At 39.5% G+C, this 102,516-nt stretch overlaps 7 protein-coding genes across 13 annotated transcripts; 6 read left to right on the top strand and 1 right to left on the bottom strand.

The window, feature by feature from the left end:
• Positions 1–3,226: 3,226 nt before the first annotated feature.
• Positions 3,227–9,005, bottom strand: LOC122824566 (uncharacterized protein KIAA0895-like). Its single transcript, XM_044105375.1, has 8 exons — positions 8,777–9,005; positions 6,640–7,291; positions 6,422–6,565; positions 6,204–6,336; positions 5,298–5,603; positions 4,938–5,035; positions 4,528–4,734; positions 3,227–4,444 (listed from the first exon to the last, which is right to left on the bottom strand). Exons 2-7 carry the CDS (start codon positions 7,249–7,251, stop codon positions 4,573–4,575), a joined length of 1,455 nt encoding a protein of 484 aa, XP_043961310.1. The 5' UTR covers positions 7,252–7,291; positions 8,777–9,005; the 3' UTR covers positions 3,227–4,444; positions 4,528–4,572.
• Positions 9,006–12,438: 3,433 nt separating this feature from the next.
• On the top strand, positions 12,439–22,758 carry LOC122824529 (beta-1,3-galactosyltransferase 1-like). Of its 3 annotated transcripts, XM_044105323.1 has the most exons (3): positions 12,439–12,871; positions 13,083–14,325; positions 22,080–22,758. In XM_044105323.1, the coding sequence occupies exon 2, from the start codon at positions 13,090–13,092 to the stop codon at positions 14,311–14,313; it is 1,224 nt and encodes a 407-aa protein (XP_043961258.1). In that variant the 5' UTR covers positions 12,439–12,871; positions 13,083–13,089; the 3' UTR covers positions 14,314–14,325; positions 22,080–22,758. The 3 variants fall into 3 exon arrangements, with proteins under 3 accessions (XP_043961258.1, XP_043961249.1, XP_043961240.1); XM_044105314.1 differs by lacking the exon at positions 22,080–22,758 and having other exon boundaries at positions 13,087–15,539; XM_044105305.1 differs by lacking the exon at positions 22,080–22,758 and having other exon boundaries at positions 13,083–15,539.
• On the top strand, positions 17,324–22,758 carry LOC122824543 (beta-1,3-galactosyltransferase 1-like). 3 transcript variants are annotated; one of them, XM_044105354.1, is made up of 3 exons: positions 17,324–17,706; positions 17,905–19,938; positions 20,906–22,758. In XM_044105354.1, the coding sequence occupies exon 3, from the start codon at positions 20,913–20,915 to the stop codon at positions 22,065–22,067; it is 1,155 nt and encodes a 384-aa protein (XP_043961289.1). In that variant the 5' UTR covers positions 17,324–17,706; positions 17,905–19,938; positions 20,906–20,912; the 3' UTR covers positions 22,068–22,758. The 3 variants fall into 3 exon arrangements, with proteins under 3 accessions (XP_043961289.1, XP_043961279.1, XP_043961271.1); XM_044105344.1 differs by having other exon boundaries at positions 17,326–17,706; positions 17,905–20,082; XM_044105336.1 differs by having other exon boundaries at positions 17,337–17,706; positions 17,905–19,788.
• Positions 22,759–27,605: 4,847 nt separating this feature from the next.
• LOC122824559 (beta-1,3-galactosyltransferase 1-like) lies at positions 27,606–30,640 on the top strand. Its single transcript, XM_044105365.1, has 2 exons — positions 27,606–27,680; positions 28,804–30,640. Exon 2 carries the CDS (start codon positions 28,811–28,813, stop codon positions 29,936–29,938), a length of 1,128 nt encoding a protein of 375 aa, XP_043961300.1. The 5' UTR covers positions 27,606–27,680; positions 28,804–28,810; the 3' UTR covers positions 29,939–30,640.
• A 2,007-nt stretch (positions 30,641–32,647) lies between these two features.
• On the top strand, positions 32,648–37,239 carry LOC122820310 (dedicator of cytokinesis protein 11-like). The gene is made up of 6 exons (XM_044097643.1): positions 32,648–32,801; positions 33,830–33,976; positions 34,338–34,548; positions 35,354–35,369; positions 36,372–36,478; positions 37,217–37,239. Exons 1-6 carry the CDS (start codon positions 32,655–32,657, stop codon positions 37,237–37,239), a joined length of 651 nt encoding a protein of 216 aa, XP_043953578.1. The 5' UTR covers positions 32,648–32,654.
• A 2,637-nt stretch (positions 37,240–39,876) lies between these two features.
• On the top strand, positions 39,877–41,136 carry LOC122824521 (beta-1,3-galactosyltransferase 1-like). The gene has a single exon (XM_044105293.1). The coding sequence runs from the start codon at positions 39,899–39,901 to the stop codon at positions 41,024–41,026; it is 1,128 nt and encodes a 375-aa protein (XP_043961228.1). The 5' UTR covers positions 39,877–39,898; the 3' UTR covers positions 41,027–41,136.
• Positions 41,137–49,003: 7,867 nt separating this feature from the next.
• Positions 49,004–97,749, top strand: LOC122824515 (nuclear receptor ROR-alpha A-like). 3 transcript variants are annotated; one of them, XM_044105257.1, is made up of 12 exons: positions 49,004–49,430; positions 74,186–74,218; positions 83,344–83,429; positions 85,567–85,708; positions 89,028–89,278; positions 89,351–89,546; positions 91,637–91,758; positions 92,173–92,305; positions 92,569–92,676; positions 93,311–93,421; positions 93,504–93,616; positions 94,889–97,749. In XM_044105257.1, exons 1-12 carry the CDS (start codon positions 49,289–49,291, stop codon positions 95,042–95,044), a joined length of 1,593 nt encoding a protein of 530 aa, XP_043961192.1. In that variant the 5' UTR covers positions 49,004–49,288; the 3' UTR covers positions 95,045–97,749. The 3 variants fall into 3 exon arrangements, with proteins under 3 accessions (XP_043961192.1, XP_043961202.1, XP_043961213.1); XM_044105267.1 differs by lacking the exon at positions 74,186–74,218; XM_044105278.1 differs by lacking the exons at positions 49,004–49,430; positions 74,186–74,218 and adding an exon at positions 75,081–75,182.
• Positions 97,750–102,516: the final 4,767 nt, after the last annotated feature.

Genomic DNA, 102,516 nt, shown 5'->3' with positions numbered 1-102,516 from the left:
CTTTGATGGGGCCATGTTTGTTATCGCAGGGCGAGGCTCGTCTCAGGCTCCAACAGGAAGCAGGCGGGCTTTAGGACCCGCCGGAGACTTCTCATCCCGTTCACAATTAAAGGGCCAGCAATACTTTTATTTAAAATACAAACCCGACCTGATCAAGTAGGTTTAAGGTTTCATAATCACACCATAAAATCTCCTGTTACGTCAGAGGTCTTCAACATTTCAGATTAATGAAATGTTACAACTCAATATCTTTAAATACATATTAACACAAATCCAAAATGTACTAAATTAACTGGAGGAGGCAAAAATGATGGATTTCCGTTGAGCTCGTACAGAGATGTTCCTGGGCTTGGAAGTAAATTCAAGAGCAAAAAAAATAGTTTTGAACCTGGAAGGAAAATTTCTCAGATATTATTATTGCTCCTGAATTTATTTCCAATTTCTGGCAGTTGAATGCTTCCGTAGAAATGAGCATGTCGAGGTGGTAAGAATCTGTTTTGGGTTTTGCTCATAGCAGTAACATTAAAAGTCCAGAACTTTAGCGTTCAAACTTAAGTTTGAAATAAAAACGTGAAATGAAGACGGCGTGTCGGTTTTACTGGACAGTAATGACCCAGACCGCAGAGTTCAATAAGTGTGTTTAATAAATAACACTGGAACTTCAACATGTATTTCCAGAACAGAAAACACTTGTGCAACATTCGTGCGTTACAAGTTGGTGCATTCGTTTCGGGAGAATCCGGGCCGAAGTTCTGATCGGGACGGCCCGCTCAGAATCGAAACGTTCCTGCTGAGGCGACGTGAACTGTAAACACGGCAGAGAAAAGTCCAACCGCTCCGAAAAAAATCAAACCCACGCATTTAAAAAGCATCCACCGGCTTTCAGATAAAAACATGTGACCCGGTTCTGCTCCGACCCGAACCGAATGCCCTGACCGACGTCTGTAGTGTCAAAGGAAAAAGCAGCCAACGAACACAGTAATTAGCCACAGCTGATGAGCGCTACACCCATCGAAGGCACCGCGAGACCCGGTCTCCTCAGAACCACAACAACTGGATCAGAACCACGGCAACTGGATCAGAACCACAACATCTGGATCCCAACCACAGCAGCCGGATCAGAACCAGGACAGCTGGGTTCAGCTGTTTCACTAAACAACCGAAAACAGTAATAGATGCCACTTTGGCAATTCATCTATTTAAAAAATCAGGACCGGTTCAACATTTGGGAGGTTTATGGTTTCACTGCAGGTGTTGTTTGTGAGCATAAAGTTTCTCAGCTAAAAAATTCAAAATATAAGAATACAAAAGATCTGACAACCACAGTTCTGATCAATAAATTCTCCCTCCAAATGTTCCCCTTCAAACTTTGCGTGTCAATACTTAACCTCCCTATCCATCCACCAGATGGTTCACATTAGCTTGAAGAAGCTACAAAGAGGCGTGACTCAGAGTTAAATCATGATTATGTGCAGAAGAGTGCGACTTTTGGCTGCTTCCCTTCACTGCTGCTATGTTTTATCCAATTTCTCCACAACTTATTAATGACCTTCATTTTATTATTTTTGGGATAGTTTGGAGAGTTTGTGTCAATTTGATCAGAAATTATTACATTTACCAGGAATCTGATAAAATTTTGATTCTTTTTTTTTTTTTTATAAATTTTTTGTCATGTTTAAATTTCTCTGTAGGTGCCGATTTGTTAGATCCCCATTATGCCGTTATTATTGACTTCCATAAATAATTCTCAATATTAGGTGGCCATTTTGTTATCCATTGATGCTAATGGCTACGTAACGTTGTCACTCATGTTTGCTAGTTTTATTTTTTTCATCTAAAAATTTTCCTTTCACAATCACATCTCCTTGATCTGTTATTCTTCCCAAATTTGATTGTATTAGTTTATTATCTGCTTGTTTTCCATCAAGTAATTTGAGGAAAAACTTGAATTTCAATTTTTAGAAAATTCCTAAATTTTAAAAATCATGAATTTTTACTGGTGATACTAAAAACATGTTACTTTAATGTTTCAGATGGCTAAAGAGAAAAAGGTTTTGACAGCAATATTAGTGTCAAGCATTTAAAATGATTATGTGCATAAAAGTGAGACTTTTAGCTGCTTCCCTTCACTGCTGCTGTGCTTTATCCACAACGCTTTAATATCCTGGTGACCACTGTTTTAATTTTTGGATAGTTTAGAGCAGGGGTGTCAAAGTCAAATGGACGGAGGGCCAAATAAAAAATTTAGCTACAAGCCGAGGGCCGGACTGATCGAATGTTCATTGAAATTTTTTTAAATGACGCATATAGTCTAGTGAACCTAATTGAACCTACTGAAAACCTAACAAATATATTCCAATATGATCAGATAAATAAAGCAATATTTTCTTATGGCTCTGTCAGTAATCTTTAATTTTCAACAGACACAACTGAAATATTTTTAAAATATAATTGGATTGAAATACAATAAAATAAAGTGCAAAAATCTATTAATCAAAAACAACACTTTCATCAAGGAGAACATGCAGTGAAAACAAATATTAAACTTTAACTTTTAAACTTGAACTGAGTAAAAACTCTAAATATAAACTCTAAACCTTGTTTGAAACCCCCGGTTCTCAGTGTCCACCTTCCTTTTTGCCATTTTTGATGGGTATCTGAAAGTTAATTTTACAGTTATGCTTACGACTGCTGTGCTAATAACCCTTCTAGACCGGACGTGTCGCCGGCGACACATCTAAATTTGCAGTACCGTAATTCCGCCACACGTAGCGCTAAGTGGAAAAATTCCAACAGTTTCTGAAAGGGGAGACGTTGCACTTTCCAGAAAGTATCCGGTTAATACGGTAACTTCGCAGCTGCAGCTGCAGAGAGTGTAATTAATCCGGGGGGCACTCGTTTAATAGACGGTATATTTCGGCAATAACTTGGTGGATATTGAAAGTTCCGGTTGTTATGGATACATGGGTAAGTACATCATCTCACAGAACATTTAAAGAACTACTTACAGTTCAAATAAGGAAGATATTTTTTTCAGACGGGGTGCCGGCTTGCTGCGGGCCGGTTCTAATAATAAATCAAGATAAATCAAGATCATCCCAGGGGCCGTAAAAAATCTTCTCGCGGGCCGGATGTGGCCCGCGGACCTTGACTCTGACATATGTGGTTTAGAGCATAACAACGCCAAAAAAACTATTTAAAAAAAAAAAAAGTAGTTTTTTTTAAAAATCAGACTTTTGTCAAAATTGCCTGTTTAAATATTCCTGCAGGGTGCCGGTCTGTTAGGTCTCCCTTAATGCCATTACTTTTGACTTCCATAAATAATATTCATCTTTTAAACTCTCTTCCCCTTTAGCCAAAACAGCTTATTTTTAGCTAATAATGTTAATATTTGCCTCGATTAGTATTCCTAGATATCATTAAGCTTATTATCTGCTTGACATAATTATTTGCCTTCAAATACATTGATTAAGGTTTGAATGAATTATATTTTTGATTTAAAAATCATCATTTTCAGGGGCGGTAGTCTCTAAAAACCTGTTATCTTTGGAAGACGTCCACCAAATATCCCAAATGTTGAACCAAACAAAGTAAAGTTTGGTTGTTGCAGAGGGAGAACTCACAGTAGCAAACTAAGAAAGCCCACCAAGGACACAGTTAAGACAACGCCGCTGATTAGCTTCATAACAACACTGATAATTAAAACCCTGGGGGCGAAACGCTCGGCTGAGTCCAGTGGCACTTGGTATTTGAAAGATTCATGGCCTCAGTCACTGCGAACGCCTCTGGTTTTTAAATGTTGTGTCCTTGGTGTTCTTTTTAAAAATGCAAACAATCTAAGGCATAAAAACGTCGTTTCACAAACAAAAACATAAAGCTAACACCAGTGACATTCAGTTTGTTCTTTTTGCAACGTAACAAAAACGTAAACAAGTGTATAAATAAAGCCGTCTATGATTATGTGAGTCTACATATATAATGGTGATTACATAGTGATAATAGTGAGGTAACTTGATAAAGGGAGCGCGGTTAAAATGCGCCGATCCGCGTGGGAAACGCAGCACAATCATGCATCCAAGTGAAAACGAAGGAGGCGTCGTCCCGTTTGGATCCTTCAAGTTTTATAAAAACGCCGGACGGGTTTTTCCACGTAAAGTGACGTTACGATACGACGTGTTGTTCCTTGTCAAGTTTTGGTGGGAATCAATAAAATCACCGGGCAGATTTTCTGCACAAAGAGTCATTAACACTCCATGTAAAGTTTTGTTACGGTGCAATGTTTTGTCCCGTAGAGCGCAGTTACGATGTTTTCCCCGTAGAGCGCCGTTACTTTTTTTTTTCCCGTAGAGCGCCGTTCTGATGTTTTTTCCCGAAGAGCGCCGTTCTGATGTTTTTCCCGTAGAGCGCCGTTACGATGTTTTTTCCCGTAGAGCGCCGTTCTGATGTTTTTTCCCGAAGAGCGCCGTTCTGATGTTTTTCCCGTAGAGCGCCGTTCTGATGTTTTTTCCCGTAGAGCGCCGTTCTGATGTTTTTTCCCGTAGAGCGCCGTTACGATGTGATCTTTTGAGGGACTCAGGGCAGCAGCTGCTGCAGCGTTGCGTCGTCCAGCTCGTTGACGGCCACGATGTGGTCCAGGTGCTGCAGGTAACGCTCCTGGTCACGCATGAAGTGAGGGATTCTGGTCCGGTTCAGTACCGCCAGAGGACGCAGACGCTCCACGTCCTCGAAAGACACCTGCAGAGGGGACAGGTTGGAAACACATTTAGAAAACTTTGTAGCAAAATGAAGAACTGAAGACGTTTTGTTGGCTTCAGGACAGACTGACGCTTGCAGGCAGAACTCAGGGCGTAAAACTTGGTTCCTGTCATTTATTTCTTTCCATATTCTGGATTGTTTGTCTCAGTTTATCTCAGGCGTCAGATAATTCGGTCACTCACCTTTCCTAGAGACGTCAACATCTTAAAGTCGATGTTCCTTCGATGGCGAAGAATCCGCAGGATCCCGTCCAGGTAGACCTGATCTTTGCTGAAGCAACCTGAAAAAAACAAAACAAACCATGATCCAGGATTTTCTATGAAAAGATTAAATAAAAATTCCTTCTAAAGCCAATTTTCCCTGGGTTTTGTCTCCCAGGCTCATCAGACTCCTGACCGACTTCCTGCAGTAAACGATGCTAACGTTTCCTCTGGCTCAGCATTTAGCTGAACCTGAACAAACCGAACAAACAGCTCCAAGATGGAGAGGAAAACCAGTACAAATCTGCAGTGTGTGTGTGTGTGTGTGTGTGTGTGTCTCACCGGGCTGCGCGGTGTCGGTCTGGCCCCTCTTGGCCCGCAGGCAGTACTCCCAGCGGACGTCCGGGTCGTGGACGAAGCGGGCGATGTGGGCGAAGAGGCGGCTGAAGCTCATGCTGGCGGCGTGGAACACGGTGTAGTAGAGCAGCGCCGCGCGCCACAGGTGCGGCTGCTTCCTCAGCAGAACGCTGTGCAGGCTGGCCAGGCCCTCCTCTGTCGGGTTGGCCGGCTTCAGGCCCAGCTGCCGCCGCACCTCGGCGGACGCCCAGGGCTGCAGTGCGTTGTTGGCGCCGCGCAGGTAGTGGGTTCCTGAGGAAGAGGAGGAGGAAGAGGGGGGGTCGGAAAATAGAAGATAAAGATTCTTCATGTCAGTGTGAAGCTGAAAAGAGTCTGATTCCTTCAACCTCAGGATCCTCAGCAGTTTAAGATTGTGACATCATCAGTCCCTTGGATCCAGTTTACTCCAGTTTAACCCAGTTTGATTCAGTTTTCTCTCTATCACCAGTAAGTAACATTAATTGATCTGCTGAGTGTGTGAGTCAGTTTTTTATATCCTAGTGAGGGGAAATGCTGCTTTTGGGATGTGAGTGTGTGTGTGTGTGTGTGTGCGTGCGTGTTTGTTTCTAATACCTTGTGGGGACCATTTTCCTGACATATACGTTATGGGGACCAACTGCTCCTTGTGGGGGCCGAAGCCTGGTCCCCACAAGGGGAAACGCTGTTTTTGGGTCAGGGGTCAGATTTAGGACTAAGGAGTGCATTGGGTTTTGGTTAGGGTTAGGTATGTAATGGTTAGGTTTAGGATAAGGGTGAGGTTTAGGCTGTAGAAATTAATGGAAGTCAATGGAAAGTCCCCACAAAAATAGCTGCGCAAACATGCGTGTGTGTGAGTGTGTGTTAGCGGCGCACCGATCTCGTGCCGCAGCATCCCCTCCAGCCAGTGCTGGCGAGCGCCGGCCAGGTTGATGGTCAGAGTGGGACGGCAGCTCTCCACCACCATGACGGCCTGTGACAGCAGCTCATCAGAGAGACGCACCACCACCTGGAAACACACACAGGTAAACACCTGCACAGGTAACACACACACCTCCCCCCGCCTGCCCTCACCTCCCCCCGCCTGCCCTCACCTCCCCCACGCAGCCCTCCTTCTGCAGGTATTTGCGGACCGCCGCCCAGACCTGACTCTTTGGCAGGACGCCGCCGCCCGTCGCGTCCTCGAAGTTCTCATAGGAGCCGAATTTCCTCAGGACGCACTCCATGATCCCCACGGCCTGCGGACAACCAGAGGCCATCAGAACTGCCGGTCAGGAGCTGGGTGGGGGTCAAAGGTCAGAGTGGAACCCACCTGCTCCAGGAAGAGGCCCGATCCCTCCCGGTACTTGTCGAGGACGCTCCGCGGTTCGGGCTGCGCGTACTCGAACTGCGGCTCGTACTTATAGTCGGACTGGAAGAACATCTGCTTCTCCTGCTCCAGGTTCAAAGGTCGCAGGGCGACCAGCAGGCAGGGTCGGGCCGGCGGGGGGGCGGCCGAGCCCACCGCCCCTTTGGCGATGTGAGGCAGGGAGGTGGCGGGACGCAAGCGTCCGCCGGCCCGCGGCCCCGCAGCGTAGTTAACTGAGCAGGAGCTCTCGCTGCGGCGCATCCAGCCGCCCGCCGACAGGCTGGGACTGGTGAGGCTGCGAGCCCGGGGCGTCGGGGCGGCCGCACCGCTGCGCCACGGCGGCTGCAGCACCATGGGATGCGGCGGCGGAGTCACCTCCATGCTGAGGGGCCGGCGGAGCGCCGCCCTGGTCCTCGGGGTCGCGACCCCGTTCTGAGACGGCGCCGCCTCCTTCTTGGTCGCATTGCTCCGTCTGGCTTTGGCGGTTCTGGACGGATCTGGAGGGACATCGGGCCGGTCCCTGTTCCTTTCAGCCGCAACCTGATCCATGAAGACTTCACCTGAGTCCAACACCATCACCACCGCCGCCACGCCTCAGGCTCCGCCTCATTTACACCTGAGGAGCGACACAAACTGCAGCTTGTGACTTTTAGAATATATATTTTCACATATTTAATAAAACTCTCACTATGTTGTGACTGTAATATGAGACAAATCATCTGTGAAGATGGATTTCCTCCTCCTGATCTACTGCTAAGAAACGCACGCTTTAAAAACCGTTACTTAAAAACATTTAAAACCCCCACAAATGCTCCTGTTGCATGATGCTGCCACCACCGTGCTTATCGGTGGCTCAGTGAATCTCCAGCTGACATCTTCATGTCGCACACAAAACAACTTAGGCAAAAAAGAAAAAAAACTATTTTATCAAGGATTGATTTGGTTGGAAAGATAAAAACTGCAGAATCCACTTTTATAAATAAAAGTAAAAACATTACTGAGGGTAAAATAACTTTTCCTTCAGGGATCAGATCAGGGCTGCAGCTAATAATTATTTATTCATTTAATTAATTGGATAAAAATAATAATAATTCTGCTGATTTTTTATCTAACCAGCCTTTCCTGTATATTATAAATATTTTAAAGATGCAAATAAATTGTTCAATTCATGTCAAATTAAGAAAATAAGCATTTAATTGCCTAAATCCACTTTATAACCCTCTTCATTTAGGATTTCGGTTTGTTTGATTTTTATTTCTGTTTTACTTTTTATTTTTTTATTCCGGAGGTTTAAAATGTATCTCAGCTCGAGTATTAATTGTTCTTTAGAAATCAGAGTGTATTGATCTGTGACAGAGTGTACTTCCATTGCTATGTTATTACCAATATATTAGCAGTAAATGGTCTCAAAATGATGATATTATGGTTTATTGCAATAATTTCAGGAACATTTTATCACCCAGCAAAGTTTGTAACTGACAGGCCTAGTTTAGAGGCTGCAGAAGACATGGAACTGGGGTGGAGCTTCATCCAATCTAGATATTAGGGGATGGTTTGGATTGTACGCAGATTTCACCTTAGAGTGGCCTAATCAAAGTCCAGTTTTAAATATGGCTGAGAATCTGTGATAAAACCCGAAAACTGATGTTTAGAGATGTTAACCTTCAGCTAAATCCTAGTTAAACATGTTGAAGTTTGTTAATCTAGCAAGATAATATCTTCAGTTGGTTTAAACAGTTTAGCAATGACTGAATGAATGAATGAATGAGTGAATGAATGGTTGTGATTTAGAAACTTTTTGGTGTTTCTGGGTGAATAAATGGAGTGAAACGGATTTAAGTTGAGCAGGATGACGGTGGCTTCTGTCACTGGTGGAAACAGAAAACAGGATCAGATTAATCCAGGACATCCGGCCAGAAACTGTCCGAAATTAAGACAAATCTCAGCGTTTCCGCCACATGGCAGAAAATAACTCAACCGGCCCGAGGCAGGAAAAAAACAATCAAAAACACCCAGCCGGAGCTCCGGAACAAAACAAATCCGTTCAGCGTCAACAATACTCTTTTTTTAACTCCACAAAGTCACTAAAAAAACCACTCACCGAGCTAAAAACTAAAAGTCCCGGTTCTCCGGCGGAGGATGGGAAGGTCTCAGCGGCTCCTTCCAGTCATGGCCGAGGCGGAGCCGCGTCTGCTTCCACCGGGGGAGGTGATGGTGATTAGCGGATAACGGTTCAGGGAGGAGCGGGGCCTGAGGCGGCTGGCTGCCTGGCTGGAAGCCGGCCACCGAGCGGCGGATGTGTTGGAAGATATGACGCAGCACGCCTGGCACGACGTGCTCCCGTTGCGTCATTACGTGCAGCAACGGAACCCATAGACGTTTTGCGATTCTTTTTAGCTTTGTTTTGCTTTTTGCTAACATTTTTTGGTCCCTAGATAAAATACAAATAATGAAGTCAGAATAAAAAGAAAGTACACCCCTTTTCGATTCTGTTGTCTTATGAATCAATTCATAATAATTCTTACTAAGTTTTACAATAATTAAATCAAGCCCCACAGATTCTGCTCTTGTTGCTATTGTACACAAACCAAGAGCACAAATGTGCTAAAAACTTTGTCAATATTCTGCTAATGTCTAAAAAAGAACAGAATTTCTCCATTGTGATGTTTCCATTAAAAGAAACACAATTAAAATCCCATGAGAATGTTTGTTCACATGATAAGTCATTAAAAACAAGCACACATAATGCTCCAACCACTCCATGTTGTTTTCTTCGTTAGTTGTCCCTCAATAGAGATGCAGCTGATGTCCGTTTTTATTTTCTTATTGAAAAGATTTATCTCAGATTTCTCTGATGTTTCCCTGATATAAATAATGTCCCATTAAATCCAATCTTCCCAGTTCTGAGTCGTGAAATAATTGTCTCCTCTCCTGTTCCTTTCTGTTCACACGTCTCCAAATTTTCCTTCTGATTTTATAAAACTTTTCCTTTCCTTTCTTCCTCCCATTACTTTTGCCACCTCTTTCATTTTCTGTTTTATTTAACCTTTTTAATTATTTTAACTGAACAGCTAACAGTAAAGTATAAACTGATATTCTGCAACCCTTTTCTCTACTTTGTTATGAAATCATGCTACAGTAAACACCATCCCTATCATATTTTCTTAGCATTTTGTCTCCTTTGTGTTAATTATTCATCTTTTCTCTGCCTGTTTGCTGTATTCTGCAGCCATCCCCTGTCGCCTCCCTTCCTCACCTCCATGCATCTTTCTGAAGTCAAGCTGTCTGTTTTCTCTTCAGATTACAGTTTTTTTGTTACCTTCTCTGGTTCGGATTCTCATCCTATGTGCCACACTGTAAGTTTTTATGTTTTCTGACATTTTTGGCCAAAGCTCCCATTATGATTATTTATACAATATGCGACAATGTATGACATACTAGAGGATAAACCTGCAGGTTTTGTTGTTTTAAAAAAATTAAATGAAAGCGCATGAGGAGAATATCCATGTAAAAAAAAAAAAGCTCTTTTAGTACTCAGGTATTTTTGTTCATTCCTATCTTGAATTGAAAGTAGATGTCAAATAAACTGCTACATTTGTTTTATCATTACTTTGTGAAAAATACTGCTCATACAAATACACAATTGTACAGATAGCAAGACCAATTATTCATATAAATAAAATAAAGAGCAGATCCTTAAAGTTAGAAAAACAAACTGAATTTCACTAACTATGGTTACCATTGAAAAATCATCCATTTCAGCAAATTAATGTTTCACTAATTTGGGGAGGTGATAATAACTGAGCTAATAATAAAGCTATAAAATCAGTTCTCTCTCACAGAGTTTGTGCACAAAACAGCCATTTTGTAAGTCTGATTGGTGTTTAAAGGGAACATATTATGTGTTTTCCAGCTCTTAATCATTTATAGGTTGAAATAACTGTTACCATCAGTTATTATAAAGATGCTACATATATCAAATGTGACTTACAAGAAATTTTACCTTGTAATGCATTGAAATTGGGCTTCTGTCTCTTTAAGAAGCTCCTGCTCTTGGGGCGTGCTGTGGTAGCGTAGGGGATAGCACAACCCACATTTGGAGGCCTTGAGTCCTCAACGCGGCCGTCGCGGGTTTGATTCCCGGACCCGACCGACATTTGCCACATGTCTTCCCCCTGTCCTGTCAGCCTACTGTCATATAAGGGACACTAGAGCCCACAAAAAGACCCCCTGGAGGGGGAAAAAAAAAAGAAGCTCCTGCTCTTCCTGAAGCATCAGGACGTCATCACAACATGGCTCCTCTATTAACCCTTTCATGTTTTCACCAGCGTTTCAATGAGAAGAAGCTTCTATAATGGTCTCCGCTGATACAAGTTTCACAGAGTGTTTGCTAATTACTGCTGGCTAGTCTGAAGGAGCTGCGTTTTGAAGGTGGGGCTAGGCCCACCTAGGCATCTTGCAGCTAAATGGTTGCCATGGAGATTAAAGGATATCTCAAACATGCATGAAAGAATCAAAACAACACTGAAGGTACGTTTTGGTGAGTGAATAACATCACAACATGATGGGAAGCAAAAAAAAAAGTCGGTTTTATAGGACACTAAATTTCCACATTGTTGCTACAACTTCCCCAGACAGTATTTCACAAGTATGCGTCTAATCATTTTTATCATTTTTAATTTGGATTAATCAGAACATTTTTCAAATTGTTCTATTTTTCCCCTCACATTTTTACGTTTTCAGTTTCGATTCACTCATTATTATAATTAGAAAAAGTCTTTTGTTAGTTCCTCTCACTCATGTTATTCCAGTGTTTTTTGACTGCCTACCTGCAGCCTACAGGCTTCTCTACATTTATTCTTGATAAATGAAATCATTTCTTTGTATTTCCTGAGGATATATTTGTTTAATGCAAAGCAGCTGTTATCATAATCCCCTTTCATTCTCCACTCCTCTTCTTGCCTACTCTGTGTTTTGCTTCTGCAATTCTAATAACCCTAACATCTATCCTCTGTGAGCAAAAACTGGGGAGAGACTGAAACAAAACAAAACTTTTACAGAAATTAAAATTATGGAGAAAATGATAGGCTTTGAAAAGGTTTAACTGCAGGTGGATGTCAGCAATTCAGTCAAAATTAACACGTAGGCGTGTATTTACTGCAGTCACACCTTGGATAAAATGCAACCAAGAAAGTCAAACATAAAGCTGGGCTGCAAAGGGAACCAGAATAAAAAAAACTTTCCAAAAGAGCCGACTTGAAGAATAAAAGGGAACCTAAAGTTTTTTCAGTAAAATTTGTATAGATTACAGCAAAGTGTCAGATGTTATCAGACAAACTGAAGCAGCAAGTCAGAGTTGGGTCGGCTGCGCCGCTTCAGAGCTGGAGTCTAAAGGCTGGACCTTATCGTGTTGGAGGTCTTGATAAAAATCAGAAATATTCAAAACTTCAGTATGTGGTTTTTTTTTCATCAAATGTGATACAGATCTGGACCTGTTCATGGTGAAACCGGCTCCTCCGACCCAGAGAAAAACCCAAACATCTGAGGACTGGGATGGCGATAGCGCCGGCCGGCATCAGCAGAAACTAAATTAAACGTTACTGTCAGCATGACAAACTGCTTACAATGCAGTTTTTGCTAATGATAAAAAAAAGGGAACAGGAACTTCCTGAAATTTCAACATTGTTCTTTGACTTGCAAATTCTTACAAAACCGACTGAAAAATGAAATACACATTTGTATTCATTTGAAAATGAATATTTCTGGGGATTCACTGTAAATGAGTCTGAGGAATCAGCAGCAAAACGTCCCAGAGTTCCTGGATCACGTCTTGCTCTACTGCCCACAAACAGCAGACCGACACGCCTGACTCAACCAAGGACCACCTCTTATAATGGGAGGTGTTGCTAGGGGCTCCTGAGTGTTTAAGAGGTGCGGCTGCAGACATGTAGGTTCCACCAGGACATGGTTACCTGAACAGCAGAGCTACAGGGGAAACATCTTTGACATGTTCCCTTTTTCTCTTGGCTTATCGAACCTCTGGTGCCTCAGAATGAGCTGGTGAAATTCACGCATGGGTGAAACAGAATGCAGAAGCAGAAGCAGAAATTTTTTAACGGAGCAACACTCAAACTGACACCCAAATTAAAAGTCTGGGCAGCGCAGCGGAGAGCTGCTCAGCTACGGCTGGACAAAGGTATGTAGCTCCTTTAAATGGTTTTGCTGCTTTTTTAGTTTAACAAAAAATAAGACTTTCTCCTTTAGTGGCAAAGAAAAAAAGTCTTTTTTGAATAACAGAACATGAAGGCACAACATCATTATGTTTATCTTAGCAAATGTAGCTACTCAAGCAGTTGACTAACTTTTACAGACAACTAAAGTATTTTATTTTTAAATCTTTTTTTAAGCCAGAAAATGAAGAATGATGTCAGACCAGCAGAAAACAGGAGATGTTTTGGCTTTTCACGGCGCCACAACTTTTTATTTCTTGTGGTTCTCGGAGTTGTACTTTTTGTCTACTGCACCAACATCCGGGACACGGGGCCCGAGTGGAACCCCAAAGAGTGGATGAAGAATCATTCAACCAAACTACTCACTGTGTTCGGAAAACAAAGCAACGTCTCCAAAAACACAGGATTTACAGGGTTTCCAGACGGAAACTCCGCTGCTGAACTTCCTGAAACTACGAGCGTCGCCACAACGCAGGAGCCAACGACTCAACAGCAGAGGACAGTTTCATCACGAGTCACCAAGAAGACGCCAGAAACCCAGACTGCCCAACGGATAGCGGCTCCTTATGTGTCTCCTGGACCGTACTTGGTGGAGTACCCCTATGAGTACCACTTCACTATCAACGAGGAACTGAAATGTAAGCAGGAGAATCCGTTTGTGGTTCTGATCGTACAAGTGGCGCCACGCAACCGAGCTCATCGCGACATCATCCGTAACAGCTGGGGAAGTGAGAAGCTGGTTAACAACCAAGTGGTGGCGCTGTTCTTCCTGCTGGGGATGCAGACTGGAGACGATGCAGAGCAGGTCCACCGGCAGCTGCTGCAGGAGAGCAGAGAGCATCACGACCTCATCCAGGGAGACTTTGTGGACTGTTACAAGAACCTGACCATAAAGACCATGGTGATGCTGGAGTGGCTGAACTCCTACTGCTCCAGCGCCGCTTACGCCATGAAAATCGATTCAGACATGTTTCTAAATGTTCCCAATCTGGTCGACTTGCTCCTCAAAGCTCCAAGGACAAACTACATGACCGGCCTGGTGACACAAGGAGGACGAGTCTCCAGAAATCCCAACTCCAAATGGTTCTTACCTATTGAAGTTTTCAGTGAAGATGTTTATCCTCCCTATGCTCTGGGTCTGGGCTACATTTTGTCTTTGGATCTCACCAAAAAGCTCGTTGAGGCTTCCAGACACATTAAGCCTCTTTATATTGAAGATATATATTTGGGTTTATGTATGAGACACCTGGGTATCCATCTAACAGATCCATCGGGTTACTCCTTCCACTTTTTTCCTATACAATACAGTCGCTGTAAATACTCAAAGATTATCGCGACCACAACTCTGGAAAATATGGACCGTCTTTGGATTTGGAGAGACTTTAAGAAACCGGGTCGGTACTGTTGATTAGTAAAAAAGGTAGCAAATCAAAACCAAGGAATGCTTTGTGTTTACATGTTATATTACAAAAAGTATTTGTGTCAAAAACGTAATTCAGGTTTTCCTGCCTAAAATGAGGTCTAGAACCGTTTGTATTATTACCAATTTAATCAAGTTAATATCTGACGAAATATTTACTTTAGTATTAAGTTTGATCATAAGATCTGATATAATTTGTTAAAAAAAGATGTAATTAGACAAAAAAACCAGGCACACATTAACAAATTCTGACATATACAAATATTACAAAATACTGCATTCATGCAGAAAATTGACATTTTTCAACATCTTATTTTTCTTTATATTTTTTGTAAACATAAAGATTTTGTGTCTAATAAAGACGTGAGGTAATATTTATGTTTAAACGTTGCATAGTGACGATATGTAGAAAACAAAACGGGGCTTTCCAGAGAAATGCCGCCTCACCTGGGTCGGTTCTGGTTCTGCCACATTTTGTCTGGGTATCATCACTGAAAAATTGACACAAAACTTTTTAATTTCTATTCAGTTTTATTATTTTTTTGCTTCCTCTACAGATTAATTTACAGGATAATGATTGTACTTTTTGTTTGCCAGGCAGAGAGAAACGTCCAGGAGAAACTTTAATAAACACACAAATCTTTTAAACACCAGGCAGACTGGAAGGAATTAATTTAGATCATTTTTAATTAAAAAAGACACATTTGTGATGTAATTTGCCAAAATATATGTGTATGTTTTGGAATACAGTTTTAAATATTGTGGTTATTTTTGTGAAAGTCGGCTGTTTTTCAGCTCTTCTGCAGAAACGGGTTTGATTCCAGCTGCACATTTATTAATGTGAATTTAGGCAACAAAAATGTTCACCTACTGCAATGAAATATTTTATATATAGAGGAGATGTTATAGTTTAATGTTTTCATCCATTTGTTTTATTTTGTTTTTGTTGGTAAATTTAAAACATGATGTAAGAAATGAGTTGATTTTCTTGCAGGTTTTGTTTTAAAGGAAACTCAGGGAACCTTCATGTTTATATCAAAATGTGATGGAAAATATTTCATCTTGATTTTCTTCTGCTTTTTTCCTCACTAATAAGCATCACATTTGGTTTTGTTTGGGATCTTTTAGTCTTTACATTTTATTGGTGACGGTGGAAGTCAAAGAACAGTGAAAAACTCTTGTGTGTGAATAAAGATCGTCTTTATTCACAAGAACCTCAGAATCTGTTTTCCTGAGTCTGAAAATGAGTTTAGGTTTGAATTAAAAATCCAGAAGCAAATTGGCTCATTTGTCTTTAATTTGTAGTTTTTCTGGTTTTAGATAAATAAACATGAGATTCCATGTTACATTCCTGGAAACTTTAAACAGGGTTTGAAAACTGGATTTTAAAGCAAAATCTGCATATTTTTGGTATAAATATGTTATTATGGCTAATTTCTGTTAGCAGAGAATTAAAAAATAATGTCTGCAGGTTTTATAAACTATAACATTATAAACCTTCTGAAGTCCTTTAATTCTCTGTTTCTACTTTTAATTTTGGGATTTCATCAGAAGTCGACCCAAAGCACACAGGAAGTGATGCAAACTGAATGGTTTTACAGAAGCTGCAGCAGAGACACTTGGAAGCTCCCAGTGCAGCTTGGTTAACATTTCCAGTCTGAACTGGTACGGCAGTGAAATGGTGAGCGTCAGGACCGGCAGGTCCGGTGGAAGGAGGAGTCGCTGAGCACCTCCTGAATATTTAAACAGAAGTTGGGTCAAAGCTGCAGGACGTCTGCAGTCCTGAATAAACTCAGAGCCTCGGCTACCTGGCCTCAGGTGAATCATGGCGGCAGGTTTTCTAAACGGTTCTGTTTCTCTGCATGATTCTAAGAAAGAAACACAAATAAATGTTTAGCACATAAGCAGTCAAAACCAAACTAAACATTTTTAATTCTTTTGACTTTTTCAAATATACCAACAACAAAATGCTAATTCAAAGATTTGATTTCTTTCTTTCTAGGAAAATGCAGGACGATGTCAGACGTGACCTGCTTCTGCTCCAAGATGTTTTCCACCTCAACCCAGGAAAATATGAAGGTGAAGAGACTTCAAAATCCTGTTAGGTTAGACAAAACAAAACAAAATAAAACAAAACCAAAGACTGATTTTCTTGGGCAAAAAGATTCAGAATATAAATTAATTTGAGTGTGAAGTAAACCTAAGATGAATTTCAAAACGTTAAAAACAGTTTGAAAGGCGCCTGAATCCAGTGATGACAGGATGAGGCTGTTGACTGATTTCTGTTTTAGATCACCGTTCTGATTTATGGATTGTACACTCTGTTGATTACAGGATATTTTATTAAACCTTTTTGAAACCTTAAAGTTTAATTTGGAACACCATTGGGATCAATTTTACTTAATAATAAACTAAAATGTTGTGACCACACTGGATTTTACTGGAAAATCAAAATTTACACTGGTAAATTTATGCTATATATATATATATATATATATATATATATATATATATATATATATATATATATATATATGTGTGTGTGTGTGTGTGTGTGTGTGTGTGTGTGTGTAACAGGGTTTTACTTTAATGTTATTAGAAATGAATTGAATTCCTTGTGTTTAGTCCCCTGATATTTATTGTGTTCTGCCTCTTCGCAGTTAGTGGTTACCATAGCAACTGGCAACAGACAGCTCCGCCCCCTTCCTCCTTTGCCATCAGTAACTATGGTGTGTATTAGGATCAGCTGTTTTCTTCACTGTAAAGTTGGTTTGTAGTTTGTTCTGTTGCAACTTGAAGTGACAAATAAACTTCAGTGGAGTTTGAAACATAAAACTTTGTGTGTTACCATGTGTGACCAGTTCATTCATTTTCTGTTTGGGGGGATTTTATTTTAATCCATAGGGGGCCAGAAGAAAACCTTTAGGAACCACTGGGGGCCCAGGAGAAAACCTTTAGGAACCACTGGGGCCCCAGAAGAAAACTTTTAGGAACCACTGGGGGCCCAGAAGAAAACCTTTAGGAACCACTGGGGCCCCAGAAGAAAACTTTTAGGAACCACTGGGGGCCCAGGAGAAAACCTTTAGGAACCACTGGGGGCCCAGAAGAAAACCTTTAGGAACCACTGGGGGCCCAGAAGAAAACCTTTAGGAACCACTGGGGCCCAGAAGAAAACCTTTAGGAACCACTGGGGCCCCAGAAAAAAACCTTTAGGAACCACTGGGGGGCCCAGAAGAAAACCTTTAGGAACCACTGGGGGCCCAGAAGAAAACCTTTAGGAACCACTGGGGGCCCAGAAGAAAACCTTTAGGAACCACTGGTATGGGGGCAGAAGGTGTTGGACTGATGTGAACCACCATCTTGATTTCTCTCTCTTGTGAGGTATGTTTTAATTTTTGACACAAAGTAATGTTTCAGTTATCCACTGTGTGATAGTCTTTGAATGTTATATGCATCATTTTATTTTCTGTACTAAAAATATAGAAGCATTATTCATGTTAAAGATGAGATTAGTAATGTGTGTTATGTTAAATCCCACGATACGATTACAGTCAGCTGACTGTTTCTGTTTCTCTGTAGCTCTGCGGCAGAAGCTGGTGGACTGAAGTTAACCTCAGTTTATCGTCATGAAATCAACCTGCTGGACCTGAGAAGAACAAAAAGGGTTTCACATGCAATCCAAAGGCAAATGCCCCTCCCTGCTGGGGAACAACAGGTTTTTAATGGACGTTACTGGAACACTGAACCATTTGAAGTGTGAGCTGCCAGGAATGTCACCAACATGATGTGTTGCATTTTCCCTTTGTGCAGATGGAGCTGAAAGAAAATGCTTTTGCATCTGACATATTTGACAAAGGTGCACCCCTCTGTAGAGGGGTGTGTAGCATTATCCTTGTCCAGACGCCTAATTTGTTGCTCTAAATCCACCAACTCTGCACGATTCCTTTTCCTCCTTGCTGCTCGAAAACATACAATACCTTCCTTTAAATAGGCTTTCATAGTCTCCCACAGTATTGAAGGAGACGTTCTCGGAAGGTCGTTCATTTCAAAGAAAAACGTAATCTGCTCTCTGACAAACTTACAGAATTCTGGCTCCTTCAACAGTTGTGGGTTTAATTTCCATGTTCTTTCAGTTTGGTTCAAATGATCTAATTATAAATCTAGAGAAGGGGGGGGTCTGAAATTACTATATTGTGATATTTTACTTCACTAGTATAGGGCAATAATTTTGCATCTATCATTAAATAATCGATTTGTGTACACATTATGAACATTTGAGCGAAATGAATAGGCTCTCCCCTGTGGGTTAAAAATCCTCCAGCTATCAAACAAATTAAAGTTATTTAAATATTCCTTAAGGAAAATACTAGCATTACAGGCCGGTGCTCTATGTGTTGACGAGCGATCTAAATATGGATCTAAAACAAGATTCAGGTCCCTTCCAGTGATTAGATTAGTCTGTGAAATGTCAGGTATTTGGGCTAAAACATGTTTGTAAAAAAGTGGAGAGTCTATGTTGGGGCCATATATATTAACCAGAGTTATAGGAACAGAGAACAATTCTCCAATTAATATAAAATATCTGCCTTCCCTGTCGGATATGGTTGATTTATGGGTAAAAGGTGTATTTTAATATTGCCACTCCTCTTGCTCTCACTGCACAAGTAGAATGATAAGCTTGCCCTGTCCACCTGCATCTCAGTTTTATGTGTTCATTCTTATTAAGGTGAGTTTCCTGAAGGAAAATTACATCACTGGACTGTTTTTAGGTGTGCTAATATCTTACCCCTCTTAACAGGATTATTCAAACCTTTACCATTCCATGCAACCAAGGTAACCTGTCCGCCTTTCTTTGTTTCTGTTGTATTAACTTACATAACTCCGAATTAGAAGTTGAAAAAAGCTCTGCAAAAATATAAAATTCAAGGACCAAACTAACATCTGAGTGGCTGAAAAGAAATGGTCTGAAAAACATGTCAGGATAAATAAGCTGCCTATTTATAAATATCAGCCCAATTCAAATTATCAACGAAACCTAAGGCAGCTAATTATGTAACCATGATGAAGATTCTAAACATTATATAACTTAGCTGGATAAACATCCCAGGAAAGTCTAACATTGAGTACTACCAGAATCCAGCCACCCAGCGCCTGTATCAGGTGTCCGCCTGCATCACCTCCACCAGAACCAAAGTGGAACTCCATGAACTTCTGGGCTTCCTTAGCGTCTGTGAACATTGTTTCTGTTCATCTGAAAGTCACTCTCAGCTGTGCAGGATATAAAAGTCCATACCGAACTCGATGTGGATCTTCTGCCCGCGGTATGCGAGGTCTCTCTGAGTCATGGCCTTCCGGAGGATCATTGTAACGTCGCGGTAGTAAAGGAGTCTCACACCAACGTCCGAGGAGGTCCAGTGTCGTCTGGGCGGCTTCGTAGAGCTCCATGACCGCGGTCCACCGGCGGTAAGTCATCCAGAGTCAGCACATCTTTCAGCAGCTGCGAGACGAATCCGTTCAATTCTGCGCCTTTCTCTTAACATTGCAATCCGTATATTTTGCCGTCTGGACATTCCTTTAAGATCCATGTATTTTTCTGTTAGCTGATTCGTTTCTGTAGGTAGACGTTTTATCTCCGACTCTAGCTTGGTTATGGCGTCTGCTGACTGTGGCCGCTCGTTCTAGTTCACCAATGGATGCGCCATGTTGTTCGTTGGACGTTTCAGGACGTGAATAGCATTTTGAGTTTCGGTCTTGAGGGTGAGGAGTTCTCCTCTGATAGTGTCGGACACCTCTTCGATGCGACTGTCTATTGTCTGACAAATTTTTAACTTGGTGGCTTGTAATTTTGTGCGGAGAGAGTTTATAGCATGTAGGATGGTAGCATTAGCCATCGGCTAGCTATCTTCAGGCGAGTCCGGGGCGGCTGGACCCGGTTCTTTCGCTTTCTTGTCCTTGTTGGAGGTTTGCAGCCTCAAATTTGCTTTCAACATGTCCTGATGCAGTTAAATGAAGTCTAGACTTTTCTCTCTCCCAACCTATTGTAGAATTGTCCAAATATCAATTTAGTACCAAAAATATTTCCAAATTTGCAGGAGCTCTAGGGAAACGCTGACTACTCATCCATTACTCACTAGCGTCCCCCTTAAAAACAAACAAGAAAAAAAACCTTTTTAATCGTAATATGTTTGCAAGATTAGAGGAAAAGCAGTTCAATCAACATTTCAGACAAAATATTCAGTATTTCACTGGACAAAATTGAAATATTTCAGTAATGTCCAACTGATGTGTTTTCAGGAACGTTGCTCTTTACCTTGAACTTCTTGCTGATGCATCTGAATTTCCCTCTGGGACAACAAAGGATTGCTCTATTTCATTTTATTATAATTTATTTTATTTTAAGAGCTTTTCTGTTTTCTCTGCATGGCTTTGTTTAGGAAATCATTTAGGGGATAAATGTAATGCATTAAGAGAAAAAATGATTTCTTTAATCACTTTTTTAATTCCTAGACAATAAACTGAAAACTTGGCAATTCAGAAGCTTAAACATTAAAATAACGTTTTCATAATTTTTTTTTTCCAGACAGAAAATGAGGAATACTGATCAACATGCAGAAGACAAGAACTGTCTTACTTTGTCACGAAGTCAGTGCTGCTTCTTCTTTTTGGTTCTGGGAGTTGTGCTGCTTTACTGCAGCACAAACATAAGGAACATGGTACCTGTCTGGAACCTTAAATGGTCGATGCAAAATAATTCAACAAACTCCGCTGCTGAACTTCCAGAAACTACGAGCGTCGCCACAACGCAGGAGCCAACGACTCAACGGCAGAGTACAGTTTCATCACGAGTCACCAAGAAGACGCCAGAAACCCAGACTGCCCAACGGATAGCGGCTCCTTATGTGTCTCCTGGACCGTACTTGGTGGAGTACCCCTATGAGTACCACTTCACTATCAACGAGGAACTGAAATGTAAGCAGGAGAATCCGTTTGTGGTTCTGATCGTACAAGTGGCACCACGCAACCGAGCTCATCGCGACATCATCCGTAACAGCTGGGGAAGTGAGAAGCTGGTTAACAACCAAGTGGTGGCGCTGTTCTTCCTGCTGGGGATGCAGACTGGAGACGATGCAGAGCAGGTCCACCGGCAGCTGCTGCAGGAGAGCAGAGAGCATCACGACCTCATCCAGGGAGACTTTGTGGACTGCTACAAGAACCTGACCATAAAGACCATGGTGATGCTGGAGTGGCTGAACTCCTACTGCTCCAGCGCCGCTTACGCCATGAAAATCGATTCAGACATGTTTCTAAATGTTCCCAATCTGGTCAACTTGCTCCTCAAAGCTCCAAGGACAAACTACATGACCGGCCTGGTGGCACATGGAGGACGAGTCTCCAGAGATCCCAATTTCAAGTTCTACATGCCTGTTGATCTTATGAGCGAAGATGTTTATCCTCCCTATGCTCTGGGTCTGGGCTACATTTTGTCTTTGGATCTCACCAAAAAGCTCGTTGAGGCTTCCAGACACGTTAAGGCTCTTTACATTGAAGATGTATATTTGGGTTTATGTATGAGACAGCTGGGTATCCGTCCAACAGATCCCCCAGATTGGAACCTCTTCCACGTTCTTCCTCTGAGTTACAGTCGCTGTGAATACTCTAATATTATCGCGACCACAACTCTGGAAAATATGGACCTTCTTTGGATTTGGAGAGACTTTAAGAAACCGGGTCCGTACTGTTGATTAGTAAAAAAGGTAGCAGAAGAAAATAATCACCTTCTCCTGGCCCGCTGTGTCTCTCGTCAGGCCTTCATCCACCGCATCCCTTCTGCCCACAGTGACCCTGACCTGCCTTCTCCTACCAGCTCCCCATCATCTAACGCTCTGTCGCCCCCTGCTGGTCTCCCTCTTCCAGTTTCCTTCCATCCCACTCGTAGCGACCCCAGTTGACCCTCATCTTTCATTTCTTCTATCTCTGTTTCGTCACCTTCTCCCGTTTCGATTCTAACTAAACGTCTGAGTCAGAGCGATTTCCTCTTTCTTCTACAGTCCCAGTGTTTATCCCTCAGGCTCAGCAAAATGTTCACCTACTGCAATGAAATATTTTATATATTGAGGAGATGTTATAGTTTAATGTTTTCATCCATTTGTTTTATTTTGTTTTTGTTGGTAAATTTAAAACATGATGTAAGAAATGAGTTGATTTTCTTGCAGGTTTTGTTTTAAAGGAAACTCAGGGAACCTTCATGTTTATATCAAAATGTGATGGAAAATATTTCATCTTAATTTTCTTCTGCTTTTTTCCTCACTAATAAGCATCACATTTGGTTTTGTTTGGGATCTTTTAGTCTTTACATTTCATTGGTGACGGTGGAAGTCAAAGAACAGTGAAAAACTCTTGTGTGTGAATAAAGATCGTCTTTATTCACAAGAACCTCAGAATCTGTTTTCCTGAGTCTGAAAATGAGTTTAGGTTTGAATTAAAAATCCAGAAGCAAATTGACTCATTTGTCTTTAATTTGTAGTTTTTCTGGTTTTAGATAAATAAACATGAGATTCCATGTTACATTCCTGGAAACTTTAAACAGGGTTTGAAAACTGGATTTTAAAGCAAAATCTGCATATTTTTGGTATAAATATGTTATTATGGCTAATTTCTGTTAGCAGAGAATTAAAAAATAATGTCTGCAGGTTTTATAAACTATAACATTATAAACCTTCTGAAGTCCTTTAATTCTCTGTTTCTACTTTTAATTTTGGGATTTCATCAGAAGTCGACCCAAAGCACACAGGAAGTGATGCAAACTGAATGGTTTTACAGAAGCTGCAGCAGAGACACTTGGAAGCTCCCAGTGCAGCTTGGTTAACATTTCCAGTCTGAACTGGTACGGCAGTGAAATGGTGAGCGTCAGGACCGGCGGGTCCGGTGGAAGGAGGAGTCGCTGAGCACCTCCTGAATATTTAAACCAGAAGTTGGGTCAAAGCTGCAGGACGTCTGCAGTCCTGAATAAACTCAGAGCCTCGGCTACCTGGCCTCAGGTGAATCATGGCGGCAGGTTTTCTAAACGGTTCTGTTTCTCTGCATGATTCTAAGAAAGAAACACAAATAAATGTTTAGCACATAAGCAGTCAAAACCAAACTAAACATTTTTAATTCTTTTGACTTTTTCAAATATACCAACAACAAAATGCTAATTCAAAGATTTGATTTCTTTCTTTCTAGAAAAATGCAGGACGATGTCAGACGTGACCTGCTTCTGCTCCAAGATGTTTTCCACCTCAACCCAGGAAAATATGAAGGTGAAGAGACTTCAAAATCCTGTTAGGTTAGACAAAACAAAACAAAATAAAACAAAACCAAAGACTGATTTTCTTGGGCAAAAAGATTCAGAATATAAATTAATTTGAGTGTGAAGTGAACCTAAGATGAATTTCAAAACGTTAAAAACAGTTTGAAAGGCGCCGCCCTCCAGTGATGACAGGATGAGGCTGTTGACTGATTTCTGTTTTAAATCACCGTTCTGATTTATGGATTGTACACTCTGTTGATTACAGGATATTTTATTAAACCTTTTTGAAACCTTAAAGTTTAATTTGGAACACCATTGGGATCAATTTTACTTAATAATAAACTAAAATGTTGTGACCACACTGGATTTTACTGGAAAATCAAAATTTACACTGGTAAATTTATGCTATATATATATATATATATATATATATATATATATATATATATATATATATATATATATATATATATATATATATATATATATATATATATATATATATATATATATATATATATATATATATACATGTAACGGATATTAGATATACAGGTGACATTCTTGATAAAATATGTTTGGTAAGCATCTTTGTATATATTTCATAACTGCCTTGTGATGAGTGGTGTTTGGCGCCCCCTATTGGTTGCCTATAAATAAGAGGGGAAACCGGAAATTCCACACAGACTGTTTTGCGCTCTTATGTGGTAAGTCATCAAATCTGGTTCTCAATCTGACTTGTTTTTGTGGTTTTGTTCGGGGACTAACTTGGAGTGTTGCTGCGATACACAGAGTGACAGGTGGACCAGTAAGGGAGGCTAACAGGATGTTTCCGTCAACCAGTCATTACAGGTTGTAAATTAAACCACTTACAATCCAACCCACTGTCCACGTGAGTCTGCCTGACAGGACCGGTATAAAGGCAGCTGTTACATATATATATATATATATATATATATATATATATATATATATATATATATATATATATATATATATATATATAAATATATATATATATATATATATATATATATATATATATATATATATGTATATATATATATGTGTGTGTGTGTGTGTGTGTGTGTGTGTGTGTGTGTGTGTGTGTGTGTGTGTGTGTAACAGGGTTTTACTTTAATGTTATTAGAAATGAATTGAATTCCTTGTGTTTAGTCCCCTGATATTTATTGTGTTCTGCCTCTTCGCAGTTAGTGGTTACCATAGCAACTGGCAACAGACAGCTCCGCCCCCTTCCTCCTTTGCCATCAGTAACTATGGTTTGTATCAGGATCAGCTGTTTTCTTCACTGTAAAGTTGGTTTGTAGTTTGTTCTGTTGCAACCTGAAGTGAGAAATAAACTTCAGTGGAGTTTGAAACATAAAACTTTGTGTGTTACCATGTGTGACCAGTTCATTCATTTTCTGTTTGGGGGGATTTTATTTTAATCCATAAAGAAAACCTTTAGGAACCCCTGGGCCCCAGAAGAAAACCTTTAGGAACCACTGGGGCCCAGAAGAAAACCTTTAGGAACCACTGGGGCCCCAGAAAAAAACCTTTAGGAACCACTGGGGCCCCAGAAAAAAACCTTTAGGAACCACTGGGGCCCCAGAAAAAAACCTTTAGGAACCACTGGGCCCCAGAAGAAAACCTTTAGGAACCACTGGTATGGGGGCAGAAGGTGCTGGACTGATGTGAACCACCATCTTGATTTCTCTCTCTTGTGAGGTATGTTTTAATTTTTGACACAAAGTAATGTTTCAGTTATCCACTGTGTGATAGTCTTTGAATGTTATATGCATCATTTTATTTTCTGTACTAAAAATATAAAAGCATTATTCATGTTAAAGATGAGATTAGTAATGTGTGTTATGTTAAATCCCACGATACGATTACAGTCAGCTGACTGTTTCTGTTTCTCTGTAGCTCTGCGGCAGAAGCTGGTGGACTGAAGTTAACCTCAGTTTATCGTTATGAAATCAACCTGCTGGACCTGAAATGAACAAAAAGGGTTTCACATGCAATCCAAAGGCAAATGCACCTCCCTGCTGGGGAACAACAGGTTTTTAATAGACGTTACTGGAACACTGAACCATTTGAAGTGTGAGCTGCCAGGAATGTCACCAACTTGATGTGTTGCATTTTTCCTTTGTGCAGATGGTGCTGAAAGAAAATGCTTTTGCATCTGACATATTTGAGAAAGGTGCAGGAAAATCAGACTTGGGCAAGAACAGGTTTTGTGACATTGATCAGCTTGAGTCATGCCATGTTTTTCATTCATCTCCAATCTTTTCCGATCATGAACACAACATGCATTACTGAACAGCAACGTTCAGCTTGGATTGTAAACCCTGTAAATTCTAGACACTAACAGGAACCATAGAATTGCACAAAAATCCGTGAGGGACGATGGAGTTTCTGCTCAAAATCCCGTGGAAGAGTTGTACGGAGCCTGGTGCTGGATGCCCGTTGAAAAGCTGTTTACATGGTTTTAAACTGTGACTGTGAGCCTGAGTGGAATAAAAACAGCAGCAGGTATTTTGTTCCATATAACACAGTAGGAGTGCAACAGGTAAACCTTTTACAGATGCAAACTCCACTAAAAACCAACCTGTTCAGGAATGTATTTGAAACGTAATCAATTACAAATTTACTGATGGAACTTTAATTAATGTCGTGTTTTGATTATTGATTTTGTGTTGCATTGTGTTTCTGTGTTTGATTTGATGTAAAGCACTTTGATGTGCTATACAGATGAAATTTGATTGATTGATTGATTGATTGATTGATTGATTGATTGATTGATTGATTGATTGATCGATTGTGTGGATGCAGGATAATTGGAAATCCAAATATTGCAAAATGACCTTAGCATTAGGCTAAGGCTGCACCAAACCTTCAGTGTCTTGTTGACAGAGTACAGAAGCACATTGGATTCACCAGAGAAAAAATGTCTGACAATAATGACTGCAAAGATTTACTTTCTTTTATTTCTTTCAAAAAAAAATGAAGAAAGGCGTCAGACTTTCAGAAAACGAGACGGTTTATCTTCTCCATGTTTTTGCTCCTAGATAATCGCCACCACAACTCAGAAGAATCTGGATTTTTTAGATCTATTTGGCAGATTCAAACCATCACTGTGCAGAGTCTATTTGTTTCTATTCAGAATTAGTACTAATATTAGTATTAATATTAGTATTAATATTAGTATTAATATTAGTATTAATATACTGTAACTCTTTCAGGGATATTTTTACAAAACGTTGGATAGTTTGAACTATTTTAAGTGTCAAAATTACTAATATAATATAATATAATCTCTTGTTGAAATAACTGAAAGAGTTGAATTAAGACCAAATCTGAGAAGGACCAAACAGACTCAGCACAGTGTTGATTTAACTAGGCCAAATTTGCTGTGTGTGTTTTTGGAGAGACTTTGAAATCCAGGTTGGTCCTGCTGATCATAAAACATGGAGAAGATAAATGAATGTCGATCTCAAGTGAAACTAAGATTAAACTGATTTCTCATCGTTTAGGTCAAGTCCTCCAGGGCTACACTGCAAAAACACAAAATCTTACCATGAACTTTTGAAAATACTTCAGTAAACTTGAAATTACTTACAAGTGACGACTAATTTACAAGTAATCTTTCAGCAAGACATAGGAGTTTGTTTTAAGTCAATAATACCTGAATATTTGTCTAAAATACTAGTTCCACTGCCAAGTCCATAAGAATCTTTGAATATTTACGAGAGTCAAAGAAAATCTGTTTTGATTTGTATCATAACTCGGGGAGCCGCCTTATGTAAATATCCGTATGCTGTAGGTTGGACAACCTATTCGGCCCGCAGAGTTTCCACTCTCTGCCATATTTTACGTTGGGTAGACTCCATATTTCTGTGATTGACAAAACACACGGGATCAGCACCAGAGGAGTAAGGAGGTGGGGCCATACAGTTATTTAAAGCAGGAGCAAATACAGGTTTGGCTGGTGTCCTGCTGTTTGGAGCAGAAACAGTTTAACGCTGATTACAGTGGAGCGCAGCTCTGCCCTGGCTGGACAAAGGTACGTAACTTTCCTTCTGTTTTTCACTACTCATTACTGGCTGTTGCTCCCTCCAGTTTGCTCTGTCTGTACCATCTCAGGTTCTCAGTTCACAGTTTTTGTAAGCGTTTTAGGCCTTATTCATGAAATCACGGCTCATTTGACAACTCAGCCAGATCTAGAGAAACTCATCCATGCGTTTATCTTCAGTCGTATTGATTATTGCAGCAGCGTCTTCACAGGTCTGTCCAACAAATCAATCAAACAGCTGCAGCTGATCCAGAATGCTGCTGCTGGAGTTCTGACTAAAACCAGGAAGATAGAGCACATAACACCAGTTTTAAAGTCCCTCCACTGGCTCCCTGTAGCTCAAAGAATAGACTTTAAAATACTGTTGTTAGTTTATGAATCACTGAATGATTTATAGAAAGATTTGCTGCTGTTGTATCAACCTTCCAGAACTCTCAGGTCTTCTGGTTCTGGTTCTGCTCTGCATCCCCAGAACCAGAACCAAACGAGGAGAAGCGGCATTTAGCATCTATGCACCAAAAATCTGGAACAAACTTCCAGAAAACTGTAAAACAGCTGAAACACTGACTTCCTTTAAATCTCAACTAAAAACCCACTTGTTTAGGATTTTATTTGAAACGTAATAAATTACAAATTTATTAATGGAATCTGACTTGATGTTGTGTTTTGATTGTTGATTCTATGTTGCATTGTGTTTTTGTGTTTGATTTGATGTAAAGCACTTTGAAATGCCTTGCTGCTGAAATGTGCTACAAATAAAGTTTGATTGATTGATTGATCTTTGTTCTTTCTGCACTTTGGTTCTTGTCCGATGGCCGCAGCCTACATGACATTAGTATTCAAGAGTTCACACTTTCAAACATTTAAAAGTAGTTAATATAGTAATAGTAGTTTCTTCCCGTCTCTTTTTCATGGTAATTCTTTTCCAAATGTTGCTTTTGCTTTAAATTGTCCCTTGAGAATCCTGAAAAAAGCTTTAAGATAAAATGTGTTATTATTATGAAAGATTTATTTTTACCACTTTTTTGATTTTTATTCATTGAACTAAATGTTTTGGTAATTCAGAAGGATAAATATTAATATAACGTTTACATTTCTTTCATTTTGTGTCCAGGCTGAAAATGAAGAGCAGTGATATTCTGTCACAAAAACAATGCTTCTTCTTCTTTTTGGTTCTGGGAGTTGTGCTGCTTTACTGCAGCACAAACATAAGGAACATGGTACCTGTCTGGAACCTTAAATGGTCGATGCAAAATAATTCAACAAACTCCGCTGCTGAACTTCCTGAAACTACGAGCGTCGCCACAACGCAGGAGCCAACGACTCAACGGCAGAGTACAGTTTCATCACGAGTCACCAAGAAGACACCAGAAACCCAGACTGCCCAACGGATAGCGGCTCCTTATGTGTCTCCTGGACCGTACTTGGTGGAGTACCCCTATGAGTACCACTTCACTATCAACGAGGAACTGAAATGTAAGCAGGAGAATCCGTTTGTGGTTCTGATGGTACAAGTGGCGCCACGCAACCGAGCTCATCGCGACATCGTCCGTAACAGCTGGGGAAGTGAGAAGCTGGTTAACAACCAAGTGGTGGCGCTGGTCTTCCTGCTGGGGATGCAGACTGGAGACGATGCAGAGCAGGTCCACCGGCAGCTGCTGCAGGAGAGCAGAGAGCATCACGACCTCATCCAGGGAGACTTTGTGGACTGCTACAAGAACCTGACCATAAAGACCATGGTGATGCTGGAGTGGCTGAACTCCTACTGCTCCAGCGCCGCTTACGCCATGAAAATCGATTCAGACATGTTTCTAAATGTTCCCAATCTGGTCAACTTGCTCCTCAAAGCTCCAAGGACAAACTACATGACCGGTCTGGTGACACATGCAGAACGAGTCTCCAGAGATCCCAATTTCAAGTTCTACATGCCTGTTGATCTTATGAGCGAAGATGTTTATCCTCCCTATGCTTACGGTCTGGGCTACATTTTGTCTTTGGATCTCACCAAAAAGCTCGTTGAGGCTTCCAGACACGTTAAGGCTCTTTACATTGAAGATGTATATTTGGGTTTATGTATGAGACAGCTGGGTATCCGTCCAACAGATCCCCCAGATTGGAACCTCTTCCACCTTCGTGCTCTGAGTTACAGTCGCTGTGAATTCTCCAAGATTATTGCGACCACAACTCTGGAAAATATGGACCTTCTTTGGACTTGGAGAGACTTTAAGAAACCGGGTCCGTACTGTTGATTAATAAAAAGTGTAGCAGAAGAAAATAATCACCTTCTCCTGGCCCGCTGTGTCTCTCGTCAGGCCTTCATCCACCGCATCCCTTCTGCCCACAGTGACCCTGACCTGCCTTCTCCTACCAGCTCCCCATCATCTAACGCTCTGTCGCCCCCTGCTGGTCTCCCTCTTCCAGTTTCCTTCCATCCCACTCGTAGCGACCCCAGTTGACCCTCATCTTTCATTTCTTCTTCATTTCTTCTATCTCTGTTTCGTCACCTTCTCCCGTTTCGATTCTAACTAAACGTCTGAGTCAGAGCGATTTCCTCTTTCTTCTACAGTCCCAGTGTTTATCCCTCAGGCTCAGCAAAATGTGCACCTACTGCAATGAAATATTTTATATATTGAGGAGATGTTATAGTTTAATGTTTTCATCCATTTGTTTTATTTTGTTTTTGTTGGTAAATTTAAAACATGATGTAAGAAATGAGTTGATTTTCTTGCAGGTTTTGTTTTAAAGGAAACTCAGGGAACCTTCATGTTTATATCAAAATGTGATGGAAAATATTTCATCTTAATTTTCTTCTGCTTTTTTCCTCACTAATAAGCATCACATTTGGTTTTGTTTGGGATCTTTTAGTCTTTACATTTTATTGGTGACGGTGGAAGTCAAAGAACAGTGAAAAACTCTTGTGTGTGAATAAAGATCGTCTTTATTCACAAGAACCTCAGAATCTGTTTTCCTGAGTCTGAAAATGAGTTTAGGTTTGAATTAAAAATCCAGAAGCAAATTGGCTCATTTGTCTTTAATTAGTAACCTGTTGGGTTACTTACACAATCTTGCAAAGGTATTTAGTGGCGGCACATTTACAAGGTCAACTTCAGTGCCTTTTATTGGTCTTCTATGCGATAGACTAACATAAAGAAGCACATTCCTGAAGGGAGAGGTTCTGGTTTGAAGTGAACAAACTTCAAACTTGTTCACTTCACCATGAAGTGAATAATTGTTCACTTCATGGTGAACAATTATTCTCAGAATTAAAACGGGTAAATCAACTTTTAGTTGAAATATCGGCATCATTAAGTTCTCTATGGCTTCTTTTAAAGTCGTTGGTAAATTTGTTCGTCAGAGGGAAATCTTTTACAAATCATTTAACGCCACCGTTGCTACACATCATCTGAAAAGAAAAAATCTCAATGCCTCCAGACATAAGAACTTCAGACTCATTTGGAATTGACCATTTGTAAGCAAATAATTATACTTATTCTTGTTCAATTGAACAATTTTCTGAAACTGATCGGAGCTCAGGTGTTATGATAGATGACGCCTGAGCTCTCAGGTGTACTCAAGGTTTTCGAAGAACCAGTAGATTTCCTTAATTCTTGGACATCGATCTGATTTACCTCCACAAATATCTGAAAATCAGCCACCTCCTCCTTTTGCTCTGCCCTTACGGATGGATGGAATTAGCATAGGACCTAATACTGAGCCTTGTGGAACTCCATATCTTATTCTAACAATTTTACCTAACAAATCTTCTGAGCTGTTCTTAAATGGTTCAAAAGATATACGACTTATATTTGTGGATAAATCAGGACAACTGCACATATCTAAACATTACAGAATAAGATATGGAGTTCCACAAGGCTCGGTATTTGGTCTTATGCTTTTTACTTCATAAATGCTGCTTATGCTAAAGATCATCAACAGACTCTCCATTCATTTCCATTACTATGATGTATATTGGAATGGCTCCTTATGCCTCACAGGATATTGATGCATTTTGTAATTACATCTTGTGATGCTCTTAAGCCCAAATATGTAACAGACTTTATTATATAAGCCATCCAATAGAAATAAAAACCCAAAGAGAAGCATCATTTTCTGCTGCCCACAGACCTTACAGAGACTGACAATTTTTAAAAACACACCTGAGACTCCCTGTAGTTGACTTTTAGTAACTGAATTAATTTATTCTTAATTTTTCTTTATCCTCAATGCAATATTTATCGATTTTTTTTCTAGTTTGGCTTTAAACAATTCAAATAATTGTATTTACTCCACTTATTTTCCTGTTTTTTTTTGCTACTTTCTTTGTGTTTTTATCCTGAGTAAATTATTCTTATACCATCTCGTCATCAAAAACAATTTGAAGGACAGCTAATGCATTAGCACATTTAAAAACACACATAGCTACTTATTCACTTATTGAATACAACAGAATAGAACAGAAATATTCTTATTGTCCCTCAGCGAGGACAGCAGCAGAGTGACAGCCAAATATAAACCATGGAGATCCACACGAGGTAAACTATAACACGCAGGAAGTGGAAGCGACTGCACAGTAAGGCAAGTTTACAGCAGGAGAAAAAAAGTGCCTTACAGTTTTTGAAAATGTAAGTATTTTAAAAAATGGTACAAAATGTGCATTTGGAACACAAAAACAGGCTATTTGCAAGAATATTGAGACAGGAATGAAAACACTTCCTGAGTTTGTTGGGAGCTGTGGTGATCCTGAAGTCAAACAGCTGCAGGGAGGAAGGAGCTGGGACAACGCTCCTCTGTTTACCCAGGATGCACCAGGCTGCCTCTGAAGGAGCTCTTCAGTTCTGTGGGTGGAGACACGGCAGTGACTGTGTTTGCTCTCATCGGCTCCTCCTTTTATTTTATCTGCATATTCAGTCCTTGTGCTACGTGAAATCTTTGGTTTACTCCGTGGACATGAAGCAGATCCTATAAATGACTTGTTTCTTCTGGCTGGTTGTGTTTCAGAAACTGAGCCGCCTGTATGACACTCTGCACAGAGCCTACAACAAAATCATGGAGGTGATCCAGTCAGGCCGCAGGCTGCTGGGGACGTATTTCAGAGTGGCTTTTTATGGGCAGGTACGTTCTGCTGGGTTTATTCATCCAGGAGAGAGACTTCAGCTTCAGGAGAAATGTCACTTTTCGAGTGATCTACCAATTACACTGACGATTAATCGAGTAATCGAATAAAAAAATTGGATAAAGAAAAACATTGGTAAGTACTATGATAAGCTTAGAAAACCTTAGACCTTAGAGAATGGACCTGACTTTTTAAGTCAACCTGGGCAAAAATAAAAACAAATGAAATTGTATTTCATTTAATAAGGATAATAAAGCAGCAGGCTTAGAAAGATGCATTAAGATGGAACATTTTAATTTACATATTCATCTTCAGTCAATAGACAGAACATGAAAAGTGGACGCGTCCAAGGAAAAGAGGACGTTTGCTATGCTAACTCTTAGCATTCATCAACAACTCATTGGCAGAAGTGAGAGTGTTGCGCAACACAAACAATCATCCGTCCGGAACATGGCGCGTTCGTAAAAACACCATTTAGTGAAGATTCAAGGCAAATTATCTGCCTCAAGGAATTTTAATAATCTAAGTATTTGAAGCAGTCGATGAATTGTTACCTACAGTGAAACAAGATGGAACTGAAACGGACTGAAACGCCGCTCAGCAAGGAGGAAGCCAAAAACACAGATTACAGTTTGTAAATGCTTACAGGGACGAAGGCTTTAGTTTCTGGAGCCAAACTACGTTTTTGGCCTGGATTACTTTTGTTATATTTAGAGGCAAAATGAGAGAGCTTGCAAGCTTGAGAACACGATCCTGGCTGTGAAGTGCGGTGTTGGGCTGGTTGCGGTATTACAGAGACTGACGCACTTCACAAAGCAACACGAGAAATCAAAACGTGGAAGTTGAAATCTTGGCAGAATTAGCTCGTCTTACTGGAAGCACTTAAAGCCGAGGTTGTGTTCACCGACTCGCAGCGGCGAGTTCAATAAATAGACCGATGTTTATCTTGTGGATGTTTATCTTGTGGAGCATGTTCCTCGTTTTAAAGCGGAGCTAATGCTCAGCGAGCTTCTGTTCTCGTCGACAGGATTTCTTCGAGGAAGAGGATGGAAAGGAGTACATCTACAAAGAGCCCAAACTCACCGGCCTGTCAGAGATCTCGCTGCGCCTGCTCACCCTCTACGGAGACAAGTTTGGCCCAGAAAACATCAAGATCATTCAGGACTCCATCAAGGTGCCGGCAGCAAACCGATGGTCACTTTAATTGGAGAGCTGCAGGCGGAGCTGAAACACAGTCTGGGATGTAAATAATGTGTTTGGCTTTGCAGCCCCACTGCTGTGTTAACAAAATATCATTAGTTCAAGTTAATGCTGGGAAATGTTCTTTCTCCAGCATTATAGAGTCATTATAGAGTCTCAGCTGATTGATTTGATATCTGAGAGGTACCAGTGAGGATTACATGTGATGTTTAAGCCAAATGTTTCAACTTTTTACTCTAATCCTTTTATTACGGTTGGAAAGTTGCTTTCCCTCAGCGACTCTTTGATTCCTTCCACATCTGTCCTTTTCTCAAACCTTCTGGCTGATCTTTCAGGTGAACCCCAAGGAGCTGGACTCCAGGTTCGCCTACGTCCAGGTGACGTTCGTCAAGCCCTACTTCGACGAGAAGGAGGCGCCGGAGAAGAAGACGGACTTCGAGAAGTGCCTCAACATCAGAAACTTTGTGTTCGAGACGCCGTACACGCTGTCGGGGAAGAAACACGGCGGCGTGGAGGAGCAGTGCAAGAGGAGGACCGTCCTCACAAGTACATAAGGAACACACAGACACACACACTGCATGAAAGTGTGAACTTTTTCACATTTTGTCAAGCTGCAACTTAAAAGAAGATAAATAAATATTCAGTTTTTAGAGGTACAAATCTGAAAAGTATGAAATAGAAAGAGCAAAATTTTCTGTACCGTTTATTCAAATCATGTTCTTTCATATAATATTTGTGAAAAATGTATTTATATAAATAGTAAAAAAAAAAAACTCAGCAAGATTGCTAGCAGGTAGCTCTGTATCGTCTTCTTTCCTCTTCGTCACTATGGTGACGTGTCACACAAACTAAAATACATCAGAGTTTTTTATTGACACAACAGGTGAGGATGGTGCAGTCAGGCTGCGGTTTTGGAGAAGTGCTGCTGTTTGTTTTTCTTTCAGTCCTGAAGTCGCCATCAGATCGGCATTAATTATGCATTTGTTTTCATTGTGATTGGGATGATAAAGAAAAAAACAAAACAAAACATCAACAGCGAAAATTGAACGAGTCGTCACACGCTTTAACACCTGGGATGCGTGGTGTGTGATGTGGAACGGTAGTATGAGCGGCTGGCAGCCGGGTTCTCTGGAGCAGTACCACCGCCCTGCAGGCCTCTGCATTGTCTCCATTTCCTAACACTGACACTCCTTCTGTTTAACTCCCTGCAGCCTCCCATACCGGTGGGGGTGGGGGTGGGTGGGGGGTAAATGATGCTTTTGTTTGTTTGCTTGTTTTACATTTTCGTTGCTCGTTTTGCCACATTTGCATGCGTGACTCACCCGGGCCTCGCGTGCGCTCTCGTCCCCAGCCGCCAACACCTTCCTGTATGTGAAAAAGCGCATTTGTGCCAAAACTTCCTCCAGCTGAACAGAAACAGAACTGAAGTTATTATTTTTGGACCTAAAGAGGAACGATCTAGAGTCAGTGCACAGCTTCAGTTATTACAACTAAAAACCAGCGATCAGCCTGAAACCTGGGAGTAGTGATGGACTCTGACCTGAACCTTCAGAGCCATGTAAAGACAGTCACAAAGACGGCCTTCTATCACCTGAAGAACATTTCCAGGATTAAAGGACTAATGTCTCAGCCAGATCTAGAGAAACTCATCCATGCGTTTATCTTCAGTCGTATTGATTATTGTAACGGCGTCTTCACAGGTCTGTCCAACAAATTAATCAAACAGCTACAGCTGATCCAGAATGCTGCTGCTCGTGTTCTCACCAAAACCAGGAAGATAGAGCACATAACACCAGTTTTAAAGTCTCTCCATTGGCTCCCTGTAGCTCAAAGAATAGACTTTAAAATACTGTTGTTAATTTATAAATCACTGAATGGTTTAGCACCACAATACATTAAAGATCTGCTGTTGTATCAACCTTCCAGAACTCTCAGGTTCTGGTTCTGATTCTGCTCTGCATCCCCAGAACCAGAACCAAACGAGGAGAAGCGGCATTTAGCATCTATGCACCAAAAATCTGGAACAAACTTCCAGAAAACTGTAAAACAGCTGAAACACTGACTTCCTTTAAATCTCAACTAAAAACCCACTTGTTTAGAGTTGTATTCAAAACGTAATCAATTGCGAATTTATTGACGGAATCTGACTATGTTGTGTTTTTATTGTTGATTCTATGTTGCATTGTATCTTTGTGTTTGATTTGATGTAAAGCACTTTGAAATGCCTTGCTGCTGAAATGTGCTGTACAAATAAAGTTTGATTGATTGATTGGTTGATTGATTGATTGAGACAAATCAAAATAATGAGAAAAAATAATTTCTCAGGATTTTTGTTAAAGTTTACGTTTTGCTCCTTTCTTTGCCTGCAGGCGTTTTGTGGAGGCGTGCAGCATGGCGCTAGACATTAACGAGCGGATCATCAAGGAGGACCAGTTCGAGTATCACCAGGGCCTCAAGTCTAACGCCGCTGTCATACGTTTGGTTCTGAATTCCACAGTTTTGGGCCAGGCTTCTCCAAACTCACTAGGATGGATCTTTATCCACCCCAAGACAGGAATCCATAATAAAATTTGGTGGGCATGGCCTGATTTCTTTATGGCGCCCCCTAGAAAATTTTAAATGATCAGCCCCAAGCCATGCTTTCCCATAGAATTACGAAACTTCTTACACATCTGTATATTGTCCTGATGTACAAAAAAGTCTCTTGGAGCCATGGTCTCAACCCAACAGGAAGTCGGCCATTTTGGATTGAAGTTCCAAAATTGACCCCATTTTTGATGTTTACAGCCTTCGTATTTGATCAAACTCCTCCTACAGTTTTTCAGATACAAACTTCAAAATCGCTCAGAACACACTTGAGGCATCAAAGGTGAAAATTTATCAAAGGAATTCTCGTACTTCAAAGTATGTGGGCGTGGCTATGTGTCAAACTTTGACTATTCGCCACAAAACACAAAACTCTTAAATCTCCCACTCAAAAACTCTCAGATCAACCAAACTTTCAGTGATTGATCTTCTTCGGGTCTCCTACAACACCCAATGGTGAAATGATGACATCACTTAGGCCACGCCCCCTGAGAACAGGAAGTGTCATGTTTTACTGGGAACGGTCGCTATCTTACACCTTTGACCCATTCAACATGAAACTGTGTCCAGAGAATGTTGTTGTGTTGTCATAGTGTGACGTCATCTAAGCCCCGCCCACTTCCGACAGGAAGTCACCCGCTGTATGTCTAAGTTTTTCTGTTATTTATATAGGTTTAATGCAGTGTACGGTGACATAAATGATAATATAATGAACTCTGTCAATGCTGACTGAACCGTGTGGGCGTGGCCAGATGGCGAATATCAAACCCTCGCCATATTTATACGATTGTCTTTAAATGACACATGGATGATCCGATTGGCACCAAATTCAAAATGTAAGACCTGTGGTCACCTCTAAAGAGCTCAAAAGTTTTGAAATGTAATTTGACTCCACTGCGCCCCCTAGGTTTTTCCATCAGCAATTTAACTGCTGTACATGGACCGATCTGCGCCAGATTTTTTGTGAGTCGTCGGGGACCGCTCCCGAACGCATTCATGTGTGTCGTCTGGCGGGCGATCGGGCGGGGAAGGTTCGTGACAGCTCCTGCTGTGGCAAGCGGGCAACGGCTCTGGTAACGGTGCGAGAGCTTCCGCGGCGGCTGGAACTCCGCGGTGGCCAGTGCGCCGGAGCAGCGCTTGCTGCGAGGGCCGCACGAGGCTGCTTGCAGCTTTAATTTACATTGCACTTTGAACACTTTGAATGTTACCATTATTTCTTCTAATGTTGTAAATTTCATTCTTAATTTTTAATATTTTCAACCTGTGTGTGAATTTGCACGCTTCCATTTCAGTGTTTGTCAGAACTTGAGAGCAACTCCTGCCAGACTGAGAGCAGTGAAGAGTCTCAGGCAGGACGCTGGATTTATGGGCTGCAGATTTCAATCTTTGCAGTAGCGAGTGTTGCAGTCACCTTTGACATTTGCATATTTTACATTACACTTTGAATGTTACCTGACTTTGTCAAAGAAGGTAACTTATTTTAGAAAGGTGACGATATGGTAGATAAGAATCCTATACATAGGATAAATGGCAGCTGCTGTTATTGATATTTCTGACGGTAGCAGCTGCAGTTTGTGCAAAACATTTCCTACCATGAGGTTTGGATGGTCACTCTGGTCTGAAAAATATAAAAACCACCTCAGATTTACTAACATCAGGTCTTATGTTGATCGGATTTCTTTAATGAATAAAAACTTAATAAAGGAGAGAAATAGCTTTGATTGGTCATAATTATTTTATTTTATGAATTTATGTTCATGCCAATCCTCAGCCTTTCTGTTGTGGGTCTGATTAACGGTGTTTTTCGTATTTCTGCTTCCCTGCTGGCTTTTTTATTCTTGGTGAAACCACAAGATTTTCCTTAGTTAGAAAAATAATTTCTTATTTCAGTATATTTTACCGAGCCCAGTTTATTCTTTCAATTTGTTCAGTGCTCGAGTTTTGGATAATACTTTGTATTATCTTCTCGTTCTAGTTTATTCCCCCTGTTAGCTTAGTTTCTCCTTTTAGGTGTTATTTTTGTTAGATTTGGCATTTATTTCTGCCTTTATTGAGGTTCTCTCCTTGTACTTTAATCTTTGTATCTTTGTCATTTTCTCCCCTTCCTCATTTACCTCATTAAGCGTCAGTCGCTCCCTTCCCAGCAGCAATCAGTGTCCCTGATTAGTTAATTGTCATTCTGAATATCTTCCTCTCAGACTCATTACTGGCTGTTGCTCCCTCCAGTTTGCTCTGTCTGTACCATCTCAGGTTCTGAGTTCCCAGTTTTTGTAAGCGTTTTAGGCCTTATTCATGAAATCACGGCTCATTTGACAACTCAGCCAGATCTAGAGAAACTCATCCATGCGTTTATCTTCAGTCGTATTGATTATTGAAACGGCGTCTTCACAGGTCTGTCCAACAAATCAGTCAAACAGCTGCAGCTGATCCAGAATGCTGCTGCTGGAGTTCTGACTAAAACCAGGAAGATAGAGCACATAACACCAGTTTTAAAGTTCCTCCACTGGCTCCCTGTAGCTCAAAGAATAGATTTTAAAATACTGTTGTTAGTTTATAAATCACTGAATGGTTTAGCACCACAATACATTAAAGATTTGCTGCTGTTGTATCAACCTTCCAGAACTCTCAGGTTCTGGTTCTGGTTCTGCTCTGCATCCCCAGAACCAGAACCAAACGAGGAGAAGCAGCATTTAGCATCTATGCACCAAAAATCTGGAACAAACTTCCAGAAAACTGTAAAACAGCTGAAACACTGACTTCCTTTAAATCTCAACTAAAAACCCACTTGTTTAGGATTTTATTTGAAACGTAATAAATTACAAATTTATTAATGGAATCTGACTTGATGTTGTGTTTTGATTGTTGATTCTATGTTGCATTGTGTTTTTGTGTTTGATTTGATGTAAAGCACTTTGAAATGCCTTGCTGCTGAAATGTGCTACAAATAAAGTTTGATTGATTGATTGATCTTTGTTCTTTCTGCACTTTGGTTCTTGTCCGATGGCCGCAGCCTACATGACATTAGTATTCAAGAGTTCACACTTTCAAACATTTAAAAGTAGTTAATATAGTAATAGTAGTTTCTTCCCGTCTCTTTTTCATGGTAATTCTTTTCCAAATGTTGCTTTTGCTTTAAATTGTCCCTTGAGAATCCTGAAAAAAGCTTTAAGATAAAATGTGTTATTATTATGAAAGATTTATTTTTACCACTTTTTTGATTTTTATTCATTGAACTAAATGTTTTGGTAATTCAGAAGGATAAATATTAATATAACGTTTACATTTCTTTCATTTTGTGTCCAGGCTGAAAATGAAGAGCAGTGATATTCTGTCACAAAAACAATGCTTCTTCTTCTTTTTGGTTCTGGGAGTTGTGCTGCTTTACTGCAGCACAAACATAAGGAACATGGTACCTGTCTGGAACCTTAAATGGTCGATGCAAAATAATTCAACAAACTCCGCTGCTGAACTTCCAGAAACTACGAGCGTCGCCACAACGCAGGAGCCAACGACTCAACGGCAGAGTACAGTTTCATCACGAGTCACCAAGAAGACGCCAGAAACCCAGACTGCCCAACGGATAGCGGCTCCTTATGTGTCTCCTGGACCGTACTTGGTGGAGTACCCCTATGAGTACCACTTCACTATCAACGAGGAACTGAAATGTAAGCAGGAGAATCCGTTTGTGGTTCTGATGGTACAAGTGGCACCACGCAACCGAGCTCATCGCGACATCATCCGTAACAGCTGGGGAAGTGAGAAGCTGGTTAACAACCAAGTGGTGGCGCTGTTCTTCCTGCTGGGGATGCAGACTGGAGACGATGCAGAGCAGGTCCACCGGCAGCTGCTGCAGGAGAGCAGAGAGCATCAGGACCTCATCCAGGGAGACTTTGTGGACTGCTACAAGAACCTGACCATAAAGACCATGGTGATGCTGGAGTGGCTGAACTCCTACTGCTCCAGCGCCGCTTACGCCATGAAAATCGATTCAGACATGTTTCTAAATGTTCCCAATCTGGTCGACTTGCTCCTCAAAGCTCCAAGGACAAACTACATGACCGGTCTGGTGACACATGCAGAACGAGTCTCCAGAGATCCCAATTTCAAGTTCTACATGCCTGTTGATCTTATGAGCGAAGATGTTTATCCTCCCTATGCTCTGGGTCTGGGCTACATTTTGTCTTTGGATCTCACCAAAAAGCTCGTTGAGGCTTCCAGACACATTAAGCCTCTTTATATTGAAGATGTATATTTGGGTTTATGTATGAGACACCTGGGTATCCGTCCAACAGATCCCCCAGATTGGAACCTCTTCCACGTTCTTCCTCTGAGTTACAGTCGCTGTGAATACTCCAATATTATCGCGACCACAACTTTGGAAAATATGGACCGTCTTTGGATTTGGAGAGACTTTAAGAAACCGGGTCGGTACTGTTGATCAGTAAAAAACATCCTATGCTATTGATCCTATATTACATGAAACTTGGATATTATGAATAAGAATAAAGAACTAATCTTAGTTCAGTGCAGAAAAGATGAAAAAACTGACAGCAATCCTTAAAGAATATGTTTAATAAGTGCTGATTGTTGGGGCGTGATCCGGTGGCGTAGAGGTCAGCGCGCCCCACGCCTGGAGGCCCTCAGTCCTCGATGCGGCCGTCGCGGGTTCGATTCCCGGACCCGACGACATTTGCCACATGTCTTCCCCCTTTCCTGTCAGCCTACTGTGGTATAAGGGACACTAGAGACACAAAAAGACCCCCTGGTGGGGAAAAAAATAATATAAAATAAGTGCTGATTGTGGAAGTTATTTTTGGATGTGTGTGAATGTATTTTGGTGGCCAACATCAGCTAAACATGAATTCACAACAAAATGCTGAGAGATCCAGCAGTTTAGTGAGAAATGAAGACACTCAGATATGTGGGTCTAAAATAATAAAATAAATAAGGATGGGCAATATTAAAACAACAAAACATTTATGTTTTTATAGATAAATGTTAAAATGCTCTTGTATTTTAAATGTTGCTCATGGTTTGGTTGAAGTCGTTTTAAAATATCAGCATTATGAACATCATGTTCATAAAAATGCTTTTTTTGTTTCCACTCTAAACTTAGTGATACAGTTTTGTTTTTTTATAAAACTTTTTGAAAATGTTGTGTGGGATGGAGTCACCCAAATATTAGCCAGATTTCTCTTCAATGCTGTTGAATGATGTGACATTTGAATTAATTCTGCCTTAAAAAACAATTTTAACTGGAGCTATCAATCAATACAATCTGCTGGTTTATATTAACTAAAATCAATTTTTCCAGTTAAATCCTCTTTATTAAATCAGAGAAGACATCCTCCTGTGCTGTCAGTGACTGGAGTAAAGGGTTTCCAGTTTTTTTAAGGTTAAGCTACAGAGAATTTGACTTCAGCCTTTTTTTTTAGCGAACATTCAGACCTTTCAGGCTGGTCCTTGTAAAAATCTTGAGCTGTTTACATTAAAAAGCTGGATGCAGTCCAGGTCTCCTCCCCGTTTTCAACTGACTGTAAAAGTCTCCTTCAGGTCATGTACCTGCACAGCATTCAGACTTTTCTGCAGGTCTTAAGGGAAATATTGGACTTAATTTTTTTAAAACAGAATTGCTCTGTTTGGATGAATAATTAATCCCTCATCTGGACGTCAGAACACAGCAGAAAAATAATCTTCACACACCTTCTATTCCTGCTTGAGTGAAGCGGACAGGTGAAATTTTAGATGCTGAAATTATCTATTGGTTTTTGTGGTCATGGCTATTCTAAAGTGCTTAGCAGTTTAAGATGTTTGATCCAGAAAATAATTAGACCTTTCCTCAATAATCTCACCATTAGTGCATCCTGTAGACTCTGTTTAAGCAGAAAGGTACATTAGTTTTCAGATATGGTGAAATCTAATTAATTGTATTAAACGGATGGTGTGCAAAGAAGCTCCACACTGACACCATGTGGATATAATTTGCACTGCAGCTAAACGGTGGCACAAAACCAGCTCTGAATCCACAGTATTTAATTCTTTAAATGTTTGACAAAACCAAAGTCCACCTTCTAATGTCTTTTCTATTAAGACGTAATAAAAATAATTTGGTCTTGAAGAGGTTCTGAAAACATTTCATCTTAACTGCAAAAAACACCAGAGAAAAGCCAAATATAGCAGCAAAACTAATCAAACTTCATGATCCAACTTGTAGAGCCACCTTCATGGCAACAACTTTGTGTCAGGATTCTGGTGTGTGTTTTTATGAGAGTGAGAGTTCTCTTTCAGAGACGATCTTTGTTGGAGGGCGGGTCAGGCTCTTTGCAGGCTGCACACCTGGTGATAATCCCCTCATCGGCAGCCTGGGGATGGAAGGAGCTGCAGGACCTTCACGCTCTGCTGGATGATCAACCTGGTGGTGTCTCTAACCCGGACTCAGAGTTTCTGTAGTGTTTTTTTTTTTTTTTTTTTTTTAAAGTTGCATGTTTACTTCAATCCTTCTCAAAATATATTTGCTTCTTGTTCTCCTAAGTTTAATGCTGTCTCAAAAGCTTCTAAGGACAACACATTTATCCCTTTATATCTCTAAGCTAAAACTGAAAGAGTTTAGGATTGACTTTTCTTTTCCCACTGTGATGTGATTCTGATACAGTTGTATGTGGATACAAACCTAGTGGTTGACAAACAATAAATAAATAACTGCACAATAGTTATAGTTTTATCCTTTTTGCAACACTGGAACCAATGTGCCATCCATTTTTTGTACACCATTATCCCATTGGGGTGGGGAGGGTTGCCGGTTCCTCTCCAGCTGTCAACGGGGGAGAGGCGGGGTCACCCTGGACGGGTCGCTGCTCCATCGAAGGGCAACACAGAGACAGACAGGACACACAACCATGCACACACACACTCACACACAGGGAGAATTTAGAGAGACCAATTAACCTGACAGTCTTGTTTTTGGGCTGTGGGAGGAAGCCGGAGAACCCGGACAGAACCCGGACAGAACCCACCATGCACAGGGAGGACATGCAGAAAGACCCCGGGTCGGGAATCGAACCCAGAAGTTTTTGCTGCAAGGCAACTGTGCTCCAATGTGCTATGATTAAATATAAAAATGTTTCTTCTACTCATTCTAATTTGACATCTCTTGCTAACTGCTGCCACCTTGTGGATATGAAGTAAACTACAAGTTATGACAACACAGGCATTCTGCATTTATGTTTATTATATACATGTAAATGTTTGTTAGCCATCTGTCAAATCTCACCAATCATGACATTAGTGGTAACATGGGACACGAAGTTTTATTGTATTTGAAGTTTACTCATATGACTGTAAGTTCATCTGCTGCCACTGCTTTGTCTTGTCTTAATAGCTTCAATAGCTATAAAGAATAACGGTGGGTGACAATGTTTTCATTAAAATTAAAGCTCACTTTTCTCGGACTCCTGTTAGCTGAAGTGGCGTTATTTATAACCTCGGCGGAGAGGGGCGGGCCAAGGAGAACCGAGGGATTTCATTGGATAAGCCCAATGTCCCTTAATGAAATCAACCAATGGGCTGTCGCGGTGGATATCAACTATATTTTATGTATTTCTTTGTTAAATTACACCAGGCTAGGTCCATCCTATATATATGTTTTAGAACCAACTACATGTAAAGATTTCAGCCATTAAATAAGGAGTAACTTTAACCACTTATTCTGATGATTAGTTGATTAATCATCAGAATAATTGATTACTAAAATAATTGCGGGTTGCAGCACTGCCTTTAAGTTTTATTAAAAATAATTTGCCGTTTATGTTCCTGAATGAACAGATTCCTCTGTCTCTAATCTGTACCTTATTCAAAGTAAGAGGACAAAGTAACTTGGTTGGATTTTAAACATTTCGTTCTACCTCAGGCTGGACGGTTCTGTCTGGTTCTAGTGTCTAAAGGCTCTCCAACAGGTCAAAGGTCAGGGATAAACAGCTATTGTCAGTTTCTTGTTGTGAATCTCCACCGGAAACAGAGCGGCTCTCTGGACTTCTGCGCTGGAGGTTTCATTGTACTAACAGCTCAGTTCAATAATTCAGCGCTCCTCTGTCTGTATGAATTATTGAGTCTGCAGGCCGTGTTCTGCGCTGTGAAACCGCCTGGCTGAATATTTCTGCTCTTATCAGGAACATCCAGCTCCTCTGAAGCAATCAGCTCCCGCCGTCAGGAGAGCAGATTTGTTCTTTAAGTTTCTGCTGCGTTCAGTTTGTGACGGCAGTTTGAGATCAGATCTGTGAGTGTGCAGAAAAACATTTCTCCATTTATTCAAAGTGTGGAGGAACATCGTTTCACAGAACTGACTGGTTTAATGAGAAGTGATTAGAAATACAAATAAAAAGGTTATTTCTACATATTTTCATCATGTTCCTTCTTCTATTGGACATTCTCCAAATCTGATACTCTGACTTCAAGGAGATACTGTTGAATTTTGAAATCAGAAAGTCTAAATGTACATGCAAACACATATAAGAATTTTGTCTTGTTTCAAGTACAAATATCTTGAATCTTGAAATAACTCAGAAATTATTAACTGTAGCCAAAAAAGTAGTTTGTACACTTTTCCAGCATTATAATCATAAGTCTTCAAACTTTTCACATGATTTGTAGATAAAAACAACTAAAAAAGAGTTTCAAATCACTATTTTATGGTATAATTTATCTCTGATATTAATAATGTCTTGTGATGGAGTTGTTCACTTTACAGCAGGGACAAGAGAAACTAAAATATAACAAAATGTCTCTCACACACCTGACTGGTTCGACAAGAAAACACTAATTTAACACAAACAATTATTTGAATATGTTTGCACAACGTTTGAAATAAAAGCTAACGTTTATTTAAATTACACAAATCAATAAGTCATCAAACCATAGGAATAATAAACATTTATTACATAGAAACAATCCAAACAAATAATTGATTCAAATGATTGAACAGAAAACACAGTCACACAAAAAACTGTAAAAATGTTCATGTTAGATTTTCTTGTTTAGCAAATAGAAATAATTTTAGTAATTGTTTCTGACCGGAAAAAATAACAATAAGTAACAACAATAAGAATAATAATAATAATAATAATAATAATAATAATAATAATAATAATAATAATAATAATAATAATAATAATAATAATAATAATAATAATAATAATAATAATAATAATAATAATAATAATAAGTCTGATTTAATTTCACAATGATAAAAATATAACTGTAAATGTTTTCCAGTTTTAGGCTTTTCATAAAATGTTAGATCACACTTTACTACAAAACTGTGTAGTTTGAATATCAAGCATGTTCAAGGACTTTTATTAAGAAATTCAAGGATTTCAAGGATTCAAGGACTTCAGCATGAAGCCTGTGAAGAGGGCAGATGGGAGTTTTATTCAGAGCTGATTGCTGTTTTTGTTGGATGATTGTTGCAGAACTTCACTGAGAATCAAATTAAAACCTTCTCAGATGTTCCCGCACTGCAACCGAGCCACACGGTTTCACTTCTCCAACAGAGTGTCACGATCATTTCATCACATCCTGCACTGATAAAACACTAAACTACAAAGGGAGCTTTTAAAATTATAATGCCCTGCATTAGCGCTCAGTGGGTTTCTTTGAATCTAGATGCATTTTAATAAGTCATATTGCATAAATTAGGATTGCAGGGAGTTCAGATTGGAACAGGAAACGTTTCAGTACCGACATTCAGGAACAACATTCTCTCTTCAGTGATAGTCTGTGATCTACTGTGTAAAATACAGGTGAGCGTGTCCAGATGAAGTTCAGGTGGATGCATTGGCCTCTGTCGACATCAGTGATTCCTGCAGGGCAGCGGACCACAAGGGGGCGCCACCACGAGAGGAAAATATACATCCAAGTTACATAAGTTGTTTTTTGCAGTGAGTGCAGAGTTGGGTAGTAACTAGTTACTCATTTACATTTGAATAACATTTAGAAAAAAAGTACTTTTAGGAGTATTTTTACTATGCTGTACATTTTACTTCTACTCAGTGGTATTATGAATTATTTCTGCTCTTACTTGAGTAAAATTTCTGGATTTTCTACCCACTAAGTGAAAAACAAACAGGATTTAACTAAAGATCCACCAGACACAGACACAGACCTGCAGTTTTTGCTAAAGTTTCAGGAGTTTTTTATTGATCGAAACTGGTTTGGAAACATTTTTATTTTGCCTGATTTTGTTATTCTTTATTGTATGAGTTATTGTCATTTTGTTCCTTAAAATACCAAAACTTCCACTTAACTTTTTATTTTGGTCGGTCTGACGATGTAATTTAAATGATTGATAATTTGAGTTGGCTTTTTGCCTTTTTTACTCTTAATTGAATAATTTCTTGGATACCTTTTACTTTTACTTGAGTAAAATATGTTGAAGTAGTGCTGCCCTAACGTGAGTATAACTTTTGGGTACTTTGCCCACCTCTGAGTGAGTGGAGAGTGAATATGAACATTCACTAAGAGCTCAGACTAAATAATCACAAAATGTCACCTCAGCTCTAAAAATGCAGATTCTTACTTTTTGAATCTGGCTTTCAAGACAAGCTGGACAAGATTTTTACATCTTGATGAGACAGAAATGAGCAAAATATGCAAGGAGATCTCCTTAGGCTGTTTACTGCAGGTGAAAGAGAACTGCCAGCTACTTCACTCTGTTAAATAATCATAAAACTCAGCTCTTTTATTTCATCTTAACTAATTAGGATGATGAAATCTGGAGCAATATTCTGCCTCAAAATTCTTCCAGGCAACTCTTGCTTTTGGCAAAAAGAGAAAAAAAAAATAACGATGATGAAAAGGTGGAGGTGGAGGCGGTAAGAAAAGGCTGCAGCTCAGTTAAGGAGGTTTACCTGCAACATAATCTGCATGCTTGTTGTCCTTTGGGAGGATCTTAGGCTCCATGTATTTTATTAAACAAATTGACACTAGAGTTAATATAAAACACACAAACTTGTCAAATTACACAAAAATCTGAACACAAGAATGATGCAAACTGGAGTTTGATGCACAATTTATGGTGAAAAACAAATTAAATGCATATTTAAAGAATTAAAATGTTTTTAACTTTAATAACATGAAACAGAATGCTTTTCATGATTTTAACCAAAACAAAAGGGAAATAGTTATCTTTCCACAATCTTCTCAGACACATTTTAATTTTGTGTGGAGCAGTTCTGAGCTGAGCAGAACTATGTCTGGGCCGCCTCAGTTTGAACAAGCAGTGAGAAACTCTGGAGGACGTAAAGTAAGAGCTGCTGAAACTTTACAGTTGATCTGAAAATATTCAGAGCAACTGTCAACATGCTAAGGTTCTGTCTATGCTGAAGAAATCTCCAAACATCCCAAAATGTTCTCAAGAAATGGAAAGTTCTGGAATGTCCTAGTCAAAGCCCAGATCTGTGTCTCACCGAGATATAGCGGTGTGACTTGAAATGGGTTGAACATGTAAAAACAGAAAAGAGTGGAGAAGAAGAAGCAGAATCTCACTGAAGTCATTTTGAACAAAAATGATGAGATCAGCTATCTGGGGGTGTACAAACTTTTTCCTTGATTAGGAAAACATGCTTTTATTTGTCTTCTGCTTGAGCAAAACAAAGCCATGCAGACAAAAATAATAAATTTCATATATCAAACAAAACAGTTACAATTAAACTTTAGAATGTGAACAAAGTAAAAAAAAAACTGGATATTTATGGGGGGTGTCTTTACTTTTTCAAATAAATTTAGATTTTGAGGCATTTTCATCTAATCAGCTGTACTTTAAAAAATATCTTAGATCAGGGGTGTCAAACTCCAGTCCTCAAGGGCCGGTGTCCTCCAACTTTTAGATGAGCCTCTGCTGCACCTGAATAGAATAATTAGGTAATTTAAAATACACTGGAGAACTGATCTACACGAGGAGGAGGTGATTAAGCCGTTTCATTCCAGTGTTTTGTACCTGTGGCACATCTAAAACCTGCAGGACTGCGACCCTCGAGGACTGGAGTTTGACACCTGTGTCTTAGATGAAGAAGATGATCAGGTTCACACAGCGAGAGTTCATGTTGATATATATTTTCATTTAAATTAAAATATTTCACTTTTTAAAAATTATTTAATGGCTTAAAGCACAAATTCATAAATTGATTTTCTCTATCAAAACATCTAAATGATTTTTAAGCAATTTTTTATTTAATATAAATACAAAACTAATTATAAATTTATTAAATTCTTACAAAATTTTCTATATATTTCTGAAATTATATATTTTACTACACTGAATATTTTTATTATTTAGAAGATGAAAATAAATTAAAGTTCTTTTAGAACATTTTAATGTTATATATGTAATTAAAGTGACAATGAGCTGAGCTGAGGCCCCCTGGCCTTTGAGATCTTCTGGTCGCCCCTGCTCCGCTGAACCCGCATGTCAAACTCTTTTCCAGTTAAAACTCCGCGGATCGGCCGCGGCTCCTGTCGGGGTCTCAGCCTCCAGAGAGGGCGGGCAGAGCTCTCCCACAGCGCCGCCCTCCCTCTCCTCCAGCCCGGCTGCTTCTCCTGCGCTGCGCCGCTCCGGACCGGCTGCTTCCTCCTCCTTCCTCCGGATTTCTGTCAGATTCTTCGCTTTTTTGTTGCTGCTGTGGGGGATTTTTCTTCTTTCGGTTCCTGAATGGAGTCGTCCCGACAGGATTCGGTGACTGACGCGGTAAGGAGTCGCTCGCAGCCCGGTGAAGCCGCCGAGGAGACCCCGCTCCCCGCAGCGAGCAGGACGCACAGCCGCTCCGACTCCTCCGGGTCCAGTCAAAGCAAAGGTAGGACCGAATGACCCGCCCAGCCGCACATGAGCAAGGCAGCAGCTGCAGCTCCAAACCCGCTGAAGTGAAGCTTAGGAAATGATTAATTGTGTCCTCATTAACGACCCCACGGGCCACGCAGACTCCTGCTGAGCTCCGCGGGAGGAGAACTTGTCCAATCCGCTGAAAGGCCGTGAAGGTCGGCCACAGGGTTCCAGCTGGACCGTTGAGTTCTCCAAGTTATTGGACTTTAATTCAACCATCGCAGTGACGGTACCGACGCTTTAAGTGGCTGTGCAGTTGATGATGATGATGAATTAGTTCAGTTTCTGACGGAACAACATGTGGTTTCAGAGCTGTGATTGTCAAAAACTGATTCTTTTCATGCTGTTGCATCCTTTAGCTTGGTTCTGTAAATAATCCAGGATCTAATCTTGGAGGGATGGATGGAGGGATTATCGGACTGATTGGTTAATCCAACATTAATCCAGTTGCTTGACTAATTATAATGGAGACAATGTGCAGCAGTTCCTGGGAGCCTCCCAGTTTAAAAACATGAGAAATTAAATCTGAACTGTGGTTACAGGTGAGAGTGAGAGCATAGCGAGTGTCTCTGTGTTGACCTTTGGACTGGTGACCTGGCTGGGGTCAACCTGCAAGGATAAGGATTAATGGAGTGTTAAATAGATCTGAACCTCCTCTGATGTCATAATCAGCCTCTTAAAGAGACGGAGTCCCTATTTAATTCCCTCTGGTCTGTTTCTGCTGATGAATCCTATAATCTCTGTCAGACCCACATGGCATCCTGTGAGGTCACGACCCCTGCAGTCGCTGCCGCCGCTTGGCGTTGGTATGCCGCCGCTCACACGGAGCTTCATTGAGTTTCTCAGAGCAGAGCCGGTTACGTAACAGCTGCTGAAGTGGAAAAAAAACCTCCCAGTGAGTGTGTGAGCTGGGAGGAACTGGAGACGAACGGATCGCCTTTCTCTCCCCGAGACTTTCAGCCAAAAACCGACGGCGAAGGCCGGAGAAAAGTAAATACAGACGGGTAAATAAAACGTCCAGAGGGACGTCAGCGGGTCAGACGCCGAGTTCGGTCCGATCAGCTCCACCATGTTTCCCCGGAAAGAATCAGAATCAGGAAACCACGACGGCGAATCAGGACAGAAACACAAAGGAGTAAAATTCAACCAAAAATCTCTGAGAATTTCTAGAAAAATCTCCGAAATTTCTGTGTTTGAAAAGTTGAATATTTTTTGAAGAAAACCAGAAATTGTTAGAATAATCTCAGAAATTTATTAAATCTGGAAAATTTTCAAAAGTCGAATATTTAGATAAGGTCATATTATGAGAAAAAAGTTATAATATTCTAACATTATTATCCAAATTCTACAACTTTATCATCAATATACAACAACTTACTTTATTCTCGTATTATTTTGACTTTAATCTCGTCCGAGTTTATTCTTTTTTTTTTCAGAATGGCTTCAATAATGTTTCTATTAAGGAATTAAATTTTTGTAATTTCCAGTTTGCACAGTTGTGCATTTGTGTTGTTTTCTAAACTCCTGGATGAGTTGCTGAAACTCCTGAAGTAATTTTGTATCTTCCTAAAACATTTCAATTTTGATCGTTTGTGTATAAATGTTTCCTCTGTAGTTCTCTGGAGTCCCAAAGTCTTAAAATGGCTTCCAACTCTTTCCAGAAAGCAGAGACTGTGTTTCCTCTTCTTGAATTTCTTTAGATGAGGACGTGACGCCTCATCTAAAGATGAGATCGCTTCCTTTAGCGATCTGTTCGCCTGCTTCATGTTGTCAGACAGGTTCTGTTTCAGTCAGTCTGGTGGTGATCAGGCCTGCATTGATTTTCAGTTGAAATGAGGGTTTGTGGATTCACTGCTGGAAAATCCAGTTGTTTTTCCTCTCCAGTAAATAAAGTAAAGGTCGAGGGTTGCAACTGGTTTCCATGAATCCACCCTTTAGTCGTTAAGACCTCGTTTAACTGGTGATGCAGACGAAAGCCATTTGGACTGAAACTTTCCACTGATCCATCCGTTATGTAACAAACTGCGTCGACTTCTGCTGAGAAAAACGCTTCTCCTTTGAATTGACAGCAGACAAACCAGCTTGTCTGCAGTTTGTTACTGGAAGGGGAAACTTGGAACTGGGAAGTCGAAGCCTAATGACTGAGCAGCCATGAAAACCCACATGGCACCAGAACGAGTCAGAACATCCGAGTCCGTCCCTGCAGACGGATGGTTTTACTGCCTGACCAGGCTGCCCTGCAGCCACTTCGGCTAACCTGATCTGAGCAACGATGAGAGCGCAGCTCAGGTTGACGCTCGGGGGGTTTGCAACTCTGATTTGCACACGACTGTTTTCACATTTGAAATGGCAGCTTTGGAAAAACCTGCTTTAGAAAGTCATTTATTCCTTCAGATGTAACTTGTTAAACAGGACGGATCATTTTAAATCCACTGTTTTAGCTTCTGAATTCATTGTGTACTTTGAGTCTCCAGAAGTGCAGAAAAGTTTAGCCTCTCTTGAAGCTGCATAGATATATTATGTTTCACATTTTTCAATCTATTCAGTTTTTCTTTTCCATATTTATGTTTTTTAATTATTATGTCACAGCATTTGCTGCTCAACAAGGTCACAGACTTGTGCTAAAAATTTAGCAAATCCTCACAATTCATTACAGAATTGTTTAGCTAGCAGCAGCTAGCATTGTGCTTTCTGCTAATGTTAGCGCTGGGCGCTAACTTTTATCTCCTCTAGGACGTAACCATACTCATGTTTTGAATCACATTATTAAAGAGTCTTTCATTGTTTTGACATTTGTTTTTCTGGGGGAAACCTCCGGGTCTAAAAGCTTTCAGTGACGTTCTTGCTGCTAGCGCTAGCTAACTTGCTAATTGACTTGTACAGAAAAAACTCATTTAGAAAATCATTTATTCCTTCAAATGTAAACTTCATTCTAAACTGACGGTTCTAAGCTTTTAAATACACTTTGTTAGCCTACACACGAGCTAAATGCTTTCGGTGGCGTCCTTGGTGCTAGCATTAGCTAACCTGCTAACTGTTAGAGGCCTTGTTCGCAAGTTGTGTTAATTCATATTGTGGCAGTCTTCAGGTGTTGACATCTTTTAATCAAATTGGAAATAAAAAGTTTCTAATCTCTGCTATCAAACTACAAAAAATATTGTAGGTGGAGAAATGACAAAATAATCTGTGTATGTGTTTTATTTCAACAATAACTGTAAAAATTGAGAAACTAATTATTATGATTGTGTATTTTTTATATAGAAAAATAAAAAGGAGTACATTTCTGACAAAAAATCATAGAAATTATCTAAAAAATCTGAAATTTTTCAATTTCTTTTCTCAATTTCAGGAATTAATGCACAAAATTTTTGAGTTTTTCCTTTTCAAACTCAGATATTTTCATGTTTTTTTTCTATAAAATTGATAACCTTTATCTCAAAAGATTTTCTAGCAAATTTCAACTTTTCAAAGAAGTTTCTTGTTTACCTTTATAAAGCCTAAAATTGTCCTAATGCACCAATATATAGAATTGTAAATTCTACTTCAAGTTCAATCAAATTTGAATTTTAATAATAATTTAGTACTGCATATATAGCCTAATTAATATTAAAGTCCAATTTGATTCAGATTTATTTACTGCCGATAAACAGTTTTAAATCTTTCTTCAGCTGCAATTCTTTATCCTGGGAAAGCACTGGGCGACAGTGGGCAGGAGTGAAGGAAGAGACATCCTGCAGAACCAGAACCGGGCTTTTTGTTTACCCCCAGTTTCCACAGATGTAAACGTTTACAGCATGGTTTTAATGATCCTGTTTGTGTTTTCCTGCCGTCTCCAAAAACTCAGAAAACCCAAGAAATCATTCAAAATTACACGACCACTGCAACAAACCTCGTAAAAAGTTTCCTCTAATGGAGCATTTAAACTCTCATTTGTCCTGCAGGAAAAGAGAAAAACCTCCTTTTCCACCCTCGTTCTCTCAGTTCCTGTGATTTTCTCTGTAATTTCAGGGATTTTCATCCTTTATTTCCTGTTTTTTCCGTCTTCTCTGAGTCGTCTCAGCCCCTCCAGGGTTCTCCGTCTCGCCCACGTTGCTCTCGCCGTCACGTTGCTTCAACCTTCATCTCCAAGTTGCCTTCAGTGTTTGGCATCTTTACGCGTCTCGTGTTGTTTTTCTTCGTAATGAATCCGAGTCTGAAGGTTTGTGGGTTTAATTCAAGACAATGCTTCCAGAGTTGCTGAATAAATTAACGTTTCGTCCTTCTGTTCAAACAAATTCACCTCCTTTTTCTAAATTTTCTGGTTTTTTTTAATGATCTGAATGTATTTTTACCCCAAAAGTGTCTAATTTTCACCAACATCTTGAGGCTGCGCATCATCCTGGTGTATAATCACAATCAGAGGATTATGAAGGAAAACAAACATCTCTGCAGGGCTGCAACTAATGATTGTTTTAGTGATCAGTGATTCCATTCTGCAGGTTTTTATTTAAAGATTTAAGCCTTTTTTATACAATATTAGAAATACATTAAAGATGCAACTAAACAAATAATTAAATCCATTTTTAAAGCGGAAAATAAACATTTTATTGCCTGGAATGGAATCACAGCTCTCATTTAGTGAATGTTTGAATTTTAGCATTATCAATTAATAATTGGATATAAAAAGTTACTTATTGGCAGATCTTGTTTGTTGCAGAATATTAATAGGGTGAAGCAAAAACTGCTAAAACATATTCATAGAGAAAAAAAGTTATTTTTTTTATCTTAAATAAAAATGTTTGTATATTTTGTAGAGTTTCGTCTGAACTGCAGCTCTGAGTTAGTTGTTCTTTGTGATTAATCACAAATCATTTGATTAATTATGATTAATTAAATGATTAATCGTTTCAGCCCTAAGTCTTCTTCTGTTCTGGGTGTAAATCAACATGTTTTCTAACGAAGAACAAAAGGTCAAAGGTCACGTACTGAAAACATGCTGCAACATGACGACCTTGTTGCACCTGCTGCTCCTTCCACAAGTTTCCTCAGATCAGCTTTCTGACTGGTTTTGGATGACATGATGAAGACGTTTATGTGTCTGTGCAAAAATGTGGCTAACCCGGTCCGTTGCCTAGCAACCCACACTGAGCTCCACCACGTTTGATCGGCTGGTTTTACCGCTGTATGGCTGCACAATGACCGCTGGAAAAGACAAAGTGTTTCGTTTTTGACTTACCATCCAGAAATCACTTAATGCAATCTGGCTGGTTGTGCAGGAGGCTGCACTTCTGCTTTTCAAAGACGCAAAGTTCCATTTTCACGTGTGAGTTTTGTGTTTGGGGGCGTCACCAGCAGCAGCTTATTTGGATTTAAAGTGACAAGAACTCATTCTGAAAACTCAAAATGGGGAGAACTGAAGGAATGAGATGTTTGGACGCCAAAGTATCGATTCTAACCTGTTGGAGTTGAAATCATAAAGACTTTAGTAAAGAATCCTTCAGTGATGATGATGGAGAAAATAATGCTGCTCCAGGGATTTTCCACTCATAAACTAATTTAGTAGTTTTTCAAAACCATAAATCTTAAACTTTCACCTTGAAACAGTGAAGTTCTGTGTTTCCCACTGAAAGTCTCGACATGCTGCTGTCATGAGATGCTAATGATGGATTTTTAGCAGAGAAACGCGTCAGATGAGACGAGCTTCATGTGTGACAATCTCTGCGGCTGTAGATGTCACTAAATATTATTTACAGTGTCAGAAACGCAGAGCTGCGTCAAAACAATAACAGAGAGCTGCAGTTATCATTTCAGATCGTCATGATCGGATCTGCATGATTACATTAATGATTTTCATGAAAAGGTGAATAATATGAACAGAAATGTCAAATTTTCACCTTATTAACAAAACCTGAATCTGGGAGCAGAGGAAGAAATAACAACACAGGTGTCAAGATGCATGACAGTAAATAATCACTTCATTACAAAGTTCATTTGTTTGTTCAGAATTGGAGCTCATAAAAGCTGAATGACCAACACCGATTTATTTTTAATTAATTTCTGTGAATTTGATGATTCTGGATTACAGATGAAGATAAAATTCAGTTTGTCAGATAATATGAAGGAAATAAAAAAAATTGCTTTATTCCCAAAGGGTCTTTGCTAATTAAGCAGATTGACAAAGTTCTGCATCCAGTCATCATTATAGAAAGTTGAGTGGAAGGAAAAAGTGTGGTAGCAACAGGAATAACCGCAGCCTTTCCAGTACTGCGTTAGCAACATGCTGCGCACATGGAGCTAATTCTTCTTGTAGCGTTTCTGCTAACTGTTGCTAATGTTTAGCACATTTAGTTTCCCTTAAATTAATTTTCCAGATGAATGTTGAAATATTAATTTACTTCTGTTTTTTAAATTTCTGTTGAATAAACTTCAACACCTGTGTTAAATTTAGGTTATAAACTGTTACAAAATATTCAGGTAGACGTTTTAATCCATGCTTTTATTTTGAAGTCAGTGAAAATTGTTCCGTTTCCTGTCCTCAAGTTCGCTCTCTTTTTTCCAGTAACTTTATTTCAAACAAAGAACAAAATAAAACACAGACAATAGAAGATAAGATAGAAATATTCATGCAATATCCAAGGGGAATGATGGTGTTGCGCTTTAGCATTAGCTTCCACTGCATGCCGTGATGATGTAGCAAATTAGCATTAGCTTCTGCTAATTACTAAGTTGCTGTAGCACTTTAGCATTAGCTTCCACTGCATGCCGTGATGATGTAGCAAATTAGCATTAGCTTCTGCTAATTACTATGTTGCTGTAGCACTTTAGCATTAGCTTCCACTGCATGCCGTGATGATGTAGCAAATTAGCATTAGCTTCTGCTAATTACTATGTTGCTGTAGCACTTTAGCATTAGCTTCCACTAAGTACAGTGTTTGTGGAGTGCTTTAGCATTAGCAGATGCTCAGCTCTCAGTTCCTGCCCCGTTGCTCTCTGTGATCTAGAAACTTTGAATCTCGTTTAATAACTCAGATATTTTCTGTTGAGCTTCCTGCTGTTGACCCGGTTCTGCGTTTGGGTTCCTTCAGCCAGTTTGGTCCAACCTGCAGCTGCCATACAGACAGACTCACATTTCACTCTGGAACATTTTGGTCTACAACCCCCAATCATCACCCTCCACCACCGTGCTTTACAGCCAGTCCCAGGTGTTTGGTTTGGCTTTATAACATTATTAGCTGTTAGCTGTTAGCATTACTTACAGAAATCAGCTAAATATTTCAGCAGGGAAACAAAAAATCGTCCTGCAGCTTCTCTTTGTGTCAGATTATTCTTGAAACCTCTGTTTTCAGCTTCCTTTCTGTCTTTGAAGCTCTGGAACGCTGCTCTGATGATGCTGCATAAATGTTGCATTATTCTGACGTCTGAGATGCGTGAGGACGCTGATGTTCAGCTGAAGCTTCGCCGCAGGATTAGAGCCACTTATTGCTGAACTAATCAGCCTCTTTTCTGCACTCTGAGGCATGTCAGCCGCCGCCTTTGATCTCTGCGTTTTTTTTCTACCTTCGTTGGAGGTGGAGTAGGCGTTTGGGCTTGATTTGCATACAAAGCTATTCTTGCTTTCTCTTTGTTCTCGCGCAGAGCGCAGAATGAGTAATTGTCTTCATCAGTCAGACGTGTTTATCTCTTTTTATTTGGTGCAGATTTGACGTTGCGGTGGTTTGGAAACTGCAGACGATGATATCTGCTGACTGACTGACGAGCTGCAGAGCGGCTGAACGTCTCCCAGAGACGCCAAGAGAAGAAAGGGAATAATAATCAAACACCAAACCGAAAAACTTTCATAATCAGCACGAAATGGAGTGGGATCTTTTCACACTGATGAAACAGATTAAAACTGATTTGTTTTGATTGTTAAAATAATATTTAGGCTTAAAACTGTTATTTTAATGGCTCAATTTATGTGTCACACTAATGTCTTGACGGCCACAAAAAGAGTTATGGAGGGCCGAATTTGGCCCCCAGACCATAAGTTTGACACATTAATTACAGAATGATAATTTCTTTTAATAAAAATTAAATAAAATGTTAACATTTAAAATAATTCTTTATTATTGGTCTGAATAAAATGATTATAATTAAAAATATTTTAATAAATAAAAATACTGATGAGATATTTAAATATTTACTAAAATATTATTCAAATATTAATATTAAAAATGTAACAATAAATGGAATACAATGGAAAAAGAATCATGTCGAATTAAAGCAGTAAAAAAATGCAGAGAAAAGTTGAAGAAATGAAGCGAGTTATTTATACAGAAACGATATTCAGCAAAATCAGCATTTTTCTGTCTATTTTTAGCGTTTTTAAAGTCGTATCTTCCTCGCATCTCAGTCAGGAGCTCATGTGGCGAAACTCTGTCGACTAAAGCGAAGCGGCGCTAACATCCAGCTGCAGGAGTGACGTAACGGCTGAACCCGGTGAACTCCATCGTTTCATCTTCCGCCTGCAGCTCTTTAAGATGCTCAGCCGGGATCAAAGCCGGTGTTTCCTGACGGCGGACGGATGGACTTCCTGCTTCCTGCTGCTGGATGCGATCGGCCGTCATCACTCACCTGGACTCGCCTACCTGTCTGGTGTCTTTACTGACGGTTCTGCTGCAAGATGAGACCAAGATATCCAAAAACTGATTCCTGTCGCAGCTTCCAGCTTCGTACATTAGAAATATTAGTTAAATGTAAACGATTATAATCAGGTTTCTGCTGATCTTTACTGTCATCCTTAAAAACATCCTTAAAAAACAATAAAATTTAAATTCTAATAAACATTTAACATAAAATTAATTAGAAAGTTTCTGTTAAGAAACTTTCTAATTAATCTTCTAATTAATCTTCAAACTGAAGACTTTACTCATCCTGTTTTTGGTAGAAAGAGAAAAATGATAGATAAACATTTCTCCCTGAGGATTGAAAGATTTCAAATAGATTCAAAACATTAAAATGACCCTTCACAGATTGATGTGTGTGTTAACACACACCTGAAGGCTCCAGATAAGAAAATGTAAGTTTAAAACGGGTCTGAAACTCCAGGCCTCCAGTCGCTGTCCTGCAGGTTTTAGATGAGCCACAGGAACAAAACCCTGGAATGAAACGGGTTCATTCCCTCCTCCTGGTCTGGAGGCAATGAATCCAATCACCTGGTTATTCTGTTCAGGTGAAGCAGCAGAGGAACATCTAAAAGGTGCAGGACTGCGGCGCTCCAGGACTGGAGTTTGAGACCCCTGGTTTAAAGTGTCCGACGCCATCCTGGGTCAGAACCAGAGCGGTTTGCTGAAGTTCTTGTCCATGACTTTTCTTTCACCTTGAGCCGGTTTTTCTGCAGAAAGTGGAGTGAAGAGTCTCCGGCCGTCTTCTGCTGGAACTGGGACGATGTCTGAGTTCCCGGTGATTGATGAAGAAGTTTCTGCTAACTTTCCGCAGCGGGTCGGTATTCTTAGACCGACCCGCCTCAGATAAACATCTTTGGGTTTTTAAAGCAGGTTGTCTTTGCTCCTGATTTCTGAGGACGTTTTTTTCTCCGTGACTTTGGACAAAGTCACACAGTGTGAGTGGAAGTGAGGTTTCTCTTTTCTCCAGGTTTCAGCTTTATGTTCACCAAACAAACCGTGGCGTTCATTAAGAAATGTTCTGGAGATTTTATCCTCAGTTTTTATCAGACATTTTTTAAACATTTTTACTTATTAGCATGTTTAATTTAATTGATAATTTAGTCGGAGCAAAACTGAATACTTTTGACACTTCTGTTTTTTATTTATAAAAATGTTTTGAATTATGAATGATTTACTTTCTGCTTCACCACTTTGTGTTGAGCTTTCATTGAATTCCAGTTAGATATCTTCATGTTTGGGGTTTTAATAAGAGAAAATATGGAAAAGTTTAAGAGGTATAAATACGTTTGCAGTAATCGCTGTGAGTCGGTTTTTAAGTTTACAGGATGAAAAAGAGATCGTACAAAGTGTAAATAGATGTTTTTAAAGTATTGCATTAGTAAAGACTGATGAAAACAAAAAGGTTTCAAATAACTTTTACATTTTCGCAAAAAAACTTTTCACGCTGGCATGAGTTGATTTTTTTGGTTGTTTGCTTTAAAAGACTGACAAAAACATGTTTCTGTTTCTGTTCCTATCAGAAGAATCTCTCCATTTTACTGAGATGTTTCATGCTAGTTAGCAGCAGCTACTTCCTGTTTGTAACAGCTACTTCCTGTTTGTTACAGCAACTTCCTGTTTGTTACAGCAACTTCCTGTTTGTTACAGCTACTTCCTGTTTGTTACAACTACTCCCTGTTTTTTATAGTCACTTCCTGTTTTACAGTCACTTCCTGTCTGTTACAGCTACTTCCTGTTTTTTTATAGTCACTTCCTGTTTGTTACAGCTACTTCCTGTTACAGCCACGTCAAAATCTGATGAAATTACACTCTGCCATCTTCCTACGTTTCTTTGCTCTTTGCTTATTTTACTTCCTTCCTTCTTTTCTTTCTTCTCTTATTTCGTTTTCTTTTTTTTGTTTCCTTCCTCCTTTCACCTTCCAACATTTTCCTTCTTTCCTTCCAGTTTCTGTTTCCAGCTGCAGCCATTCCTGTTGTGTTCCTCCATAGTTTTTTGGTCATTGTTTTTATTTTATTTTTTACCAAAACGACCATAAATGTTTTTAAACGTCACGGATGTCGTTGAGTTGAGTTTCTGTTTCCTCCTCGTTGATCTTCTCCCTCTGCTCACATCGCAGGACGAATCAAAATGTGGAAATTGAATTTTGTGGTTGTTAATATTTCTGTCCGTTCTGCCGAGCAGCAGAGCTGGAGATGAACCAGTCAATCCGTTCCCATTTTATCAAACCCACTGGTTAAACTGGATGAAGCGGCAACGTATGGGTTGCAGCTGAAGCCAAAAATGATAATAAAAAAATACAAGATTTGTTCAAAAAGTTCCCATGAATGATCCGATACTGGAAAACTGTAACGTCTGATGGTAGATCAATCACAAAATTATTAAAAACTGTAAATATTTTTGTTGTTGAACTCATATATACGACAATACAAATAGAAAAATAAATTTCCTTTAGAATTTATAAAAAGAAAAAAATTCTAATACAAATTCTACAAATTTTTAACTTTTAAATCTTATGAATTTCTCAAATTAATCTAGTTTTTTTTCTACCATTTTTAAAATGATTTTCCAAACCCAGGAGGGTTTTTTTCAAAACATTTTTAAAAAAATTTCTAGCAAATTTCCACTTTTTCAAACTCATAAATTTCCTTGTTTTCCATGAAGTTTCTGAGTTTCTTGGTGTGAATTTGCTCCTGGTTTCCAGTCACTCCGATTCGCTGCTCTGCTGTGTATTTATATTTAAACGCTGAGTGTTTCTGCTGGTTTGGGTCGGATGGCCCGTCAGAACCGGATCACGGTGGAGTCATCCGGTTGCGTAAGAGCGAAGGTGTTGGGTTCTTCACCTCCTGACGGCGAGGTGGGCGGAGTGTGACCTTTCACCTCCGCAGTCTGCTGGGAGCAGATGGAGGGGAGAGAAAAACGCCGCATTCAGACCAATATGTGACATTTCTGGGATTTAATGGTTTTAAAAATATGTATACCTTTTTATTTAAGATATAAAAAAACAACCTTCTCTGTAAATAAAACACAAAACTCCTGAAGTTTCAGTTTTGGGAAGTTTTAGCTTCACCTGGTTCACATTATTGCACATTTTTGACTGTTAATGTTTGTTAATATTAACAAATATTAATATTAATATGAATAAATTCACAAAAGCAATACTGTGGTTTTTCATTTTGGGAAACAATTTTTATTTTATTACTTTTGAAAAGGAAGTAGCTTATATATTTGAATTTAAAAGGCTCAGATGAAAAATCTGTAGAATGAGTCAAATTTGATCCGATTATGTTTTAATTAATGGGTTTAATGAGGAAAGTGTTTATTTGGGTTTTTAAAAACCTTTAGATGCAGACAGGTTCTGTTCTCCTGAGCCGGATCGGATCGATCGGATCCGCAGCTCGCCTCGCTCAGCCGGGATGAAGAGAAATGTTTCGGCCTTTGAATTATGACGGATCAGATCCAAACGCGGCTCGGCCTCCCGAAGGAGAGGCTGCCGAACTCTGATCTCAGGCTGATGAAACCCTGAAGTAACAGAAACACACACAGATCCGCCTCCAACACAAACACACACACACACACACACACACACACACACACACACACACACACACACACACACACCATCAACCTGGAGACCACAGATGTTTAGCAGCTGCCAGATTTACCTAAAAATATGATTCTTAATCTCTGGAGCTCAGAAGTCAAAAATGTGCAATAAAAACTTTTAAGATTTTGAGATTAAAGAAATATTTCAGTAAAAAACTTTTTCTAATGAAATTCTGAGCTTGAAATGTTGGAAATTTGCTAAAAAAAACAAAAATCTCACATTTTGAGATTAATCTAAAAAAATTTCTAGAAAAATTTTGGAAAAATATTGGAGCTTCAAAAGTCAAAAACTTACTAGAAAAAAAAGTGAAATTGTATTAAATTGAGAAAGTTTCTGAATTTGAAAAAATAAAAAATTGCTAGAAAACAAATCAAAAACTGAGATTGATCTCAGAAATTTTCTTGAAAATAACTTGGAAATTCTGTTTGAAAGTTGAAAATTTGCACACACAAAAAACCGTCAAATTTTGAGATTAATATTTTTTTATTTTTAAAAAACTGGAATTTCCAAGATTAATTTCAGAAATTTTATATACCTGAAAATTTTCGTTTAAAATTTGAGAATTTGCTAGAAAAAAATCTAATGAATTTTGAGATTAATCTTCTAGGAAAAACCTTTTTCCTAGAAGGTATTAGAATAACTTTCCTTTCAATATTCAGATCCTCACTAATTGATTTTTATGCCTCGGTTTAGTCAAAAACATTTTAACATGTTTTAAAATAAACATGGTAATTATTTAACATTTTCTAAACGATCATCACAAATCCTGACCAATCAGATTGATCAGATTGATCAGAATTAGTGGCTCGTGTCTGCAGAGCTCCCAGCAGAACGATGAAATGTTTCGTTGGGTTAATGAATGTCGGCGCGTTGAAGCTGATAAAATCTGCAGCTTCACATCCGACATTTAATTACTGCACTCTCTCTCTCTGACTCAAAACTCTGATGTGAAAATGGATTTAAAAACGCTCATCCTCCTCCTCACTGTGGGACTTGTGTTCATTTTGTGTTTTTTTAAGTTTCCGATTTATTTTTTTACTCTTAAGTTACCGTTTCCCCATGTAGGCGCCTCTTCCTGTTTTATTTTGGTAGTCTGGATTTGCTTGTGCAACATGTTTCTAATAACTTCTTGTTATGATTTTCTAAGTTTTTTGTAAATTTTGATCTGTTCTCTCATTTCTGTAACTACGAGCGCATTAGGACGACTGCAGAATACATTTCTGTCAAAAAAGTCAGAAGACTGTTTTATTGACTTACCATCCAGAAACCTCTTGCTGCATTCCGGTTGGTTGTACAGGAGGTCCCACTTCTGCTTTTCGAAGATGTGCGGTTGTATAATTGCAGATCTGTTTGCAGCTGTTCTAACATGTGAGTAAAAAGCTCTCTATCTAAGAATGACATTGTGTATGAAAATGAAATGAAGATGCTTTGGATGGCCTGTAGATCGATGCTAACCTGATCAATGTCACCTTTAACACAATCTGAAACTTCTAGTTGCTGTGATTTTTGACCAACAGTTTCATCAAATTTAATGTTGTGAGGATCTGATTATTATCTGCCCAGGTCCCTCTTGAGAATGAGATCTAGATCTCAGTGGGTTTTACCCGGTTAAATAAAGGAAATAAAAATGATGCTTCAATAAAGAAAATCAAGCGAGCTTCGCTGTAGGTGTAGCCAGCGGTGAGGCCCAGTGTTGGAACTAAAGATGCCAGCAGTGGGAAGCTGGGTCCGTTTATGGCGGCGCAGCTGCAGCCTCTGCATGGCGGCAGATGCATCGGGATGTTTCGGGTCTCTCCTCTGGGATCGGGCTGCTCTTTGTCTCTCTGCCTGTTTTTAGCAGCGCAGCGTCTGGAGGAGCTGCTGTGATTTATTCAGCCGCCGCAGAGGTGAGGGTCGGCCATGACGGCTGGATGAATGAGCGGCCGTCACACCTGCTGGAGGTTTATTTTGGGCTGCAGGCAGAACAAACGGCAGGTTTATTTGCTGGCTGCTGACAGCTGAGCTGAACGGTGGCGCTCCGTCAGACTGGCAGCAGTCTGGATCAAAATCTGAAAGTTTGGGGGAAATCTGCTCCTTCCAGCTGTTTCCCTCCATGTTGTTCCTCTGATCGGCTCTTTCTGTTCACACAGGAAGAAACAAACGATTTTAAAATCTATTTTCTCTTTGTGATCTTAATTTATTGTTTGTGTGCTAAATAAAAAGTACACCGAACAAGACTTTAGAAGAATACACTTTTTTTAAAAACTACATTTGAAACCGAATAAAAAGATACAAAAATATTTTTTTCTCACTTTCTAAAGTTACATCAGACAAAGATTTTCTTGTTTTAGCGTCAGTAGAATGACCAAAATTATTAATATTTGCTAAATGCCTGATAAGTTGGCGAGAACATTTTTTAGACTTTTTTAAAATATAAAACGTGAAATGTGAACAATTTGCATGACCAAACTTATTCACTATTTTAATTTAATTTATTTCATTGAAACAACACAATTGCAAAATTGCGTTTTCTCGACTTTATTGGAATATCAACAAAGTTTTGTTCACATTTGTAACGGAAACGCAGCTGATGGAACCAACCTGATGAAAGTTTCTGATTGGCTGGTTTCAGAGGAACGTCGACCAAACCGCCATTAGCTTTGTTCCCATTACAAATGTACCTAAAACTTTCCAATAAAGTCGAAAAAACATAATTTTGCAATGGCAGTGTTTTTATTAAATAAGAAATTCAGTTTAAATCACACATAAATTGGTTTGTTCTAACAATTAGTTATTAAAAACATGCAACTCCATCATCCTCCTACCACTTCCTGTCTTCTTCTTCTTTGTGGTTTCTGCCAGTAGTAACATCTGTTGGTGTTCATGTAACTCATATGATGCAAAAGAAGTGTTTCCATTGCAGTTTTGTGAAATAAACCAATTTTAATGCAGTCAAAAAGACCCAGAATAAAACATTTTTATCAAAAAACTTGATTTTTCTAAGTTGCTGTGTTTCCATTAAGCAAATACATTTTTGTATTTCCAAATTGAAGAATTTAAAGGTTAACTGAAACGCAACTCAAAGCACCAAACTGAACAATAAAGCAGAATAACAATAACCATGAAAAGTATCTGTACTGCACCAGCAGATTGAAAACGGAGCCAATAGTGACTAAACTCATTTCCATTACAAATTTGTCAAAACTTTGTCAATGCTCTGAAAAAACACAGTTTCACAGTTGTGTTGAGATTAAACAATACATTTAATAAAATTACACATAAATAAATTTATTCACACAATAAGTCATTAAAAAAACGCCATCGTCCTCTTACTACTTACTTCCTGTCGTCTTCTTTGTGGTTTCTGCCAGTAGTAACATCCAGTTGCAGGATAAATTTTTCTTTGGAGGTTTGTGAAATAAACCAGAACCAAAACGTTTTATCAAAAAAATGTTTAAATTGCTTCAACTGAGCAAACAGTTTCAAAATGTGAAATTGCATAATTTTAATGTCAATGGAAACTTCAGCTGAGTTAACCATGAATTTACAGAAGGCGTGAACTGCGGTGTGTTTGGTTGTGAAACAGAAGTTTAAAAGAAAAGAAGGAATATTTCAGCCAGAAGAACCAGCTTCCAGCTCCTGGCTGTTGTTTGCGGTTCTGTTTGGAGTCCAGGTTCTGGTTTTGTTCCTGCTGATTGATGATGTTGTCTTCCGGTTCGGTTATGGTGGACTCATCACCTTTTTCCCGGTTTTCCTTGTTTCCCAGTTGAACCAACATCACAGGTTACAGAAGATGAAGTCAGGGAGAAGCTGTTAACTATTGCAGACTTTGTGCCTTAAATCTGGTTTTAATTAATTCCTTCAGATGTGATTCCTCCTCCAGTTCCCTCTGCGCTGTTTATTTCTGCCGCCTGGCGGCAACGATTCGGATAAATGGATTAACTTATCGTCTACCAGTTTAGAGCTCCTAAACGCAGCCTGACGGCCCCCCTGAACATCGGGCGGATGGATGCCAGAGAGGCTCTCGTTAAATTCATTTCCCCCAGTTTGTGACTCTGAAGGGTTTTGACGGAAGCAGAAGAGCTGCGAGGCTGACGAGACGAAAACAGAAAAAAAAAAAAAATAAAAAATGCAAATCTGCAGCCGAATTAGGGAGCAGCAGCTGCAATTAGAGCCGCGTTTAAGCTCCGCGGTTTTTAAATAAAATTACGGATCAAATTATGTTTTATTTTCCTCAAGAGCAACATGGAGGGTAAATTTCCGTGTTTCAGCGGGTGGCTAATGTGGTTTTGTGTTTATTTGCTGGAGCTGAGAGGCTGATTAACGATCCCAGACCCAAATAAAACGGTTCTTTATGAACACTCAAAGTTAATTTTTTATAGGAAGAGAACTTAAAACACCTAAAAGGCCCCAATGAGTTTAAAAGGGGCTGTGGGGATGAGGTCTGAGCAGTCAGTATCTTCCCTGGAGCTTCCAATTTGGAGAATCTGAGAAATTCTGATGGAGAAAAGCTAGTAAGTATGAAGACCTACTTTATAAAGTTAAATAAATACACCATTAAATAGATCATAAAAAACCAAAAGAAATATATGAAAAAATATATTAATGGAGAGCTTATTTTGTCAGTCAGTTTCTTCATTTATTTTTAGTTTTTAAAACATGTATGAAAGAAATGATCATTTATTAAATAAGTCTAACATTGACATATTTATCATTGTCTCTCAGGTTGCTGGCCGCTGAACAGAGTCATTCCACAGAGAAAATCATGATTCTTATTAGAATATAAAACCCTGAAATAGAAAAAAGAAGAAAAAACAGAGTTAAAAAAATTAATTCAAACTCCAGACCAAAAAAATCTAATTCTGGTCGTACAAACTTCGGTTTGGTTGAAGTGAACTCCGGTTCCGTTTGAATGCATATGTGAACGCCAAGTGGACCAGAGACCACAGGAAGTGGACTACAGTGCAGGGCATTCTGGGTAAATACAACCAAAACAAACAAGCTAGCCTAGCGCTAGTGGGAAAAATGGCTCGTGGTTTTTTTTTTTGCCAAAAACAAAAGAGAAATTCTTCAACCGCTAAAATCTGAAGCCATTCCATGACTGTTGCTAGTCCATGAAGAAGGAAGTTGTGCTCAGTGTCTTTTGTGTCGCTTCCTTCAGTTGTTCTTGGTGCAGCGCCACCGCAGGCGAGGAGGGGAACGGGTTGCTCAGAGGTTTTGGTTTGTTTGACTCAGAGCAGAGAGAACGAGAACTGCAGCAACATGTTGAAATTTTAATCCCAAATCAAACCAAATCTCCAGACTGTCAGATGTGAAAACACTCTGAATCGACCTTCCTGAACGTAAATCCTGTAGAAACCAGAAAAGACATCAGCGATGCAGCAGCTTGAAGCCCCAGCCTCCCTCTGCTCCCAGCAGATGTCAGCGTTACATATTCTGTCCCTGATGCAACTCGCTCACACCAGCAGCAGGTGCTCTGCCAGGAGAGGAAACAGCCAAACTGTCTCTGGGACGAACGGATCCACAACACCTGGAAACATCTGGTGGTCAGAGAGCAACGTTTCCCACGCTGCGGCTGATTTGCCACGCGAAGGACAGAAAATCCAGTGTGATATCAGTGAGAATCCCTCCGCCTGTGATGGATTAGACGATAGCCGCCTGAGAGCGTGACTCTCTGCAGCAGATACGTGCATGACCGAGTGTCACTTTCAGTTTGCTGAGTCAGACAGCCGTCTAATCGCGCCGGCGGGGCTTACGCTGCATCCGCCTGCCAAATTAGTTTGATTACGTGCAAAGAAAGATGTGAAAAAAAGCACCAGCTGAGCGGAAACACACAAACAGTGACGGGTTCATGGAAATGTTCAGGGGGAAACAGAACAGATACAACTCACAGCGCTGTCAGAGATGTTTACCCCCGAGGCCTCCAGACTCTAAGCCTCGCTTTGTTCCTGTAGTTTTACCTCTATAAATACCAGATTTTATTTTAGAACTTCATTTGTTCTGGTTTTGACCTCCGTTTACTTCCTGTTGCCGCCATCTGAGGCTCAGATCTTCATTTCAGCTGCAAGTTTCCTCTGCAGATCAACATATTAGGACCATTGTACAAAGAAAAATGAGGAAACTTCTGAAGACTCAGAAATTTGGAGACTTGAAAGTCTGAAGTTTGCTTGACAAAACTCAGAAAGTTTTAGGTTCATCTCAGAAATCTTCCAGAAAAAACTGGGAAATGTTTGAGTTTGGAAAGTAAAAAAAATTGATAGAAAAACTCCAGAAATATTGTGATTAATCCCAGAGATTTCTGAGTTTCAAAAGTTGCAATCTCTTTTACTTTTAGAAAATAATTTTTTTTTCTTGCAAAATTTCCAAGTTTCCATACTTCATTTTCTTGTTGGTCTAGAAAGTTTCTGAGATTAGTCTCAAAATTTGAGGGGGTTTTTTCTAGCAAATTTTAAACTTTCAGAATTCAGATTCTGCTAATTGCTGCTGGCTAGTCTGAAGGAGCAGAGTGGGGGAGGGGCTGCGGCTCGAAGGCGGGACGAGGTTCACCCTTCTGTTTTGCACAGCTGAATGGTTGCCATGGAGATTAAAGGATTTATGAAATAATGAAAAATCAAACCAACACTCCACTTTGTTCTTGATGAGTAAATAACATCATAGTATCAAATGAAGGTATAAAAAGTTGATTCTACATTTTATTACCCCTTTATATTTTAACACTCTGATAGTAAAACAAGGAGATCGTCTCCATTTGGCTCCTTCACCGTAATAAAAATAGACTCTAGTGGTTTTATGAAGAAATCACTTCATTTGGTTGGTTATCAAGAAGATGTTTGGTATAAAAGTTAATTATTTCTCATAGACGAACACCAGACAGAAGCAACCGACACATCCAGCTGTGGTGTGATGAATTCAGATGAAAGTGGCTGAGCGCCTTGCAGCAGCGGCTGTCGGCGCGCGGCCTGGTTGGCGGTGTTTCCCCGCCTTCAGTTACAGCAGCAGAGAGTCGGTTGTGTTTGGCTGCTGGTGATAAGCTGCAGCTCTTTCATCTGAGGTGGCAGCGAACGTTACTGCGGTCAGACAGGAAGCTAACAGCAGCTCCCCGAATGTTTCTCACTGCATTGTTCTGTCTGCATTTAGAAGGAAAACCACAGATGAGTTTCAAACAGCTTCATTAGCGCCGATCAGAAGGAAGGGCTGTTTGACTTTTACCGGATCGTTTCAACGTAGACGGATTTTCTGGCTGCTGTGTTTTATATTGTTGGACGAAAGTGTTAATAAAAATGATCCAAAAAGTGAAGAGAAGAAAAACTATAGATTTGTTTACACCAGTGGTGTCCAAATAAAACAGTTAAACTACTTGTGGACATAGTATAGTGTAATTTTGTTTTGTCTAGGTTTACCTGCTCGGTAATAAAGAATTTTAATGAAGCATATAAATCCTTAAAGATCCAAAACATAAAGTAAAGTAGAAATACTGAAATGTTTGGATCGTATATAAGCGCGTATGGAGTGCCGTGATTTGCCAACAGCTGACAAAAAATACATTTCACATCAGTTTGAAAAGCTAATAAATAAATTCATGAACACAAAAATAAAGGATATTAAATCTATAATTTCAGCATGTTAGTTTTATAAACATGATAGAGTTCCAAGTAGTTACAGTTTTTTAATCACCTTTAACAAAAACACTTTATCAATTTATTTTTCTTTATCTTCTTAGTGTTGGCTAAATATAAGGTCTGTTTACCTGTCACACTTGACGGAAAAAAGTGTAATTAACCCCGCCCCCTAAAGTGGGCGGGGCCAGGAGACACTGAGGGGCGTGTCTAAGTGTAGGGATGGGTGGAGGGGGCTAGGAAGGGGCAAAAGAAACTTTGTTGCCGTCATAGTTGTAGCATTTCCTCATGAATTACTGGTTTTATGTATTTCAGTTAACAAAAACGTTTTCTCCTTCTCAGTTTTCCTTGTTGGATTTTGCTACCAACCTGAAGAGCAGATGTGAGGCAGTAGGTTCAGTAGCAAACAGAGTATGTGCCTCAGAGAAAATCAGTGAAGCTCTGCTCCAGCGAGTCACTGAAAGTTCATTCATATCTGTTTGTCTAATCCACAAATCTGCTTTTATCACCTCCATCTTAAATCCGCAGCTCATCCGACGCTGCAGGCAGCCAGAGGACGGCTGCTTCTTCGCTTCTCCTCCTCCTGCGCTGAGCTCCCTGATGAGTGGCGGGGAAATGACTTTGGCTGCTGCTGCTAATGCCTTATAATTGGCACGAGGAGACGCTCGCTCCGAACAATTACGAGCCGCTGGATCTCCAAGCTCCGCTGGGGGAGTCTGGGACGGGTCCCCGTCATGTTGGGAGCTTCAGCCTGCAGTGTTGTACATATTTAGCAGCTTTCAAAGAGGCACAGAGAGGCAGCTGCTGCCTGAAGGAGTTAAATTCAGGAGGTTTCCTCACATCAACAGCAGCTCAGGATTCACTGTAACCTTCATTTCAATTCAAATGTTTGAGATTTTCACCTCTTTGTCCTGATCAGGAGGAGAGAGAGGTGAACAAAGTTCAAACTTGTTGGATTAATCTGAGGCTTTTACCTCCCCTACCTTATAAAAACATCCAGTCATTTTTTTGGCAATAAGTTCATGTTTTTGGTGTTTGGAAAATGAGGCGTTTCAAAACTCTCCAGGTTGTTTGGTCAAATTCCGTTGTTACCTAGCAACCCATGCAGAGGTCCGCCTGTCGCCTAGCAACCCAACCAGAGCTCCATCTGATGTTGATGGTTTTCCATCACTATAACGAGTTTTGCTGGACGATAAGTTGTGCCAGAAGTTATTGCGCTAAAATATGATATAATAATATAATATTAATGCAAGAACAAATAAACTCTGATTTCTAATGAACATCAATCCACCAGAACTGGAAGACATTTGAAATATGCAAAATATATAAAACTAATCATCTGTAAACAAAATAAAATGGCTGGTTGAGACCAGAGCAGCAAGTTTAAAATTCATTCAGTATTTAATAGAGTTGACACAAAATAATGTTACGAGTTAATTATGTTTTGTTTAATTCAGCAAATGATGAAATGCTGAAAGACAGTCGGCCATTTTGACTGAAGAGAAAAATCTGTTGGTGTTTATAAGAAAACAGACGCTTATCAATTAATCGTCAGTCGGTCGATAGGATCAATTAACTTTATATTAACTCATTAATCGATAAGTTGCTTCTCAGTTTTCTTTCACCTGAGTGTAATGCAGCTTCATCCAGATGCTTCCTGTTTTACCATCCAGTTTAAGAGGTACATTTTTCACTGACTGGTTCAGCATCTTTTAACTCATTATTTATGAAAATATCTGGATTCTCATTTGGATGCAGCGGAGAAGATGCTCAGCGGTTCAGTTTGTTCAGAAATAACGCAGACATGTGAAGTGTTTGTGGTAAAGCCGCTGCTGCAGGCGCAGTTTCCCTTCATCTCGGCCGTCCTCCAGCTCTGTTTGTTGAGCTGCAGCTCCATCCATCAGCGCCCGCAGGGAGGTTCCCAGTCTGTCGCCGGCTCCTCGTCTTAAAGCCTCGTCTCTCCGCTGGGGAATCCGGCTGGAAGCAGCTTCCACGTCCCTCATGTCTGCTGCTTTCAGCTCAGCGCCGCCGATGAATTATGGAGGCCAGCAGAACAGAAGCGGCCCGTTACCGAGCGCATTCATCCCGTCCCTTCTTAGTTACTACATGGTTTAATGTTCATTTCAGAGGTTCGTCTTGTCTCGGGTTCTGCAGGATCAGCAGAAACCTTCAAAAACTGTGAAAAAGGAAATGCATGCCGTCTTTGATTTGCTTTCCTCGTTAAAAAAAGACACAAAGACAAAGGTGTCAAAAGTTGAGTAAAACAGCCGAGTGCATCCAGATTCTTACAAGAAACAGTCAGAAATGTAAAATCATGAGTGTTGATGGAATGAAATAGGGCTACGACTAACAATTATTTTAGTAATCTAACAATTAATCAATTATTTTTGATGATTAATCGATTAATCACGGCAAAAACAGGAAATCTTACCAAGTATTTTTGCTCTTATTTCTTAACACACTTGAAATATGAGAAAATTAACTTACAAGTAATTCTCAGCCAGAAATCTGAGTTTGTTTTTGGTCAATAAATCCTGATTATTGGCTCCAAATAACCTCCAGTTATCTTGCTGAGAGAACTACTTATCTTTAGTTTTCTCTGAAGATATTGGCACTAAAAACTACCAAAAATACTTGATTTTGTGCTTCTGCCGTGATCAAAGAAAAACAATTTAATTTAATCACAAGATTTTTCAATAATCTGTATAAAATTGATTGATCTTTAAGAATGTGTTCTTGCATTACCATTATATTATTTAAAAATAAAATCAGAACAACAATATTATTGTTTATCAAGATTCTTTGCTGGGAAAATGTGTTATTTTGTCAGTTCTAGTCATGACATACTGATAGTTTTTATAAATATGTAAACATATTTTGTTCTAGAGGTTACAAGCTGCAGCTTTGAAGGTGGAATAGGTTTGATAAATATTTAACTCTGTTTAAATGGATCTTTGAGATCCCAGGTTGGACTTCCTGCCTGGTTTGCTGCAGGTCGGACTCATGGATGCTGCAGCGTCTCCTCTGTCCTCGCTCTGCAGCCGTCGCCCCCCTGTGGCTCTAAATGTTTCAGCAGCTAGCTGCAGGTTGTGGGTCAGCGTGTCAGGCAGGCTTTGTGACAGACTGCGCTCTGAGTTTGGGAAGGAAATCTCTTAGCTGCAGAAGGATGTCGAGTCAATCAAACATTTATTTTTTGCGGTTTCATAACGTTTACCGAATGACTGCACCATGAATTATGATTTATTATTTAAACTATTGCTTAGAACAATCTGTACCAGCATCTCTGTTTGCAGCTAATATATCTAATTGAGTTCTTGTTAGAAAACATTTGCTGATGTCTGCAAAGTCAGTCCAGTTTATGCATGAAGCTCATTTAAAAACAGAAAACGGTGCAATAATAAAGACAGGAGTGAATGATCTGTGAAAACTCCTGCTTGGACAAAATAATCTCAAATATCTCAAATCTAAGACGGCCATTTTAGATTAGCAGAATAATATGACTTCTGTGATGCATCCATAAATTAGAAAAGATGGGAAACAAATTAGATTAGCAAAACGTTTTCAGTCACACAAATATTTTCTTAAAGGGGCAGTACCGTATTTTTATAGCATAATTAATTAGCTATATTACCTTCAGCTGTTCTGAAAATGTTACATATATCAAATATGACTTAAAAGTAATTAGACTTCTTAAATTAACATCTTGAAATTGGGTCTCTGTCTCTTTAAGAAACTGCTGCTCGTTCTGAAGCTTCGACTTTACAAAGTCATCACAACATGGCTCCTCTATGAACCCGAGAAGCAGCTCCTGTAATGAGCTCAGCAGCTCCACCAGCTGTTTGCTAATTGCTGTTGGCTAGTCTGAAGGAGCTGAGTGGGGGAGGAGCTGCGCCTCGAAGGCGGGGCTAGGTCCACCCAGGCACATTGCACAGCTGAATGGTTGCCATGGAGATTAAAAGATTTCATGAAAGAATCAAATCAACACTGCAGGAATGTTTCTGATGAGGGAAAAACTTTAAAACATGAGGTGAAGCTCAAAAACGTTGATTCTACATGAAACTTCCCCTTTAAAATGATGTAAAGAAATGACAAAAAAAACAAAGAGAGAAATTAGATGTTTTAAGGGTGAGTATGATGGTTTGGGGAGTTCTGACCCCGAAGCTGAAACGGGGACGTTCTTCCTCTCGTCCTGCAGCTCATCTGCTAACACGAGGCTGCAGCATCGTTAGCGTCTCTCTGAGACAGGAAGGGAATGTTTGTGTTTTTTCCAGCAGGATTAATTCTGCCGGACAGTCGGAGAAACAGAAACAACAGGCGTTCGCTGCAGAGCGTTTTTCTGCTGATGAAGGTTTTTGTTTTCCAGGTTTAGACTCAGATGATCAATGAAATCAAGCGGATCGTTTGTTGTTTTCTGTCTTGGCTGCTGCCTGCGTGGCTCTGTGCACAGTGTTCAGGTTTTCCCCTGTGGTGGGACGCAGGTTTTACCAGCTTTATCTAACACCATCAGGAACTGAGGGAGGCTGACTGCTGAGTGAACTCCTCAAAATCTGGTGTAGTTCTAAAACTTTTAAACTTTCAGTTTATCTTCACTACTAATCACAGATAGTTTCTGTTGTGGTGATAAAAGGATGAGAAAGTTGCAGCTTCCAGTGGATTTGAGAAGAAATAATTCGTCACGTTATCTGAAACGGTGCAATCAGTGTTTTCACATCAGGAGGAAGAATCGCTGTAAAGTCAATCGCCTGGGTTTTTAAAATAATTTAATTTTCATTTAAATAAATAAGACTGGTTTCAATGTTTCAAGATCCAACATCATGCAAATATCCTGCAAATGTTACACAATAACCTGAAATTAAAAATAAGATGTTTATTTCTGTCTTCCAGGTTTGTCACCAGCTGTGAAGAAAACACACGCTTGTAAGTTTACTCTTCTTTTTTTTTTTTTTGCAACTTTGTGAAATATTTAAGTCTTTTTCTAAGAATAGCAAAGGTAAACCATTTTTCAGTCATGAAAATGGATTTTTATTGAACTTGTTTTACATGGAGAAAGTGGTTCCACAGAACAATTAGAGTTAAAATCACCTTAATTTAGTTCTAATACTGAAAAAAACTGAATTAATCACCAGAATAATTGATTACTACTTTATCTGTTTCTTTTTGTGATAAAATATATTTTTTAATGTTTTTTATTCCATTTGTTTTACACTTGAACTTCACCACAAACACTGAAAATATTGGTGTTAAAGTTTCACAATCTACAAAGTAGAAGAAATAAAACAAAAAACAAAAGTTCAATAAATTTGTACATAAATGGGGAAATTATTATTACAGAAAGTTATGGACAACCCTGACCATTCTTTTCATTAGAGTGTCTTCAGTCAGAGGCTCCTTCAGATTCACTGTGGAACAGACTGCTACAGGAGAGCTTTCCTGCCAACAGTCATCGTTATCTACAATAACTCCATGAAGAATTTGAATTAATAGAAGTTATGACAACATTTAATTTCCCTGTGGGATCAATAAATTTGTAAATAAAACAATGTGTAACTTTTAGTCTATGGAAATACTATTTTATTAACAAAAATAAGTTACACTTATCTATTAAATCTGAGTAAATCTTTGGAATTTTTTGAAAGAAAAAAAAATGTTGCTTTAGAAACAATGTAGCTCTTTCTCTGATTGGCCCAGAGCTTTGTGGGTGGGGCGTTCAGAACGCCGGGGGCGTGGTCAGTGCGGTGTCGTCACCGTCACTCGTATCCTCATGCTGTGCGGAGCAGCCAGAGGATGACAGAGCGGGAGGAGAGCGGCGCGGTTCACTCGCAGCTCCCTCCATCAGCCTGGATTATTTTAAATATGTATTTTGTCATTTCTGCCATGAAAGGTGAGTTTCCGGCCTCGTCTCTCTGCTGTGGGTGTTCCGGTTTGTTCCTGCGCGGCTGCGCGGCGTTTCTCCCCCCAACTGTTTGAACCCCGCGGCTGGTTGTTGACAGCGGAGCCCCGCAGCGCGACGCCTTGCTTATTTTGGGAGTCAGACTTTAAAGGAGAGTGTGATGTGAGACGATGTGTGTCGGACATGAATGTTCTGGAAGTGTTTCTCAGATCGGAGTGATTCCAATATGCTGTGAAGTTTTCTAAAAGCTTGTTTTTATCCAGCTGTTTTGGTTGTGACTGAGAAATCTCACCAACTTCAGGTTTTTTGTGCTCATAAGCGCAGCTGAAGTGACGAACAAAGCATCTCTGTTAGCGGTGGCGATGTGGACCGTATTTTGCGATAACGGTGTGATATCGGTAAAAGTAACGATCTTTTAAATGGTCACGCAGCAAATTTTGCTGGATGCAAAACTTATTTATTGTGATAAACAATAATATTATTGTTTCAAGTTTTATAATGGCAATAATGTAAGAGTACATTCCCAAAGATTAATAACCACTAAAAGACACTTTTAATTCTAATAAACATTTAACTCTGGAACAGGAAGACATTTTAAATATTCCAAATTAATAAACAAACAAATAAAATGAACTATGAGTCTTCAAAAGATGACTAGATGAGACCAGACTGAAGACTTTTATCATCCAGGTTTTGGTATTAAGATAGTAAAAGGATAAATGGTGCAAATGGAAAGTATTGAGCTCGTTTGAATTTATTAATTGATTCATTGATTATTCATCAGGCCTATGTATGACTGTAACTGTGTCACAGTAATTACAGCCCCACAAACACAAATAGTGCGCTTGAAAAACATTCCCATGGTAATACTGTCTTTAGGACACCAGTGTGATTTGTGAGCTGCACATATAACTGCATTTTTAAATTCATTGGTGTTCATTGAACAAACAGGGAGAAAATAATCAAACTAATAATCCTGACAATGATGCAGTTTTGTTTTATTAAACACCATTAATTGGAATTTATTATGATAAATGATAAAAGAAACAATAAACAGAAGAAGTTGTTTGTATTATTTTGGTGTTTTTGTATTTGTATTGTTGTTAGGGAATGTGGTTATTTGCATATGAATAAAATCCACCAGTAAACGGAAAGACAGGCTGATGTGTGAAGAAACACAAAGTGAAGAAACAAAATGTGTGAAGTTTGTCTTAACTGAATCAACAGAGCTGCATATTTTTTGAAGTGCATCTTGATGCTTTTCTGTCTTTCTGATGGTTTTATTCTGGGAACGTTGTTGTAGTTTGTGGTTTGTAATGAACCGAGACGTTTTCAGGTGGTTTTCCTTTGATGTGCAATGAGAGTAAGATATTTACCACTGAAAGCTTCTCAGCTGAACCCCATTTCTTTATCTGTTTAATTTTTTTTGTTTTAGTTTTTATTTTTAATTAATTTATTTGTTTTATTTTTAACTGAGTATGTTTTTTACTTAAATTTTTTATGTTATTCATTTATTTTTTAAACGAACACCATTTCTTAATTTTTTTATTTAAATTACCGTATTTCTCGGACTATAAGCCGTTACTTTTTTCTCCACACTTTGAACCATGCAGCTTGTAGCCCGGTGCAGCTTTTCTGTGGGTTTTCCTTCAACCACCAGGGGGCTCTTCAGCAGCAAATGAATCATCGAAAGTCAAAATTGGAAATCAAAGAAGAAAGCGCATGCTAGCTGCGGGAACGATGGAGAAATGTCTTCAAACTCAGACCGCCTCATCATGGAAACACAGGAAGATGCTCATATGATGACGGTTTAAACTGGAAACTATCGATCTGGCAGTATAGATCGACGGCCGCCGCAGATCAATGGCCGCTACAAATCGATAGCCGCCGCAGATCGATAGCCGCCGCAGATCGATAGCCGCTACAAATCGATAGCCGCCGCAGATCGATGGCCGCCGCAGATCGATGGCCGCCGCAGATCGATAGCCACTACAAATCGATGGCCGCTGCCCGTAAACTTGGCGTGAACGAGTGCCTGGTTCGGCGTTGGAGACGGAGGGCTGCGTCTTTGTGGAGAACCGAGAAAAAAACAAAGTTTAAAAAAAACGTTGTAGTGAGGTGACTCTATAGTCCGGGAAATACGGTATATATTTATATTTTAAATTCAGTTTTAAATTGTACCCTACTTATTTATCTTTCAGTTTTTATTGTTGTTTCTATTATTTTTTTTATTTTATTCTTTTCAGAATCTTAAAACACTTCACTTAGTCTTTTTTTTACTTTTTATTTTATTCATTTCATTTCAAACCTCACATCATTTGTTTATTTTTTTATTTTTCTCATTTTTATTTAATTTTTATTTTTAATTTTTTTACAATGGAAGCCCTCTTTGGTAAATCTGAACAATCCCTGGAGGATAAACTAACTTCCTCTTGAGAACCGTTGTGTTTTAGTCAGAGGACGTTGAGTTTTGCTCCTGCAGGTTTCAGCCGCTGCAGGTTTTACTGGTGATGTTTTGTTTGTCTTTAATCCTGTCCAGAGTTTCAGTCTGAGGAAAACAGCAGCAGGAGGCGTTCAGCCAGCTTGTTATGTCAGAGGATTACAACAGCCAGGAGATTATTTAACTGTTACGGGGAGGAAGAGGAGGAGGAGGAGGAGGAGGAAGAGGTGACATCATTTCAGTCTCAATAACTGAAATTTTAAAAAAAAATTATTTATAACCTAAGAAATGTCTCCAATTCAAATTCATCCCTTCATGTTTGGCAATTTTCAATAAAAATAACTGAATAAACATTTAAAGTGCAAGAAATGAACTGAATAATACAATAAAATCACATTTTAATAATATTACCAAAACAACTGATGTTGCCTAAAAACGTGCAGAAGAGCTGATCATTTTCAGGATTTATCCACATCCACATCAGTCTGCAGCTGTTGTTATTCAGGAATTAGTCGCCTCCGCTCAAATAAACGGGAACGAAATGTTGTCATCCAGGAATTATTCATATCTTCTTGTTTCTTAAGCCTCTTTATTAAGTGCTGCAGTTTGCTTGTGGTGCGTTCAAGTGCACCCGGGATTTACTGACTTCCATCTTTACTCTGAAGTTCTCAGCAGTTGTGAGAAAAGACTCGGAAACTGAAGGCAGATTTGAAGCAGGCGGTTGTTTTTGTTGTTGCAGAGAAACCTCGACTCGTTTCAGATCCTCGTTGCCGTCTGCGCAGCCGTCTTTGATCTGAACGTTTTTATTTCTTTAGAGCTCAGTTCGAAATAATTTATCCATCAGGGAATCGCTTCGCCTGAGTTTCAGCGTTTCTGGAGTGAGCAGCGGTGGCTGTCGTGAAGTTCTTCCTGCTCATTAGGCTCCACTTAGCGCCACTATCCTGTTAATTACACTTTCTGCAGCAGCATCCGAGTGCAGCGTCTACAGGGAGCGAATTTTAAAGTTCAAGTGTTGGATGCAGAATAAATCGTCTGCCTCAAGCTGCTGCACCGCAACAATATCAGTTTACTGGCTTATCAGCCTGGATAAAGAAGGAATCTACAAAGTTTCATGAATACAATGATCAAATAGCAACAAGATGCTTCTTTCAAAAGATTTAAGAGGAAATCAAGCAGCTGATTTTTATGCACTAATTAATTAGTCGTCTGCATACAGGTGGATACAGTTGAATGCATATGTGAACACCAAGCGGACCAGAGACCGCTCCAAAAGCAGGGAGTGGACTGCAGGGCATTCTGGGTAAACACAACCAAAAAAAAAAGCTTTAGCTTAGCATTAGAAATGTCTTGAGGTCTTTAGCCAAAAACAACAGAGAAATCCTACAACCTCCAAATTCTGACGCCTCCATTTCTGTTTCCATCTGGAAGGAAGTTTTACTCAATGTCTTCAGAGGTTTTTGGGTTGTTTCCTTCAGTGGTTCTTGGTGCAGCGCCCCCACAGGCCAGGAGGGGAACAAGTTACTCAAAGAGTTTGGTTGGTTTGACTCAGAGCAGAGAAAGATTCAAAGATTGTTTAGGTCGATGATGCAGACAGAGATCTGACCTCCACAAAGGTGAACAGGTCAGGATAAACTCTACAAAACGTTACATTTTATCCACAAAATCATTCTTAGAAAATGAGATTTTATTCTGATCAGTTCTGCCTTTTTTGAGCTGTTTTATGGCCTCTGTCACTTTAAATCCAAACGAGCTGCTGCTGGCCACGCCCCCAAACTCAATGTTTACACTCACCTGAAAATGGCTGCAGCCAGATGAGCAAATATTCTACTGTGCATCTTTGAAAAGCAAAGGTGGCGTCTCCTGCACATTCAATTAGAATGCAGCAAGTGGGTTTTCTTTAATCAAGGACGTCACGTTAAACAATGTTTCATGATAAAAACAGAACAGCTGTGGACACAGGATAATCAGAAAACCCAGTTCTTGGTTGGACCTGTAACAAAAGATTAAACTAAAGCCTACGCTGAATTTCTGCAACTATAAACAAGAAAAACATCGAAATACGTTTTAGAGGAAACGGATTTGTGACGTTACATTCCGGAGGTTTTTGAATCGGCTCGTTTTCCAGGCACCAAAAAGCGTTAACTTGTCTCCAAAAAAACAGCTTGATGGTGTTTTTTTTAAGAGCTTCGACTGTTTTTAGAGGCACTTGAGACGCAAATGGAAGAACAAAACGTGAATTTTGCATGTCAGGTTCCCCTTTAATCTGCAGATAAAACTCAGAAAATGTCTTTTTTTTTCTCCTGGCTGCAGTCTGGCTCCGTCTCAGATCTCCTCTCAGCTGCAGCCTGGGAAGACTCGATGGAAGAGCGATCTGAGCGGAGGGATGATGAAAACGGGAGCAGGTCCAGCAGCCCGCGCTCAAAGCGATTCAGTAAAACAGCGGCTCTGCGTGCGCCGCTGTGTGACGAGTTTTTGCTGCAGATTCAGGAGAACATGAAAGTTTTCAGTTGGGTTGATGGATGGCGCTCTGACGGCTGACGAGTCATTAAAACGAGTTTCCCTTCAGATTGACTCGTGTAAAAACTCACCAGAGAGGAATCGTACTTTTTCAATCAAAACTCTACATCAGCTACATCAGACAGAGATGTTTTCACCCTGAATTATGTACAAAAATACAAAGAAGCCCTGAAAGGGAATAAATGAATTATTCTAATGTTTCACTGTAGTTTAGAAAGAAAGAAATCCACTACAAATAATATAAACACTGAGAAATGATACCACAATATTTTGTAATAACAAAGAAGTAAAAGCGATTCATTATTTCTTTCAAAGACAGCTGTATCGCTGTGACACGTCAGTTAAAGCACCAGAAACACAAATACTGTTAAAAAACTTTTCCATTGGTAATCCGTTTCCTTATAGAACCAATATAGTAATCACATTTCCAAATTTATTAATATTTATTGATGCTTTCGTAAATAGTAAAACTAACAATCCTGACGATACAGACTTAAACAGCATTAACTGGGACTTATCATAATAATTAATCACAATTATTATAAGAAATTTATCAAGATAAATGATAAACGATATGATAATTAAGCCTGTCGCAATAATCAATCAGTCGTACAATAAATAAAAATCAGCCTGATAATTTTATTCTGATTATTTTTTAAGGGAAAATTTTCTTACAGAAATCATAATTGATTTTATTAATGTTTTCTGTTGTTTTAGGTTTTTATTTCTGTTTTTCTTTTATATTTAAAATTTCTTCCAGTTCCGGTTTAGATCTCCATTAGTAATTAAAGTGTATTGATCTTAGAAAATGTGTTCTGACATTATTATTATTATCTCATTATTACCATTTTATTACTTAAAAATGGTCTAAGAACAACAATAATATTGTTTACCTCAATAACTTGCAGGACAATTTATCATCCAGTAAATCTTTTTATTGTGACAAGTTTTATTTCATCTGCATTTACTCATATTTTCAAATTTATTGATCTGTGGAAAAAATAACTAACAGTCCTGACAATATTGACAGTTTTATGATTTTTTCAAACAGCATTAACAGGATTTTATCAGAACAATAAATCAAAATTATTATCATAATAAGATATTTATCGTGATAAATAATATCTGATAGATGCCCAGCCATATCCCTTATTATTTCAGCTGCAGTAAAATGTGAATAAATAATGTTTTTGTTTTTCTAAATGCGACCGAAGCCAAGGTTATCCTCAGACCCCCACCTTCCTCTCATCAGTTAGACTCCTCTTCCTCTTCGGATGTTTTGTTATCAGCCGGAACAGAGAAAGCGGCGCGGCCTTCAAGGCTCGGTGGCGCCGTCCGAGGGGGAGGCTGCTGGATGCTAGAGCCCAATCAGAGGTCTGCAGCTGAACGTATAAATATCTGCTGCTCCCACATCGACTCTAATTTTAGGCGGAGGCTTTGTTCAACATCTGCTTTGATGTTGAAATGCTGAATTCAGGCGGGATTAACGTTCAGAGAGCTAATTACAGCAGAGAGGAGGCTGCAGCGTCTGAGGCGTCGCCTGCGTTCATGGGGTTCTCATAAATCTGTTAATATTTTTTAAAGTTGGTCTCAGAGCATCTTCCTGCCACATCTCATCCAGATGACGAGGCTTTGTGTTCTGCAGTGATTTCTGGATGCAAGTTGACTGCATGAATTTATCACCTGGAGCTGCAAAGTTGTAAAAGGTTAGAAAGCTCCCACAGCTTAGCACCCAGGAGCAGCAAAGGCCAGGTGGACGGCTAGCTGGGCACCAAAAACCCGACGTAGCAGCAATAAAATGGCCCCCAGCGCAGGAAAAGGCCCAGAGAACACGAATCAGAAAGAATAACTCCACTATTGCTAAAGCGCTTTACAAACATATCTAGCTGAAAGCTAATGCTAAGATGAAAGCCCAACATGGTGTCTAACTGAAGCTAATGCTAAAGTGAAAGCCCAACATGGTGTCTAGCTGAAAGCTAATGCTAAGATGAAAGCCCAACATGGTGTCTAACTGAAGCTAATGCTAAAGTGAAAGCCCAGCTAATGCTAAGATAAAAGTGCTACACAATAATTAGCTCCACCGTTAGCGTATTAGCGACAGCCAGTTGGGCAGTACCGAGCCGCTGTGGCAGCCTGGACGCATCAGGACGGGCGGGGCGGCTACAGAACCGTTCCACATGTAATTGTAGACGACATTTTATATCTTTTAGAGGCAGCATGTTGATCCTCAGATCCAAACTGAATTTATTAAATCTTTGAAGCAAACATACAAGTTTTGATTCCAGAATGTAAAGTCAGGCTAAAAAGAAGCGTTTGATACGTTAGATGAACCGTTTCTTTGTTGTCTGTGGATGAAAACTTTTCTGTTTGTTGTGTTAATGTTGCTGCGCTCTTACATAACGCCCCTCTGCTTAATATAGCATCTGAGAGGCGAGCCGTCACTCTGAGACTATAAATACACCCAGTCAGGTTGGCTTTGAGCTCTCTGACAGCACTGACACTTTATCAAAACCGTTTGGGTCCTTTATCAGAGAATCAAGGCCTTAAAAGAATGTTTACAGCATTTCCAGACTAATTATTCTCCCTGTTCTCGTATAAAAATACCTCAACACATGTTGAAATAGTTGGAAATGATGTGAAATGACTACATATAACTTAAACAAAAACAACTTGAAACAGAGCCGAAGTTTATCACAAAGTATTAAATAATAAAAAAATCACAAGATAAAGTAATAATATTACGAGAATAAAGTCAAAATAAGACAATAAAGTCGTAATAATATGAATTTATTGTAATTTTATTACATTGTTTTGAGCATGGCCCTAATAATCTGTTGCAGAATTAAAAGCTCGACTAAACTTGTTTTTCGTTTTCTTGTATGGTTTTTATACAATCGTAGATTAAATTTGATCTTACTTAAAGATTTCTACCATGAAATGATGAACTTGAAATGTCAAATTTCACTAATTTATTCACCAAAGTGTTGTGATTTCTTTCACTCCTGTCTGATTAAAGAAGGAGTGATGCTGTGGGCTTCTCCATTGATTCTTCGGTATTTTCTGTTTATTTAAAAAAGAGAAATAATCAATAAGTACTCAATGTTTCAAACAAGAAACGGTATTAACGTGGACTGTGTTGGATTAATGGTTGGAAGCTTTTTTAAGTTTTTGTTCCTGACTGTTTCTTTACTGCAGCTCAGATTGAGATCATCCCCTGTAAGATCTGTGGAGATAAATCCTCAGGGATCCACTATGGCGTCATTACCTGCGAGGGCTGCAAGGTAAGATCCATTTGATCCTGAACCTTTTGCTCAATTTCCAGACATAAATACATAAACATGTAATTCCTTAGAGAGTTATAGATCTTCCTTTTTCTAAGAAAAAAAGGATGCTCTAATTAAAATGAAAGTCCTGAAGATAATCCTGCGATCCGTTCCCACCAGGCTTCCCGTTCAGTCGCTTTAGTCCAACTCCAGTCTGTTTCCTTAGAAAGTCCGGTTTGGATCAAAAAAATCAAACCTCGCACTGGGTTCGGTTGAAGTGAACTCTGATTCAGTTTGAATGAATATGTGAACACCAAGCAGACTAAAGACCGCTCCAAAAGCAGGAAGTGGACTACAGTGCAGGGCATTCTGGGTAAATACAACCAAAACAAACGTGTTAGCCTGCAGCTAAATGGCTCCTATATTTTACCAAAGACAAAAGAGAAATCCTCCAGCTGCTAAAATCTGATGCTACTTCATTTTTATTTCATGTAGAAGGAGTGGTGCTCACTATCTGCATTTTTATTGACCACATAATTTCGCTAATTGGAATTACAAAAATGAATTTGCTAAATAGAAACACACTAATTTAGAAAATATGTCTTTTGATAAAATGTTTTGGATGAGGTGTTTTTTTCCCAACCATATCAAAATTAGTGTGTTTCGCTAAACTGCAACGAGAACCTTTTTCCGCATCACGAGTCACATGATCAACAACCGGATGTTACTACTGACAGAAACAACAAAGAAGAGGAAGAAGACAGGAAGTGGTCTGAGAATGATGATTTTTAATGAATTATTACGTAAATAAACTTATTTACATGGGAATAACTTCCGTTTTTTTTTCAAAGTTACTGGAGTACTGACAAAAGTTTGAATTTTAATGAAAATGCAGCTAGTGTCTTCTTCAGAGATTTTTGGTGTGAATGTGCCTTCAATGATGTGGCAACAGGTTGCACCTTCTCCTCATGGAGAATGGAAAAAATAAAATAAAAGTATCAGCCAGGATACAACTTAGAGGTAAAATATCACTGCCTCCCCTTTCCACTGCTGCCCTGGGAAACCGCCCTTGAGTCCAGCTAGCTGCTTCTGCTTAGCTTTTGTTTACAGTTTCTGTGAGGATTGGGTCTGAATTGTTAGCAGCTGCAGGCGTTTCCATGTGGGTTATCAGTCACAAGGCTTCAGTCACTCTGACAGCTGGAGGCTCATCTAACAATCAGCCACTTCATGGAGGTTTCACTGAAGAGCCATGAGGCTGCGAGACACGCAAACCCAAACACAAGACATATTATCCAGCTTGAATAATGATCTACTAAGATCGATGTCCTGATTAATTAGTCAGTTGGGTGTATTTGGAGACGTTTTACAGATTTTCTTTTTACTTTTAGGCTGTAATTTGATAATGGATGACACCGTCCTCTCATTTTATGGAAACTGTTTAATTCTGCAGATCTTTTATTATCTTAAAGGTGGAATATTATGCTTCCTTTAACAGGTTATTATAGATCTATGGTATATATAAAACAGGTTCACATTTTTAGCACAAATTCATCCTTAAATATGAGATTGTAATTTATTTTGAGCTCCTTTCAGAATGAGCTGTTTTAGGGCATCTGTCACTTTAAATCCAAATAAATTGCTGTTGTCCACGCCCCCTCCAACTCAACATCAACATCTCACATACATGTTTGAAGAGCAGAAGTAGAGCCTCCTGCACATCCAACAAAAAAGCAGCAAATAGGTTCTGGATGGTAAATCAGCAACAAAACACTAAAACCAGCTGACCAAATATGCTGGAACTCCACCTGGGGTGCTAGGGAACAGGGCTGGGCTTCACTGGGGTTGCTAGGTATCTTGATTGGGCTTCGATGAGGTTGCTAGGTAACTGGGAATGAGGCTTAGCAACCAGGAAGTTTTTGAAAAGGCTCATTTTCCAGACACCAAAAACTTATAGTAAAAAAAAAACATTGGATGATTTTTTTAAGTGCTTCGATTGTTTTTGGAAACAGTAGAGTCCCAAATGGAAGAATTAAAACACCCAAAAAGTGAATTTTAAATAATCGGTCTCCTTTAAAACTTTGGTTCTGGTTCTGAAGAAGAATCCGGTAAGCATCGTCTCTGAAGGATAACTTGAGTGTTTTGCCTCTGGTCTCAGGGTTTCTTTAGGCGGAGTCAGCAGAGCAACGCCTCGTACTCGTGTCCGCGGCAGAAAAACTGTCAGATCGACCGAACGAGCCGGAACCGCTGCCAGCACTGTCGCCTGCAGAAATGCCTGGCTGCCGGCATGTCCAGAGACGGTGAGACACACACACACACTGAAAACACCGACCGACCCACCGAAACACCAACTGACCCACCGAACACCAACCGACACACCGAACACCAACCGACCCACCGAACACCAACCGACCCACCGAAACACCAACCGACCCACCGAACACCAACCGACCCACCGAACACCAACCGACCCACCGAAACACCAACCGACCCACCGAAACACCAACCGACCCAACGAAACACCAACCGACCCACCGAAACACCAACCCACCCACTGAAACACCAACCCACCCTCCGAAACACCAACCGACCCACCTAAACACCAACCGACCCACCGAACACCAACAAACCCACCAAACACCAACCCACCCACCTAAACACCAACCGACCCACCTAAACACCAAACGACCCACGGAACACGAACCGACCTACGAACACCAACTGACCCACCGAAACACCAACCGACCCACCGAAACACCAACCGACCCACCGAAACACCAACCCACCCACTGAAACACCAACCCACCCTCCGAAACACCAACCGACCCACCTAAACACCAACCGACCCACCGAACACCAACAAACCCACCAAACACCAACCCACCCACCTAAACACCAACCGACCCACCTAAACACCAACTGACCCACCAAACACCAACCGAACACCAACCGACCCACCAAACACCAACCAAACACCAACTGACTCACCAAACACCAATCGACCCACCAAACACCAACCGAACACCAACCGACCCACGAACACCAACCAACTCACCGAACACCAACCGACCCACCGAAACACCAACCGAGCCACCGAACACGAACCGACCCACGAACACCAACCGACCCACCAAACACCAACCGAACACCAACCAACCCACGAACACCAACCAACCCACCAAACACCAACCAAACACCAACCGACCCACCAAACACCAACCGAACACCAACCGACCCACGAACACCAACCGACCCACCAAACACCAACTGAACACCAACCGACCCACGAACACCAACCAACTCACCGAACACCAACCAACTCACCGAACACCAACCAACCCACCGAACACCAACTGACCCACCAAACACCAAAAACACCAACCGACCCACCGAAACACCAACCGACCCACCGAACACCAACCGACCCACCGAACACCAACTGACCCACCAAACACCAACCGAACACCAACCGACCCACGAACACCAACCAACTCACCGAACACCAACCGAGCCACCGAAACACCAACCGACCCCCCGAACACCAACCGACCCACCGAACACCAACTGACCCACCGAACACCAACTGACCCACCGAACACCAACCGAACACCAACCGACCCACCGAAACACCAACCGACCCACCTAAACACCAACCGACCCACCGAAACACCAACCGACCCACCGAACACCAACCGACCCACCGAAACACCAACCGACCCACCGAAACACCAACCGACCCACCGAAACACCAACCGACGCACCTAAACACCAACCGACCCACCGAAACACCAACCGACCCACCGAAACACCAACCGACCCAACGAAACACCAACCGACCCACCGAAACACCAACCCACCCACCGAAACACCAACCCACCCTCCGAAACACCAACCGACCCACCGAAACACCAACCGACGCACCTAAACACCAACCGACGCACCTAAACACCAACCGACCCACCGAAACACCAACCGACCCACCGAAACACCAACCGACCCAACGAAACACCAACCGACCCAACGAAACACCAACCGACCCACCTAAACACCAACCGACCCACCGAAACACCAACCCACCCACTGAAACACCAACCCACCCACCTAAACACCAACCGACCCACCTAAACACCAAACGACCCACTGAACACGAACCGACCTACGAACACCAACTGACCCACCAAACACCAACCGAACACCAACCGACCCACCAAACACCAACCAAACACCAACTGACTCACCAAACACCAATCGACCCACCAAACACCAACCGAACACCAACCGACCCACGAACACCAACCAACTCACCGAACACCAACCGACCCACCGAAACACCAACCGAGCCACCGAACACGAACCGACCCACGAACACCAACCGACCCACCAAACACCAACCGAACACCAACCAACCCACGAACACCAACCAACCCACCAAACACCAACCAAACACCAACCGACCCACCAAACACCAACCGAACACCAACCGACCCACGAACACCAACCGACCCACCAAACACCAACTGAAAACCAACCGACCCACGAACACCAACCAACTCACCGAACACCAACCAACTCACCGAACACCAACCAACCCACCGAACACCAACTGACCCACCAAACACCAACCGAACACCAACCGACCCACCGAAACACCAACCGACCCACCGAAACACCAACCGACCCACCGAACACCAACCGACCCACCGAACACCAACTGACCCACCAAACACCAACCGAACACCAACCGACCCACGAACACCAACCAACTCACCGAACACCAACCGAGCCACCTAAACACCAACCGACCCCCCGAACACCAACCGACCCACCGAACACCAACTGACCCACCGAACACCAACTGACCCACCGAACACCAACCGAACACCAACCGACCCACCGAAACACCAACCGACCCACCTAAACACCAACCGACCCACCGAAACACCAACCGACCCACCGAAACACCAACCGACCCACCGAAACACCAACCGACCCACCGAAACACCAACCGACCCACCGAAACACCAACCGACCAACCGAAACACCAACCGACCCACCGAAACACCAACCGACCCACCGAACACCAACCGACCCACCGAACACCAACCGACCCACCGAAACATCAACCGACCCACCGAAACACCAACCGACCAACCGAAACACCAACCGACCCACCTAAACACCAACCGACCCACCGAAACACCAACCGACCCACCGAACACCAACCGACCCACCGAAACAACAACCGACCCACCGAAACACCAACCGACCCACCTAAACACCAACCGACCCACCGAAACACCAACCGACCCACCGAACACCAACCGACCCACCGAAACAACAACCGACCCACCGAAACACCAACCGACCCACCTAAACACCAACCGACCCACCGAACACACACTCACCTACCTAAACACAGCAGGAGGGTGGAGTACGCACACCGAACCAGGAATAGCCCATCTTTCTTGGTCTTAGATCCGTGGGCAGCTGTTCCACCAGGAGGCGCCAAAGGGCCTTAAAGCTTTCAGTTCTGCCACTTCAGTTTGGACTATAAATCCAAATATTTCCCAGTTCCAAACATGAGTTAAATAGATGTTTTCTCGTCCCGTTCTCTGGCAGCCGTGAAGTTCGGCCGCATGTCGAAGAAACAGCGGGACAGTTTGTACGCCGAGGTCCAGAAGCACCGGCTCCAGCAGCAGCAGCAGGCGCCCAGCCGGACCTCCCCCAGCGTCGGCAGCCCGATCCCGGATGAGGACGAGCCGCCGTCCCCCCCGTACACGCTGTGCTCCGCGGGACTCACGGACCCGACAGACGACCCGGCCTACTTCACGGACCGGACCTCACCAGACGGAGGATCTCTGATCGCCAAGGTCTGCAGCTGTAACTCCCACATTTGATCTGATTAGCAACCATTTCTGCATCAGTTATGTTGCTGTAAACAGGCAGAGTCGGGAACAGGAGACGCAAGATGTGGAGGTTTCTACCTGGACATCCAGCCGTCTCCGGACCAGTCCGGACTCGACATTAACGGAATCAAACCAGAGCCGCTGCACGACTACAGACACGGCGACGACTTCTTTCCTTACTGCTCCTTCAGCAACGGAGACGCGTTTCCAACCCTGACCTTGGCCGAACACGGTGAGTCTACCGAATACGCTGAGTCCATCCTGCATCACCTCAGAGAAACTAAACGGTTGTTACATCCTGAGAATCTCTGACCAGAACCAAAATATTAAACGAGACGCTGGACAGAAGCAGCAGACATGAGCTTCCTGTTTAGGCTGGCTGGGTTCTGCAGGAGTTTCAGGTTGGAGCCACTGATCCAAACTGGAGCAGAACCAGAACATCCAGAACATGAGTCCATTCTGGGAGAACACATGGAGACAGTTGCTAGGGAGACGGATGGTTGCGTCTCCCTCATGGAACCGTTACAGAACCAGAACTGGCTTGGATAAACAAGAGGATGATGTAAAACGTTTTTCTGCAGCTGTAGGGAATCAAACATGGAGTGAATCCGCTTCAGCAGCAGCAGATGAAGAATGAGGACGGATTGAGAAACCACAGAGGAAGAAAGCAGTTGGAGGTGCTGACTGAAGGTCGGAGGCTCATTAAAACCTCAGCGTGGTGATTAGTTATCGACTCGTTTGGGGAAATCAGCTTGATTTTATTTTCCCTGGAGATTTTCTGAACGATAAACTCCAAAACTCACCAAACAGGAAGTGCATCATCATCTGACTGAACTTGGACTCTTTCTCTGTTTTATTATACTAACTAAAAACAACAGATGACTGCTGGTTCAGCTTTATTCTCATCTAATTAACTGCATAAACATAAGTTTTCCCTCTAATTTCCATTCATGAATATTTATTTAGTAAAAAGGCTAAAATTATGCTGACAGGAAAAATGGAGGTTTATTATAAATGATGTCATGCTTTTATTTTTCAGGCAGATTTTCTATATTTTTGGGGGGTTTGTTGAAGTTTCTTCTTTTGACTTTCATTGCATTTTTACTCATTTTCTAATTTATTTCTGAATTTCAGCTCATCAGATTGAGATAAATGATTTTAGAAATTTGGGATTGTTTCCACCAATCTTACTGCACCAACAAAACAACTGACCTGAAACGATTAATCAGATTAATATTGATTAATCACTACTTGAAATAATCATCAACTAATTTAGTAATTGATTAGTCATCAACTGGAGTATAGAGACTCTAAAACATACCAATAAAAGCGAACTCTTGTGCGGTTTGAATGCAAATGGGAACACCAAGCAGCCTGGAAACCGTTCCAAAAGCAGGAAGTGGACTACAGCGCAGGGCATTCTGGGTAAATACAACCAGAACAAACGTGCTAGCCTAGCACTAGTGGGAAAAATAGCAGGAGATAAATCCCACAGCTGCCCAAATTTGATGCTACTCTATCTTTATTTCCATTTGGTGAAGAAGGAAGTTGTGCTCAGTGTTTCCTTTAGTGGTTCTTGGTGCAGCGCCCCCACAGGTGTGGAGGGGAACAGGTTGGTTTGACTCAGAGCAGAGAGAAAGAACCACAGCAGCTGGAGATGGAACAACACGTTGCAGTTTTGGTTCCTAATGAAACCGAGTTTATCCTGAATGACCCAACTTCTGCTGCTCTTGTTGTAACGCCTTAAAAAAAATAGATATTGTTGGTTGCATGATGGATGGACTCTCGGCAACTGGTTATATTACAAAAATTGTTTTGGTAGAAAAGCATGTTTTGTAAACCAATTATGTGAAAATCTGCAAAAAAACTAAATCTCACCAAGTATTTTGTCTACTTTCTAGTGCAGATACCTTAGTACACTAACAAAACTAACTTCCAAATTATTTTTCAGCAAGGTATAGAGGATTGTTTTATGTCAATAATTCTTTCACATTGATGAAAAATACTAGTTTCACTCGTAAAATGGGAAAATTGTCTTAAGTGAAATAATCTCAGTTACTTGTAAGTCAATTTCATCTTATTTGAAGTGTACTAAGATATTTTGCACCAGAAACTAGAGAAAAATACTCAGTGAGATTTTGTACTTTTGCAGTGTGATTTTATAATATGTCTTTGCTAAGTTGTTTTTGATGTGCGGAGCCTTTAGTTTCCTCTGAAAACGGTCTTGATCTGGACTGAAAACGAGTGAAAAATGACTCAGAAACAGAATCTGTCCATCTCTTGCTCTGAATAATTCTGAACTTTGATTTTGTTTTGCTTCAGATCACTTGGCTCAAATCATCTGCAAGTCTCACCTGGAGACGTGTCAGTACCTGAGGGAGGAGCTGCAGGAAATGAGCTGGCAGAGTTTCCTGCAGGAAGAGGTGGAGAAATATCAGAACAAGGTCCGTTCGCTCCGTTCAGACCCCACAAAATGTTGTGTATGCTCTGACTTCCATTGTATGGAGCTCTGATAGTGCCAAAAAATCTTTTGACAGTTTAAATTTTTATCAGTAAAAATATTTTTTTACACTTGATTGGAGTCAAGTATAATATTTTCTTAGTGTTTTATTAGAATTGGATCAAAAACAAGCAATTTTAGACATGCAAAAATTAATTTATTAAGGGTTAGTAGGTAAAAACACAGGACACTCCCAGTTTTTGTAGATGATGTAGAGGCATTTCTTTTTACTTCTGTAAATTTGCTAATGTTTCCTGCAGCTGCATCAGTCTTTCCGCAGGTAATGTGACTCTTTCAGTCCGTTTTCGCTGTTGCTCCGGCTCTTTTCTGAAACGTCTTCCTGCTGTTCCCCGTTCAGCCACAGGAGGCGATGTGGCAGCTTTGTGCGGTGAAGATCACAGACGCCGTCCAGTACGTGGTGGAGTTCGCCAAACGCATCGACGGCTTCATGGATCTCTGCCAGAACGACCAGATCGTGCTGCTGAAAGCCGGTGAGCAAACCTTTAATCAATAATCGATTACAATTTATCTGATTCATCGTTTCAGCCTAAGTTGAGTTTTTATTTATTGCTCAATAAAGATCTGAAAAGAGAATAAGTAAATAAAAAAATAAAGCTCATACACTATTAGATACTTTAAATCATTTTGTTCTTTATTCCAATTTAAACTGCTGCAACAGTTTAAATCAGTTTTGTTGAGGTTTTAGGAATCTGTTTCCTCTCGTTGGACTGAGCTCCTTATTTTTTCCCGACAGGATCGTTAGAGGTCATCTTCGTACGAATGTGTCGGGTTTTTGACTCTCAGAACAACACCGTCTACTTCGATGGGAAATTTGCAAGTCCTGACGTTTTCAAATCATTAGGTGAGTAGCTCACATTTATTTTAAAAAATTTTAAAAATATTCTTCTTTTAAATGTTGTTCTAATATCTCTGGGTTGAAAATTACAGATTTAAACATTTATCGTATTGTTTATCATTTATTCAGATTTATTATTGTCACGCTGTGACAACCTCCCTAAACTGTCTGTGTTGTTGGGATTGTTAGTTTTTACAGTTTTTCCACAGTTTGTTTTATGAAATTATCAATAAATATCAATTAATTTGAAAATATGATTAAATGGAGTTAGAATGTGCAGTTTAATGATACAAATCACACTTATTTTTGTGACTAAAGAAGTGTGTTACACTGCAAAAATGCTAAATCTTCCCAAATATTTTTGGTCTAGTTGTGTCCTTTTTCTTGCTGAAAAGTGACTTGTAATGTAGTTTTGTTCAAATGAACTGAGATATTTGCACTGGAAACCAGACAGAAATACTTGGTAAGATTTTGTGTTTTTGCAGTGAATGTTTCTCAGGCAGTAGTTCTTATCACTTTCATTGTTTTCACAATACCACAAAATACTGTGTTGAAACTTTAAGTAATTAAGCCCAAACTAGAGTTAAATTACAAATCTAAGTCAGTTTTTTGGAGTGAATCCTTTGCGTTTTTCCGTCAGGCTGTGATGATTTGATCTCGTCGGTGTTTGACTTCGCTCAGAGCTTGTGTTCGCTGCAGCTGACCGAGGAAGAGTTCGCCCTCTTCTCCGCGTTCGTTCTGCTCTCTGCAGGTACGTCCTCCCTCCGCTCTCTCCAACCGTTCTGTTTTTTAGTGTTTATGTGTGTGTGTGTGTGTGTGTGTGCTCGGTGCAGACCGGTCGTGGCTGCGGGAGAAGCTGCAGGTGGAGAAGCTGCAGCAGAAAACCGAGTCGGCCCTGCAGCACGTCCTGCAGAAGAACCGCAGAGACGACGGAGTTCTGGAGAAGGTAAGACGGAGAGCTAAACGTGCCAATAATCAGGTTTTAAAACATCACATTTAAAAAAGTCTTTTTCTGCATTTAAAAGAAATTTGAAAGTCATTACTTTGAGGCGATATGTTGTTAAATAAGCTGATATATTCTGTGTTTTTTAAAATATGTCTAACAGTTTTGTAAGTTGAGGAAGATATTTTAGGTTTATGTTTCTTCCTGCTCCTTTTCATTCATAATTTCTTCCAGTTGAACCATTTATATTTATTATTGAGTGAATGAAATAAAAAAATACACTGAAAATATTTCAAAGAAAGAGAAAAATCCAGCATGCTAAATGAAACTGAGGTTATGCTTCCTCCTAGTGGAAGACATCGGAATTGCAACCAATTTAAGTTTCATTATTAATCATTATTATGATTTGTCTGTTACTCTGTTTTATCAGAGTAAACATAAAATGAAAATCCAGTTAAAATAAAACATGATACAAAGACACAATCAGTGCAACATTCTTACATTTTGTGTTTATTTACTAAAAGATTAAGATTTTTTTTTCTTTTGCATAAAAATACTGTAAAAATAATTCAATATATAGAGTTTGATTCAGTTCATCAGTTTTGACTGACTGGATTTTGCTGCACTGCAAAAACAAAAAAGTATTTTATAATATATTTTATAATATTTTCATAATATTATCACTTCCGTCTGATGAAGAGTTGGGGAGTAACTGGTTACATTTACCTGAGTAATGTTTTAAAAAACTTACTTTTAGAGTATTTTTACTGCACTTTACTTTTTACTCAACTTGAGTAAAATTTCTGGATTTTCTGCTGGATGAAAAATAAACATGTTTTAACCAGAAATCCACCAGACTCACACACTCACACACACTCACACACACACACTCACACACCTGATCTGTGTTTTATTAAAGGTTCATAAGTTTTTTATTGATAAAAACTGATATGGAAACTTTTCTCTTGCCTGATTTTTTTCATTTTTACGTATATGAATTATTGTCACGTTGGTCCTTTAAATACCAATATTTCCACTTAACTTTATATTTTGGTCCGTCTGATGATGCAATATTGAAACATTAAGTGATTGATAATTTGATCAGTTCTCATAATTTTTACTTTTGAGTAATTTAGTTCTTGAATGAGAACATTTGTCCGCTCTGCTCTCCTCTGTATTTCCCAGTTTGGCCCAGACTCTCCGTCGCGCTTCATGGTCTCGTTATTTCAGTACAAACGTTGTTTTCTGTTTTTCTGTTTTGCGTTTCCTGCTCAGCTGCGGTGCAAGGCGTCGGCGCTGCGCGCTCTCTGCGGCCTCCACTCGGAGAAGCTGGCGGCGTTCAGAACCGTCTACCCGGACGCGGTCCGAACGCTCTTCCCTCCGCTCTACAAGGAGCTGTTTGCTGCCGACCTGGACGGGACTCTGCACTGAACGCCAGAACCGGTCCGGTCCCAGCAGGACTAATCCTGAGGAATCTGATTTTATGGTTGCACTACTGCACTGATCCGGGAGCAGCAGCACCCTGGAGGTTCTGGTGCTGGAAACATGTGGACTACTGCAGGACTGCTGACTCACACCCAGCTGACTGAGCAATACTCGTCCGAGCTACTGACTCATCCTGAAACTTGAGGCTTTTATACAGAAGAACCAGTTTCTTGTACAGATTGTTAAGCGGTTTTAGTTTCTTTCTCACTCCGTATTGAAGTTCAGCTGCAGGAGCTTCATTTTCTCCAGATGAGATTTCTCTTTTTTTGACTTTCAAATCACTTTTGATGCAAATCCAGGCAAAAATAAATCCCAGAAACGACACTAAGCTCATTTATTTACCTGTTTTATCTTATAAAACTCACTGAACTTCATGTTCAGCTTTGACATTCAGTTTCCTCGGCTCAATAATTAACAGCAATATTTAGCCAAGAGAGAAAAACAGGTTCATTTTTCAAAGTTATATTTTCTTCATTTTATTCAATAATTTTTAAATGTCGCAGTTTGAACTAAATATTTACTTCAGAGATAGTTATATAGTTAGTTTGCTAACTACAAATTTAGCTGTTTAGCTAGCGCTGAGCTAAATGTCTCTAGTTAGCTACTTAAAAATCATGCTAAAGTTGTTAACTATTTAGCTACCATAAGCTAAATATTTAATTAGTAATCCAAGTAGCTAACACAGAGCTGGCTAACTGTTTAAATCAGAGTTAGGAACATATTTAGCCACCAAGCTAATTATTTAGTTTTTAAATACTTAGCCTTATTAAATATTTAGTTTGAAACTGTGACATTACATAGAAATATATAAATGAGTGAAAAACATGATTATTAATTGTTGGCAGCTGAAAATGTCCCAAACAGCTTTCCGTAGATCAGCAGCCATGTTGTTCAAAGATGCAGCTGCCAGAGTGAAGAACAAATTTTCCCTTCAGCTAAAAATGTTTTCTCATTTCAAATTGACATTCAAAATGTTTAACAGTTAAATAAACAGGTTTTGTCTCATAGTTGCAAATCTTTTAATGTAACAGCAAATTAATCTGAAAAACCAGGAATTTACTAATATTCTTAATGTTTTTGATCATTTGGCGTTATGCATTTTCATACAAAACTCCTCTTAAGAAGAGTTTAAATATTTCCAGATGAGGTTAAAGTTCACACAACCTTTCAGTTATGATGCAAAAGCTGCAATGACTATAAAGCAATAAACTCCAACCTGGATTGTTTTCTGGTAAAAATGTTTAAAAGATCAAAATATTGTGTAGTTATAAATAATCTTCATTGTAAGGATTAAATGTTACAGATTTTAATAGATTTTCATCCAACACAGAACAGATCCAGAGTTTTATTTTATTTGGTAATTTAATAAACTGCATTTCTGACTAAATATTTGTCTAAATGTTCACGTCCAAACTAATTCAGGTTCAAGGTTAAATCCTCAGAAATGCTCAGAGTTTAGTCAAAATTAACTCAAGCAAATATTTTCTTCCATTTTCAACAAATATTCAGGTGAATAAATTATGATGTCATAAATATTTTATCTCGGTAATCAAAGAGTTTATTTCTGTTCATTTTGGTGATTCTCATTAAAAATGTAAAATATTTAAAATATTACACCAAACACAGTTTTCAAGGATTTCTCTGTTGAGTGTAACTACAAATTATTAGCAGAAAATTATTTTTTCTCTAAATGTTTGTGCACTAAAAGTTAAAAAACATTTTAGAAATATTAAAATCAAGCAAAGTTTTTTTGTATTTACTGCCGGTCTGCAGATAGCAGCAGCAAACCTGCAGCGCCCCCTGCTGGAACTGAAGTGCAACATCAATTTTTCCTCCTCATTTGATGATTTTTCAGTTTATTTTGTAAATCTTTCTTTCATTTAGTTTTTCTGTTGAATCAAAAACACGCAGCATTTCTCCACTCAGGTCAAAAGTTTTACTAGCAATATATGATAAATAAGCAATAAGCTGTAAGAAAAAATAGATTTTATAATCAGCAAACATCACCTGTGAAATGTTTAATAAATTATGAATATTTCTCATTTTTTGGATGCATAAACTATTTAAACCTAAACTAGGGTCAAAACATGAAAGTCCAGATTCTTCTTCGTTGGTAGTTAACTCAAACAGGATTTTAAATTTTAAATCTTCTGAATATAAAAAGTATATTTAAATTAATTTGCACTTTCTCTAAACCTACATACTGACATCCACAGCACGAGTCACTTTGTTCCATATTTATTTTAATTTGTATGTAAAATAATCCAAATTACCCCTGAAGGTCGAGAGGCTCTTTAAACGATTCAAAACTCGCATAATTCCACCAAACTTTTACAAAATTATTTAGTTTCAGTAAAGTTATTGTTTTGATTTTCCTTTAAGGATGAGACACTCTGGAGAATTTAAGAGTTTGAGTTTTTGGTGTAAATATATTTGTCATTTTTCCCCCAAATAAAAACGCAGTTGTGCATTTTCTTAAGTAAAAGTGACCCAGATTCTGTTTTCATTGCTGATCCTAAAAGATTTTATAAACTGGATGTTTTTCTTTTGGGACCGAAAATAAATCCAAATGATTTATGAATCCCTTTCTTGCAAAAACAAACAAAAACAGAACAGCTTGCAGCTTTGCATTAAACTATTTTTTTTTAAATCACAACTTTCAAAGCCTGTATTATTTAACAGGTTAAATCAATATATGTTCAATATATTTTTCAAAAGTTATATTGTTATATTTATAAACTTACACCAAGTTTTAAACTTTTGAAACTCAGAAATTTTCCGGTTTTTAAAACAGAAAATTCTAAATTTTTTCTAGCAAATTTTTAACTTTTCAAACTTATAAATTTTGAGGTTTTTTGGCAAAAATTAACTTTTTATTTCTCTGTCTACAATGGCACAAATACACCACTGTAAATGCTTCCCATAAACACAAATTAATGAAGTAAAAGACTCCCAAAATAAACTTGTGATACATCTAATTGCTTGTTAGCATAACTAGCTAATCAGCTAACTGATGCATTTATCCGGACGAGGTGAAAACGAGTCGCTGAAACTCAAACTGAGCTTCAGAACCAGGAAGAACTGAAAATAACGTGACTTTAAATGCAGCACGATTGGTGAAAAATGATGAGAAGAGAAACTCAAAGGCTAAATTCATAACATCTTTGAAAAATGTTGGTCGGTGCAACATTAAGATGACCTGACCAACATGAAAGCAAATATTCATGCTGCCTTATATCAGAGGTGGTGGTGGCAGTATAGTGCTGTGGGATATTTTCTTGACACACCTTTAGGTGTTTTAATATCAGCTGATATTATTTAACTCCCTTTCTATGCGAGAAATTCAAACCTTCGTGTCTCAAACCGGATTCTTGAACATGTTTTAACCGTTATCAAATGGTCAAACTGAACCGATTAAAGTGATAAATAACTACTTTTACAATGAAAATTAAACCTTTCAGAAGATCTAAAAGAGCAAAAAGATGGAGAAAAAAAACATCTTTTCTACACACAGATGAGGATTTGCTGCTAAAATAGACCGTATGTACAGCAGTAGCTAAAACAAAACGTTAGCTTCTGTCCTGCACTAAAAGACAAAACACAAATTCAGATTCCTGGGTTTTATTTGCTGCTTTTTGTTAATTGTTGTGTTTATTCATGATTCAGTTTCGACCCAGTCAGTTTATGAAACACGATTTAAAATGCCTTTAACAAACAGCTAAGTGATGTAATCGTAATTATCTGCAGAAACTTTGCATAATCTCAGATAAAAAAACGTAGACAGATTAAAGTTTATCTCATTGTGTGACTAAATCAAACATAAATGTTTTCTCTGATGTGGTATTTTCAGCTGAGTTGACCTAGCTTCCATTAAAACTTTAAATTACAAAAACTAAAGCATAAACACGTCTTCAGTAGGCCGCCATGCAGATGATATGCTGCTAATTCAAACCACAGAACTACAGGTGAGCTAGGTTAGCATGTAGCAGCTAGCTACCTGAAAAAGAGACTAATTTTGAATTTCTTTCTTATAAATTATTGCAAACTGAAAATCCTGAGTTCGAAGGATGTTAGGTGTACATGAATATATTTGTGAAGAATAACTTTGTGCCTGTTTTATAAAATAATAAAAAAAATGCTGTTAGCATTGTTAGCAGGCAGCATTCAGGCATCCATCCAGTTCAGGAGGTCAGTTTGTGTGATTTTAAATAAATCCAGTTGGTGTTTGATGGTGTTGGCTTTATAACAGTGGAAGTTAACAGCAATCCAGATATTTTAAGGTGATATTTGCAGTTTGATGTTCTAAAAATAAAACATAAATTAATTGGATAAGGTCCCATTTGAGCCTTGATGAGATTATATTGATCGGTAATTGCCGGGACGCTGGCCACATTTCCCTCCTTTTTCCGTCTGACTCTGGCCAACAGAATAAATATAAAATTGCCTCGCAAATAATTCCTGACACTTGGAATACACAACCCAACAAATGATGCATTCCAAATAGTTCATTATGATATTAATATTGCACAAAGCGACAATATGTCCCTGATGAACTGCGCCGCCGAAACGCTGAGTGGATTTTTATTTGTTAATGGAGCTGACTGCACCCACTGGGGTGACATTTCTTAAAATGCACTTAAATTTATTTTGAGTGACTTTTGCTTTTAATGGCTGAGAGCTTACAGGAGAAATCATAAATCAATTTTTCTTCTTTATTGGATCTGTGAGGCTACATAATTAAAGTTATCAAGATATTCTTAGCTGCATTTCTCCAAAAGTTTCACACTTTGGGCCAAAGGTGTCCAAAAAATGTTCCTCTACTTTTTCAATGATAAACTAAGCATGTAATACTTTAACTAAAATACACAGTAGACAGATTTGTTGTTAGAAAGGCATAAATTAAATTATTCTAGATGAAAAGTTTAGAGTCCTTCAAGTTCATCTTAATAAAAGTAATTTTGCAGTTTAATCAATCAGTAAAATCAGTTTTTTTTATATTTTTAAATACTTGCTGTGATCAGCCAACTTTATTAAATTAATTAAAAGTCACTGATCCCTCAAGAAAATGGAAAAGTGTAATTATTCAAAGAAATAAATTGTGATGTTTCAAGTATTTTCTACTGTAGGACGATTTTCCTTTGTGATAATTTTGTCTTGATTAAAAATATAAAGTCGCCATTTACTGGGGGCCCAATTTGTATAATTCTTGAACTGAAGTCGGAGAGCCACACATGATCAGCCCTGGGGCCACAAATGGCCCCTAAACCACCCCTTGAACATCCCTGGTCCAGACAAAGGAGTGTTGGTAGCATTTTATCTTTCTGATTATTCAGGTTGGGTTTTACTGCCAGATTTGAACGTTTGTGTTAAAACTTTCCACTTTTGCAGAATTCATTTTATTAAATGCAAATTAAAGTGTCAGATTTTCCTAAAACAGAACAAACGTATAAAGCTCAGATAGTTTGGAAATAAAAAGTCAACCGCGTTTCAAATGTTTTTCTTAAAAGTAATGACATTTTAAACATGACTGAACTTGCCACTTTTTGTTTTCTGTGAACATTTTTACTAATCATAATTTATTTTATGTTGTTTATAAGGACAGTTTTTGTAGTTTACTGAAACTGTAAACTCATTTTTGTTATCAGGGTATTAATTTAACTACATCACGTTGTCTGTTTTATTACTATCTAAGGCAATAAAGGAAAAAACAACTGATTTGTGTTTAAGTGGGTTTATTTGTCCTTTAGCAAAAGAAAAGCTTCGTTCACTGGGATCTGAACAGAAAATAAGATTTTATTTGTCATATTTTAGCAGGTTTGCTATGAATCAAACTGGATTTTATTAGAAATAGTCACGGAGTTTCTGCATTATCGTTGTTCCTCCCTGTCGTTCCGGTTCCCGCCAGTAGATGGCAGTGCAGTTCAGCAGCGCTCACTGAAACGTGCAGCAGAGGAGTTTGGGTAAAATCTGCAGAGCGCACACTGCTTGGCTGGTTTTTGTTTGTCAGGATTATGTTTTTTTGTCCCCTGTTGGTAAAATGACTGGAAGGAGAATCAAGATGCTTGTTTTGATTTAATATTTAAAGCTTCAGAGTTCTGCTTCAAAAGCTGAGAGAGAAAACAGTTTAGTTTTCCTGAAGGTTGTTTTACTGAAATAAACAATAAAAAAAGCTAAAATGATTCATTCAGGAACAAAAGCCACAAACAATAAAATAAAATGAAAAATAAACCAATAAATAAAACATCAGGGTGAGAGGCAATGTCAGCAAACAGCTTTAAATGATGTCATGTGGTTGCTATGGAAACAGAGTTGACAACATGAAATATTCAACCCTCATCCGACCGTTCATCCATCCATCTATCCATCCATCCATCCATCCATTCATCCGTTCATTCATCCATCCAACTGTTCATCCAGTCACCAGCAACCTACAAATATTTTCAAAAGTTATATTGTTATATTTATATAACATAATTATATATGTTAAATATAATTATATATTTTTCTATTATTTAATCCACTAAATAGTTGAATTTTTTTGGAGGGATTTATTAATCATTTATTGATTCATTGATCAATAGATTGGGATCCAATTTGTAAAATCTGTTACAGTTTGATTGGGGGGAAATGAATAAATTGGGTTTATTTTTTCTGCACAGAACAGCAGCTGGAAAACAGACCAGAACATTTCTGCCAGAAAATCTGAAACTTTAAGATCAATCTCAAATATTTCCAACTTAAAAACAGGAAGTTTTAGGAGCTTAAACAGTCAAAACATTTCTAGAAAAAAATAAAATTTTGAGATTAATCTCAGAAATATTTTAGAAAAAAAGGAAATGTATGAGTTTGTAAAGTCAAATATTCGTTAGAAAAAAAAATCTAATTTCTAGGTTAATTTTGTGGAAAAAAGTGGAAATGTCTGAAATTTTTCTAGAAAATTTGTAACTTTTGAAACTCAAAAATTTCAAGACAATTTCTGAGATTAAAATGAAAGAGAAATTTTTTTTAGTGGAAAATTCTGAGAAAAATCTCAAAACTTTCAACTTTGGAAATAAAACTTTTCCAGAAAAAAAGAACATTTTTGAGTTTAAAATTTTCTAGAAAAAAACTGATTAATATCAGAAACACTGAAGAAAATAATGTGGAAATTTTTTAGTCCAAACGTTGAAAACATTTTGAACTCAGAAACTGTTTTGTTTTTTCTAAAACATTTCTGAGGCGATTTGGCAGAAATTTCCTTCCTCTCTTTAAAACACTGCTGTAGTTTTCAGACAGTTTAGTAAATCATTTAAAAGTGGATTTTGGTGCAAATGGCTCCTCTTTAGCACATAACGGGCAGTTCTGCCTGGATTCTGTAGCATTTTTCAAAAGCTTCTGTTGTCAGGGTTCCGGCCATATTTAAACAAAAACCTGCAGCC

This window comes from Gambusia affinis, linkage group LG02 (assembly GCF_019740435.1).
Source record: "Gambusia affinis linkage group LG02, SWU_Gaff_1.0, whole genome shotgun sequence".
NCBI lineage: Eukaryota > Metazoa > Chordata > Actinopteri > Cyprinodontiformes > Poeciliidae > Gambusia > Gambusia affinis.
The sequence above is the reverse complement of the archived record's forward strand: the minus strand, read 5'-3'. Positions and strand labels throughout refer to the sequence as shown.

Excerpts from the sequence above, each read along its gene's own strand:
- LOC122824566 (XM_044105375.1), bottom strand. The coding sequence starts at position 7,251 with ATGGTGTTGGACTCAGGTGAAGTCTTCATGGATCAGGTTGCGGCTGAA. Across the intron at positions 6,566-6,639 it reads CGGGCCTCTTCCTGGAGCAG|GCCGTGGGGATCATGGAGTG; the intron begins GTGGGTTCCACT and ends GGTTGTCCGCAG. Across the intron at positions 4,735-4,937 it reads TGTTGACGTCTCTAGGAAAG|GTGTCTTTCGAGGACGTGGA; the intron begins GTGAGTGACCGA and ends TCCCCTCTGCAG.
- LOC122824529 (XM_044105323.1), top strand. The coding sequence starts at position 13,090 with ATGAAGAATGATGTCAGACCAGCAGAAAACAGGAGATGTTTTGGCTTT.
- LOC122824543 (XM_044105336.1), top strand. The coding sequence starts at position 19,769 with ATGACCGCGGTCCACCGGCG. Across the intron at positions 19,789-20,905 it reads ATGACCGCGGTCCACCGGCG|ACAGAAAATGAGGAATACTG; the intron begins GTAAGTCATCCA and ends TTTTTTTTCCAG.
- LOC122824559 (XM_044105365.1), top strand. The coding sequence starts at position 28,811 with ATGAAGAGCAGTGATATTCTGTCACAAAAACAATGCTTCTTCTTCTTT.
- LOC122820310 (XM_044097643.1), top strand. The coding sequence starts at position 32,655 with ATGACTTGTTTCTTCTGGCTGGTTGTGTTTCAGAAACTGAGCCGCCTG. Across the intron at positions 32,802-33,829 it reads GAGTGGCTTTTTATGGGCAG|GATTTCTTCGAGGAAGAGGA; the intron begins GTACGTTCTGCT and ends TCTCGTCGACAG. Across the intron at positions 33,977-34,337 it reads TCATTCAGGACTCCATCAAG|GTGAACCCCAAGGAGCTGGA; the intron begins GTGCCGGCAGCA and ends CTGATCTTTCAG.
- LOC122824521 (XM_044105293.1), top strand. The coding sequence starts at position 39,899 with ATGAAGAGCAGTGATATTCTGTCACAAAAACAATGCTTCTTCTTCTTT.
- LOC122824515 (XM_044105257.1), top strand. The coding sequence starts at position 49,289 with ATGGAGTCGTCCCGACAGGATTCGGTGACTGACGCGGTAAGGAGTCGC. Across the intron at positions 49,431-74,185 it reads CGGGTCCAGTCAAAGCAAAG|GTTTGTCACCAGCTGTGAAG; the intron begins GTAGGACCGAAT and ends TCTGTCTTCCAG. Across the intron at positions 83,430-85,566 it reads TTACCTGCGAGGGCTGCAAG|GGTTTCTTTAGGCGGAGTCA; the intron begins GTAAGATCCATT and ends CTCTGGTCTCAG.